The 144179-nt window shown below is 36.0% G+C and overlaps 8 protein-coding genes, 2 long non-coding RNA genes, 1 other non-coding gene and 1 pseudogene across 19 annotated transcripts; 6 read left to right on the top strand and 6 right to left on the bottom strand.

Annotated features, from left to right (window-relative positions):
- Positions 1-4679: 4679 nt before the first annotated feature.
- Positions 4680-5624, bottom strand: LOC115988596 (mitochondrial import inner membrane translocase subunit TIM23-1-like). Its single transcript, XM_031112160.1, has one exon. It carries the CDS (start codon positions 5482-5484, stop codon positions 4924-4926), a length of 561 nt encoding a protein of 186 aa, XP_030968020.1. The 5' UTR covers positions 5485-5624; the 3' UTR covers positions 4680-4923.
- A 12216-nt stretch (positions 5625-17840) lies between these two features.
- LOC115992322 (U-box domain-containing protein 52-like) lies at positions 17841-25228 on the bottom strand. 2 transcript variants are annotated; one of them, XM_031116477.1, is made up of 10 exons: positions 25013-25228; positions 24397-24494; positions 23725-23846; positions 23122-23352; positions 22199-22481; positions 21198-21299; positions 20662-21090; positions 19224-19587; positions 18817-19121; positions 17841-18265 (listed from the first exon to the last, which is right to left on the bottom strand). In XM_031116477.1, the coding sequence occupies exons 1-10, from the start codon at positions 25191-25193 to the stop codon at positions 18212-18214; spliced, it is 2169 nt and encodes a 722-aa protein (XP_030972337.1). In that variant the 5' UTR covers positions 25194-25228; the 3' UTR covers positions 17841-18211. The 2 variants fall into 2 exon arrangements, with proteins under 2 accessions (XP_030972337.1, XP_030972336.1); XM_031116476.1 differs by having other exon boundaries at positions 18817-19587.
- A 23757-nt stretch (positions 25229-48985) lies between these two features.
- On the top strand, positions 48986-53366 carry LOC115989416 (protein phosphatase 2C 16-like). The gene is made up of 4 exons (XM_031113093.1): positions 48986-50829; positions 51236-51583; positions 51690-51795; positions 52684-53366. The coding sequence occupies exons 1-4, from the start codon at positions 49981-49983 to the stop codon at positions 53016-53018; spliced, it is 1638 nt and encodes a 545-aa protein (XP_030968953.1). The 5' UTR covers positions 48986-49980; the 3' UTR covers positions 53019-53366.
- A 1791-nt stretch (positions 53367-55157) lies between these two features.
- LOC115991561 (DNA-directed RNA polymerase I subunit rpa49) lies at positions 55158-61182 on the bottom strand. The gene is made up of 4 exons (XM_031115351.1): positions 60564-61182; positions 59996-60145; positions 59008-59331; positions 55158-55839 (listed from the first exon to the last, which is right to left on the bottom strand). The coding sequence occupies exons 1-4, from the start codon at positions 61029-61031 to the stop codon at positions 55432-55434; spliced, it is 1350 nt and encodes a 449-aa protein (XP_030971211.1). The 5' UTR covers positions 61032-61182; the 3' UTR covers positions 55158-55431.
- A 1984-nt stretch (positions 61183-63166) lies between these two features.
- TRNAK-CUU lies at positions 63167-63239 on the top strand. The gene has a single exon. It is a non-coding gene; the product is annotated as a tRNA-Lys (tRNA).
- Positions 63240-67219: 3980 nt separating this feature from the next.
- On the top strand, positions 67220-72032 carry LOC115992208 (60S ribosomal protein L18a-like protein). 5 transcript variants are annotated; one of them, XM_031116303.1, is made up of 6 exons: positions 67220-67495; positions 68770-68866; positions 69338-69402; positions 70866-70992; positions 71095-71212; positions 71613-72032. In XM_031116303.1, exons 3-6 carry the CDS (start codon positions 69393-69395, stop codon positions 71688-71690), a joined length of 333 nt encoding a protein of 110 aa, XP_030972163.1. In that variant the 5' UTR covers positions 67220-67495; positions 68770-68866; positions 69338-69392; the 3' UTR covers positions 71691-72032. The 5 variants fall into 5 exon arrangements, with proteins under 5 accessions (XP_030972163.1, XP_030972159.1, XP_030972160.1 ...); XM_031116299.1 differs by lacking the exon at positions 68770-68866; XM_031116300.1 differs by lacking the exon at positions 68770-68866 and having other exon boundaries at positions 67220-67521.
- A 4719-nt stretch (positions 72033-76751) lies between these two features.
- On the top strand, positions 76752-102139 carry LOC115989573 (pollen-specific leucine-rich repeat extensin-like protein 1). The gene is made up of 2 exons (XM_031113331.1): positions 76752-77634; positions 101020-102139. Exons 1-2 carry the CDS (start codon positions 77007-77009, stop codon positions 102117-102119), a joined length of 1728 nt encoding a protein of 575 aa, XP_030969191.1. The 5' UTR covers positions 76752-77006; the 3' UTR covers positions 102120-102139.
- LOC115989572 (aminopeptidase M1-like) lies at positions 79549-88931 on the bottom strand. Its single transcript, XM_031113330.1, has 19 exons — positions 88635-88931; positions 88387-88535; positions 87429-87531; positions 86841-87027; positions 86548-86641; positions 85659-85812; positions 85105-85209; positions 84887-85003; positions 84300-84413; positions 83310-83492; positions 82882-83203; positions 82396-82517; positions 82210-82307; positions 81632-81809; positions 81429-81543; positions 81273-81340; positions 81107-81184; positions 80835-80909; positions 79549-79914 (listed from the first exon to the last, which is right to left on the bottom strand). Exons 1-19 carry the CDS (start codon positions 88863-88865, stop codon positions 79732-79734), a joined length of 2676 nt encoding a protein of 891 aa, XP_030969190.1. The 5' UTR covers positions 88866-88931; the 3' UTR covers positions 79549-79731.
- LOC115989574 (4'-phosphopantetheinyl transferase HetI-like) lies at positions 93848-98640 on the bottom strand. Of its 3 annotated transcripts, none has more exons than XM_031113333.1 (9): positions 98554-98640; positions 97502-97837; positions 96875-97050; positions 96352-96419; positions 96104-96205; positions 95795-95950; positions 94687-94800; positions 94183-94312; positions 93848-94106 (listed from the first exon to the last, which is right to left on the bottom strand). In XM_031113333.1, the coding sequence occupies exons 2-9, from the start codon at positions 97606-97608 to the stop codon at positions 93997-93999; spliced, it is 963 nt and encodes a 320-aa protein (XP_030969193.1). In that variant the 5' UTR covers positions 97609-97837; positions 98554-98640; the 3' UTR covers positions 93848-93996. The 3 variants fall into 3 exon arrangements, with proteins under 3 accessions (XP_030969193.1, XP_030969192.1, XP_030969194.1); XM_031113332.1 differs by having other exon boundaries at positions 98549-98635; XM_031113334.1 differs by having other exon boundaries at positions 93997-94106; positions 94183-94239; positions 98549-98635.
- On the top strand, positions 98834-99084 carry LOC115989578. Its single transcript, XR_004092004.1, has 2 exons — positions 98834-98919; positions 98950-99084. It is a non-coding gene; the product is annotated as an uncharacterized LOC115989578 (long non-coding RNA).
- A 15-nt stretch (positions 102140-102154) lies between the features above and the next one.
- On the bottom strand, positions 102155-108007 carry LOC115989904 (annotated as a pseudogene). Its single transcript, XR_004092130.1, has 12 exons — positions 107736-108007; positions 107487-107635; positions 106593-106821; positions 106165-106487; positions 105680-105801; positions 105494-105591; positions 104914-105091; positions 104711-104825; positions 104555-104622; positions 104389-104466; positions 104117-104191; positions 102155-103337 (listed from the first exon to the last, which is right to left on the bottom strand). The product of XR_004092130.1 is annotated as an aminopeptidase M1-like (transcript).
- A 5620-nt stretch (positions 108008-113627) lies between these two features.
- Positions 113628-114536, top strand: LOC115989576. Its single transcript, XR_004092003.1, has 2 exons — positions 113628-113683; positions 114194-114536. It is a non-coding gene; the product is annotated as an uncharacterized LOC115989576 (long non-coding RNA).
- The last annotated feature ends 29643 nt before the right edge of the window (positions 114537-144179 follow it).

Raw genomic sequence — 144179 nt, 5'->3', positions numbered from 1 at the left:
ATAGTTACAATATCAAGATTTTTTATTTTTTATTTTTTTAAATAACTATAAAACCCAAACTATATTATTAGTTAGACAAAGTTTGAAAATATTTTGGTTTCTAACAATTCGAGTCCAGAGGACTCGATTTTGGGGTTATAAAATCGAGTATATTGTACTCGGTTTTGCTATTGCGCTAGCAGCTGAGCTGGATAGTGCGTCCACGTAGGCCCAGAAATCGAGTTCATTAGACTCGTTTTGGTTTAAAGGAAATCGAGTCCATTGGACTCGACTAAGTTAAATGGAAAATGAGTCTTTTGAACTCGATTTCCTTTTCGGCACGTGTAGATTGCACTCAAAAACTGAAGTTCAAAAACACCACTCACAATATCAGAAGTTCAAAAACACTCACAGTATCACTCTCAGTCGCATTCCTTCTCACTCTCATTCCCTCTCGCTTCGTTGCCGTCGTTGCAAAAACTGAAGTTCAAAAACACCATTCACTGTATCACTCTCAATTGCATTCCCTCTCACAATATACACTTACCAAAAAAAAAAAAAAAAAAAAAGCATTAATCACAATATTTAGTACTAAATATTCCCAATAATTACTCATAATATTAAATTTTTTTTTAAAAAAAAACTAGCAAATAATCACAATATACTAACAAATAAACTAATCACAATATACTAACAAATAAATTAATCACAATATTTACACTAAAAAAAAAAAAAACCTAGCAAATAACCACAATATTAACTAACAAAAAATATTCCCAATATTGTAAAAACGTTACCTGTGAGAGAGTGTTGTTAAGATTATTGTGTGAGAGTTGAGGAAAGTTGTGAGTGAGAGTGAAGAGAAAGTTGTGAGTGAGAGTGAAGAGAGGGTGTGAGCTGAAGAGAGGGTGTGAGAGCTGAGTTGAAGAGATTGAGTGAGACAGAAAAGGGGCAAAAAAGGTCCTAGTTGGGACCCACATGCGACACGTGGAGAGGTGGTGGCCATTAATAGAAAATCAAGTCCAGTAGAGTTGATTTCCTTTAGTAGAAATCAAGTCTAATTTACTTAATTTACATCCACGTGTTGCAATGTTGTGGTGGAACCACAAGAAATCAAGTCCATTGGACTCGATTTCCACAAGCAAAACTCGACTCCAGTGGACTCAATTTCCATACCGGTACACGTGGGCAGTCCACGTCAACCACTGGCGCAACAGGAAAAGTGATTGTCAGATAGCAAAATCGACCCTAACGTGCTCGAATTGTTAGATAGCAAAATTGTTTCAAAAGTTTGCTAACTAACAAAATAGTTTGATTTTTATGGTTATTTCTGAAAAAATGCCCAATATGAAAAGGGAGATTGGAGAATGTCTTTATTAGAAACACTAAGCTAATTGAGTTGCAAAGTTCTTAACAATATTTAAGTATATTTAATACTTTTATTTTTTTTTTTAATTTTAAAAATAAAGAGTCAAATTGTACACAAATATCATCAAAAAAGAAAATTGAACAGATACTCTTGGATACATCCCACTCAAAAGAGCTTTGCCAACGAAAGAGCAAATACGTATGTTGTTAAGGAATTCATATACAGCATCCATACCCCCAAAAAAAAAAAATTAGTGCTTTCTCAAAAATTAAAAGAGGGGGTTAAATTTTTTGCCTAAGCTACGCAACAAACAAAAGAGAGATTTCCATACTTAACCCATTAAATAAGTAAATAAAAAGGCAAAGAGTACATTCATGGGTCACAAGAAGTCACAACCAAGAAGCTTAATATGTGGACTGATACTATAAACAAATGAAGTTTGTCATTACAATTCTTCTACCGAACAAATGGTATTGGATACTCTATACTAAGATATCAGATTATGGAGGTTGGGAGTTTGGCAATGGATGAAGACTGATATGATGATCCAGGGGGATTTAGTCTCTTACACAATTCAAATTGCAGACTATCACACCTGACCTCTTTTAAGAATTTCTTGGATCTTAGAAAAGAAAATATACAATCCATTCATCCCACATCCTGACATGAAAGAAAATGTCATGTTTTGGTGGATTGCGGTCGACCTGTATATGAATATATTGACTAGCAATTGAAGATATGCATTTTACAATGAAAGATAAGGGTCTCACCAATATCAGACTTTTTTACATAGGTCACTGGATGATTATTAACATATTACCAACACAAATAAGTAAATCACTTGAATTGGATCATTAACAAGAAATAAAAATCCTAATAAGTAAGATCTTAACCCAGATACTGCTGCCAATCCTCTAAAATTCAAGATGCAATTTTTCAATACCATGTAATGTCCTAGTCCATATCAATCCCAATCAGTCAAGATCACACATCGAGAATCTACATAAGAAAGTGAAGCCATCGCCAAAGGGTATTTCTCCTCAAAAGGCAGACAAGAAAGACTCACAAAACGTCTTATACATCACGGACACACTTCAGCAATAACCACCCAGCTTTCTTAAAGATTAACTTTACCAAAGCTCAAGCAGTAACCGGTAATCTTTTTCTAAAATCAGATTACCCTCAATGAAGTTCAAATAATGGTTGATACACATTGAAGAACAATATAGACCTGCAAATATACTGCAAATGACATCTCGTGTCAAGAATTTAAACAAAAACAGAACACTCAACTCACACAACCTGATATTCATTTGAAAGTAAGAGCAAAATCTATCTTTACACAATCTTCCATCGAAGAAAAAAGGAGTTACACAAAAAAAAAGGTGATATCTTTATTGTTGAAAATAAGTCCCATATCCACTCTTATTACTCTTCATCTGACTACTGCACAAATTAAAAAGAAATGAGGTACACATATCCTCCTTTTGAACTATTCTCCTATTTATTTTGAGCCTTAGCGCATGAATTACACCTTCTTTCTTGGGTCAGAATGTCTGTAATGCTCCCATGTTTAAAGGAATCAAAGAAACATTCTCTTCCCCCCTCCTTTTCTCTCTTCTAAGAGAATGAGAATTTAAGTAAACTTGAGGAACAACTTAACATCAATTAAATGCCTCACCATTACAGCAACACAACATCAATTTGACTGATCAAATAACAAATGACCAACACACACATAACAAACCCTTCTAATTATGTAAATCGGATGCTAAGTAAATTAGTCTCAACATCTTGTCACAAATAACTGGGCCATCATATTTAAGCAAAAGCACATTAAAATAACACAAGCTACTACTAAACTACTAGCCCTTGCAAATTCACACACCATTAACCATATTACCAATTCCAAACCATTCAATATCTCACTACACACACAAAATTATTCACTTCCACGTTGTACCAAAGTCCACCATTCATCCCAATTCTTATTCATTACCCAACAATTCAAAACATTACATTCAATAAATAAAAAAAATGATAACGCAACACAAATAGCACCAGAGCATGTCTATCTCCCATGTCTCAAACATTCATTAACCAATGGAATTCCAAAATATTGTCACAAAACATAAACTATCAAACATTTTAATCTTTAAAGTACAAAGAATTACAACACAAGCTATGAATAACACACTACTCATGAAAAATTTACAATCATTAGCTAAATTACCAACCCACAACCATCCCATTCACACAAACAATCCAAATTATTTACTCTCCACATTATACCCAAGTCTTATCCATTACCCTACAATTCAACAAATTACATTATCGAAAACTAAGATAAAAACATCAACAAAGTATACCACTAAATCATGGCCCTCTCCCATGCCTCAACTATTATTTTCAATTATTGGTAAGTTTACACGCACAGCCAATGAGTTCTAAACCCACAACCTTAAACTCCACCCATTTACTTTTAGAGGGTAGATATTGTGAGCTAGAACTCATTGGCCTCATGTTTCAACTATTTATTAATCGAATCAGATTTTAAATACTTGTCACATACCATAAACCATAAAATTTCCCAATCAATGAAGTACAAAAAAATATAAAACAAGTTACCCACAAAAGGATCACACATCATTAGCCAAATTACCAACCCATTCCATTCACATAAATGATAAAACACGCAAAACCAGTCACTTTCCACATTATATTTAAGTCCATAATTCTTCCTAATTCTTATTAATTACCCAACAATATAGAAACTAAGTAAATATATAACAAAACAAAATTTTAACAAAGCATGTCTCTCTCTCACTTCTCAAACTAATAAATGAATCATATCCAGTTCTACAGTATTTTCCACATACCAGAAACTATCAAATTTCCAATCTTAGAGCTACAAAAACATAAAACAAAAGCTGCCCACAAAATATTCACACATCATTAACCAAATGACCAACAGATAACAAATCCATTCGCATAAAACACAAAAATTATTCACTTTCAGTCCATTCATAAACTATCAAAATTTCAAATCATTGACACAAAACATAATAGAAAAGCTGCCCATTCTGACATCATTATCTAAATTACCAACACACAACAATTCCATCCATGTAAAACAAACTACACAGGCTCTTTCCCACAAACCTCAACTATTCATTACTCCAATCAAACTCCACAATACTGTGGCCAATCACAAACTACAACATCTAATCAGTAGCCAAATTACTATTCGAATCACATAAAACATACAAAAAAAACTATTCATTAGTCTAATCATTACCCACTTTATACCCAAGTCCATGATTCATCCCAATTTATTCATAACCCAACAATTTTCACAAAATTGTATTAAAAATCATACTAACAACAAAGCACTACCCACCATGGCATGGTCACTCTCCCATGCCTCAAACTATTCATTAATCCAATCAAATTCCACAATGTGTTGCTTGTCAACTATCAAAATTTCAAGTCTTTGATACCCCAAAGACATTATATTAAATTTGATCAAAAGACTCACATAGCAATCAAATTCCCATCTTTTTTTTTTTTTCTTTTCATATGGGCACATATCGCTTCAACGCCTGCTTCGCTGTCACGGCAGCTCCAACCAAAGCTCCCCCGACGGCACCCGCCACCGCAGCCGACCGCACTCCACGCGCCGCCCTGTACACGGCGCCGGTACCGAGCCCCGCCGCCACGCTGTTCCACACATCGTCCACGTCCCTCAGGGCCATGGCCCCGCCCTCCATGCCGGCGTAGATGAGCCCGATGATCCCCAGCCGGTTCCCCCACGCCCGGCCCGCGTGACCGGAAGAGTTGAGCACCCGATTGGCCCGGAGCTTCGGGGTGTCGCCGGGCTCGAACGACTTGACTCCGGAGACGAGGCCGGAAGCTCCGCCGCCTAGAGCTCCGAGGAGGTAGCCGCAGCCGGTTAAGAAGGTGAGGTTGTCGCTGATATTACGGCGGCTCCGGCGAGCTTCTTCGTCGAAGAGGAATTGAGGGGCGGTGGGGAGTTGGTAGACGTTGCGAACTGGGATCGGGACTTGGATCCCTTGGTACGGGTCGTAGTATCGGGTCTGGGTGTTATTCGGGTCGGGTTTTCGTTCGCTATCCATTTCGTGGATTTGTGGGTTTTGTTCTGGTTTTTAGAGGTAGGGTTTGGAAATCTCTCAAACACGGAGAGAGAAAGAGAGAGAGAGAGAGAGAGAGAGAGAAGGAGTGAGAGATTTCACTTTGCAGTAGGCTTTTTTTTTTAACTTTTAAATCTCTTTCAATTTATATTTTATTTTCTTTTAAAAAAACCTCTGTTTATTGTTTTAGACTTTTATACCGTGTTTAATTATATTTTTATATTATTGAGATGAGAAAAAGAAAATATAGGATGTAAAAAAATTCACATAAAAATTATTTTAAAATTCCGACTAAAAAAACATGCAAAAAAAAAAAAAAAAAAAAGTAGAGAAGGAAAGAGTTTTTGTAAGACTTGGCTTGGGGAAGGGGATTCCTCATTTTATGCGTAGCTGGAAAGTGTAGAAATGTATGCTTGGACTACATACGTGGCCCCTTTTATATTTTTTTTTCTTTTACTTTTTTTTTTTTTTTTTTTTTCCACTCTTTCTCAATAGACTTTGTGAAAATTCACAAATCACTGACAGCACAAAGCTTATGCCAGAATGTTCCTTTAATTTTTTTTTTTTTTTTTGGAAGATAATTTTGTTAGAAGTATACTTCAATTTTTTTGAGAAACAAGTATACTTCAATTAAATCATATATTTCAATATTCAATATTTTTTTTAAAAAAAAACTGTTATTCTCATCTATTTTATTTATATCTATATATAATTTGACTTTTTTTTTATGATCACTTTTCATTATTTTATTCACCAAAACTCTCATTTTCTATACTACTAATAACATGATTTCTTATTTAGATTTTATCATTTTGCGTACTAAAATATCCTCATATAAATTCTTAAACTCTCTAAAATAGCCCTATCTTTTAGTTAAATAATTTTAAATTTAAAAACACAAACGGGTTAAAAGAGTAATTTACTATTTTTTAAAAAGCTTCTAAGTTTTAGACTTTTTTGCTAAAGTCTATTTGAGTTTAGTTGTTTGGCTAGAGGATGTTCTTGAGGATATTGCTCAATTACTTTTGTTCGATGTTCATTAAGTAATTTTATTCTTCCCCAGGCCAATTTTGGTCTAGTTTCTCAAAAAAATAAAAAAAAGAGAGAAGGAATTACTACTTTTTATTTTAAATTCAAATTTTCACACATATATCAACTCTCACGTAGAGAAAGATTCTAAAAATTAGAACTCTATTACTATCTCACTTTTAAATATTATTCCACATCCTTTTAAAATTAAAAAAAAAAAAAAATCACGGTTATTTTATATATTTTGTTAGACAGATGTCTTCTCCTATTGAATTCAAATGCCTCTACATGAGAGTTAAAAAAATCACAAGAGTTTTAGTTACAAATATTTTATTTCATTCATATTAGCCACTAACTCACGTACAAATAACTAATTAGAAGAAAGAAAAAAAAAATCACATAAAGAAAGATTCTATAAATTATGACACTTTCTCTATCTCACTTTTAAATATTATGACACTAAACTCAAAATAAAAAATAAAAAGTGCCTCATCGCACTCGCAAAATGCATATGATGAGGCTATTATGGTTATAACTTAATTCATTGACACTTTCAAGTGTTTTTAAAAAGTTCAAATTCCCAATAAAGTTGTAATTATTGAATTATAAATATATAAATTATTCATATTATTTAGTTCAAATTATTTTTTCAAAAAAATTATTTTACTAAACGATTGAAAGATATATATATATATATATATATATTTAGAGAAGGTAAAAAGATAAATTGAGATTAAATAAAAAGATAATGGGTATAATAGTTAAACTAAAAAAATATCTTAAAGATATCTAGCTTCATTCCTTATGTTTTAAGTTATAACTTATAATATAACTACATACACTTTTAAAACTTTAATATTTTGAATAGTTAGTATTTATTTTGAGCAAAAAAAATATCATAGTGCTTGCATGAAACTAGTATAAATAAATGACTAGTTATAATTAGAACTCATTGCAATTATTTATGCAATACTAATCAACATAATATATGTCTAAAATGGGATTCAACATGTGTTCAAGCAGTATACCAACCTAAGTAACACCCCAATCCATACAATCTTAAAATTCTAAGGGTTCTAATATATATATATATATATATATATATTGTGGGGATCGTTCGATTAATGGGCCCATAGGGTTCAGAATTGTTGGGCCAGCGGCCTATTCGAGGCCGTATACCCGTCCGAGGACACCATGCTCCTCGGCAATACGCGTCCGATGACGATCGCGTCCGAGGACGATCAGGACGTGGTCTTACTGCGATCAGACCTCAGAATTAGGTCATTACAAAAGATAGAGTAGCCGACTAAAGATGAAAGAGATAAGGCAAACAAATATTTGAAACTACAGCTGCCTCCACATTAATGACCTCTCAACCAACTCTCTGGTCGTATTAATGTGGAGGTGATACCTGAACAGTAGGGAAGCAGCCTTACAGCTGCCCATAGGAAGTTCCAGGAGGTGCCAGATGGGACAGAAAGAAATCCTCCGGACACAACCTACACGTGTGCGGCGAGGATGGAGCGCAAAAGGGAGTATATAAACTAAAAGAAGAACATGAAAAAGGGGGATCGGGACAGAAAAAGAAAAGGGAAGAACAGACATAAACTAGAGAGAAGAAAGAGAGAGTTGCACTAGTCACTAAAGAAAAACATTGAAGATACCAACTTGAAACTTTGAACGTACTTAAGAGTAAATTTTTGGAGGAGATACGATAGTTAACCTAGTTCTTTACACCCACGCTCTACAAATCATATTGTCTGGGCCTTTTACGTGGGAACCCAATACTGTTTAGGTTCGTCACAAAATCGTGTCCTTACATATATATATATATTCAATAGTTGGAATTAGAGGATTTTGAACCTAAATGTCTCAAATCTCAATTGGAAAAGTTACAAGGTACCAACCAACTAAATTATAAGTTCTTAGATTTCCATCTATTAATTGATTTTTTTTTTTTTTTTTTTTTTTTTGAGAAACATCTATCAATTGATAATATAAAGCAAACAACACTGATTAATTTATGTGATAAGGTCATAATCATTTAAATAGAAAGAATAAAATATAATAAAAAGGTTTTTGTAACTATTATCCTTTTGGACTTTGATACAAGTGTCATTATAGTCATTTGACTTTGGATTTGAACAATTAAGTCCCTTCCATTTTAGGTTCGTAAAAATCAAACATTTTGCTAATATTTTCAATTCACATTAAAGCAGTAAGGCATAATCTAAAATCATCAATAAATGAAAATACCACTATTACTCTTTATTATAAAAGATTTTGGGGGGGGGGGGGGACCTTTTTTCAAACTTAATACAAGCAGATGGTTAATTAATGAATATTGACGTTTCATGATCATCCAAAGACATCTCTTCCAAGAAGGAGAGTAATTTTTAAGCCATTGAAACCTAAGTTCTTGTGTTAGTACCATAAAAGAGATGCCTTAATTATCATTATAAAAAATGTCTTAGGATCGAGTTAGGATGATGTGAAAGGTAGGGAAGCCCTACAAAACATGACAGCGCAAAGCATATGCCAGAATGTTCCTTTAATGTTTTTTTTTTTTTTTTTTTTTGGAAGATAATTTTGTTAGAAGTGTACTTCAATTTTTTTTTAAGAAACAAGTATACTTCAATTAAATCATATATTTCAATATTCAATATTAAAAAAAAAACGGTTATTCTCACCTATTTTATTTATATCTATATATAATTTGACTTTTTTTTTTTATGTTCACTTTTCATTATTTCATCCACCAAAAGTCTCATCTTCTATATTATTAATAACATGATTTCTTGTTTAGATTTTATCATTTTGCGTACTAAAATATCCTTACACAAATTTTTAAACTCTCTAAAATACCCCTATTTTTTAGTGAAATAATTTTAAATCTAAAAACACAAACAGGTTAAAAGAGTAATTTACTATTTTTTTAAAATTTCCTAAGTTTTAGACTTTTTTGCTAAAGTCAGTTTGAGTTTAGCTGTTTGGCTAGAGGATGTTCTTGAGGATATTGCGAAATTACTTTTGTTTGATGTTCATTAAGTAATTTTATTCTTCCCCAAGCCAATTTCGGTCTAGTTTCTCAAAAAAAGAAAAAAGAAAAGGAATTACTACTGTGGGGATTATTCGGTTGATAGGCCCATAGAATTCAGAATTGGTTGAGGATTGTTGGGCCAGTGGCCCATCCGAGGTCGTGCACCCGTCCGAGGACGCCATGCTCCTCGGCAGTATGCGTCCGAGGACGATCGCGTCCGAAGACGATCAGGACGTGGTCTTACCACGATCAGATCTCAGAAGTAGGTCATCTCAAGGGGTAGAGTAGCCGACTAAAGATGAAAGAGATAAGGCAAACAAATATCTGAAACTATAGCTGCCTCCGCATTAATGACCTCTCAACCAACTCTCTGGCCGCATTAATGTGGAGGTGATACCTGAGCAGTAGGGAAGCAGCCTTACAGCTGCCCATAGGAAGTTCCAGGAGGTGCCAGATGGGACAGAAAGAAATCCCCCGGACACCATCTACACGTGTTCGGTGAAGATGGATCGCGAAGGGGAGTATATAAACTAAAAGAGGAACATGAAGAAGGGGATCGAGAAAAAAAAAAAAGAAGAACACACAGAAAAACTGAAGAGAAAGAAGTAAGAAGGGGGAGAGAGAGAGTAACACTAGGGACTGAAGAAAAGACGTTGATTATACCAACAAAAAAAAAAAGAAAACATTGTGTGGGCTTGAGAGAAAATCTTGGAGGTAGATACCACAGTTAGCCTAGCTCTTTACACCCACGCTCTACAAATCATATTGTCTGGGCCTTTTACGTACGAACCCAATACTGTTTAGGTTCGTCCCAAAATCGCGTCCTTACAACTACTTTTTATTTTAAATTCAAATTTTCACACTTATATCAACTCTCAAATAGAGAAAGATCCTAAAAATTAGGACTCTATCACTATCTCACTTTTAAACATTATTCCACATTTTTCTTAAATAAAAAAAATACTCATGATTATTTTATATATTTTGTTAGGCAGATGACTTCTCCTATTGAATTCCAATGCCTCTACATGAGAGTTGAAAAAAAAAAAATCAAGAATTTTAGTTTCAAATAATTTATTTCATTCATATCAGCCACTAACTCATATACAAATAGCTAATTAGAAGAAAGACAAAAAAAAAAAAAAAAAAAAAAAAGATCCTAAAAATTATGACACTTTCTCTATCTCACTTTTAAATATTATGACACTAAACTCAAAATAAAAAATAAAAAGTGCCTCATCACACTCGCAAAGCGCATATGATGAGGCTATTATGGTTATAACTTAATTCATTGACACTTCTAGGTGTTTTTAAAAAGTTCAAATTCCCTATTAAATTGTAATTATTGAATTATAAATAAATAAATTATTCATACTCTTTAGTTTAAATTATTCTTTCAAAAAAAATTATTTTACTAACGGTGGATTTGTCAATATTCGTATCCAATTAAAAAATATTGAGTAGTGTAATATTGCTTAGAATTACACCAGGTGTAACTTGAACCCAACTCTATATGTATTATTCAATAGTTGGGGTAAGAGGATTTTGAACCTAAATGTCTCAATTGGAAACATTATGAGGTACCAACCAACTAAATTATAAGGTTCTTAGATTTCCATCTATTAATTGATTTTTTTTTTTTTTTTTTTGAGAAACATCTTTCGATTGATAATATAAAGCAAACAACACTGATCAATTTATGTGATAGAGTCATAATTATTTAAAAAGGTTTTTGTAACTATTATCCTTTTGGACTTTGATACAAGTGTCATTATAGTCATTTGACTTTGGATTTGAACAATTAAGTCCCTTCCATTTTAGGTTCGTAAAAATCAAACATTTTGCTAATATTTTCAAATTCACATTAAAGCAATTACCCCCGGAGAGGGGGTGGGGGGGGGGGGAACCTTTTTTCAAACTTAATACACGCAGATGGTTAATTAATGAATATTGACATTTGATGATCATCCAAAGACATCTCTTCCAAGAAGGAGAGTAATTTTTAAGCCATTGAAACCTAAGTTCTTATGTTAGTACCATAAAAGAGATGCCTTAATTATCATTATAAAAAATGTCTTCGGATCGAGTTAGGATGATGTGAAAGGTAGGGAAGCCCTACATGGATGATATATTTCTCCATAGGCCATAATACAAAAATTAATATGTAGTTGAATAATCTTAGATCTTTCTTAGGCAATAATATCATTTTAATTTTGTATCATTAATTTATGGCCCTCTTCCTTTTGAAAGATTATGACTTTCATCCTATTGGAGATTTGGAGTGGCATTATATCAATGGTCTCCTTCCCATCATTGCACATAGGACTTTCATCCAATGACAATTATTTCCAATAACATTAAGTCTAGAATTACTGCATGACTTAAATCTCACACATGCTTTTACTTGTTAAAATTGAAGAGAGATATTTGTCAATCCTGTTGAAATTTTATTATTTTTGTTGTGGATCAGTATCCGCGCGCTTAAAACTCAAAATCTTAAGGTTTAATTGGTTTGCTTGGTCGAAGTGAAACTCATTTAATGAAGTGCACCTCAGGCACGTTAATTCAATACTTTTTTTTTTTTTTGAGAAATTTAATTTAATACTTTTTGAATAAACACAAAGCACACCTAGGCATGTTTTATTTTTTCTAAAAAAAAATTTATGAATCATTAAAATAACTACTTTATATATTAAAAGAAATGACATGTATATATATATACACACACATTGATTATATGATTTATAATATATACAAACATTGTTCTTAATGTGCTATGTTGCACAAATAATTATTTGTCAAACATATCAAAATACAGGACCAAGAATAATTTACTACTATTGTGTATTTTAGAGTCTTTGCCTATTGGATATATTTTGATTAAATTATATACTGCAATTAATCATAGCTATAATTAATTATGAATTTTTATAAAGCACAAAAAAATTATATAAAATATTCTATTTAAATTTTGTATCATTAGATTATTATCATATTTTTCCATTAATTTTTTTTTCAAATTTACTAGAAAAATATTAAAACATTAAAATAGTTTATGTAAATTTTGAACTTATAAACTTTGTGCAATTTCACTATCCATTTTAACTAATAGACAAAATATATTACTATTTTGAGTTTATTTAAAAAAAATTATTATGAGGCCGTTTGGATTGTGTGTTTTGCGCGTTTCAGTTTCAGCGTTTTGGGTTTTTATTTTTTTTAGCACATAAATAGTAAAATCACATGAAGTTACTGTGCAGAGATAAAAATTACTGTTCACGCACTATAGCAGTACTATTCACACATTAAAAAATATTTAAAATAGGTCCCACGGTACTATTCATATATTTAAAAATTATTTTACTACAGTGTTTTCAGTTTTTAGTTTTTAGTTTTCAGTTTTCATTCTACTAGAACTTATTATATATTATATCTTAAAAATATGCACTTTACATTAATTAGGTGCATGTTTGTGCTCGGCACTTAGGCTCTAAGATGGTTATGCACTAGTACTAGTTGTTTTGTAAGTGTGTGTATAATATATATTCCATGGTGAAAATTTGTCATATGTAATAGACTGAATGTGTGAGAGAGTTTGAGACTGAAAGGATCAAAAATAGTTCAGCAAAAAAGAAAGAATCAAAATAGTGAAACCATGTTCGTTATAGCCTTATAGGTTTAATTGATTCATTCCTTTCATGTGTTTTGAAAATTAGTTGGAGAGCTACTTAGTACTTACACAAATGGCCAACAACTTTCAACATGTTATTCAACAACAACAACAAAAAATAAGCAGTCTTCAACATGCTTCTTGTGTGTGTCTGTACGTGTGTGCAAAGACTGCATGACTATGACTCATATATAGCATTGATCATTTTAACTCTATAAAATGTGACTCTCACAACAGTCCCATCCCCACAAACCCATAAAACAGCCCCAACCTTTTCATTTTAGATAAAATCGTTATTTGCTCTGTCTAAAAATTTTCACTTTAAACTTCAAAGCTTCCTTCCTTCTAGTGGGAGAACTTTAAAGTTGTCTTCGCTTATTCCTCTATCAAGTGAGGTTTATTGTTGCCCAAAATGGTTTATTAGTCCAAATTAAAGCTATCAAAATCAAAGAAAATTTTGAAAAGTATTATATTATCCTGCTTTTACAATCTTTCCCAAATACTAAATTGAGTGGATCAAAGCCCATGCAGTGGAAAGTGTGCCTTAAACATTTTCTAATGCATGGTTTTGAGCCATTTAATCTTGTATTTGGCATGGATTGGATGGGCAGGACGGTATAGTAACTTTTATTTATTATTCTTTGGTTTGATAACTTTAATTTTGGACTATTAAACTATTTCATTTCTTATAAATATCCCTTTAATTGACCTTCAAATTTTGATTCTAAGATTTGATTGTTATGGTAAGATATCATGAGTGCAATTTAAAGGACACTATTTTGATGTGAGAATTATGAGATGTGTACTGTTTGTTGATTTAGATGGTTAATGAACTTTATTATTTTTTTTCATATATTGTTTTTGTGATAAATTGGCTAACATCATTTGGTATTTTGTCCCCGGAAATTGTTACTTTGGTTTGTGATTGTAGGACCTTATTTGCCTAAGAATGGTCCGTCATTCCTCGTTACATGTATCGGGAGGCTAATTAATTGTGTTGCAATCTTGCAGATGAACTCGTAAAGGAAGGAAGAGAGCAACCTGCAACATAGAAGAATATGATACATGCCCACCTTTTGTGTATAATAACTATGTATGGGATCTTATGCAATAGGTGACCCCTAGGAATACCCCATAACTGCTAATGTTGTATAGTTGCTCTTTAGTCTTTATAATAGAAATAAATAATCCCATCTTTCTACCCAAAATATATATATATATATATATATTTTGTTGTTTTTGTTATTTTGTATTTCCTACTTTTGATATGATAGATCTATTATCTCTACTAGAAGTTGTGTTTCCTACTATTTTATAAAGCATCAAGCCATCAACTACTCACATAAAAAGCTCAGAACGGTGCTATTTTCACTTTCTTTTCCCTCTGGAAAATAGGGAAAGTAAAAGACTTTTCTCCAATTTGAGAGGAAATTTTTCTTTGTGCTTGCTATAAAGTGGAGAATTAATGTTTCTCAGAAAAAAAAGTGGAGAATTAATGTGAGCTTGGCCAGCATAAGTAGTCATTTTTATGATTTTGTTTGCATGAAACTAGTATTAATAAATGACCGGTTATAATTAGAACTCTTTATAATTACTTACGCAATTTCAATCAACATAATATATGTCTAAAATGGAACTTAATATGTGCTCAAGCAATACCACAATGTAAAGCAACATATAAATCCATTCGATCATAGAATTCTAGGAGTTCTAATTTGCTCTAAAAATATTTTTATGGTAAACAATGTCATCCATCAATTGATAATTCAATGAAAATTACACTAATTAATTAATTTATGTGATAGAGTCATTATCATTTCAATAGATAGAATACATTGTCTCAAATAAAAATAAAAAAAATAAAAGGTTTTTGCAAATATTATCCTTTAGACTTTGATGAGAGTGTCATTATAGTCAATCGCCTGCATGACTATGGCTCGCAGCCACGATCATTTTAACTCTATAAAACTGTCCCATCCCTAGACACCCATAAAACAACTCCAACCTTTTCTTTCTAGTCGACAATTTTTCATATGCACTGGCCACTGGGCTTATATAGTATCTCTTTCATAAACTGTGACTCTGTGAGTCTCATAACCACATGTTAATGAGAGAAATATTGTATAATCTTGGTGCAGGAGATCCAGTCCCCTTTTAGTGGGAGAACTTTAAAAACCTGTTGTCTTGACTTCCTCTATCAAGTGAAGTTTAGGCTGCCCAAAATAGTTTATTTGTCCAAATTAAAGGTATTAAAATCAAAGAAAATATTGAAATGTATTGTATTATCCTGCTTTTACAACCTTTCCCAAATACTAAATTGAGTGGCTCAAAGCCCATGCATTGAAAAGTGTGCCTTTTAGCCCCAAGAGGGGTGGCTTGATGGTTGGAATTTGTGAATCAGATTTGTGGTCCCTAGTTCGAGCCCGGGCGAGTACTTGGGGAGGAATTTGGGTATCCCTGCTAAAAACCCCTGATTACCAGCTCTCTCGAGGTGCTAGGGTGAGCCGTTTAATAAAAAAAAGTGTGCTTTTTGCATTTTCTAATGCATGGTTTTGAGCCATTTAATCTTGTATTTGGCATGGATTGAATGGGCAGGACAGTATAGTACCTTTTATTTATTTTTCTTTAGTTTGATAACTTTAGTTTTGGACTATTAAACTATTCCATTTCATTTAAACATCCCTTCTATTGACCTTCAAATTTTGAGACTGAGATTTGATTGTTATTGTAAAATATCATGCGTGCAATTTAAAGGACACTTATCAATTTTTGATGTAAGAATTATGAGATGTATACTGTTTGTTGATTTAGATGGCTATATGAACTTCATTATTTTTTCAAATGCTGTTTTTGTGATAAATTAGCTAACATCATTTGATTCACACAAAAAATAAGTTAAAATTAAGATTCTTTGTAATTACTTATACAACCCTTGAATATAATATATGTTTGATATGGGACTCAATATGTGCTAATGCAATAACATTACAATACACAACCTATAAATGTGGACTATCTTGGATATCATATAGGGGAATTCTAATATTGTTCTTAGTTATAATTTTTTTGGTTGTTGAGCAATGTATTCCTCCAAATCATTTTGGACGAAAGTTGCTCCAACACACAATATCGTAACTCAAAAGAGTATCCACTTTTAGTCATGTGACTGACTTAATAGTCATATGTTATATTTGGTTTGATATCTTTAATTCTGGACCATTAAAAAATTAAGCAAAAGGGTATCAATTTTTGATGTGGAGGCATTTTTTTTAGCATTGGCATTAGTTAGAGAGATTGAGAGCACCAGCTTGCGTGTTAGAAATCAGTACTACTAATCTTGATCCAAAACTCTTAACACACAAGCCAGTGCTTTCGATCTCTCTAACACACTCAGTTTCAAAGCCTTTTCTTGATTTTGTAAGGATCTTTGCATTAATCATACAACAATGGGTTAAGTCTGTGGAAATTTTGGTGTTGATGATCCTGCTGTGGATTGTACAACAATGAAATGAAGAGTGGTGTGTGATGTATAACCCTTTTGATCAAGAAAACTCACCCTAAGAATTACAACCCAACTAGGATTTTTGAATATTTACTGCTTATCAAAACAAAATTGTGTTGAGCATGAGGGTGACAGTGAAAACTGAAAACCCCACGTAAAGAAAAAGTAAAAAAGTTGAAGAATTAATATGATATAATTGTACTTAAACCAATAGATTTAATTTTTTGGAGTACTAGCATCAAGGCATTCTAAAAAAAATACTACTTTTTGATAATTTAAAAAGTTACTTTATTTATTTTAACACTTCATTTTACAAAACACTTTATATCACATCTTCTATACTTTTACCACTTTATTTAAATATTTATTTTTATTCTTTGTTTCTTCTTTTTTTAATTCTTTTTTGTTCTTTCTTTTTCGTTTCCAAGTCCTAATGCCTATAATATGAGAGAGAGAGAGAGAGGGCAATGTGATAATGTCAACTTGACAAAAAAGAGAGAAAGGTGTGAATAAAAAATGCTAAAATATAGCACATTTGGCCATACATTGCTATTGAGGAAATGAAATTTAGCATTTGGCACACTTGATGCCAATGCTCTTATTAGTGGTGTCATGTTTTCAATTATTGGTTATTTCCGGTAACAATGGTCTCATTCTTAGCATAATAGCATTGCAAGCTGAACTCAGTAGGAAAAATAGAAGGTTCATTTGAGATGATAGCATGATCTAAATCTATTTCAAATAATTTAAATATAAATATATTGATATTCCCTCACATGTAATATAATTACTCCCTGATTCAGCATCAATCAGACAATCACTCTGACAAAGAGAGAAACAATTTTGAACTTTCTTTTTGCTAATTTTCTTTTTTGTCATTTGTGAACATTAAACTATATGTAATGAACTAAATGCATGAGACTTAAGAATCAAGATACTTAAAATCTCCCTCTTTTGGTACTGATTCATTCACTTCATATGTGTTTTATGATGTGCATCTACAAACATATATGAACATAGAAAAGAGAAGAAGAACAAGAACAAGAAAAAACCATCACATTTACAAATTAAGTTACAAGAACAAGACAAGAATGCACCAAAGGAGGGAAAAATAATCATTTAGGAATATGTTTACAAAACAATAGCTCTTTCACAAAATGTAGTTTATGAAGGTATCCACATCAAACAAATAGAATCAAACGCCGCAAGAACCTTAAGTTCTTTATGAAAATGACTTGGCTCTCTTTAGTTGAGAATTGGTTGTAGAACAACTTACAAATGACAAACAGCCTTCAACATGCTTCTTGTTTGGTTTTCCAACTTGTTTCCTGCTAAGTGGAAAGAAACTGGCTCTTCCAAAGCTAGGTCTCATGTTCCATGTTTTGCTTAGTGGCGAAAAGGTGGCTTTTCCAAAACTATTCTTTAAGCTCCACGTTCTGGTCAAAGACTTCCAAGCCCTGCCACCTTCTTCTCATATTGATCTATGTTGGATGTTAGTTTCAATGCTAGGATCGCTATATTCATCCTGATTTGCATAATCAAAAGAGAGTTCTAAAGTTATTTCATGAAAATTTTACATAATTCTGGTAGTTGTAACATAGAAATCAAGATTAAAGTGTATCAAAAACACCATCGAAAGAATAATTTTAGATAAATGTTAACATCAACCGTCTGAGAGAGAGAGAGAGAGAGAGAGAGAGAGAACCTTCAAAAGCACAAAAAATATCTGTTATGTCTATGGACATAGATTGATTTCCTTGTTAGAAACCAAAACAACTGTAAGACCATCTCTAGCACAAAATTCTCAGAAATGATTTTATCATGCCTTTCCACAAATCTTAAATTAGAGTGTAAAAAATACAATGGAAGAAAGGAGGTGAAAATGTGGGATCTTGTAGCCATTGCTTGCATGGGGGTGGGATGACAGTTGTAAGGTTTTGTACTTTTAATATTTTACTTCAATTTATTGAATGATCAAATGGTATGATGCGGCAGGCTATTGTGAGAGAAGTTGACTGTAAATTAGAAGAATATGCAAATGCAAATTATAGTAAAATGATTCCAAATGTAACTAACCTCACTCACAGTTGGTACAACTTCTGGGACTGAATAATGAGAGCTTGGTCCATAGAAAATGGTATCTCTGTTACTGGACAGATGAACCAAACCAATATCTCTTAAGCGGTTTAGCTCTGGCAAAATAACTTTACCAAGGTCCGGCCTATCTCTCTTCCTCAGCTCACAGCACTTTAGAGCAAGTTTAGCAAGTGATAGAGCCTCTTGGACAGGCCAATCTTCCACTGTGGGATCAAGTATCTCTGCAAATCTTCCTTTCTCAATGGCGTCCTCAACATGATGGGATAACCCCATTGGAGGTTTAGCTGTAATAATTTGTAACAGCATTACACCAAGTGAATATATATCTGATTTTACACCCAATAGTCCTGTTTGTTGATATTCAGGATCAATGTAACAAAATGTACCAGCTGCTGCAGTCATGTGATATTGAGTTACACTATCAGCAACAGATGGTGGAACTAACCGGGCTAAACCTACATCACTTATCTTGCTCAGGTAATTTTGGGTTAAGAGAATATTTGCTGGCTTGAGGTCACGATGCACCAGGGGCTCCGGCTTTGTTTGGTGAAGAAAAAGAAGGGCAGTGGAAATTTCAGCAGCTATTTTGAAACGAATTTGCCATGGTATTGGGGGAGTGTTGCCTTTCCTGAAGATCCGGTCTTCTAAGCTGCCATTGTCCATGTACTCATACACAAGGCAACCATACTCTGGGCAGGCACCTAGAAGGAGAACCATGTTTGGATGTCTGATGCAACTTAGAACTTCAACCTGCATGGACAAGATAGTTATGACTACAGAAAAAAGGTCACATGAGTTTGGTACTTGAGAAACAATTTCCATGTCACAATCTTCACATACCTCCCTTAGCAACAAATGTTATTATCATGCCATTTTTCATGTCTTATCTCTTCTTTGATCGGTATTTTGGCAGAGAATGTGATATTACAGCATGTGAAGGGGGCTTCTTATTTTAGAGGCAACTTCAAATTTGGTTTAGTATTTAGTAATAATCCTGCTATTTTGACATGGTTTGTATAATCCAACAAAAAGAAAAGCACTGTTGTTCCACATTTTCAAGTATGGGGGAATTTACCAGGTTTTGATTGGAAGCATGAACAAAGCAATTGAAATCCAGGTCAACATGGATACATTCTCAGTAATTATTTCCTTTATATATTTATTTATTTTTTGTGGTAATTCTCACTTATCCCATGTTATAACAGTTCTTTTGCACTAACATTAGGCATCACTCATGGCCTGTTTGGATGGAGGGGAGTGGAGGGGAGTAGAGTAGAGTTGGCTAAAAATAAGCTAATTTTGTGTTAAATCTACTCTACTCTACTCTACTCTACTCCACTCTACTCCCTCAATCCAAACGGACCCTCAGTGATTCTTTTACCATTGTGATAACTATAGATAGAGAAGGATTAAATTGTTATTAGAAAAGATAGCAGTGCTGTGTTACTGTCAACATGGCAACTGCTAAGAACTGTAAAAACAACACCGTTTTATCACTTGCAGTCATGCCATTTGAGTCTAAGCATTCGTGAACAACTCTTCAGATATTTTGAATACAAAACATGTCTATACCAGGCATTCATAATTTTGAAAAGTTTGAGAGGTTCACTTGTGATGTGTTTGTTTAGACAAGTAACATGTTATATCCATGTTGTTCCATAAAGATTTGCACTGAAGATATTCAAGTCCATCCCAAGCTCCAATTTCATGACAGAAAAGTATATTCAACAGAAATATAAACCTGTACAAATTAGAAAACTAAACTCCACAAAGATTACTTCACTAAACTGAATTTCTGCCAAAAAAAAAGAAATATATAACTACCTCTTGTTGGAATTGCTTCTGCCCCTGTGGCATGTCTGGCCTCAAGACCTTAATGGCAACAACAGTGTGATCAAGCACACCTTTAAAAACAGGTCCATATCCACCTTCACCAATCTTCAGTGAATTTCTGAAATCATCAGTTGCAGCTTCAATTTCTTCGATGGTATATATTCTATATTTAAAAATGCCATGTGCCAGTGCATCCATTGCTTTCATCCTCTCTTCTGACTCCTGCCTGGCCCTCAGTTCTGCATTCATTCTCCTCTGTACCTCCATATCTGCTAACCTTTGTGCCATTTCGGCAGCTTCTGTGGCGGCTTTTGACTTTTGCTTCTCCACTTCTGCCAAAGCCAATGCAGCCTCTTCAGCAAGCTTGGCTTGCTCTAATTTACGTTCTTCTGCTGACTTTAATTGCTGAAGTTCTCTTGCCTGGACACAGAAATATGGTTTTTCAGGTTTGCATTACAATGGACTACTAATACGATCATCATATGATCAAAACCAGCTGATCTAGATGAAGTTACATATGATCTTACCCTTTTCTGGGCTACAATGGCTTCTCTGCAAGCTGTGTTATACATTTCCATGGTTTGCATCAGTTCATGCTTTAATCTCTTCATCTCGACTTCCAGACCTTTCTGTAAGGAAACTCAGAAAGGAGAACATGTATTTCAATTATCAATTGTGTAATTACCAAATGAAAGACTTTTAGCATACCTCTATGCCAAAGGCACACATAAACATGATTTAATGTTTGAACTGTAGTCTTTATGCATGCAAATTGCAACCAAGTCATCAGTCTTGGCAATTCATGAAAACCTTGCTTTAACACTAGAATATTAATTTATGTGATAATATCCTGCATTTCCACATCCTGAAGCAACAAACAAGTGGAAGATTGATTTTTGAAGACTTTTAGATTCAGAATATAACAATTTGAAAAACTAGTTCTCATCTAGTTTCAGAACCAGACATGCACAACCCTTTTAATCATAGAAACAAAATGGGTATGGAGATTCCTATTGCCTGGAGTCCCATGATTCACGTTTCTGACAGCATGGCCGTAGACACGGGAAAGTACTGTTAACCACTTGAAGAATTCAAATAAAGTGAATTATTGTGTTATTTAGTAACACCCAGAAGAACCTATTTGGTTTTTTAACATCTGCTTACAGCAAGATATTCTCAATTGATTGTCTAACTTCTGAATTTAATTTCTTTTGGTTGTGATGTGATTTCCATATTATCCCAGTGATTACTGTGTACAGGTGCAATACAAACCAAATTGATGACTGATGAGTATCAATGTATGATGATCAAAATTACTTACCAATTTTATTATTTACTCCTATCCTAAACATTTATACCACTACTGTTCAATTATGAATCCACTCTCTTTGACACGATTATATTTAGAAGATATTCTGATTCAATGGACAAATGAAATGACCATCCAATGACCTTTCTTTTCCTGGTCTATGATCCTACAATTGCACTGTTCAATTAGTCATGATCTTGGTAAATGATGAATACTCACTGGGGTTTGTGAGGATCCTGAGCTCCCAGGACTATCTGAGCTAACAAAGGAATCAAAAGCTTCAACAGATGTGTTGTTTGTTTGGCAGCTTAATGACCACGAAACGTCACTATTTCTCTGAGATGAAGTCGCTGATACAAAACTGTCCATTGATAGTGTTGGATCAGACCTGCTGCTAGACCTGTAGTGGCTGTTTGGTGTCATCATCAAGGAATCGCTGCTTCTATCGAAAGATGCTCTGTCAGAGCCTACACTTCTCCGACTCCCATGACTTAAAGAAGTTCTGCACTAGCAATCAAAAGTCAAAAACCAGGCTACATATAACTTATAACTGCAGGAGATTGCTACGATTATCAGGTGATTAATGGATCACCATGTTCTTTTGTGTTTTTTATTTTTTTATAAATAAATTTATAAGCATGTTCTTTTGTTAAGATCACTAATATGTGGGAACAATGAACTCAGATTTTTTTAACAGACAGGCCCTGGTCTTATAACATTTCTTGCCCCCCAAGAAAAGTGAAAGAAATAAAGAAGACCATATTTTTAACAAGCTTTTCCTCCCTTAAGTGTATTCAAATTTCTTCTTTTACTTTTTTTGGTTAATAATGTCAAGCCACAAACACTATTTCATCTGATTCCACGCCTTTTTTCTCTGCTTCCATCATCAGTTCTAGCCACTATTTCTAATATATATACAAAGATATTTAACCATCATCCCTCTTAAGTCTATATAATTACAATGTAGATGAACCATCATATCTTCCAATCTGGAAACCCAGATCAACATCTCCAATAAATGAGGGTTATAATTTCATGTCGGTATATTGATTATTCTTAGCAATGATCTAATGGAATGCATAAGAAAGGCCTGGGATTTTTTGACAATTAAATGTACACTTCATTACACAAAAATAATGTACCTGTTTTTGTCTTCAAGGTCTTGGGTATTAGGAGGAACATTAGGTACATGAAGTCCCCTTTGTGAATGTTGCCCGGAATTAGCTGCATTAAAATTAGCTGTACCAGTAGGTGTTTGAGGTTGACCTGCTTGACGGGCAGTCTGAACTTTTCCTTTTGATATGACATATACTGCACAGAATCCTGGTGCAGATTTAAGTAAGGTAGATGGCACATCTGCATTTCTAAATTTCCTGCATAGAGATAATTGCCAAGAAATTTTGTTTAGAGGGGAAAAAATCTTTAACTTGATTACTGAGGCGTCCTCCACCTCCTTACTAAGAGCACTACTTACCACAGGGAACCAAAACTCTGGACTTTGCCATTTCTATTTTCTAGTTTTCTTCTAAAATTACAGATGCTGTTGTGTGTGTGTGTGTGTGTGTGTGTTTGTGTGTATGCACTAGTAGTATAATGTTAATAGATGAATATATTAGTCATATGTACTTATTAGGTGAAGCAAGGGACACTGGCTCTCTCAGTTCCGTAAACATCTAAGTAACATTGAAATTTAGTTACCATTCAATGTGTTTGTGTGCGTGAGAGAGAGAGAGAGAGAGAGAGACCTTGTAAGAGCATTCCGGTTGGAAGCACCAACAACAATATTGCTGATGGAGTTGTTAGAAATATAATCAATAAGTGCGCTTGAAACCTCGATATCATGAAGGATCACCTCTTTTGCTTCAATCTGAAAAACTCAATTCCCCATGAAAATATATTACACCCACTTGGCAATGAGAAAAATTTGAAAATATGTTCTATCTATGTCTATCTATGAGGCGAATTGAAGCCAGCAAAGAGGGCTTCAAAATGGTTTGACATTTTACCTTAAGAGAAAAATCAATATTTTCAATTCAGGAGAATTGAAACCCAAGTCGTTCATGATGTCAAATACATATTTGGTGCTGAAATTCTGTGGTAGGTACAACAGTGCAAGTAGTGACAGATTACGAGCAAATTGTATAAGGATCAAAATGAGAGTTTATTACAGATAGAGGTAGCACTATCTCTTCTGTCTGATTTTGGGATGAAATCATCATGTATTTTGTGAGAAAATTCTCTAGAGTTCATGTTGCTGCCTTGCCAAATAAACCAATATGCAAAAAATAAATAGAAAGGCCCTGCCTATGAGAGCTTTGTTCTCCATTTATTCATACTGAGTCATGTATCAAATATAAAGACTTGCCTTTGAGGTCAAAAGATCTTGGTGTATTACAATCAAATGGTTATTTACTCACCCCTTTTCTAGCACAGAATCCACGGTAGGGAAGGAACAACTGTTGCAACTCAGCTTCAGTTGGCGGCCGACCTTCCTTAGGGATCTCTTCAAAATCAACTACAAAAACCAAACCACATATCAAACACATTGAGAATGAAGCTAATGCTGTATGGCCATGATATTTGCTAATGATGATGCTCTTGATTGTGTCAATGCATATAGGATGCAAAATGACGACATGCATTTTGATAGAATAGTCATTACTTATTAGTGCATACATCTTTAAAGGTGTGTCAACAACTCCAATTGGGAATGAAGCCATGATATGACATTTAAGATTTTGGTTTGTCATGGGAATCAAATCCTTATTCCAAAAACTTATGCTGATAAGAAAAGGTGAATATTAATCATTTAGCATTATTCAAACATGTTGTGCGACGTAAATACAAATACAAATACAAATACAATAGAGCCATGCACATATATGCTACGTACAGCGGTGGAACCAGAAATGCTTTTGAGGATCAACCTCCATGTAACATGATTTTAGATATGTTGTTTACTCCTATATATTAATGCCAAAAAACCATTATGTCATACCAATGAAAATGATGAAGAAAGAGAGAGATACCTACGAGGAAGGAAGCTCTGATTCCGAACGTGAATGAGAATGCAATGGGAACTTTTGCTCAAAACGTTATCAACTGCCCATTTCACAGCATATTGGCTATTCTTGTCTCTATCAATGGCAATCACTGTGGTGCTAGTGCTACCATCCAATGATGACGATGTTCGAGATAGAGCCATTGATGGCATAGACACCAAAAGAACCACCAAGCCAACTGGCCGGGGCTGACACAACAAGAATTAAGAAAATAAGGAACGAGAGAAGAAGACCAGGGTCTTTCCAAGCATTTCTTGTGGTTGTGACTCTTTTTACTAAGTTTGGTTGAAAATGGTTGTTTCTTTTATAGGAAAGTAAAACAATCAACCTTAACTAACTCAAAATATATCTCCTCTTTCTTGAACTTTCTGGACTAATTAATATGTTGAGGAATAAAAATTCCAATTTTTACTCTTTTAGTGATCTATTTTATGCTCCATCAATTCCAGTACGGCATGTGTCTTTTTTTTTTTTTTTTTAATTATAAATTTGGATAGCTTATCCAACAAAAAAGAAAAAAAAAAATTGCATGGAAAGTTATTGATAGGACATTCAAAATGAGACACAAGATTTTTATTTAAAAAAGCAAGTTGGTTTTTCAATGCTATTATATACCTTTTTTTTTTTTTTTTTGGCTCTAAGCATGCTTATAGGTATGGAGAATATCAAGTACACTAATAAAATTAAGTAATAATTTTTGGATAGTCAAATTCACAAATGATAATTGAGGAAGAGGGGATTTGAACTCGGCTACTCGAACCCTTTTCCCCCCTAAAGCCCCTCCCCCCAAATATTTTGTGCATTAAAAGGTATCAATTTAGTTACAAGGTCATCTCTTAACACAGACACACACACACACATATATATATCCTCAAAATATAGGAAAGGAAAACAATCAACCTTAACTAACTCAAAATATATCTCATTTCTCTTGAATTTTCTTGACTAATTAATAAGTTGAGGAATAAAAATTCTAAGTTTCACTCTTTTATTGATCTAATTTATGCTCCATCAATTCCAGTATGGCACGTATCTAATTTTTTTTTAATTTTTATATTTTGAATTTCGGATAGCTTATCCAACAAAAAAAGGGGAAAAAAAGTGAAAAGTTATGATTGATGGAACACTCAAAATGAGACACAAGATTTTTATTTAAAAAAGCAAGTTAGTTTTTCATTGCTATTATATACCTTTTTTTTGGCTCTAAGCATGCTTATAGGTCTAAAGAATATCAAGAATACTAATAAAATTAAGTAATAATTTTTGGGTAGTCAAATTCACAAATGATAATTGATAATTGGGGAAAAGGGGATTTGAACCCAGCTACTCAAACCCTTTTCCTCCCTAAACCCCCCCCCCCCCAAACATTTTTTCCATTGAGAGGTGTCAATTCAGTTCCAAGGCCGACCCTTGACATATATATACATATATGTATACTAGCCTCATCACATGCGCTTTCGCGCATGCGATGAGTTTCTTTTTTTAGTATCATAATTTTTCATTCATTCCAATTTGAGGTTTACATGTTTTCTTATTAATATTATGTATTTAGAACTACTAATTCAACTAGAGTGTAGCCAAAGAAAAACCTATATTTTTATTTTGAGAATCTAATTTATAAGCGGATAAAGTAATTTGAAAATCAATAGGAGAGTAATCCTATTTTTCTTGACTAATTAATAAGTTGAGGAATAAAAATTCTAAGTTTCACTCTTTTATTGATCTAATTTATGCTCCATCAGTTCCAGTATGGCACGTATCTAATTTTTTTTTTAATTTTTATATTTTGAATTTCGGATAGCTTATCCAACCAAAAAAGGGGAAAAAAAGTGAAAAGTTATGATTGATGGAACACTCAAAATGAGACACAAGATTTTTATTTAAAAAAGCAAGTTAGTTTTTCAATGCTATTATATAACTTTTTTTTTGGCTCTAAGCATGCTTATAGGTCTAAAGAATATCAAGAATACTAATTGTGGGTCCGGGAAATTTACAATCCGGCCCAAACTCTGTCTGGGCCCAGGGCCTGTGCCGAGAATGTCTTGTGCCGAGGACGAATGATCGATGGCCGGGGTGTCAAGGGGAACGGTTGAGGACTACCCTGTCCTCGGCACTCCAGGATTTCAACGGGAAGATCAACGTCTTGGTGAAGGCTATCCCCAAACAGCTCCTTGAAGGGGATGTGAGCGGAATAAGGCCCACATGGAAGTACGGTGTGTAATAGGTTCAATAAAGATATGTCCCCTCCACATTAAATGCACCGGCCAACATCCTAATCATGTTAATGAGAAAAGACATTTGGACGGTGTAACTTTGATCCTCACGACTAAACAAAAAAGTAAAAAGAGACAGTTGATGGGACAGGTACAGAGGTAAGCACCTGCCTGACCGACAAATGGAGGGACAGGATCAATCAAGAGGGACTATATAACGAAAAAGTTAGTGCGCAAAGAGGGGGGCTGGGAAAAATGGCCGAAAAACCAGAGCCTCCTAGCCCACCTCCAGGAGAAAGACTCTAGGGGTGAAGACAACTTAACCATGCACCAACACCACGAAAAACTCACCGCCTGGTGACCAAGGCCTAACCTTTCAAACCCACGCTCTACAAATGATATTGTTGGGGCCTTTTTACGTGCGAACCCAACACTGTTACGGTTCGTTACGAATCGTGTCCCCACAATTGGCGCCGTCTGTGGGAAAGGCTTGTGTATTGGCATAGGCAGTGGGTTGAAAGAGTTCCTTTGCCATTTCTAACTGTTGATTATAGAGTTCTAGCGTAAAGTTCTGTTAGGGGCTATGATTCTTGATTAGGGGCTACGTTTGCTAGCGTCAATCGCTTAGATAGCTCTAGGGGCTTGACCGAGGAGATAATTCCCCTAAAGCCAAGGTCCCATGCCAAAAACTAGGTTTTGGACAGAACCAAGGCATTGCATGGTCCTCGGACTCAAGCCTATGGGGAAACCAACTGCTTGGATGAGGAAAACTAGGTTTTGGACAGAACCAAGGCATTGCATGGTCCTCGGACTCAAGCCTATGGGGAAACCAACTACTTGGATGAGAAAAACTGAGTTTTGGGCAGAACCAAGGTATTGTATGGTCCTCGGACTCAAGCCTATGGGGAAACCGACCACTTTCATGAAACCTAGGTGCTAAGCAGGACTTGGCAGTTACACGCGATATCTAAAATGATGCCTATATCTTAGTTAAACGAGGGTTAGAAATGAGTCTAAAGGCTCGGCGGGTGCAAGTAAACTAGGGTTTTGAAACACGATGTTAAATGTATTGCATGCACAAATATTCGTACATGTTAAAATGTATCAGCCCAGAATTCATAAGCAATATTACGAATCAACGAGGGCAGCTAACCAGTAACCAGAAGGAAAAAGGAAAAACAAGATTTTATATATACATGTTCAAACGCCTACAAATTATCAACAGATCAGAAAGTTTTCGAAATAAAAAGAAACAAGTTAATCATTAAATTAGAAACAGATACAAAAGCCTAGCCACGATTTCTACTTTTCTACTTTTGTGTCGGTCCCGTCCTGAGAGGAAGGAACGGGATCAGCTTCGACGCCCTGGAGGATGGTCCCTGCTGGGGAAGGTTGAACAAGGTCAGCATTGGTACTCTAGGGGACCACAGCAAGGGGAATTGCCTGTGGTGGCTAGGCAAGTGTGGCTGGCTCCTCCGTACTAGACATCTGAATGCCAACCACGGGTTCAGTAACCTCTTTAAGTGCCTCGTGATCCATATGCTGAGGTATCACTATCACCTCCTGAGGTTCTCCCTCTTTGAGCGCCTTGCCAGAGGGGCCGCTGACCTGTAAGTTTTCCGACTGAGTAACCCCCTCCTCGTGTTGGTCATCTGTAGCCACAGAGCTAGAGGAAGTGGCCTCGTGGATGGCTGTAGGGTAGAACACGTTCTCCGCCTTCCATAGATCAGATGAAGCATCCACCCCAGCTTGCTTCAGTGCCTCCTCCCAAACCTGAGAGCAGTAAAACATGCATACTCCAGGAATCTGGGCCTTAAGGGTGGTTTGGGTTTCAGCCACTCCCATATTATAACCATCATCCTCGGTCGTTTCCTTGGCGGCCTCTGCCTCATTCCTGGCAAACTCGGCCTCCTGCTTGGCCCTTAGGGCTTCCTCACGGGTGTATTCCGCCACCCCTTTGTCATGCACGGCCGCGGCCAGCTGCTTATTTAAACCCTCAATCAGGTCTTTGGCTATTCGCAACTGATCCTCGGTTTTAAGTACGCGCTTTGTTTGGTCCTCGGCCTGTTTTTGGGCGCTGGCTAGGCCCGCCGAGACGTTATCCCTCTCACGGATCGTCATTGTTAAATCAGCCTTGACTTTGGCAAGTTCATCCTCGGAGGCTTCGAGAGTCTTCGAAGCCGTTATGCGCTTCTTGCGTTCGTTCTCGACTGCCTTGCTTCTGTTATTCACCTCTTCCTCCATCCTATAGGTTGCCTGGAGAGCCTGGCAAGACGATGAGAGTGTAGTTAGTGACAAACCAGTGGCAAGGGTTAATACGGTTTTAGGTTTCAAGAAATCTTACCATGCCCAAGCACCTCTTAGTACTAAGAAAGACCTCCTGCATCCTCATTTTCCTCAGTTCATCCATGTCATTAGGGAGTAACATGGTTCTCCCTAACGCGTCTGCCACGTAGCCACCTTCGCCATCTCCAAGGTCCCTCATGGATGCCGTTTCCAATAGCGGACCCCCGTGAAGCATTGGGGCAGGAAGCCAGGCACTCGGCAAGGACTGGGCGTCAGCCCCTTTTCCCTTGCCTTGGGAGGATTGGGCTGCAGTTTCTTTGCCCTTGGTCTGATGCCCGATCTTCAGTTGTTTAGGGCACGAAGCCTCCTTCTTCTCCTTAGAAGGTGGGGATTTTCCCCCATCCATAACTTCTTTGTCCTTTGGACTCCTCTTTCTTTTCGAATCAGTGCCTTCGGGTTGAGGAGGCTGAGCTGGTTGGGAGGAAGCAGGAGGATCGAGTCGAGGGGGCTGCGGCTGTGATTTAGCGGAAGAGGATCTGGTTTGGATAATCTGAGGCCGAGGGGGGTGGGGGAGGAGCCTCGGATTGTGGCGTCCCCTGCGTATCCTTCCTAGGTTGGCCCTCAAGGAGTTGAAGTAGGGGAGTTAGGGGTTTTCTCTTTAGTCCCATCTCGGTTTGGGAAGAGGTGCCTATTAGTGACAATTCCGCCTCGGACAAGGCTAGGTCACCAATATCCCTAGAAGGATCCTCGGATTGGTGGATTAGGTCAAAAACACCAAATCCTTCCTCAGGCCGGTCTAGCTCACCTTCGTCCTCTTCTACTTGATGAGACAATGAGGAGCCCGCCGGTGGGATGTTCACAGGAATAGCTGGTTCCTGGGAAATAAGGAATCCTGTCTCAACCACGGTAATTTTAGGGAGCCAAGGACGGCTGGCGCTGATCACGTGCCTTGCGTCCGTAAATGACTTCTGAACGGGGGGGTACCCTAATATTTTGTGAGCAGCTCGGACTTGACCATCTCCATCATTTACGAAAACTGCTGCTTGCAAGACAGTCTCCAAGTCCGCCCGATTGACTAAGTGAAACTGCCGATGGTAGGCGTGTGGATCTGCAAAAAGACAAACACGTATGCATGGTTAGTTATCGAGTAACATTAGACTAGAATGGCGTAAAGGGTCATCGCCCTTCCATTTCCAGTACCCCACCTGGTTCTCCTTCCACTATGGGGCACGGGTCGCCATCGTGTCATTCACCAGAGATAATAAGGAAATCTTTGTTCAGTCCCTTGTTGGAGTCAGGGAGGCATTGGATTAATCGAACCCTTTCGTCTCTCGACTTCATGTAGTAAATTTTCCCCTTCAATTTTTGGAGGTTATAGCACCAGTTCACATCATGGTGGGTCAGTCTTAACCCCATCTTCTCGTTTAAAGCGTCCACGCAACCCAGAATCCTAAAAACATTGCCAGCGCACTGGGTGGGGGCCAAACGGAAGTGCCTGAGGTAACCCCTCGTCACTGGCCCCATTGGGATTCTCATACCCCCCTCTACAAAGGCGAGGACGGGAATTACTACCGCGCCCGTTTCACTTTTGTAGTGTCATTCCCCCATCTTACAGTGCTTCAAACTTACGTTGGGGGGAATCCTATAATCAACGATGAATTTATTCATCGCCTCTTCAGTATCGACTAATTTCCTCAATCTGAATTTAGTCATCTTTGTGATTTACTAAACAAACCCAACCCGCGACGGGAAAAGAAAGGGAGCCAAGGAAAAATAAATCCAGAAAAGAAAAAGCACGAGTTAATGGAGGTAAGGGACTTACATAAAGGAGGAAAAGCGCTTCGGACAGGCTTTATGTGCTTGAGATAGACTTGAATTTGGGCGGAAGTTCAGATGAACCCAGAATACACGCAGTAGAGCTCTTAAGTGCAGAAATGAAGAGACGGATCCATCCCCAAAAAAATCTTTTATACTTTCTAGGGTAACTGCACACCTTTTCCCGCCCCTAAAAACTAGGAGATCACCACCGTTTGATTTCCATCATACCGTAGAAACGTGGAAAGTACAAAGCCGCCCGTATTTAATGAGGCCACGTTTCGCCTTCTAAGGGCGCTAGGAACGTGTCTCGGGCAGATGAAAAGCCTCGGGAACCGATAGGTGACAAGAATTGACAAGCATTGACGGGTACCTGATGTCATCAAAACCCTCCTATCCGTCCGAGGAGACGGATAGCAAGATTTTGAGGGGCTATTGTGGGTCCGGGAAGTTTACAATCCGGCCCAAACTCTGTCTGGGCCCAGGGCCCGTGCCGAGAATGTCTTGTGCCGATGACGAATGATCGATGGCCGGGGTGTCAAGGGGAACGGTTGAGGACTACCCTGTCCTCGGCACTCCAGGATTTCAACGGGAAGATCAACGTCTTGGTGAAGACTATCCCCAAACAGCTCCTTGAAGGGGATGTGAGCGGAATAAGGCCCACATGGAAGTACGGTGTGTAATAGGTTCAATAAAGATATGTCCCCTCCACATTAAATGCACCGGCCAACATCCTGATCATGTTAATGAGAAAAGACGTTTGGACGGTGTAACTTTGATCCTCACGACTAAACAAAAAAGTAAAAAGAGACAGTTGATGGGATAGGTACAGAGGTAAGCACCTGCCTGACCGACAAATGGAGGGACAGGATCAATCAAGAGGGACTATATAACGAAAAAGCTAGTGCGCAAAGAGGGGGGCTGGGAAAAATGACCGAAAAACCAGAGCCTCCCAGCCCACCTCCAGGAGAAAGACTCTAGGGGTGAAGACAACTTAACCATGCACCAACACCACGAAAAACCCACCGCCTGATGACTAAGGCCTAGCCTTTCAAACCCACGCTCTACAAATGATATTGTTGGGGCTTTTTTACGTGCGAACCCAACACTGTTACGGTTCGTTACGAATCGTGTCCCCACACTAATAAAATTAAGTAATAATTTTTGGGTAGTCAAATTCACAAATGATAATTGATAATTGGGGAAAAGGGGATTTGAACCCAGCTACTCAAACCTTTTTCCTCCCTAAACCACCCCCCCCCCCCCTAAACATTTTTTCCATTGAGAGGTGTCAATTTAGTTCCAAGGCCGACCCTTGACATATATATACATATATGTATACTAGCCTCATCACATGCGCTTTTGCGCATGCGATGAGTTTCTTTTTTTAGTATCATAATTTTTCATTCATTCCAATTTGAGGTTTACAAGTTTCCTCATTAATATTATGTATTTAGAACTACTAATTCAACTAGAGTGTAGCAAAAAAAAAACCTATATTTTTATTTTGAGAATCTAATTTACAAGCGGATAAAGTAATTTGAAAATCAATAGGAGAGAAATCCTATTTTTTCGGCAATATTTTAGTGTAAATGAGAGTTGTATTTTTACTAGATTATCATTTAGTTTTGTCTTTACTTAAACATAGAGGTGTATAAGGGTATTTTTTTAACCAAAAAAATGAGGATCCCAAACAAGGGAAGCCCCTTAAATAGTACTAGCCTCGTTACATGCGCCTCACGTGTGCGATGAGGTTTTATAGTGTCATAATTTTTCATTCAATCCAATTTGAGGTTTACAACTAGGAGTGTCATGAGGCTAGATTCTAAAAATGAACAAATATTGCATGTTTATTTTGTAGCCAAAAAAAAAAAACCTTTGTTTTTTATTTTATATATAATTTTAATTTGAGAATCTAATTTATAAGTAGATAAAGCAATTTGAAAATCAACAGGAGAGTGACCCTATTTTTAAACAATGTTTTAGTGGGAGTTAAAGTTGTATTTTTACTGGATTGTCCTTTAATTTTGTCTCTACTTAAACATAAGGGTGTAGGGGTATTTTTTAACCAAAAAAATGAGGATCTCAAACCGGAGAAACTCCTTAAATAACAATATAAAATATATATATCTCCTCAAAATATAGGAAAGGAAAAAATCAACCTTAACTAACTCAAAATATATCTCCTCTCTCTTGAACTTTCTCGACTAATTAATAAGTTGAAGAATAAAAATTCTAAGTTTCACTCTTTTAGTGATCCATTTTATGCTCCATCAATTCCAGTATGGCACGTGTCTTTTTTTCTTTTTTTTTTTTCTTTTTTTTTTTAAATTTTGGATAGCTTATCCAACAAAAAAAGAAAAAAAAAAGTGTGGAAAGTTATGATTAATGGAACACTCAAAATGAGACACAAGAATTTTATTTAAAAAAGCAAGTTGGTTTTCAATGCTATTTGTAGTTGCACGATTTTCCTGGCCTAAATTCGATTGATCAGGCCCTGGCCCAAAGCGCAACCCACAATAAATATTTGTAGAGGATGGGTCAAAGAACTTGGTCTCAGTGAGTCTATTCGGTCTGATATATGGACAGCATTGTTGCAGAAAATAAAAACACCAAAATGGATCTCTCACGTATAAGTTTATTTCTTTAGTTCCTCATACAGAATTTTTTGTCCCCTTCTCTGAGGGATTCCACTACATTATATAGTTCCCTTCTCTCATCTCAACCCTACACTTGTTGACCATCTAAGCACCTACTTGAGTGGCTGTCCCATCAGACGCCTTCATCTCTCCCCATGTGAGTTGCAGAGGCCAAGGCGGTACTGTTCAGGGGTCATTTCCTCATTAATGCGGCTAAGAGGGTGGTTGGGGCGCAATTAATGTGGTGGTAGCTCTCCATGGGATATTTTGGATTTTATTCATTTTATATGTTGGGAGGATGAACTGAAGTGGCTGGGGAGAGTTCCTCGTCTGGGCTTCGTGATGTCCGAGGAGGAGTTACTCCTCGGACAGGTTTCCTTGGCGTTTATTGGGATTGAGTAATGCTTCATACGTGGTTTCTCTTCGGACAGGACGCTCCTCGGACGGGCCTGAATTTGGAATAGCCCATTATTTCTGGGCCGGGCCCCACATTAGCCCCTCAAAACTCCGGTTTCTATCTCCCTCCGAGGAGGAAAAAACGGGGTTTTGATATTTGGGAGAGGGTGGAAATAAGGAGAGCGTATGGCGCGCGTGCGAACCGTTACTTTTTGACGCGCTACAATTTACGAGGCGCGGCCATTAACTTCTGGAGGCGTTATGTTCCCTCATCCAACGGTGTGGCGTAGATCGAACGGCCATCGTTTTTTCTCGTATTTTTAGGCAGGAGTGATTTTTTCTCTCTCCTCCTGGCTATTTAAGACGTCAGAGGGGTTCAGTTCCTTCTTTTTATCTGCGTTTCATAAACCTTAGAGGCTTCCAGAGAACTCCATCGAACCCCAGAGATACACGAACACTTGCGTCCGTTACGCCATCGTAGCCGTTTTTGTGAAGCGTTTCGTCCACGAGAGATTCCCAGGCGTCTCATTGAACGTTTTGTGAAGGTACCAGTACATTTCGTTCATCTTGCTGTTTCAATTTCCTCCTCGGACTCTACTTTTTTTTTCTGAGTCTTTACTTTTGTTCCCCGGTTCAGTCCAGATGGGTAGATTTGAGAAATTAGTAAACACCCCAGCCGCTATGGAGGCCTTTAGGGCTAAATATCACATTCCCCCAGGGGTTGGGCTGCGGTACTGTCCTCTTGAAGGAGTATTGACAGATAGAGGTGAGGGAGAAGTCGTTATCCCCATGATTGCTTTCATAGAGGGAGGGATGACGCTTCCCATGCGTAGGATCACAAGAGAATACTTGTTCAACCATAGGTTGACGCCGTATCAATGTGCCCCGAATATGTTCAAGATACTAGGCTGTGTAGATGTCTTAGACGAGCGGATGAATCTAGGCCTTACTTGGCATGATGTGGCTTATCTGTACGAATGTCACCGCCTCGGGGATGAGGGGTATTATCTTAAATCCCGGAACGAGGACGTTAGGTTGATCTCTTGTCTCCCAATATCCAATAAGACCGTGAAGAATGACTTCCTGATTGCTTCTGGGGAGTGGTTCGACGGTATTCATTGTCCAACTCGGGCAGGAAACCCAGGTGCGGCGTTTTTAGGATCGATCCTTTTTTGGGAAAGGATTTAGTATTGAGGGTTTATTTTTCTTGCTTTCTTTGTAATTGGAAAATTTTGTGAACTAACCCCGCTTTCCTTGATTGCTTGCAGATAAAGTTCACGTCGCTCCTCGGCTAAACTTTGTGAACGTGCCAGCGTTAAACTACCTTCTTAGATCGGAGATTTACGTCTCCGAGGACGGACAGTTGCGTGCGGCCCATCTGGTTCTGGGCTATCAACCCCTGAGCAGCTCTTTCCAGGCTATCGGTCACGCTATAAGGGCGGGCAGTCCGAGGTTGGCCAGGATTGACGTGTCCCGGGACGGGTTCCTAGCTGAACACGATCTGCCACCAGTTGTGTTGCCCGGTGTTAGGAATCCCTACTTAGCAGAGCAGCTACCTCCGCCAAACGAGCCTGGTGTTGCCGTTCAGGCTGAAGAGGAGGCCGAATCATCTCGTCTTTCCCTTGAAGAAGAGATAGACGAGTTTTATTTTGAGGAGGAAGTCCAGCAGACCCCCTTGGTGGAACTTTCCGATCCCGAAGGAGAGCGGGACCGACATTCCGCAGTGGGTGTTCCTTCCATCGTTATCTGTTCAGACGACACTTCGGACGAAGAGATAGAGCCCATGGCAGGAAAAGGAAAAACTCTAAAGGAGTTGATGGCCTCCCGAGGGAAAGGCCAGTCGTTGAAAGGACAGTCCTCGAAGGCGCCAGCCCCACCACAGGGCAAGACCCTCCCTCCTGTGGCCCCTACGGACACCTCGGACCTTGGCCTTAAGGTTAATCCGGACTTAAAGAAGAAAAGGCCGGCCGACACTCCTGAGGAGGGCGAGGTGGTTGCCCAGCCGACCAAGCAGCAAAAAACCACTCGCGCGCCAAGGAGCAGAAGGGGCAACTCCTCGGAGAGTCGGGACGAGGAGAATCTTGCGGAGGTACGTGCTACCCCGCGTGTATGGAGCCCCAGATTGGAGCTGGATGGGGTGGCCATTCCCTACAATGCTTCGATCCGAGAGTACAATCGAGGCCGGGCGGGGTACGTGGCCGAGGCCTTAGAGCAGCCCCTGCTCCTTCCTCGGGATATGGAGGCTTATAGGCGGTTCTCTCAGCCCGAGATCTTCCTCTCCCTTAAAAGAGATCTTGCGATGGTAAGTAATCCTTTTACTGTTTCATTAATTTATTTGACCTTGTTAGATTAAAGCAATCTTGTTTCGTTTGTAGATTACCCAGCAGGTATTCGTGGCTGAGGAATTTTGCCGCGGTAACAGTAGTCGGGCTGAGGTCGAGAACCAGGCGCGGGCGGAGGTGGAGAAAACCTTGGGGTCCCTCCAGCACGATTACGCTGAACTCATGGACAAGTTCAAGGAGTCGGAGAACCGGCGCAAATCCGCAGACGCTGGTTTGAAGAGTGCTGAGGCCCAGGCGGAGGACCAGCGCAAGGAGCTGTTCTCGACCCAGATTAACCTCGCCACCGAGAAACAGGCAGTGCAGGACCTCAAGACTGCTCTGCAAAGGGTCGAGGATGAGCTGCGACGGGTCAAAGAGGAGGCCCAACTGATCCGAGAGGCCACAGAGGCTGAGAAGAGTGCCGCTCGCCAGCTCGGGGCCGAAGAGACGGAGGCTAGGCTATCCGAGGAGATCCCCGAGGTGTGCAGGGATTACTGCAGTATTTCATGGGCTCATGCTCTCGATGCTGCAGGAGTTCCTGCGGATTCAGCGCTAAGACTGCCCGAGAACATCTTCTATCCTCAGGAGATCCGAGAGAAGCTTGATGACGCCCAAATGGCTTCAGAGCAGGATCTGGCGACGCCTGATGCTGTCCTTGTGCCCGATATGGCGAAGGATCCCGTCGCAGACTCTACCATCGAGGTTCCGCCTCCTCAGCCCGAGCAGAAAGAAGATCCTCCTGCTGAGGCTTAGCCTTCTAGGCTTTTGATCTTTGTACTCTTTCCCCCTTTTTTTTTTTTTTTTTGACCGAGAGTCGTCCTATTTTCCCGTTCTTTTGTAAGGACCTTCTCTTTCTAATGTACTCGGAATATTAATATAAAATGTTCGTTTTGCTTACTATGGATGCACGTCAGTAGCGCTCTTCTTTAAACATTTGCAACTATGTAGATACAGATAAACGGTCAAAATAAAATGGGTTTTTGGGCTGCGCATCTGAGAGTTGCGATGGTGCCAGACTGCGCGCACGTATTAAAATGATTTCCTTTAAGTAATAATCTCCCAATCTATCATAAGCAATAATTTCCCCCAAGTCTGTGGTCCGAGGAGCCATGCAGGACTTAGGTTCTGTTTAAAGCTATGAATAGTTGTCTTAAGTAATAATTTCCCCTAAGTCTGTGGTCCGAGGAGCCATGCAGGAGTTAGGTTCTGTTTAAAACTTATAAGTAATAATTTCCCCCAAGTCTGTGGTCCGAGGAGCCATGCAGGATTTGGGTTCTGTTTAAAACTATGAATAGTTGCCTTAAGTATTAATTTCCCCTTAGTCTGTGGTCCGTGGAGTCATGCAGGACTAGGTTCTGTTTAAAACTTATATGAGTAATAATTTCCCCCAAGTCTGTGGTCCGAGGAGCCATGCAGGACTTGGGTTCTGTTTAAAACTATGAATAATTGCCTTAAGTATTAATTTCCCCTTAGTCTATGGTTCGTGGAGCCATGCAGGACTAGGTTCTGTTTAAAACTTATATGAGTAATAATTTCCCCCAAGTATGTGGTCCGAGGAGCCATGCAGGACTTGAGTTCTGTTTAAAACTATGAATAATTGCCTTAAGTATTAATTTCCCCTTAGTCTGTGGTCCGTGGAGCCATGCAGGACTAGGTTCTGTTTAAAACTTATATGAGTAATAATTTCTCCCAAGTCTGTGGTCCGAGGAGCCATGCAGGACTTGGGTTCTGTTTAAAACTATGAATAGTTGCCTTAAGTATTAATTTCCCCTTAGTCTGTGGTCCGTGGAGCCATGCAGGACTAGGTTCTGTTTAAAACTTATGAATAATAATTTCCCCCAAGTCTGTGGTCCGAGGAGCCATGCAGGACTTGGGTTCTGTTTAAAACTATGAATAATTGCCTTAAGTATTAATTTCCCCTTAGTCTGTGGTCTGTGGAGTCATGCAGGACTAGGTTCTATTTAAAACTTATGAGTAATAATTTCCTCCAAGTCTGTGGTCCGAGGAGCCATGCAGGACTTGGGTTCTGTTTAAAACTATGAATAGTTGCCTTAAGTATTAATTTCCCCTTAGTCTGTGGTCCGTGGAGTCATGCAGGACTAGGTTCTGTTTAAAACTTATATGAGTAATAATTTCCCCCAAGTCTGTCCAAGTCTGTGGTCCGAGGAGCCATGCAGGACTTGGGTTCTGTTTAAAACTATGAATAATTGCCTTAAGTATTAATTTCCCCTTAGTCTGTGGTCCATGGAGCCATGCAGGACTAGGTTCTGTTTAAAACTTATGAGTAATAATTTCCCCCAAGTCTATGGTCCGAGGAGCCATGCAGGACTTGGGTTCTGTTTAAAACTATGAATAATTGCCTTAAGTATTAATTTCCCCTTAGTCTGTGATCCGTGGAGCCATGCAGGACTAGGTTCTGTTTAAAACTTATGAGTAATAATTTCCCCCAAGTTTGTGGGCCAAGGAGCCATGCAGGACTTGAGTTCTGTTTAAAACTATGAATAGTTGCCTTAAGTATTAATTTCCCCTTAGTTTGTGGTCCGTGGAGCCATGCAGGACTAGGTTCTGTTTAAAACTTATATGAGTAATAATTTCCCCCAAGTCTGTGGTCCGAGGAGCCATGCAGGACTTGGGTTCTGTTTAAAACTATGAATAGTTGTCAGTAGCCCAGCAAGCAGCGGATAATCATGAAAGAAAACGTATGCTATGCCATTCTCATTAATAATAATATCTTCTGAGGTTATTTACATTCCATGGTCGAGGTACAGTTTTTTCATCTAAATCTTCTAGGTAGTAGGCGCCTATTCCGGCCACGGATGTGACACGGTATGGTCCCTCCCAATTGGGCCCCAACTTGCCCCAAGAGGGGTTCTTTGCGCTGCCAAGAATCTTCCTCATTACGAGATCACCTGGCCCCAGAGGCCGTGGTTTGACGTTAGCATCATACCCTTGTCTCAGCTTCTGGTGATAATAGGCCACGTGAATCATCGCTTTTTCCCTTCTTTCTTCGGCTAGGTCCAGACTCCGTTCCAATAACTCGTCGTTATCGCTTGGGGTAAACGATCTAGACCTCAGTGTGGGAAAGTTGTTCTCAATCGGGAGCACGGCCTCAGCCCCGTAAGTCATCGAGAAGAGGGTCTCACCGGTCAATCGTCGCGGTGTCGTCCGATAAGTCCATAAGACATGGGGGAGTTCTTCTACCCATCTCCCCTTTGCCTCGTCCAACCTCTTCTTCAGTCCGTTCACTATGACCTTGTTCACGGCTTCGACCTGTCCATTTCCCTGAGGGTAGGCGGAGGTGGAATATCGGTTGATGATTCCAAACTCGCGGCAATACTCCCTAAAGTTTTTACTGTCGAACTGCAGACCATTGTCGGAAATGAGTGTACGCGGAGTCCCGAAGCGGGTGATGATATTCTTCCAGATGAATTTTTGGGCGTCCACGTCCCTAATGTTGGCCAATGGTTCAGCCTCCACCCATTTAGTGAAGTAGTCCGTTCCGACTATTATGTATCGCTTGTTCCCTGCGGCCTTGGGGAAGGGTCCAACTAGATCAAGGCCCCATTGTGCGAACGGCCATGGACTCGAGAGGGGGTTGAGAACTCCTCCGGGTTGGTGGATATTCGGGGCGAATCTTTGGCACTGATCGCACTTCTTAGCATATTCTTGGGCCTCTCTCTGCATGTTCGGCCACCAATACCCTTGGGTAAGTGCCCTGTGCGCCAGCGATCTCCCTCCGGTATGACTTCCACAAATCCCCTCGTGTAACTCCTCAAGTAGAGATTCGGATTCTTCTGGGTGTACGCAGAGTAGGTACGGTCCAGAATAAGAGCGCCGATATAGTTTGTGGTCCTCTGACAGCCAAAACCGAGGAGCATTCCTTCGTATCTTCTCGGCTTCCAATTTTTCTTCCGGCAAGACGTCGTTTTGAAGGAAGTTCTTTATGGGATCCATCCAGCTGTGACTCTTTCTGATCTGATGGACTCTGGCAGGGCCTCTGCTGATGGGACTTGCCTGGGCTAGATCTTCAACCAGGATCACTCGCGACAGATTATGTGCCGAGGACGTGGCGAGAGTGGCCAGCGAGTCCGCATGGGTGTTGACACTCCTGGAAATGTGTGTCAGATTGAAGGACTCAAAATTCGTCTGCAGCCGCTTGACTTGTCCCAGATACTCTTGCATCCTAGTATCTCGGGCTTCCAGCTCACCCATCACCTGTCCGACTACCAGTCTAGAGTCCGAGAACACTTCTATTATTCTTCTGCCCAACCTTTGAACCATCGTCATCCCTTGAAGTAAGGCTTCGTATTCGGCTTCATTGTTCGTAGCCGAGAATCCGAGCCTTAATGATTTTTCAATGGCAGCACCGTCTGGGGATATTAAAACTATCCCAACTCCTGACCCTCTCTGGTTGGCTGCGCCATCTACGTAGACCTTCCAATGCGTGTTCCTCCCTGTTGAAATCGCACCAACCGACTTTCCATCCATGTCCCTCTTCTCGGTTATTGTTTCTATGGAGGGCTCAGCAAACTCCGCTACCAAGTCTGCGAGGACCTGTCCTTTGATGGAGGATCTGGGCATATATTTTATATCAAAGGCTCCCAAGAGCGCACTCCACATGGCGATCCTTCCTGTATAGTCAGCGCTTCGAAGCACTGCTCGGAGGGGAAGCTGAGTCAGAACAATGACCGTGTGCGCCTGAAAGTAATGAGGAAGTTTTCGGGTTGCATGCACTATTGCCAGAATTGCCTTTTCTAAAGGTAGGTATCGCACCTCGGCCTCATGTAGTGATTTGCTCACATAGTACACCGGTCGCTGCACCCCATTATCATCCCGTATCAGTACCAGGCTTACAGCGTGGGGAGCTACGGCGATGTAGGCAAACAGCACCTCATCTGCCTCAGGGCTGGACATTATGGGTGGTCGAGACAGGTAGTCTTTAAGTTGCTGGAAAGCCTGAACGCAATCCTCCGACCATGCGAACTCTTTCCACTTGTTTATCAGGAGGTAGAAAGGCCGACATCGATCCGCCGATCTCGATATGAACCGGTTCAACGCCGCAATCATACCAGTGAGCTTCTGTACTTCCTTCGGATTCCGAGGAGCCTGTAGGCTGTTAATGGCTTTGATTTGATCGGGACTTACTTCTATTCCCCTGTAGGTGACCATATACCCTAGGAATTTCCCAGACCCGACCCCGAATGAACATTTGGAGGCATTCAGCCGCAACCGATGCTCCCTTAATATGGTGAAGATTGTTCCGAGGTCCTTCACGTGCTCGGACGCCCTTCTACTCTTGACGACCATATCGTCTATATAAACCTCAATGATCTTGCCCAGTTGTGGTTCAAACATCCGAGTCATCATTCTTTGGTAGGTTGAGCCTGCGTTCTTTAGCCCAAACGGCATCACCTTGTAATGATAGTTTCCGATGGGCGTCATGAAAGCTGTTTTCTCTTGGTCCTCTAGCGCAAGGGGTATCTGATGATAGCCTTGGAAGGCATCCAGGAAGCTCATTCGAGGGTGCCCCACGGTTGCATCCACCAATCGATCAATTCGGGGTAGGGGGAATGGGTCCTTTGGGCACGCCTTGTTCAGGTCCGTGAAGTCTACGCAGACCCTCCATTTCCCTGTCTTCTTCTTTACCACCACAGTGTTTACCAGCCACTCTGGGTAAAAGACCTCTTTGATAGCCCCCGCTCTTTTTAGCTTTGCCACTTCGTCTTTTACGGCACTAGCATGTTCCTTTGAAGGGCGTCGGGGTGGCTGCTTCTTCGGAGTGGAAGAGGGGTTGACGTTCAGGTGGTGACAAATAAGGCTAGGATCGACGCCCGGGGCGTCGTAGGCGTCCCATGCGAACACGTCGACATTTTCTCTAAGAAATCTGACCAATTCCTCCTTTTCTTGAGAGGGCAATTCAGAGCCGACCAGAAAGAACTTCTCCGGGTCGTCGTTGACAGCGATTTTATCTAAACTTTCACACCCTATCTCCTCGGCCAGTCCGTCGTCTTGCTCTGTCGAGGCGGCTGATTGCTATAAACTTTCAGGGGCCGATGTAAGACGGCGGCCACCATACACTGCCTGGATACGGCCTGATCTCCTCGGATCTCTTCCACTTGTCCTTTGGATGGGTATTTCACCTTCTGATGAAGTGTGGAGGTTACGGCTTCCAGGGCGTGGATCCATGGCCTGGCGACTATCGCGGTGTAGGGTGAGTAAACGTCGATGACGATAAAATTCACCTCCACCACCTCCGCCCCAGTCTGTACGGGTAGTCGGATTTGTCCTTTTGGCGTAACCATTCTTCCCTCGAAGCTAAGAAGGGGGGAGTCATAAACTGCCAAATCTTCTGGCTTCAGGTTCAGCCCCTTGTATAGATTAGGGTACATTATCTCTACTGCACTTCCCGAATCCACCAACACCCTTTTCACGTCAAAGCCTCCAATCCTCAGAGTGACCACCAAGGCATCATCGTGAGGTTGAATAGTTCCTCTCTTATCCTCATCTGAGAACCCCAGTATCAAAGAGCTTCCCTTTTTTGACCTTTTGTGTTCCCTCTGCCTGCTCCCGGAGGGGAGCCGATCAACAGCTAACACCCTGGGGATGGGTGGTCCCGTTCTTCCTGGTGCAACGAGGATGACATGTATCGTCCCGGTGGGTGGTTTTAAGGTCACGTCCTTTCGAGGCTCTTGTGTTGCTTGGCTGGTGTGGCCACTCGACGGGTGCAGCAGGTGACGTAACTTTCCTTCTCGGACCAACTGATCCAGATGATTCCACAGATTCCTGCAGTCCTCAGTAGTGTGCCCATGGTCTTGATGATAGTGGCAGTACAGGTTCTGGTTACGTTTGGAAGGTTCTCCAGCCATCTTTCCCAGCCACCTGAAATAGGGCTCATCTCTTATTTTCTCCAGTACCTGTTGTACGGGCTCTCTGAATATGGCATTCACTGTTTGCGGGTTACTCTGCCCAGCCTGTCGCGAAAAATCTCTCCTCGGCTGACCAGGGTTGTGCCGTTCCGACCTGAAATCATTTGCTTTGGGGTGGATAACCTTCTCCTTCCTCCTCCCTTGCAGCTGATCTTCCTCCACTCTTTTGTACTTGTCTATCCTATCCCTCAACTGATCAACGTTGGCAACCGGTTTACCAGTGAGGGATTTCCTTAGGCCATGGTCGGTGGGGAGGCCGCTTTTGAATGTGCTGATAGCGACAACATCGTGGTTATCATCCAGGTCATTATATACTTCCCAGTATCTATCGGAGTATGCTTTCAGAGTCTCTCCCTCGTGCATGGACAAGGACAATAGCGAACCGAGGGGCCTGGGGACTCTGGTGTTGGTGATAAAGTGAGAGCAGAAATCCCGAGTGAGCTGCTTGTAAGAGCTTACGGAATTTGTCTTCAGGCCGTTAAACCACCTCATCGCCATTGATCCCAAGCTGGACGGGAAGATTTTACACATAAGGGCCTCATTTTGCGAGTAGATCGCCATCTTTTGGTTAAATTGACTCACATGCTCTACCGGGTCTGATCGACCGCTATAGATGGCGAATGCTGGTTGGTTGAACCGTCGAGGCAACTCAGCCCCTTCAATTCTATACGTGAAGGGGGACCTTGAAACCTGATCCAACGCCTTCTTCATGGCGTCGTTTCCCGAACCCTTACCAGATGCGCTCTCATACTTCCGCACAGGGCATGGTTCCTTTTCGTAGGTAAAGGTTTCACTTGGGGGGGTCCTTAACCTCCGTCGGTAACTCACATCCTCCGCATTAGAGGACTTGTCTGAGTCTGAAGGAGATCGCCTTCGCTGTGCTCGTCGTAACTTCCTCTTCAGATCATCTATCTCTCGCTGCATGGCCTGGTGACTATTTCGCTTCTGGGACACGTGACTACCTATCTGAGTGTGACTCTGGCTTGTCCGGATAGTATGCACACTTCCCTCATGATTTCCCCTGTGGCCTGGGTTGACAGGGTTATTTTGCCTCTGGGACTCGGCGGGTTGTGTCTGTTGGGAGTTAGTCTGGTGAGGATTCTCCTGGTGCGGACCTAGTTCTGCCATGCTTAACCGTTGTGCTAGCTGATGCTCTAGTTCTTCCCACAGACGGCGCCAATTGTAGTTGCACGATTTTCCTGGCCCAAATTCGATTGATCAGGCCCTGGCCCAAAACGCAACCCACAATAAATATTTGTAGAGGATGGGTCAAAGAACTTGGTCTCAGTGAGTCTATTCGGTCTGATATATGGACAGCATTGTTACAGAAAATAAAAACACCAAAATGGATCTCTCACGTATAAGTTTATTTCTTTAGTTCCTCATACAGAATTTTTCGTCCCCTTCTCTGAGGGACTCCACTACATTATATAGTTCCCTTCTCTCATCTCAACCCTACACTTGTTGACCATCTAAGCACCTACTTGAGTGGTTGTCCCATCAGACGCCTTCATCTCTCCCCATGTGAGTTGCAGAGGCCAAGGCGGTACTGTTCAGGGGTCATTTCCTCATTAATGCGGCCAAGAGGGTGGTTGGGGCGCAATTAATGTGGTGGTAGCTCTCCATGGGATATTTTGGATTTTATTCATTTTATATGTTGGGAGGATGAACTGAAGTGGCTGGGGAGAGTTCCTCGTCTGGGCTTCGTGATGTCCTAGGAGGAGTTACTCCTCGGACAGGTTTCCTTGGCGTTTATTGGGATTGAGTAATGCTTCATACGTGGTTTCTCTTCGGACAGGACGCTCCTCGGACGGGCCTGAATTTGGAATAGCCCATTATTTCTGGGCCGGGCCCCACACTATTATATACCTTTTATTTTTTCTCTAAGCATGCTTATAGGTCTGAAGAATATCAAGTACACTAATAAAAATAAGTAATAATTTTTGGGTAGTCAAATTCACAAATGATAATTGATAATTGTAGAAGAGGTGATTTGAACCAGACTGCTTAAACCCTTTCCCCTCAAAACCCTTGACATTTTGTGCATTGAGAGGTGCTAATTCAGTTATAAGGCCGACCCTTGACATATATATACATGTGTGTGTGTGTGTGTGTGTGTGTGTGTGTGTCCTCAAAATATAGGAAAGGAAAACAATCAACCTTAACTAACTCAAAATATATCTTCTCTCTCTTGAACTTTCTCAACTAATTAATAAGTTGAGGAATAAAAATTCTAAGTTTCACTCTTTTCGTGATCCATTTTATGCTCCATCAATTCCAGTATGGCATGTGTCTAATTTTTTTTTAAAAATTAATATTTTAAATTTCGAATGGCTTATCCAACAAAAAAAGAAAAAAAAATGTGTGGAAAGTTATGATTGATGGAACACTCAAAATGAGACACAAGATTTTTATTTAAAAAAGCAAGTTAGTTTTTCAATGCTATTATATACCTTTTTTTTTTGCTCTAAGCATGCTTATAGGTATGAAGAATATCAAGTACACTAATAAAATTAAGTAATAATTTTTGGGTAGTCAAATTCACAAATGATAATTGATAATTGGGGAAGAGGGGATTTGAACCTGGCTACTCAAACCCTTTCCCCCCTAAACCCCCCGCTCCCCTAGACATTTTATGCATTGAGAGTTGCCAACTTAGTTATAACGCCGGCCCTTGACATATATATACATATATGTACACACACACACATATCCTCAAAATATAGAAAAGAAAAACAATCAATGTTAACTAACTCAAAATATATCTCCTCTCTCTTGAACTTTCTCAAGTAATTAATAAGTTGAGGAATAAAAATTCTAAGTTTCACTCTTTTAGTAATCCATTTTATTCTCCATCAATTCCAGTATAGCACTTGTCTAATTTTTTTTTTTTTTAATTTTTATATTAAAAATTTCGGATAGCTTACCCAACAAAAAAAGAAAAAAAATGCATGGAAAGTTATAACTGATGGAACACTCAAAATGAGACACAAGATTTTTATTTAAAAAAACAAGTTGGTTTTTCAATGCTATTATACACCTTCTTTTTTTTGCTCTAAGCATGCTTATAGGTCTGAAGAATATCAAGTATACTCAACAAATTAAGTTATAATTTTTGAGTTGTCAAATTCACAAATGATAATTGACATTTTGTGCATTGAGATTTGAGAAATACCAATTCAGTTAAAAGGCCTCCTTTCAAAAAAAAAAAAAAAAAAAAAAAAAAATCAGTTACAAGGCCAGTCCTAAAAATCGTTTTCTAAATTTATATAGCCATAAATATGGCAAATGGGTAGTGATATCACATCAGGGAAGTTCACTGCTCTTGGGCTAATTCCTAGTAGATGGGCCAGTTTCAGCGCCTATTATATGTTATACCTAAGGATTCATGGGTTTAGTTGCCACTTTGGACCTGGCCCAAATTCATCCAAAATCATATCTCACCATCCTCACCTTGATAGAGGAAGAATCTCCTGGGTCTGGGCCTACTCTTATTCCATGATCTATTAATCTCTGTGTTTCTCATTCCTAATTGCTCTCACATTATGGGCCTTCTAAAAGGGGGACTCATTTGTTTTTAGTTTTAATAGTTGATAAGAAAGTTGAACCCACAAACTCATTTTCAACTTACTACAAAATAAAGAGTGTTATCTACGATTTGAAAAATTATTAGGTATTTTTGGAGTACCATAAATGTGTAGTCTCTTTTTTCACATGAATGGCGAGTCTCATTATGAATTTAATTAGTGAAACCCACCATTCATGTGAGAGTAGGGAGTACGCATGTATGGTACTCCGGGAGTACACAATTATTTTCTCTATGATTCTATGTTATTTTCAAAGAGTGTATTAAAAAAAAAAAAAAAAAACTCTTTATGAAATTATGAACAAAAATTAGGCATTTACAGTCTACTAAGACATGGTGGCCCTGATGTGGATTCACATGCTAGATTTGAGCCCAACTGTATTGTCTAATTGGACGGAACATGATTCCTTTGACCATTCCCTTATCCAATTCTATTTATGATCAAACAAGATCACATTTTTGGGTAAGATAAAAAAGAAATCACATTATCTAGATTCCACATTATGATGCGCATTTTATCTCAAAACAGTGTCATCAAAGAGAGGAGTCAAATCATGACTAATATGATTTTTAACTTTAGTAGTCAATATCAGTTGGATTAAACCTACAGATACATACATATCTATGGCAAGTGGCTAACAACAAACAACGACCATTTTTGGTGAAATATTTTGTGTTGTACCTAAAAATGGGATTTGAATTGACTCCTTTTTTATTATCAAATTTTATCAATTACCCCCAATTAAGCATCATGTAAATGTCTCAACTTATTTTTAGCATAGACAATGAAAAGTGATGTTAATGATTATGTCTTATATGACATAATAATGGGTAAAATATAAAACTGACCCTTTAAGTTTTTTCAGATTTCATTTCAGTCCTCTAATTTTGTTTTTATTCATTTCAGTCCTTTAACTTTCAAGTTTATTCAATTAAGGCTTTTCCATCAACTTTTGTTATATGTTGTGGTTAATTTTTCAATTTTATAAATTTTTCTTCAAATTTTTTAAATTAAAAAAATTCAATTAATGATTGAAAAATATTTTCCAGATTAAAAAAAAAAAAAATTTAACAAAAGTTAACGGAAAAGACCTTAATTGAATAAATCTGAAACTTAGAAGATTGAAATGAATGAGAGTAAAATTAAAGGACTGAAATGAAATCTGAAGAAAATTAGAGGATTAGTTTTCATTTTAGCCTATAATAATTAATAATAACTTATCAACAAAGAAAAATTATGAAAAAATGGTACCTATAATTAACCTCAACCTATAATTTATAAAAATGGTCCGGTTAATGTTTGCCCTTTAATCTATTTAATTTTGGAAATATTTTTTTGAGAATTGAAAAAGTTGTCAATGCTTTTTTAATTTTCGAAATTTTTTTTTTCAAAAAATGATTAATTATTATGTGTCCTTAAAACACACATTAGTAAATTACTAGTAAAAATGTAAGTACGAGACTTGGAAGAAAATGCAAAAATGGGAAAAGGAATGGAGGATGAAGAAAGTGAGCTCATGAATGACACCATAAAGATGCCCACAGTACAGCTTTTCACCATTGAAATAGACTGCACCTCTTAGACATTGTACCACATGGGTACGTGACATTATTAGTCTGTTGTCAACCTTTAAGTCCACAGACACGTGTCTTTCCCCAAAGTTTTTTTTGTCTCATGAAAAATCCATGAGTAGTTGTCCTCATGTAAGCACTGTCTTAACCTAAAGCATTCTCTGTCTTAAAAGTTAAAAGCATTGAACGATATTAGATTATCACATGTATACGTGTCCCCTAAAGGAGTGCATGGTGAAAAGCATTTCCACATTGATACAACTCTCTCTCTCTATCTGTCTCTCTCTCTTCATGTTTTCTCTCTCTTTTTCTCTCTCTCTTTGAAGCTAACTCCAAGCCCAGAAACAAAGGGGAAAAAAATCTAGGAAAGAGGCTTCCCTGACCAGGTTTTCTGGTGCCAAGTCTTTTCAGTTCCAACTGGTAAGCAACCCTCAATTTTCTTTTCTTGTATGTGATATTTTCCATTGTTTTGAGGGAACTAGATCATTTATTAGCACACCCAGATAACTGGTTAGTTCTATATGTATGTGACTTTGATGATAATTGATGATTGGGGTTGTGTGAGTTGAAGAAGAGTAAGAAAGGTAAAAAAGACCCAGATTTCAAGATAGGCTGAGATGGGTTGCCTTAGATCCAGGAAACTTTAAGTTTTTATTTGTTAAAGGGTTTACCTTTTTAAGGTTATCCTGTGATTATTTGCAGTTGGTTTTCTTTTTCTGCCTAGGTTGTTTCTTATGACCCTTTTTGGCTTTGTCTTATATTGGGCTTATAGATAAAGATTGGATTTTGGTCATTGTCATGTGTGTGTTTTTAGGGGTTGGTGGTCTGGATAAGATTTATGAATTTGTGGTCAGTTCTATGCCACGAGGAGGAGAATTTGGTATGCTTTAGAGTGTTTGAGAAACTCAAAATACTTGTGAATGAGTGGAGTATTTATAACTGGAAGTTTGATCCATTGTTCCACAGCAGATCTGATAGTCCTGCTTTATTCTTCTCATGTTTAGCTCATATATACCCATAATTTAAATTGATCTTGGTGGTGTGGTTTGTGTTCGGTATAATCATAGCTGTAAAAAGTTCATTGCTTGAAGGAAATGAAATATAACTAGTTATGTGAGAGTATAGAGAGTTTGGAAGGTAACTAGTACAGGAAGAGAGAGAGAGAGAGAGAGAGAGAGAGAGTTGATGGATGAGATGTCCTCAGCAGTCTCAGTGACTCTTAGTTTAGGTAATTCTATGTGTGATGACTCAGGAATTGCGACCCATGTGGAAATCACGCGGCTCAAGTTGGTAACAGATGCATCAAATTTGTTGTTGGATCCTGCTAAGGTTGTGTCTGCAGAGTCTGTTTCTAGTGGAAATGGAAATTGCAATGATGTTAAGAGTGAACTTCACGGATTAACCATGTCAGCACCAGAAGGCAGTGGTGGGGGAGGAGATGATTTGTCAGGAATGTTGCCAGATAATGGAAATGGTTCAATTGCTGATGATGTTGTGATGCAGGAAAGTGAGGAAGATGGAATCTTGTCTGTTGCACATGACACTAATGGGATTATTAGAGGGGAGTTGTTAACTTTGGATGTAGAGTCTGAAATAAGATTGCCAGATATTGAGGAAATTGAAAAGGTTGGTCATGCTCAGATTGTTGCTAAGGCTATTATCTTGGTGGAATCAAGTATAGGGCAGGTGCCTTCTGGTGAACTGATTGTCGCAGCAGTTAGCCCAGATTCAAAGATATCTAGTAAATCTGAGATAAAGGCCTCTACAGTGGTTTTCCAGTCACACATGCAGAAGAATGTCAGTAAAGGAGGCATCCGGAGTGTTTTTGAGCTGGACTGTATTCCCCTATGGGGTTCTGTTTCTATTCCTGGAGACAGACCCGAAATGGAAGACGCCGTTGCTGCTGTACCTCGATTTATGAAAATTCCTATCAAAATGCTTATCGGTGATCGTGTGATTGATGGAATGAAGCAAAGTTTGACCCATGTAACCAGTCATTTCTTTGCTGTTTATGATGGCCACGGGGGCTCTCAGGTACATCTTTATTTCTAAATGTTTATTTGATTCATTTGAGTTATAGTGTGTTTTGTTTGCCCAACTGGATGTATTTCATTGAAATCAGTCTGGCTTAACTGTCTGAAACAGGATTCATTTGTAGATCATGTATAACCTGATTTATTTAGCAAACTTATTATCTAGGGTTTGAAATTGTAAGCAAATTTTGTTGATTTTACATAAGTTTCCTATGTGAACATGTTGTACACTGAGCTACTATAAACAACACTAATGACAAAATATAATCTGCCTTGGTTTTCCTGTTGATAATGATTTTTTTTCTTAAACATTACAACATGCAGTCATTTTTAAGATTGAGATATTCCTCATGTTGAAATATTCTGGAATGGCATATGTTAGCGTGATTGGAGGGTCCCTCTTGCAGGTTGCAGACTATTGTCGAGACCGCATCCATTTGGCTTTGGATGAAGATATTGGAATGATTAAAGACAATTTAAGTGATGGAAGTATGGGGGGAAATCAGCAAGTGCAGTGGGAGAAAGCCTTCACCAGTTGCTTCCAAAAGGTTGATGACGAAATTGCAGGAAATGTTAGTAGAGGCATCAATGGAAACAATGAAAATGCTTCTGAGCCTGTTGCTCCAGAAACTGTTGGATCTACAGCTGTGGTTGCCTTAGTCTGTTCTTCCCATATTATTGTTGCGAACTGTGGTGATTCAAGAGCAGTACTGTGTCGTGGCAAAGAAGCCATGGCATTATCAGTTGATCATAAAGTAGGGCATGTGTTTTTATTCTGCTATCTTTACACCATTGTGGACAAAAGCTCTTTCCTCCCGTGGAAACTAATTTGCTTTCATGCTTTGATTTTATTTTTTCCAGCCAAATAGAGAAGATGAATACGCAAGAATTGAGGCATCTGGAGGAAAGGTCATCCAGTGGAATGGGCATCGTGTTTTCGGAGTTCTTGCAATGTCAAGGTCCATTGGTAGGTGTACCTTTTAACATGACCTTGTAACCATGAGTTTTGGTAAACATGTGCAGAAAAATCTCCTTGAGTATTCAAAGAAAAATTGTTTGATCATTCAATGGATCAAGCAAGGTGTTGATTTCTCTCTTTTCAAATCAAGGTCAAAGAAAGGGGGGATTGTTATGGAAGCAGCGTATTGGGTAATGCTTCAATGTCCATACTGACACAAATGTCAGTCCTCAAATTTAGACATAATTCTGATCAGTTCTACAAAACTACCTTTTAAAAGATAATATTTCAAACTGTTGGTTGTTAATACAAAGGAATAGATGTCTAGCATCCTAGTGACTCGATGAACCCTGCCTGTGAAGTTATTATTTTGTGTAATGGTTGCATACAACACCCCTCACACATGGGTGTGGACCCCACAAGCATGAGATCCACCCCTATGTGAGAGCGGCGTTGTTTGCAACTGTTAAACAAGATACCACCTGTGAACGTAATTTCTGAACTAGTTAAGCTACAAAGAAGTATACTGCCAATGGCATTCCATAAAAAAGGGGAGATGTCAAGATACCTATGTAGATTAGTTTGTCTGTTATTTTGTTGCTGATGTAATATTAAGCTGCAAAATGTGTATTCCAAAGCTCTTATCAATTGGCTTGATAATCTCATTGGACTTTGAAATAGCCCCCTGAGATTTAATTTGGTGTAATGCCTTTGCTTTTGAGTAGATATGGTTGTTTACAATGAATATGTACCTATCTTGGTTTGTTTATCTGAACAATGCATTGCAACCAGTATGTGGTACTAAAGTTTGATAAGTACCATATGCAAAATATGTCCTGAAAGCAAATGAACAAAATCTCAAATTTTGTACTACGTTTTTTTCTCTGCCACCTACAGGTGACAGATATTTGAAACCATGGATTATTCCAGAACCGGAAGTCATGTTTCTTCCCCGCGCCAGAGATGATGAATTGCTCATTTTAGCCAGTGATGGTTTGTGGGATGTGATGACAAATGAGGAAGCTTGTGAAGTGGCTCGAAGGCAGATCCTTCTTTGGCACAAAAAGAGTGGGAGTGCACCTCTTTTGGAGAGGGGCACAGGAATTGATCCTGCAGCGCAAGCAGCAGCAGATCGCCTTTCAATTCTTGCCCTCCAGAGAGGAAGCAAGGATAACATCTCTGTGATTGTGGTGGACTTGAAAGCTCAAAGAAAGTTCAAGACCAAGTCTTAGTGGAAAAGTCCTCATCACGATCCGGTTTAAGTCTCCTATATGTTAGAAAAGTACATCGACTTAAATACATAGCCAAGTCCATTCGTTTTTTCTTATGGGCTTAAAGTGTGTAAGAGTATAGAAATTTGTATGTACTATAGTAACTATGGTGGAATGCTATATTTATCTCTTGGTATGCATCTTGCTAAATTATGTAAATTTGAGGTGCTGCAGGTATGTCAGGGAGAGAAATTAACAATTTTCTCAGTAGTCAGTACTCAAAAAGGTTTTGTGAGGGCTTATATATCATTCCCTTTGGTTCATTTTAAGTACATGGTGCCATATCAATATACTTCGCCACTTCTTGAAGATGAGTCTGGGTTTATTTTTACTGTTGGTCCAAGGAAACTTAAGCTGGGCTTTGTGTAATGTAATTGTTTAAGGTGCTCAGTGCTCAGTCTACCATCCATGACTGTAAACTTAATTGGTCGCTTGAACACAAGGATGGTCCAATCCAATGGCCACCTCTTACTCCCTTTGCCTGTTCATGGCATCTTCAGCTGACAAGGATAGGAGTCCTACATTCGTATCAACCACTTCAACAGTTGTTTTAACTCTTAACGTCCCATTTTGTAAAGAATCTTTCATCAATTTGCAACATGAATCATGGAGTCGAATTTTCCTTTCTAATTTCTATAGTAGACATTACCACCACCACTTACAGTAATGATGGCAATAATAATGATTATAAGTTTTTGTTATTAGTGTTCAGACTAAGATGCATTTAACACTATTAAATGATGTTTTTATACACTTCTTAACAAATAAAGTCGAATTGTGCACAAATATTAGAGAATCAAGCCGATGAACATGTGTATTTTTTTTTTTTTTGAAAAATATACTTACATTTCATAATTGAGTATTTATTAATTTTTGTCATGTGTTATTAAACAGTATATAAGCCTTCATTTTCCCATTTTCAAAATTGCAATGTATCTAGTATGTTTTGAACCTACAATTTTATCCTCTTTATATTATAAAGAGTAGGAATTGTATGAGCATTGACAGTAATTATTAGTCCTACGAAAGCGTAATGATATTTACTCAAAAAAAAAAAAAAAAAAAAGCGTGATGATAGAAATTACCAAATTTTAAAAAGAAAATCAAAGAATGTTGCCTACAATTTTATCCTCATTATTATAGAGATTATAGTAATTATTACAGTCCTAAAAGCATAATGATAGAAATTACCAAATTTTGGTTTAAAAGAAATTACCAAATTTAAACAAGAAAATCAAAGAATGTTGCCTACAATTTTATCCTCAATATTATAGAGATTAGAGAGTAGGTAGTTTATGAGCTAGAGCTTATTGACAATAATGAATTCCTACTAAAAACGTAATGATAGAAGTTACCAAATTTAAGCAAGAAAATCAAAGAATGAGGTAAAGAAACTGAGAGTACCAAACTAATCTTGCCATCTACGCTTCGCAAGCCAACTAAAGGAGTCATAATAAGTCATAACATTCAATGTGGCTGGCTAGCCAAGCTGGTTCCAACCTCCAATAGAGCACACTTTCAACATCCGTAACCAGTTAAATCACTCACCCTTTGCATTTATGAATCATGTCCAATCCTTTGTTAATTTTGGGCTGCACTCCATCCATAGCGTGCACGTTTACTATGTCCTTTTGTAACATGTTTTTTTGTGATATCAATCATCATTTGTCCCACACGTTAGGTTCACGTAATTGTAAAAGTAAGGGTATCATTTTTTCTTGCGTGAAATATTCCACCACCAAATCTCTAACTTGGTTATTAAAAAACCCAAAACCAAAAAAAGACCCATTGCTCAATGGTTATGAAAGGCATTGCAGAAAAAACTCAATGAAGTAGTAATTTTTTCTCTACTTGACAGGTGTAGCTATTTGAAAACTAAATAAAAACAATTGAATTTAAGATTCATGGTGAACTGAAGGGCATCAATAGCCATGCTATGAGCCTATGATCCATGCAAAACAATACTTTGATAATCAATGTATGAAGATTATAAGTAGTGATTAGTCTAGTAGTGCATCACAATGGTTTTACAACTTATACTCACCCCCAACCAAATTCAATCCGATGCAAGCCCAATGAGATTGTGATAAAAGGGAGGGAAGTATTTTATGTAATGCCATTCTCTTTAAATAGATGTAAGCATAACTATGTTTTAACATCCAAAGAACATTACTGCAAAAAAGATCTTGAAACTTTTCTGAAATTCATAATAAACAATTTAACATTTTTCCGGTAACTAGTATGCAGTCTCTCCATACTAGAAGCACCCATATTCTTCCAATTGCTGTAAGATAATCACTACATCAGGACTCACAAATCGCAAAATTTATAATTAACTTGCTAGAGCGGAACAAAGAGTACACAATTCATCCATCTATCGTCGCCGCTTCTGCCTAAGTATTGGAAATTGGAGAGGTAAAGGTAGGGTAAAAATCTGCAATTTGTCCTGCCGCGAGAGCTTGCAACCCAAATGCTCAAAATGTGCTCTCAAATTTATTGGACTCATTCTCAGATCCTTTGCTATATCAGCTGGATCAGTTCGGAATTCATCAGCATATAGCGTGAGCACCAAGATATAACTAATGAGAAGATCATTTTTCTCAGCTGACAGCCTTTTTGACAATTGATCAGCAAACATGGTTGAAAACCTATTGCGTAGAATGCCTGGAATTTTGTGGCCCTTTGCAGAGGAAAAAGCATCCATGGAATGCTGATCTCTGAACTTTATTAGATGAGTAATGTATGAGAATATGCAACAAAGCGTTCTCTTCTCTGCCTCATCCTATAGAAAATAAGATACAATGTAATTATAAATAATCTAGCTTTTAAACCCAAATAACTTAAAAGGGGGGAAAGAAAGAGATAAAAACAAAAAAAGATACAACAGGTTTAGAAATCAACACAATCAGAGGGATTTCATAATAAGGTCTGTCTAAGATCCACTCCCATTTAAATCCTCCAATTTTTAGCCAGATGTGAGACATGTGACATTTGAAAAAAGTTCATGGACCATTAGATCTTCATGTACATGAAATTCAAAAATGAAAAGTTCATGTATATGAAATTTAAAAGGATTGGTCAATGGGTTACCATTATAAACTCTCTTCTTCTTCTTTTTTCCCCTATTTCCTTGGTAGCGGTTATCAATATAAAAACCATATGGATTATCAATCTTATAAATTTTTCCTTGCTAGTGGTTATCATTATTCTCAATAGAGAGGCCATTTGGATTCTTAATCTTTTTCCCTTGTATGTATTAGTTTAATTATCTCTCTTTTTTTAGAAGCAATTATCTCTCATTAAGTGATCACATCTCCAATGAATCTGTTAATCTCAAAAATGAAGGAAAGGTAATAAAGTTACTCATTATGTCCACTATAACTTAAGTGTTTTCAGTTTTGACTACAAGTAAATTTCTCTATAAAGGCCTACGATTCAATAGAAATTTAGTCAACCATTAATAGATATAGTTGTTCTTGAGGTTAGTTCTTCTTGTTACTTTTTTTTTCTAAGGAAAAGGGCAGGAGGGGTGACCAGCTGTGGTAACCTACCTAGACATGACTATAGTAGCTCCTCAATTCATTTAGGAAATTTCTGCTTGTTACTTAACTCCACTAACATTACTTTTTTTTTTTTTTGATAAGTAAACTAAAAACTTCATTAAAACTCTGCCCAGCGCAAAGGGAATGTACGAAAAAGGCAAAAACATCAAGAAACCAAAGAACAATGATCAATCAACACAGGAAGGGAGAAACAAGAAAAAAAAGGTAAAACAAAACACCATTCGAGAAGAGTAAAAAAGAAAAAAGACTTAAACTCAAGAATGGACCGTTTGCAACCCTCAAAGCTTCTAGAGTTCCGTTCCCACTAGATACACCACATCAAGTAGTGCGGTACAAACCTCCAAATAACTATATTACGATGCTGCTTGAAATTGCATGACCAACAATCCAACAAATCCACTACCCTTTGCGGCATCACCCAACAAACACCAAACAAGCAAAAGATCATACTCCACATCTCAAATGCTATAGGACAGTGAAGGAGGAGATGATCTACAGATTCCCCACACCTTTTGCACATAAAACACCACTCAAGAACAACAAGATGCCTCTTCCAAAGATTATCTATAGTTAGAATCTTGTCTAAAGCCACAGTCCAAGAGAAGAATGCTACCTGAGGAGGAACCTTCAATTGCCATACCATTTTCCAAGGGAAAGAAATGACTCTAGAAGGGGATAGAGATTGATAATACCCACTCACCTTGAACCCTCAACTGCTAGCTGGCTTCCAACAAAATTTGTCAGAACCAACACCCCGCACCTTAGTGGAATAAATCAAAACCAAAAACAAATCCAAAGAATGAGACTCTTGATCATTCTCTAAACGACGAAACTGCAAGTCCCAAGAAATTCTCCCATTAGCACAGCGCATAACCTCAAAGACCGAAGCATCACTTGACCTACTAATATTATATATATCTAGGAACGCCTCCTTAAGAGGACAATCCCTACACCACACATCATCCTAAAACTTCACATGAGTACCATCACCCACATCATACCGAATGAACTTGGAAAAATTCAACCAGCCACTTCTAATGAACTTCCACAGACAAACACCATATGCCCCAGACACAAATTTTGTGCACCAACCACCCCACTCATTCCCATACTTCGCCCCAATGACCCTTCTCCAAAGGGCATCATTCTCCAAACCATAACGCCACAACCATTTGGCTAATAAGGAAGAATTAAACCTTCTCAACCACCTAATGCCTAACGCTCCATTCTTCACTGGGCTACAAATCTTAACATTACTTCTTTTTTATAAGCAACTCCAATAACATTACTTATTTTCAACAATAAAGATATCACCCTCTTTTTCTTTTTGTGTAAACATCAACTAACATCATTTATATGTAGGTATTTTTAAGCCAAAAAAAAAAAACACAACTGATAGAAGGTTTTTTAAGCCAGAAAAACCTTCTATCAACTAACATCATTGATAGAAGGTTTTTCTACCATGGTGCAGGGTTTTTTGTAATTACAACACATAGATGTTACCCATTTCAAGAATTTCCTCGACGCATTTCTTGATCATTCTCAGCCTAGCAACAAAGAAATACCCATTGCAGGTTAATGGCAGTTTAGTTGGTCAGCGATAAAACACCAAATCAGAAATATTGCAGAATGTGCGTTTTCAATCCCAAGAGCAGGTATACAAATTTAAGAGGACTCGCAGCCGTATCAATCAACTGTTCACTGAATGAATCTCTAAAACTGCAACAAATACTTGCCAAAAGTTCACTGAATGAAGAGTTGACTGATATGGATGCGAGTCCTCTTAAATTTGCACACCTACTTTTGGGATTAAAGAAGCATATTCTGTAATATTTCTGATTTGCCGTTTTCTCGCATAACTCATCTACTAAACTGCCATTAACTTGCAAAGGGTATGAAGTAATGGGGGGGAACTTTTCTTAACAAGTAGAGGAACAAGGGAGCAAAATAGTAGTTTTCATACTATCTTTGTGTCCTAGTGTCTTTAGTGTGGTTAAGCATATTAACACATTCCAAACATATAAGTTTTTATGTAATAAATGCAATTAGTAATTAATTATATTCAAGTTGCAACTTGCAAGTAGTGGGGCTCAGATTCAATGGTAAGGGATCTTATGTTTGAGACATCCCGCTGTCAAATTCCTCAACTGTTGGCTTAAAAGCCATTTATTATAAATTTTCAAAAATGAAAGCTGCATAGGCTACCAAGTACTAATGGGAAGTAATTACCATTCTCTGGAATCTGATAAAAGAGAAATGCCCTTGATTTTGAAGAGAGAGATATATATATATATATATATTGATATTATAGAATTAGTCAACACTAATGTAATGACCATAAGAAGTGCATCTTCTTCCATAAAGGTATTTGCAAAAATACTCCATACCTGTATCCCCTGCAATTTATCAATTCTGTTGCTGACAAAGGTTGGGTAGGCATTGGAGGCCAATTTTGGTTTCTCTTGCAAAAGCTCAAAAATATCTGCAATGTAATCCCACTCTCCCATGAGAATGATCTTGTCCAGTGGATAAGCCTCCTGGGGCATAGTGGCATTGGCATCATATGGTGGGATATTGCGAGCAACAGTGGCTTCAGCACCATCTGAACCTATAAGGGCCTCCTTATTTATCTTAACTTCTTTGATTTTCCTGTCTAGCACCTTCTGAGAATTGGGATCATCTTCTTGATTCAGAGAGTGCTTCTTTTTAGCCTGCAATACAATTATGGAGTTAAACTCAACAGCTAAGTGCTAATGCTTGCCACAACTCTATTCAACTTGATAAAGTGCTCCATCCAAATTTTCAACTACTTTGGCTTGGCTGCCCAAAAGTTCTACATGATACTGCTATATCCAGGCCTAAGTTTCTGATAATTTACTTCCAGTAAACAATTAAAGAAGTTAACATGAATTATAAATTTGATACTAGAGAGAATTCTTTTTGCCCAAATATACAAATCCAATAAGCAAGATAACATCCAAGAAACCTCACCAATGGAGCATTCCATAGGCCTAAAATTGCAAGACAGACATTGCATTCATAAAATTTCACTCATGCTTATAGATCTAATTATATTTATATCCTGAAGAGGTTACATTTTTCTTTTATACATCGATAATTAGGGGTAGGGGGATTGAACCTTGGATATTTCTATAGGAAACACCAGGAGGTGCCAACTAGTTGACCTACAAGGCTCTTGGCATATTCCAAGGAAGTTTATGTTTAAAAATAAAATAAAATCGTAGAGGGAAATGACAGGTTAAATCATCAAATGCCAATTGAAATCCCAAATACACCTGTCTATAGAATTTAAAAATAAAAAATTACTCTTAATTGTATTATAAAGCCTAAGGGGAGAAGTGGAGGGGGGCTTACCTCATTTCTTGCCTTCTTTGTTCCATAAAGATTAGTAAGCTCTCTAAATCTGTCTGCCTTCTTTACTGCAGAAAGCTCTTCCTTTACCGGGCTTTCAGTTTTCTTATCAGCAGCTTCTAACCCTCTGACTTTTGGTTCTAGTCTAAATACCTTGACAATAGCAAACATACGATAAGAGTCAATAATCACATACTACATAGATGCAAGAAACAACTAAACAGTAATGAAAATATACAAGTAAATTCTCATCCATAACCAATTAGCAAATGTATGAATTTCCTTAACAACAATAAGTAAAATTTTCCACACTTCATCAGCAACCAAAAAAATAAAGTACATTCTCCACGCTTTTTCAGCAACCAAACAACAATACACAAATCAAATTTCCACATTTGAGCAGTTACCCAAAAAAAAAAAAAAATCTAAAATTTCAACACTTTCTCATTAACCAAACAGCTAAACTTTCACACATTTCATCAGCAACCCAACAGTAAACAACTACACATTCCACAACCCATCAGCCACCAAATTTTCAAACTTTCTAAGCAAATCAAATAGAAAATTCCACCTTGTCAAAGGCGACAGGAACAATCTTCAAGCTCTGGGACTCTTTATCAAACACCCCAAGTGCATAACTACAGTGGTGGCCACCAGTGGATTCACCAGAATAGTTAGACCCAACAAAATCCACATTAGACCCAGTTGGGGTTACCACCATCTCAACCCTCTGAGGTCGTTCCTGGCTCCTATAAACCTTAACACTAGGTGCTGACTCATGACCATCAATTTGCTCAGAATTGCTGTGATTTTTCGCTGGGTCATAACCAGAGGGAAAGTAAGCTACAAAAGGTGGAAACTTTTTTGGGTTTTCTTTGAGAGCTTGGACTTTGGCTTGGACTGGTGGTGAAGGTGGTGGAGGTGAAGGTGGTTGTGGTGGCGGTTGAGGGGTTTTGTGCTTGTTTTTCTTCTTTTTCTTTGGTGGGGTTTCATGGTTTTGGGTTTGTGGGGATTTGGCGTCTTCTGGGTCTGAATTCATTGTGAAGGAAGAGGAAAAGCTGTTTCTGGGTTTGAGAGTTTTGGGGGTTTAGGGTTTTGGTTCCACGGTGGTGGCTGTCTTTTGCTGCGTCTGTGCGCGCGAGTGACTGTGTTTGTTGTTTTTTGTTGTTGTGGTTTGTTTTTTTTTTTTTTTTTTTTTTTTTGCAGACTAGGTTCTATTTAGATTATTATTATTATTATTTTTAGAAAAACCCTGGGACAAGGAGGTTCGATCTATTTGAATTTTATATTTTGAAATTTTATATTTTAGATTTTACCTTAAAGGTCTATTCTATTCGGTTCAGTAGCCACTACATCTATATTTCCTAATAAGTGTCACATAAACTTATTATGTGTAATTAGTTTATCCAACAAAATTATGTTAAATATTTTTTTATTGTGCAATATCATTTTTTAAATTATTTAAATTTTTTTAGATTACAAAAATGATGTGACATAACTTTTTTTGACAAATTAAATACAAGTAACAAGCTTACGATGACACTTAATGAAAAAAATAGATGGAATGGTTGTTGATGTAAATAGAATAAAACTTCAAACTATAAAATCTAAATTTTAAAACTTTATAATATAAAATTTAAACACTCCTAAACTTTATACGTGTACTTTTCACTTTAGTTTTTTTTTTTTTTTTTGGGTACCACCAGCAAATTTATAATTTTTGCCATAGCTCTTCTACGTGGTAAATTATGATTGAATGTTTGTCTTTTCTAGATGGATCCACTATTTTTTGTCCACCAATCACAATAAACGACATAGTGCATTGTGACAAAAATCGTGTATTTTTTGTAGTACTAGAATTTTTGCAAACATTTTTTTTATTAGTTGTGGACAAGAAATGCTAGTACACAAAAAATTTACAATATTTTTTGGGTTTTCTTTGAAAGATTGGACTTTGGCTTGGACTGGTGGTGAAGGTGGGGGAGCTGAAGGTGGTTGTGGTGGTGGTTGAGGGGTTTTGTGCTTGTTTTTCTTCTTTTTCTTTGGTGGGGTTTCATGGTTTTGGGTTTGTGGAGATTTGGCATCTTCTGGGTCTGAATTCATCGGTGAAGGAAGAGGAAAAGCTGTTTCTAGGTTTGAGAGTTTTGGGGGTTCAGGGTTTTGGTTCCACGGTGGTGGCTGTCTTCTGCTATGTCTGTGCGCGCGAGTGACTATGTTTGTTGGTTTTTTTTTTTTTTTTTTAAAAGAAAAATCCCTGGAGACAGGTGGTTTATTTGAATTTTATATTCAAATCTCAAAACTTAAATTTTAAAAATCTATTCTGATTATATTTCTCGTTAAGTAACACAAAACCTTACTTCATCCAATAAAATAATGTCAAATAATTTTTTATTGTGCAATATTATTTTTTAATTATTTAAATTTTTTTAAGCTACAAAAATGATGTGATATCATTTTATTTGACAAATTAAATACAAGTAACAAGCTTAAGTGGCTCTTAATGGAAAAAAATAGATGGAAGGGTTATTGATGTAAATAGAATAAAACTCCAAACTACAAAATTTAAAACTTCATGATATAAAATTCAAACACTTCTAAACTTTATATGTGTAATTTTCACTTTATTTTTTTTTTTTTGGGTACCACCAACAAATTTATAATTTTTGCCACAGCTCTTTATACGTGGTAGATTGTGATTAGATGTTTGTCTTTTTTAGATGGATCTACCATTTTTTGTCCACCAATCACAATCAACGACATGGTGCATTGTGACAAAAATTGTGAATTTTTTGTAGTACTATAATTTTTGCAAACATTCTTTTTATTAGTTGTGGACAAGAAATGCTAGTACACAAAAAATTTACAATATTTTTCACATTAATTAAGTTAGTAAATTTTTCTGATTTTTATCTTAACTTATCTAAGTGTGAAATTTTTTTGTCAAGTTTTTTTTTTTTTTTGTGTCCTAGGTCCTGAAGTAAAAGAAGGCTCTAAGCATAAGTCAATAAAATCTAAAAGAAAATCCCAATGTTAGTCAATAAAATCTTTTAAAAAAATTTATAAGTATTAATCAATAAAATATTTTTTTAAATGATAGAAAAATAATTGGGTCCTTAATTATCTTGTGGAAGTATTAAATAAGTTCGAAAGATTAGCAGAATAATCAGTAAGGAAGCCCGTCTAGCTCAGTTGGTAGAGCGCAAGGCTCTTAACCTTGTGGTCGTGGGTTCGAGCCCCACGGTGGGCGTTCTCTATTGATTTAAATTTTTACTTCGGGTCCATAGTTCAGATTTTACCCAAAAAAAAAAAAAAAAAAGCCTAATAAAGGGAAAAAAAATGCACTTACATCCCCTATACTCTATTTTATAAATTTTACTATTATAGGAAATGGATCCTCATAACTTTTTTTTCTTGCTAATTTAGTACATAAACTTTAATACTCTTCTTTTTAATTAAAAAACCAACATAATATATTTTTGCTCCAAATCATATATAAAAAAGAAAATGAGAGATATTATTGCAACAACATAAAAGTTTAGGGGGTCTATTCATTAGACACTACAAAAGTTTATATATAATAAATTGGCTAAAATAGAAGTACAGGGGTGTAAATGCAACTACCTAAAGTTCATGGGATGCAAATGCATTTTACCATAGATAAAAATATCTATCTTAGTAGATTGTGCACGCATCTCTCTCTCTCTCTCTCTCTCTCTCTCTCTCTCTCTCTCTCTCTCTCTCTCTCTCTCTCTCTCTCTCTCTCTCATAAATGTTTCGAATTCTTCCATAGGCACATGGGTTTTTATTCTCTATAAATCAGACAATTTCTTCAATTCAAAGTAGGTTTGAACAATTTTAAATATATGAACATATTTTTTATTTTTTATTTAGTTTCAAAAAATTAATATTACCAGACGATGATAATTTGTAAAAAAAATTGTCTTAGTCTCAAATGTTTTCTTAAGCATGATACTAATGGTTTAAATTTACTTCAGACTTATAAGTTTTAAAAGAAGTTTTACAAATATATGAAAAATACTCCAATTGATGTATTATGTTATATTAAAAACATGCTAAATTATTTTCCATATGCATGTATTGCTTACTAAATTTCATTAAAAAGACCTCTAAAAGAAGTTTTTTCCATATTAAAATTGATAAAACCTTATCTAAGATCGACTATGTCATAAGAAATATTAAATAGATTAGCTATATTATCAATTGAAAAAAAGATGCTACTCAAACTTTGAATACAAACTTTTAATTAGCAATTTTTGCATCTCAAAAAATATGAAAAATATATTTTAAATAATAAAAGTTATAAATAAGTTAATGATATTTAAAAGATATTTAAAAGATATTTAAATAATAATAAATCTCATTTAAATTTGTCACTTTACGCAGCCTTGTTTTTATCTCAATATTTTGTGTGCCAACAAGTTTTTTGTGTAGTCCTCCTCAAGTAATGGATGCATTACTAGAAGTGATGTTCCAATCAGTTACCTAAACTTGTAATATGATTCTATTATACTCTTCAAGGCATCTGAACAACCCATTAAATTCTAAAAGAATCTATTGAGTTTCTATAGTGAGATTTGTGAGCCAAGTTATAATGTTAGGCCAAATAATTTTCTTTTTGGATGAAAAGGTCAAATAATTCATTTATTCACCAGTCATATGACAAAATGGAGAAAAGCCATGTGAAAAAGTAGTAGTGACATGCCTACACAGTGGGATTTGATTAAAGTGAAGATTTTTTGATTAAAGTGAAGATTAAAGACCAATGAAATAATAAGTGACATTAAATCTGTGGTTTTCAAGGCAGTTACTAAAAGTGGGTAGTTATTTTGAGAAAGTTACAAGCATTTATCTCGAACAATTACAAAAAGCAGCTAGACATGGAGATATGTGCAAAGCAATCATAAGTAGCACGGTGACATTTGCCTCGAACAATTATAAGAGATTCTGATTGTCAAGCCTCGTTGGCGATGAGATAGAATTAAATAGGAAGATAATTGGCGTAGTCAAGGCCTGAAGTATAAATAGAAACTCATTCTTCAAAAAAGAAACCATGCACAATCGAGAATACTCCATAGCATTTGTGAGATAATATGTAATTAGATTCTTAGGAAATCAAAGTAGTTCTTAGGCCTTGTAGAAAACTTTATGCTTGTAAGTTTCTTCATTTATAATTGAGATCTTGTTTAATCAAGTATTAGTTAAGTTTGATGCAATAGTTTAGTGTTTGTTCATGTTTGATCTGACTTTCTGTTTGCTTTGAATCAATTTGATGTTAGAATGACGACTTAGGCTTTAATTTGTTTACCTTGTTGCAATTTAATATACTTTCAGATAATTTCCTTCAATCTGGTTTACTTCAAGATGATGCAGTTCGATCTAGTTTAATTCAATTAGATTTTACTTTGAATTAGAGCACTTGAATTTAGTCTGTTTAAATCACTTTGAATCAATTTAATTTAATTCGAATCAATCTCAATAGAGACAACTTAGGCTTAAGCATCCAATTTAGTCATTTAGGAACTTTTGTTATTTTAGGATTTCTCATCTCTAATGTTAATTTGCGTATTTTTCAAAAAGTTTTCTTAAAGTGAGACATTTTTTAACCCCCAGTTAAATTTTTCGAGTTAAAACACAAGTTAGATTTTTTGAGTTGGTCCTAGTGCCCTAAGATTCACTTAATGCATCCTGTTAAAAAATGACCAAAGTTAATTAAAATTTACTTTTTACTCAAATACAAAAACCTCAAAAAAAAAAAAAAAAATCAGAACTATCAGTAAAGTTTTTTCATTATCCAAGTGGATAATTTGAAGCTTATCTGATGTTGGAAAGCAAATCTTTTTTAAGGGTTGCAAAGAAAATTTCCAACAAATTGTTGGTTGAAAAGTTAAGCTGCTTTCCCGAGCAGGTAGGCTACCACTCATCAAATCAATTTTGAGCTCTATCCTTTTATACCCCCATGCTTGCTTCAATGTTTCGAAATCTGTTTGTTCAATATTGAAAACATCCAACCTATGTATCTTTGTGATTTCCTTTCCTTCTATTTATCACATGTATCATATAATCAATGCTAGCTAGCTAGGGACAATCATGTTAAAAATTTAACAAATTAAGGGTGAAATTATTTTGATATTAAAAGTTGTGAGACAAAATTGACAAAAGTTGTATTTGAGATAAAATAGACACATTTAATAAATGAGTCATGTGTCAATTTTGATAATATTCTCGACTTAGCTAAAAGTAGCCTGGATAAGTTTTAGAAGCATTCATTAACACTTGAACCAAAATTAAGAGTTGCAAAGGTCATATGGAAACCACATCCTATAGAAAAGTATTAAATAAATTTTGATGGAGCGGTCTTTGAAAATTCGAATGAAGCTGGAATTGGTGTTGTGGTTCAGAATTCCATAGGGGAGGTCATGGCAGCATTATTCGAGAAAATTCCACTACCTCCATCTATAGTGGATTTGGAGATGCTTGTGGCAAGAAGGGTTGCTTAATTCGTCCATGCGATAGATTTACACAATCCATTTTCAAGGGAGATTCGAAGATTGTCATCAATACAATCAAAAATGAAAACAATTCTCTATCTTCCTTTGGTAATCTTTTAAAAGGTTTTAAAGTCTATTATTAGTTCTTTTTAGAAGTATTCACGCTCTCATGTGTCTTACTAGGACTAGGACTCTAGGAGTGCTAGGTTGTCTTTTCTTTTATTTGTTTGGATAAAATTTGTTACTCAAATCGTTCAAACTATTAAATAAAACCATACTGAATTGATTCTTCAAAAAAAAAAAAAAAAAAAATTCAAACCTTATCTACTACAATTTTGTAAGCTGTTCATTCTTTTGTTCTATTTATCTATGTGCTCTTAAAATCAAATCCCCCCTAACATACAAACCAACTAGTCAACAACAAACAAAAATATCCAACTGTTTTCATTTATTAAAAAAAGAAATGAAAAACCCAATCTTGTAATTTGCTTTTGATTTCATATTCCGGTGAGAGGAACAAACCACACAAATTTTAGTATTCAAGATATTTTCACAACAAATTATGTTTGACAGATTATTATTTTCTATTATAAATAAGTAAAAAATTAAATTAAATTGTGAATTCAAACTATAATTAATAATAATTTATTATTTATAATTTGTTATAAAAATATTATAAAAATATTTTAAGAGTGCCATAAAAGCAAAGTACAAGCCAATCACAGCGTGTTTCTTGAACAGAGAGAGAGAGAGAGAGAAGAGCGTACTTTTCTTTCTTTCATAATTTATTCATTCAGTCATTGCTTCTTCGGTTGAAGAATGGTAGAGAAACGATGCGTTACCATGTACAAGAAAAAGCACATTTCTTGAAATTGCTTTTTTCATACACTATCCTGCTGCTGTTGCTGCTGCTACTCTTGCTCTGATCAAAGAAAAGCATTTTTCAATAGAAAAGCTGCTTCTGCTATTTTCCTCTTCTCCTATAGCTTTGAAGGCAAGTTGACTCTCTCTCTCTATCTGGTAGGTGAGAGAGATGGAAAAGTTTGGATTTTTGAATTCATTTCTACCATTGCATGGTTGAATTCTTCTACTTTGTAAATACTGTTGCTGAAATTATATTCTTAAGAGTGATTGTTTTTGTTGATGGGTTTTGATTGAACTGCTGTGCTGAGATATGGGCACTAATTTTTTGGCTTCTGGGACTTTGATTAATTTTTTTTGCTTTTGGGGTTTTATTTTCTTTGGTGGGGTTGATGAAATTTCTCAGTATTGATGTGGGTCGGTGAAAATTTATATATATGTTCTTTTTGTAGTGTAATGTTTGTTAGAAATGAACGGCTTTGTGGGGGTGTTGATGATAAACTCTCTGCAGACCAAATATCTCTTTTTTCTCTTTGGGCTTGTGTTATTGGAATTTTATAAAGGGGAACCAAAATTAAGTGAAAAAATTGCAACTTGTACCTTTCTCTTTTTACTTCTAACTTCTAAGCATGTGAAATTGGTTTTTATTGGTGTTGGGTTTTACTGAGCGTTTTTTTTCCATATGCTTGGGTTGATTATCAAGTTAATGCCTTTATAATGCTTATTTACATAAGAGATTTTCCCTTCATCATTTCATTGGTTTTTGCATTAATTCATTTTGAGATGGGTTTTCTTGTTTGAGGAGGGTTGGCTACATTATTAGTACCTAAAGGCCTTGGTATTTTATTTAAAATCACAACCAGTGTCGAATTGTGAAATTTTGCCTGAAGTTTTGAGATGGGTTTTCTTGTTTGTGGAGGTTTGGCTACATCTAGAGAAGCAATGATCATCGTACAGTAACTCTTATTATCCCTCTCTGTGTGATGCATCCTGCTGCGGTTGAGGAAAATGTAACTTTGTTTCTATCCAATCTCTCTTACTGTTTGGAACCACCAAGTGGCTCTGTAAGACTTGGGTCAAGTTATCAAATCTGCTGGTCAGTAGTGTTAGTTAAAGGAATTGGAATTTGGACATGTATTGCTCTTCTTGAGAGGGCTTATGGAGCTATGATAGCTTGATCTTGTGCACTGGATTTTGAGTCCACCAATCACATTACAACTCAAATGAGTATAATTGTTCAGTTCTCTGGTGAAAGTGAAAACCCACTTAGGATACAGAATGTAGGTTAGACAATTAGTTGTTATGCTATTTTCTGTAATGGAATGGAATTAGGGGTCATTGTTGTTGGAAATGGTGCAAATTCTTAAGGAAGTTGGAACACTAAAAATATCGTTTTCCTTCTTTCAGTGTATGCTTGAGTGCAGTGCATTTACAACAAAGTTCTGGGGTTGAATATTTGATATCAAAGGTGGGGTTTTGCAAAGGAGTGAGATCATAGAGACAAGTGAGTATAGTGAGAGTTATTTTCCTATATTCCTCTGCAATCATGGAAGATAGCTAGAAGGTTACATGATGTTCATGAGCTTGTTATAAGTGATTACCCAGGATTTTTCGAGCCTGTTTCTTTGTAGTGTCAAGAGGTGTTTGTGGTTTATTTATGTATATAATTTGTCTCTATGAAGATTGTGCTCGATGTTGATGGTAACACTACCTTAATGGTGCAAACAGTGCTTGATAAATGTATCTGCTTTCTGACATATAAAATTTGTGCCAATTATTAAGTAGATTGGGTTTTCAGTGGGTAGGAAATTTCTTATGTTAAAATGTGAGTACATAGGCAGGATTAATCACCTTTTACCCTTTCTAAAAAGCAATGCACTAAATGATCTTTGATTAATGTGTGTGTGTGGACTTCTTTAACTGTCTAAGATATCCTATTTTCATAATTTTAATAGATGCATACTTCATGTAGCAGGTGCTTTTGAAGGAAGAGAGGGGAGCTGAAGTGTGATAGTTTATCTTTGGGACACATGGATCAGAGTACTTACTTATCCTGTGTTTTTCTTTTGTTTATATTTTTGCACTTATTATAATTTGGTTTAGAGATGTGAAACTGACCTGTCATATTGACAATTTAAATGTCTTTTAAATCAGTGAGCTTAGAGATTTCTATACATGAGACCTTCTAACCAAATTTTCTTGTCAGACCAGTGAGAGAGAATCTTTGATTGTCTTCAAACGGCTCTAATTTTCACAGAAACTAAAAAAATTCATAGTTTTTCATTGAGTCATTCGTAGGCAATAAGCTGTCTAACCTGGAGGCTTTTTATATGCATAATGTTAATGATTTACCAGATAGTTAATTGTGCGGCTAGATTGTTGACAAGGTTTGTCTCAGTAATGGAAATTATTCATCCTCTGATCTTTCTTGTGCGTTTAACAGAGTCAGAACAATTTCTTTTTCCTTCTTTCACCGAAATTACTCTGCTTGTGATCTCAGTTAACAAAGCTACCTGGGTTTTTTTTTTTTTTTTTTCTAACACTTAATTCTCTCTTTTCAAACACCATACCATAGACAACATGTTAGTAGTTATCGTGTAAATTGTGACATTGTTTTCGAGTTTCATCACAATAACAAAAACCCATATATAACCCAGGATTTAGTCTGAAATTAAGCATAAGCAGAGAACCTCTGCACCCCAGTTCTCTTTCTGATATGGTTTGGCTAGCCTATTAGTAATTTTGTGTTCAAAGTGAATGGAGAAACAAACATGCTGAGGTTTTTATGAGATATATTGTACATGATGAATGTGGTCCAATATTATTGTTTTTTCTGAGGTGATGGGGCATTGATAGAATGAGGCTTTCAGGGTTTGATTGATATGCATATTTTCACCTAAAACAATCAGACTTTGTATAGAACACTGCAGAAACTAAAAAGAAATAAGAAGAAAAAAGAAAAGGGTTACTCAAAATTCTGTATATATTCGTTTGATTGCAAATTTACAATTTACTGAAATTAACCGACTATGAAACTTGCTTGTAAAGTAAATATATATTTTTTATTATAAATATTGAAAGAAAATCAAACGCAATCATTATTTTTACCTAATGAACACTTACCTTGGGACCCGCGTAAGCACACAATGGACTCCAATACCACTAAAAAATACTAGACCGAACCTAATTCAGTATTCTGTAAAATTACGATTATGCCACTATGCAGAAACAATGATAAAATAAAACCCCATAATTTTCTAAGCCACCGACTTATATCAAAAACCTATTTAATCATAAAACTGGGTTTTGACAACCCTCAAAGACAATAACAAACCCCAAGTTACTAAAACTGGGAGTCTAATGAAGAGACAGCAATTGAGTCCTCTTTTTCTGCGGCTGTATCACTGGGCATTGTTGTTTTACTAACAACTTAACTGAATCTATGTCTTCATCTGAGCATAAACTGTCTGAAAAAGTTGCTGAAGGTGGTATGTTGGACACAGGGCTTTCAACAGATGTAGTGGACCATAAGAATGGCGCCTATGCTGAGATAAAAGATGTGGAGAATCCTGAATTGGGAATGTTTGATAAGCCCCTTCCGTGCTTCGGCTGCGGAATTGGGTGGTTTTCGTGAGTTCTCACAGCTCTTCTCTCTATGTGTGCGTGTGTGTTTGTTGTGGATGAGTTTTTTTGTGCGCATGTTTATGTTGATCAATGCACTTGCTTTTGCAGTCTTCTGCTAGGATTGGTGTGCCCATTGTTGTGGTACTATGCGACGTTTCTTTACTTTCGGAAATACTACCAGAGAGATCCAAGGGAGCGAGACGGACTTGCTGCCAATGCAGTAGCTGTAAGTGTCACACTTACTATGTTCTGTTCCATTGATTATTTGTTTCAAGCAATGTGTGACAACCTTGATAATCTCTTATGGATGTTATTCTCTCTTTTCAGAATATTAAAATAATTTAATGTGATGTCAATGAATGTTAAAACGGGATGCATTGCAAGACTACTAATTTATATCATCAAAAAATAATATTACATTCTATCCTTATGCTTTTCCTCAAACTCCTTTCAACACACACCCACACAATGTACTTCTATATATTTTTCAATTTGATTCTATATAAAATTGTGAATAACCATGTTGTTACTGGTATCCAAGATCTTGACACAGTTGTCATGAATAATGATGAATCATGTGTGCCATTTATCTTTTTCATTAATCCCAGATGTTATGATTGTTGCAGGCTTTGATATGTACAATTGCTGTGATAATTGCCGGAGTTGTTATCCTCATAATCAATCTTGCTACAAATCCGCACTAGTAGTTATCACTTGAGTTCACCTTCCTCAAGGGGAAGCATGAACTGATGTTTTGTAACTCAAGCGTCCTTTGGGAAATTGATATTGGTGCAAGAAGAGCAAACTGATGTCGCTGAAGGTTCAGTCACATGAACACTAAAGTAGTTTTTGGGTTTCTCTTTATTCTTGTGCATAATACAAACCTTGTATATTAAGAGAATGCAACTTCTTAGAGCCTTTAGATCCCACTCAGTGGGAAATGTACCTGGTAGATGAAATTGTAGGAAAGTTATTTGTTTGTAAATGACACTTACGAAAAATCTATATCTGCATCTATTTGGATGAATTTTTTTCCCGTTTTATTGTTAAGTTACAGACTCAGTGAATCTTGAACTCAAGTCTTTAGTCCATCTAATTTTGTGAGAAAAGAAGTGCCATTGGAATTCATTAGAGCTCATTGGTTTTTTAATTGAAAGAAATTTTAGGGAGCTCAAACTAAAGAGGGTAACCAGAACTAACTTAATCTGGAATTCACTAATCCGTCAAAACCGACCCAATTTAACTTAATTTGTCATGAGTCGGTTTTTAGGAGTTGGTGGATTGGGTTGGATTGCCAAATTTTTTCTTTTAAAGTGGGTTGGGTTGGGTATGGTTAAGCAAATTCACAAATTCACCTAATTTAACTTGACCCACTTATATTAAATAAATATTTGAAATATATATTATTAGTTTTATTATTTACTCTTTTGGTTCGATGAACTACCAAGAAATTTATAAAGTTATAAATCTGCTTTTGTGTGTTGGTTTGGTACTATGTTCAGGTTTGAACAGTAAATTTGTTGTTATTTGTGTTGTTAATCTCATATACTATTTATTATTCTAATGTTTTTTTTTTTTTAAGTCCAACTCAACTCAATGGGTTGGGTTAGACCCTTGTGATGGGTTAGGTTGGATTGAGTTTTTTTTCAACCCGACCATGGTGTATTGAATTATAATTAAAAAAAAAAAAAAAAAAAAAAAAACCTTTATGCACACCCTAATCTCATATACCATTTATTAGTCTAATGCTCCATTTTTTTTTTTTTTTTTTTAAGTCTAACCCATGGACCCAACTTGATGGGTTAGGTTAGGCCCTTGTGATGGGTTAGGTTGGATTGAGTTTTTTTCAACCCGACCATGGTGGATTGAATTAAGAAAAAAAAAAAAAAAAAAACTTCAACCTGATATATGCACACCCCTACTTAGTAACAATTTTGAAATTAGAATGAATTTGAGCTAAGGCATACATAAGTGTTTTTGGCATGAGGCTTTCCTAACTACCTAACCAGAGAATTTGTCAAATGAATAAACCAACTTGAGTGATACCAATTTTGAAGGAAATCAGTAAATCACTAGGCAAGACCAAGAATTAAAATTAAGACGATAGTGAAATGGTTTAGTCAATTTGTGTTTGCCCAAAATTAATGACGTTAAATTAATGTAAAACCCATTATAACATTTTAAAAATGGGGGTTAATTTGGGGATTGGAAAAACCAATATATACCTAGAATGCTTCAATGCTTCAACTAGAGTGAAGGAAAGATCTCCCTTATTAAAGTTAAAAAAAAAAAAAAAAAAAAAAAAAAAAAAAAAAAAAAAAAACTATGATCGACGAAAATGATTAAAACAAATGAGAGGATAGCTATTCAAAAAGTAGGTTTGTTTGTTTGCTTTTGTCTTTTTTATTTTTTATTTTTTATTTTTATGGGAGAGATTGGGCGGTATAATTGAACCCCTCAACTCTTAAGTGAGTCTACTTTGTAATGGTTAATGACTATGCCTTACTAAGTACTAACTGACTTTTTATTTTTATAATCAAGCACTAATGGACTTTGATAAGGGAAATTACAATCATCCATAACTCTAATAAAAGCAAAGGCAATGAAGCTGGTAAAAGATTAAATTGCCATAAATTAAGTTCTATGCAGATAGTTGGGAAAAAAAAATTTAATGGGGTCAGTTAGTTTTATAATTACAGCCTAATCATTTAAACATATCTTTACTAGCTCTTGCTTTTAAGATTCATAAAATCTCTAGTATGATGTTGCTGGGGCTCCCACTATCCCAACCCCAATGGTACAAAAATGTTATTAACCTAACCAAACTAACCAAGGCAATGTCACTTTTTTACCTTGATGCCTTGATGGAATGGGGGTGTCCAAAGTGAGCCAAAAATGGTTGCCACTTTTTTCAGTTTTTTAACCCGTCAGCTTGTTTGGCATCATTTCGTAAAATTTTTTGTGTTGTGAAAAAGAAAAAGTTTTTCTCCATATCGGAGAGAATCCTGTTATTATTAGATGGTGATTTATTAGACCACACGTATTAAAACCCACTATGTAGGATATTTGATTTTCTCTAGAAAAAGATTTGATTCAAATCTTGTCCATACTAAAAAGAAATTAATTGGTGTCTTACCATAAAAATAAAAAACAAGTATCTTGAAACAAACGTCATAAATTTCAAATCCTTTCACACAAAAGAAAAAGTTAACTAATACCCTGAGAATATTGGTTTAGAAACTTTTTTTAGAAATTCTTTATGGGAAAAAAAATTGATTTTTTATAGCTTTTTATATTCCCATGAAAGAGAGATTAAAACTTTTCTAAAATAATTTATGAATTTGGCATACCTTAAGTACTTTTTTAACTAGAATTGCTTTTTGTTTTAATAAGAAATTATCACATCATCCATTAACTAAATAAAATGTGAAAATTAAAACCCATTACCATCTGTTATTGTGTATTTAAAATAAAAGGAAGCATTTAATTAAAAAAATACTGAAGGTAAGTCAAATCTATAATTTATTACCAAATGCCTTGAGAATATCCGTTAATAACATGCCCTAAAATAAAAAAGTACTCTTTCAAGTCACAACACAACCTTTTGATTCTACCGGTCCACATAGCAACTAACCATTCACACCAAACTTCTAGAATTACCAGTGCACGTTGTACATGCTGCGTTTTGTATGTGCATCACGTGTGTTTGCCAATTGTAAATGTGAATACTTTTTTGGTTGGAATTCCCTTTCCCTCTTGGAATTATTCATCTAGATTTCGTGTTTATTATTTTAACTAATACAAAAAACAAAGGTGCATACTGTTTTGGTGGGAATGCCCTCTTGGAATTATTCATCTAGATTTCGTGTCTATTATTTTAATTAATTCAAAATTTTTTTTTTTTTTTTGCTGAATCAAAACTTACTTGTTTAATACTATCTTACTTATTACAAATATTATCCTCAAGAATTTGTTTGCATGGGAAATTGAATTCTCATGTGAGCAATGAATCCCTGTCTGCCAAACAAAGCTGTTGTAATCTGACAAGAAAACTTTGAGCAAACTCCATGGTGTTGTGTCCTGAGCCCTGCAGCTTATTTTTAAGCCTTTCAAAAATTTTTTTTTTTTTCAAAATTGTTTTTGGTTCTTTAAAATTCTGGTGCATTATCTTGAGGAACAATTTCTGCAACAATAAAGGCTTATCATGTCAGTTATATTGTGTTGCAAGTAAAATTCAACCTTGTAATTACTCTTTTATGCAAAGGATGTCGGCTAACAAAAGATCCCTTAAAAAACCCAACAAGAAATTGAATGTAGAGCTCATATGACCCTTACATACTAAAAAAAAAAAAAACATTGTAAGTTTCTTAGAATTTCATAGAAATACATCATTTCGATGTTGAATTTCCAGTGATAAAGGAAGAGTGATGGGGTTGAACTGTTGAAGTGATATTTCTTTGTGGTGTTCATGTTTATGGCTCAAAACCTACATTTCCATCCCCTATTATCTACTAATCTCAACCAAGAAAAAAAAAAAAAGTGTTATAAGACCTATAAAAAAAATCACAACTTACTTAAATTGTTATGATTTGTGCAACATTAATACTTTTATATAAACTTATCAGTTGTCACTGACATCATTAGTGCCGCATCATTTTCACATGAAATCACTACTAATATTATTTATATTGTATACTTATCATAATCTTCTACCTTACCGTTATAAAAAGAGCAATGTTTATTTTATACTATTGTTGCACACAACATACACACAGGATTGTGTTTACAATTGCATGCAACGACCTGTGTATACTAGCATTTACTTTATGAAAAATATTCTGAAATTTGTTATCCTAAACTTTCATACAAATAAGATAATAACAATGTTAAACTGGTGAATTCGCAGGGTTAGGGGGAAAAGAAACCATTTGACATTCTTGTGCCAAAGTTTAGAAGCTTGCTGCAGAAGTATTGAATAGTGTTTTCCAACTTTAAAAGTGGTTGCTTTTAGTGAAGAATAAACCAATCTGATAGAGACATAACAATGAGTGGAAAACGCGTTTGTCTAAACATCTATACGTTGTACCTAGCTTTCTCTCTATACTTGTCATTGTCATTGTCTTACTCTATAAAACTTGTACAAAAACATCATATTAAATTATTAATAATACTTTTTTTTTTTTGTTTGATCAATCTATTTTTCTTTTGGGTTTTGTGAGATTTAATTGTCTTAACGCGGAATGTGTGTGTGACCATGACCAAATCGGTGAGCCCATAATTCTTCCTTTGCTTTTAAAGCAACAATTATGAACCTTCTAAAAAAATGAAGTGGTAGTTTTAATACATAAATAAATAGCTTGGATTACTTGAGAGGCTAATCAATTTACATGATACAAGCCGCAAATTCAGGCCTTTTTGTGGTGCAACTACAAAAATGTGTAAGAAAAGTCATATTTCTTTTTCCTACCCAACTGTTTTATAAAAGATACAAATTTACTTTTTGGTGAAAAATTAATGACACACAATTTTACCACATTCAGATTGAACTTGGGATCTCAATTATTGTATCAACTACTTGGTCAAAGTTATAAAGCTCAAAACTTAAAAAAATAAAAGATAAAATCACATGGTTTTCTACAATGATATGCCTGTAGTAGTATGCAAATTTAGCTGTCATACTACAATGACAGATGCTAACGTTTTTCTTGACAATGAATCATACTATCATAAACAAAATATTAAAAAAAATAAAAAAGGACCCCACATTATGTAAGAGTGATGATGCTTGTAACTTTTATAAACCCATCACTCCCATTTTCAACCATAAATACACATTCTATCAATCCAAGCCAAATAATTTATCCGAGGCAAAGCAATCAAAAGCAAAAGCAAAAGCAAAACACAAAAGCATATAACATAAGGTAAAGCAAAAGAAAAGTGTCTCAGAAAGCTCATCCTCCTCAGCTCCTCCACACCTCTCTGCTGTGAAAAGGCATAAACACACAATTCAGCTTCAAATAATGGAAGAAGAGGAAGAAGTGCCCTCACCATTTTGGCTACAAAACACTCACTCTCACCGAGGCCGCCGCCGCCACTCATCATCTCTCTTCCTCAACCCTGGTCTTCTTCTTGTACTTTTGTTAGTCATAGCCATCTTATTTATCTTCATAGTAATTCCTTCATTCCTATCTTTCACATCACAAATATTTAGACCACATCTAGTGAAGAAAAGCTGGGACTCCCTCAATCTAGTCCTTGTTCTCTTTGCCATTGTTTGTGGATTCCTCAGCAGAAACACCAACAACAATGAAAACACAAGCTCTTATGAAGATGCAAGCATTTCAAGCTCATCACAAGAGTCTCACAAGTCAACCCCATCAACCTCAAATCAATGGTACAACCAGTACTCAGATCGTACAGCTGATAGCTATAGCACCATCAACAGGTTAAGGAGCAGCAGTTCATACCCGGATCTTAGGCAAGAATCTGCTTGGGTGAGCCATGATGAACGGTGGAGATTCTATGATGACACCAATGTTAGTGGTAATTATCGGTTTCAGAGCTCAGATCAGCTGCATCATCGCCATCCAACGCGAGATCAGCCTCAAGAGGAGGAAGAAGAAGGTAACTTGGAGCCCAAGAATATACCTAGAGATACTTTTGTGGTTCCTGCAGTAGAAGAAGATGCCTTGGAGCCCAAGAACATACATGTAGACACTTTTGTGACTTCTACAGAAGAAGTTTCATCATACAAATCTCCATCACCACCATTGCCTTCATCGCCACTACCTCAGCCATCTACACCACCATCACCATTGTCACCATTTACACCGCCTAAGGTGGTTAAGCACAGAAAAAAGAGAACATATCAAACTCTTGGACACAAAGAAAAGAATGGAACCCCAGAAAAAATTGATTCACAAGTCAAGAATATCCATACCCCACCTTCTCCGCCGCCTCTGCCACGGCCACCACCGTCGCCACCACCGGTGTTTCAGCAAGTGGAGCAAAGGAGTGGTGACAAGAATGAGAAGAAGAGAGGAGGATCAGCCACTAAAGACTTCTTGAGCTCATTAAGGAGGAAGAAGAAGAAGCAAAGACAAAAGAGTGTTGAAAATTTTGACACCTTTCTAAATTCTCAACCTTCTACTTCTACTTCTCATCCTTTATATCCACCAACATCGCCACCACCTCCACCACCTCCACTGCCGCCTCCACCATCAGTTTTTCACAGTTTATTCTCTTCTAAAAAGGGTAAGGCCAAAAAAGTTCATTCAGTTCCACCACCACCACCAACACCACCACAACCACAACCACAAGCTAAGGTTTGGAAACCTCCATTACCGGTTAAAACAAGGATTTTCAATAGTGGGGACGACAATGTGAGCTCAGGTAACGAGTCACCACTTAATCCAATACCACCACCGCCACCACCACCGCCACCTTTCAAAATGCGGCCTTGGAAATTTGAGGTGCAGGGTGACTATGTTAGGATAAAAAGCAATAATAGTTCACGTAGTGGATCACCAGATCCAATGGATGGTGGAGAATCACCTACAAAGACTATGTTCTGTCCCAGTCCTGATGTTGACACTAAGGCTGATAGCTTCATTGCAAAGTTTAGAGCTGATCTGCTGTTGCAGAAGATGAATTCTTTCAAGGAGAAGCAAGGGAGAGGGAAGTCCAATCTAGGCCCAGAACGAAGCCCAAAGTAAGAGGAAGAGCAGACCCAATATAGAATGCAGTGGGGGTTTTTTTCCTTTTTGGTCATTTTTTGATTTTTTTTCTGAGTCTTGACTTTCTGTTTTGAAGGTTTTGTTAAAAGTGAGCTGTTCTGACATACACATAAAATCTGATTATACATGTTACATATATAGTTACAGAGGAAGTTTAATGTATTTGGGATATTTTTCTTTTTTTGTTAATTCTTTTTGTATGAGGTTTTCCAAATTCCAATTGTATTTGTTAAAGAAATTTACAGAGATGTATGATAAGGTTTGCTTTGGGCATTAAGGTTGTCAGATTTTGTGTTTATTCAAAAGCTGCGGTCTTTGGCCTTTTTTATTAAAAATGGACAGGAACACGTGTTTACATTTGGATTTTACCTTTCTTTCTGTGCGAGATTCTACATATGAGAGGGAGTAGTCAAGGGAATGGGGACTCTAAGCATATGACAGGTAAGTAGTAATGCAGAAGTAATGCTACTTTTGTATTTAGACAACTTCAAGGGGAGAGAGATTGGGCTGTGGAATGGCCCTACGTTGGCATCTGACAGATAATTGATATAGAACACTTCCTGTTCAAGTAAGGTCATGACAATGGTTTATAAAAGTAATGAAAGAAGTACAGATATTTTATAGACGATTTTAATTTTTAGTTTTAGGTGTTCAGCTTATAATAAACTAAGCAAAGGCGTTTGGGGTCATGCACTTTGTATGAGGGCTCTAATAAACCACTTTCCGCCTGACCAAATAAATTAAAACTAGGTATGGCTGTCCTAGTGGCTAGTAGGAATATTGAAAGGAACTTGAGAATATATATAATCCAGTTGATTTGCTGGTCTGACTCAACTGACTTGCCTTAGGATAATGATGCCAGGTTGGAACCTGTTCATGGTATATTAAGTTGACTTGAATAACATCAATACACCATACATATAGAACACAATTTGTGGAGTATGCAGTGTATGTAGCTCATCAGTCTTAACATAATCACAATATAGTTTTGGAATCAAATTGAAGGCTTTCATTTCTTGAGAGCCAATTGTTTGACTAGTTCTGGTAGAGATTGCTCCTGCCTTATGTTCTCAACCCACCTTGCTTTGAGTCGGATTTCCTCGATGCTTTGCTTCAAATTCCTAGTAAAAGAACGATGCACTCGGCTGACAAAAAATTCTTCTATCTCCTCAGCCTTTTCATTGCTGCAAAACTACCATTTGATAATATTCAAGGAGTGAGCAATCTGTCTTTAGGAATACAAATAGATAGATTTACCAAATATCATAATTTGGCATACTGTGATTGCTTTATATTAAGTGAATCAGATATGTGATCTTATATAAATGAGTGCATATATTCACATAGACATTGGTTTAGCAGTAATCGATTTCATCATTTAATTGAGCACTAATGTTAAAACTCAGCAGTTTCACTTGTCATTACTAGGCACAAGCTATCAAAAATTGATAGACACAACAAAACTGATTTCAAGAGATAACTGGCTTTTTGGACATAATATGAGTAATTTGATGGTGATTAATTTTCCTATGATGAATTTCATTATACTAATAGAAACAAACTTTTCAAGGTCATTCATAAGTAAGGAACATGTCCTTGAGTGGTGGAATATTCACAAAAAAATAATCTTATTTTTCTTGATATGTTGAAATCACCCTTTAAAATAATTATAATACAATTAATTCAAAAAACTGACAGTGAATTTGACCCATGCCAAACTGATTAAGATATAGGTGGATGGTACGCAACAAGGCTGCAGTACCTTAAGCTTGATATGTCTAACTACCATAGATAAAACACTATTTTCAAAGGCCAAACTACTGGCCTATTTGGATGGAGGGAGAGTGAAGGGGAGTAGAGTAGAGTTAGCTAAAAATAAGCTAATTTTGTGCTAAATCTACTCTACTCTACTCTACTCTACTCCTCCTCCCTTTCCCTCAATCCAAACAGACCATACATTTATCAATATATAATTATTGTGACGTATCAAGTTGCATAGAGTTTTCTATTGAACTAGTCAACCAATGAATCATAGCCAACAACATGCATGAAAATACAGACTCAAGATGCATCACATGTACCATTGCTATCCAACTAGGTTGAATTGCTTACCAAAGTGAGAATGTAGGTAATGAACTGGTGGAGTAGAATCGCACCATATTTGCTAAAGATCAAGTCCCAATTCTCCTGCATTTATCACAAAAAAATAATAAGCCTCCAGGCCCTCCACAAAGTGTAAAATTCAAGAAGAAACCTTCATCCTAACACCCAATCATAATACTTTCCTGACTATATCCATATCTATACATACTTCAAATTATTTTCTTAATTTCAATATGATAGTAATACATTCATAATGAAGATGTTGACCATGAAATGCATACCTTCAACCATCTCCACGCTACCTCACGCCCTTCAGATCTTAGTCCAGCAAGCACATAAAGAATATCTTGATCTCGAACCTTAAAAGATATTGAGATGAGGCAAAAATTAGACCGGCAAGAAAGATGGGGCTTTTAGAAACCGTAATTCATTATGCACAGCAAATACCTCCTCAGACAACATAAAATTCAGAGCCTCAAGAACTATATTTGGGTCTGGACATGATGCAATACAACCTGTATAAGGATCAAAGGAATGGCATTAAATCTAAGTAGCTTTTATCCACAAAGACAGGATATTATTTCAAATGTTACTACTTATTACGTAAAAGTGGTTCTTTCTCTTGCACTGTATCTGCTTCTCTATAGAGCTTCAGTAGGGACACAAACCCATTCCTATTCGTGGTGCTAGTGTTCAGCAATACAGCAATGTAAGCAGCCTGCAGGGCACATAGCAATTCTGTATATCAACCTTGAACAGACCCCTATGAATGAAGAGTGATTTAGATATACAGGTAAAACTATTACCTTTCTAGTGTCAGCTGACAGAAGAGGAGTATTTCGATCATTCAGTAATGCCTGAAACCTCTGGACTGCTTCTTTGTTAGTTTTATCATGGCCAAAAGTAACCAAGGCCAGAAAGACTTCTCCTCTCAATAGTGCATTTAAATGACTCTCTCCAGGTATTGATTCCCATCCTGATTTTCTGCACAAAGAATAAAAAGAATATGATATTTAAATGTATGAAGAAGCTTACTTCACTCCATAACAAAAATCCAGTACATAAAAAATGTCAGTAATGTGAAACATGATGCCAAGGAGACTAGAAAACATCATAAAGACGATGATATACATTTTGTGAGATAGGATTTCCTATATTTGAAAAACGATTTGATGCACAATTGAAAGATACAAAGGAATTTTCTTTTCCCTTTTTTTTTTTTAATATTGTTTCATTGTTCATACTCCTCGGCCCTAACCAAGAAAGTTGCAAACAGAATAAAAACTCATCTCCACTCAAAGTAAACATTCATGAAGAAGAGGTTCCAATAAATATCCAGCAAAAAGAGGGTTGGCATATTAAAATATATGGTGATAGTTCTTACTCTGAGGAAAACAGAAGGAGATTGATGAAAAATTGTTTCAAGTCATTCACTAAATCTGGGATGGCATCACCAGAGATCTCAACAACTTTATAACATACCTGTTGTATATATCACATAAAAACTTCAAGTTCTGCTAAATATTTGATGAAAATGGTAACATTATCAAGATACAAAAGTTATCCCCACATTAATGAGTTTCGATAACACAATAAAATCGAGCTCTTTTCTGTATACATCCATCAAGGAAATTAATGATGACAGTGGTTGCTCGCAAGCCACACAAAGAGCATATGTGTCATCCAAAACGCCTGAAAATTGAGACTGCAAGGAGTTATATGCTATTTGACAGTGATCACTGAGCTTATAATGGCAGAAATAAAGGGAAACCACAAAAGGAAGGAATTAATTATAGGGATAGGAAATATGTAGCCTGAACAGTCCATTTGGTATTCAAAAGGATTTAATATATAGAGAGACCAAATATGCAGTATTAAGTTAGCCAAACTCTACTCATTGGAATTCCACCCTGCTGTGGAACTCACCCGATGGATCAGGCACAAAAATGAGAAATCTAGTATACTTCACACCATGTGATCATGCCAATAGATACAGCATACCCACTACAACAACATAAGATACAGTTATTAATTCATCTTTGGACATAGTATGTACCAAATTTATCTGTTGCTGACAAGCAATTACTCTCTATGGCTTTCCTCAGTCGAGCTGCAAGCTTATCTTCATATTTTACCCTGTAGAAACCACTCTGCTCAATATTAACTTTGACCCAGAAATGTTCATCACATTTCTCTTCATTCTTTTCGTTAAATGTGCTTTTGTTTTGGTGGGGAGACTGAACCAGTTCAGATATATCCAGTTTTTGAGACTTTTTTTCCAAAAGGAAAGTCTTGCATTTGATGTATGAGCCAATGGATACTGTTATTGGAACAATCCATAGTCCGCCACCACACAAACCAGACGACAAGAATTGTGACTGCAGATCCTAAAAATGTATCAGATCTCCAAAGTAATAAAGATGAAATTTGTGGCTGTGAATCTTTTAATGCATGCATGTTTGCTTATTAATTCAATAACAAGACCTGTTCAAATTCCAAAATATCATCTTTGGATTTTACAGAGATAACTGGATATCCATTTTTCTTCGTCCAATCATCCATCATTGAGTTGATTTGAAGACCAGATTCCTCTGAAAGAACGCACCATAAATCTTCTGTCTTTGCATTTTTCCCAGCATATCTTTTTATGTATAAACTTAAGGATTTCTGTTTCAAATCAGAAGTCACAGAGTTAAATAAGTGATTTAAGCAACTTTAATTTTTATCAACTCATTACATAGTAAAATGATTACGTTCAAGAAATGCATAGTAAATGACTACATGATGGACCATGCTCCAAACCTTTCCCTTAGTCATTTTGTTCATAACTTTATTTACAACATTTTGACAACAAAAGTTTTCATGTTGACATTTTCCTTACCAAGAACCTCATTTTCCATGAAAAAGCAATGTTAAGGTATTCCACTCCAAGAAATGATAAATTGTACACGTTACTGACAACAACCAGTGGAAAGAGTGATCAAAGAATGCTTCCAATATGACGAATGTAACAGACACAATGCAGATATAGATTCCTAAATCACACCACACTGGACAAAGAGTTTCTACCCAGGAAGAAACCTAGAAGGTGTTACATGGAAAAAGTATCCTGAGGGCTGAGTCACATGCCCAGCAACTCGAAATTTTTTAGCCCACCATCCAATCAAAGACAACAACAGCATTGTTAACATAGAATATGGTCAACAAAAAAACAAAAGTTACACAATAGTCTTGATAATTATAGAGTGAAAGATGTATTTTTTAATGGGTAAGAGAGCCATTAAAGCTATAAAAACCAAATCACATTAGACAATAAATGCCAACTTGTAGCCATGTGTACATTTTAGAGTGTGTTTATATATAAAAAATTTAGTAATAACATCCACATAGAATTTTAACCATGAAAATATAAAGTCATTGTTTGGTGCTTCATATAAAAACAACGCTATAAGCTAAGAACTCAAACTATCCCACCTGGAACATGTCATCGCCAAGATAACCCTGCAACATTCGAATAACAGCAGATCCCTTTTTGTAGCTGATATCATCAAATATTTCCTCTATTGAACGAGCATGATGTACCTCCACCTGAAAATATTCCAAACGGCATGTGAAGGACATAGTTGAACTACATGTTGAAGTTATGCTTGCTTTATATAGCAAATTGCCTAACCATTTTCTCTCATTTGAAGTCATAATTGGGACTTTATTAAGATGTAGTAATTATTGTGCTACAATCTTTGGAGTTGGGTTATAAGAAATTTCCCTGCATTGTTAACTCCATTTTACTGGGTAGAACTCCAAACACACAGATGACAGATGCAACTTCATGCGCACAGACACCCAGACACATTTAGTTCACCACATGTCAATGCATTTACTTTGATAATATTCATTGCAGTGCTTGAAAATTCAGTACAACAGGCCATTAGGGGAAGCAGTTTGCTCTAAATAACTATTTCTTACCATTGCTTTATGACTGCATTTGCTAATAAGCTATATAATTTAACGTGTAAGTGATGTGTTCCCACTAACCAGAAAATTCTGGAGCATTCACTTACCTCAATAGGATGTGACTGTTCCATTGCATCCATATGTAAGCCATCAGCTGTTTGTCGAAGAAACTGAGTCCATATTTTCCACTCAGGAAATATGATGTCAGTGGCCATATAACTTATCTGGAGATTTAAGATTGAACAGAGGTACCAAAATCATAAAATTGAATGCAGTGGAATGGCCAGACAAGTGGTTGCAGAGATTTAAGATGACTCAATGTTACCCAGGTTGCAAATCCCTCATTCAGCCATAAATGACTCCACCATTCCATTGTTACCAGATTGCCAAACCAATGATGGGCTACTTCATGTGATACAGCAATCGTGAGCTGGCAAAACATGAATAAGCTTTGAAGATTACATACAAGTATTTAGGAAATGAATGAAGAATCATATTTCAATGTCATTTCTTTTGTAATTGAACGCTATTTGCTTCCAGAGTTTTCTCATTGGTATCAATGATTCAATATATAAACTCTTTAATGGGTTGACTGCATCAATCAATTATAAATAATTGTCAGTTATTCTGTCTTAAGGCTTTTTGGGGAAAGAAAAAATAATACTGCACTTCCCTTTTATATGTTTTCATTTATGAAAAGGGAAATGGAGAAAAAGGAAGGCAAAAATTGTCTTGAATTTCATTTCTTGACAAGCAGATCTGCACCTCGCAGTAGATTGATTACTTTTTGGGAGCATCATAATGCAAAGGAGAAAACTGAAGCTAAAAGTGTGTTAGATATGTAACTTACAAAAAAAAAGTGTTAGATATGTAACTTACAAACTGCTTCATGTTAGCTGATGAAAGCAAATCATCGTAAAGTAGTAAATTTTCACGATATGTGATCAAACCATAATTCTCCATAGCTCCTGCAGAAAATTCAGGGACTGCAACCATATCCAGTTTTGGAAGTGGATAAGGAGTTGAGAAGTACCTAAATGATTCCATAATCAGGGCTGACCAGCGTTATCAGTATCACCACAGAGAACTTAAACAGTCTTCAACCAAAGCAAAAAAACACAATGTTAAGTAACTTTTGATTCTTCTAACCTACACTATAACACTGGTTCTGTTTTCAGGCGATCTCCGTGGATAAAGGAGGTCAAGTTATCTAAAACAGCCTTTGTTTTAATTTGGAAAATTTTGAAGGGGAGACCCAAGGAGGGAAGAAATCCATGTGTATCAGGTACTCGCTTTGGGTGCAGTCATATAGTGCAGAGAGGCTAAATTGGTACACAAGCTTTACCAATCAATTGAAAGAAAAGAAGGAAAGACAACAAAAACAACAACAACAAAGCCTTAGTCCCAAAATTTGGGGTTGGCTATGGATCTTTGACAGATTAGATTGGTCAGCCACATGAATTCCTTTTCTCCATTCTATCCTATCTGAAATCATGCTCTTTGTTACTTTAAATAGGATAGAAGGGAGAAATTCATTCTGTTCTTTGCAAGGTCAAACAAGAAATTATTGAAATGATCACCTTCCCTTGAACATAAGCAAACACTAAACTCTCTATTTTGTGGCATGTGGCTGTTTTTTCTCCCTCATAACTTAGTTCTGTGTAAAACTACGTTATGGTGGACACATTTCAATTTATTGATTTATGAGACTGAAGATTATAAAATTTAAAATCTCCACATGAACAAGGAAAATAAAAGGAGAAATTACCTAGTAAATATGTCAAGCGCCTTCACAGCAAGATTTAAAGCAAACTTCCCCTTATCACTCTTTCCAACAGGACAATATACACGAACCTTGATCCCTGCATGCAAAGTGCATTATTCTATATAACAACAACCAATCCCTAGTCTTAAAATTTTTAGGGTCAACTATGGATTCTCAACAAATTAGTCAAGGTAGGCCACATGCTCTTTCCCACCATTTTAGTGTAATAAGCAATTTAAACCAAAAAAGAAGAAGAAATAGAGTAAATGAATGTGCCTCTGCCATATATGCATTACCATCAGCTGTTGTTTCTTCAATATGATCAAATACCCCAACAACAACACCCACCAAATAAGTTGACATGACCGGAGATTCCTCAAAATAAACAGTCTTAATATTTTCATTAAGCCTTTCATCAGCAATTGGCATATTAGACAATGCTGTCAACTCTGAGGGCACGTCTATCCTGATCTTGAAGGTGGCCTGTAAAGAAAGTATTAGTAATTTCTAAGTAGTAAATAGAAGGGGGAAAAATGAATTTTCAAAGTAATTTAAACCACATGAGAAGAGTATTATGTAACTTCAATCAGAAATTTTCTGCCACTTGTTATTCATTAACATTTACTAAATAAAATGAAAATACATGTATGTCCTGTTACCTATCTGTTTTATGTGCATCAGTATTAATAAACTTTTCTCAAAAATCTGTGGTAATGTGTTTATATTCTTTTTTCATGATTAAAGTTCTATTTCACAGATTCTTTCAAATAAGCATGTACATGACACTAATTAAATGTCACTTACGGAAGATTGATTCAAAGGTTCTAAACAAGTAAAATAATGAGTTCTTCCAAGGGTAAAAGCAAGTTCTCGATTATGCATACCTTAAGGGCAGGTTCATCCCAGCAAGGAAAGCAACGCCTTGCATCCACAGCTTCAAACTGAGTAACTGCCATATTCTTCTTCACTCCCCCATCCACATAAGTACTGTAAACAGTGACAGAAACCAGGATTTCACCTTTTGGAGTCCAAATTATGAATTTTCACCATTCAAGAGTGAGAAATATATTAAGTTTCAAGATAAAATTAATACATGAAAAATAAAACTGGCATCTACTGTTGTTGGATTTCCCAATATCTACAAATCAAATGAGGTCATATATATGATCTCATTATATGTCCAATATTCATCTAACAATAAAAAACCAATTATTGCTGCCAAGTTAAAAAGGGGGAAAAAGAGAGAGTAAAATATCATAATCAAAGAATGTGTGCAAGATCTATACACACACAGAAATGAATCATCAAATACAAAAGTACGAAAGATGAAAAATTGATGCAAGCAAGTGTTAATGTTAAAGATAATTTACTTGAGTACTAAAATTCGTCACAGAATGAAACACCATTTGAATCCTGAAATGGAACTATAAAGCGAAAAGCAGTATCTTCAATTCTCAAAGGGGGTCTTTTTGGCCTTTTTGGCTGGGCCAATTAAATTCTTGAAGGGGGGGGGGGGGGGGGGGATTGTAATTTTAAACATCCCAAACTTTAAACACATATAACCATATATAATTCAAGAAAATTACCTCTGTTCATCTCAATGATTTACATGGTTGTTCAGTTTCATTATTATGTATTTGATCATTCTTAAAAGTAATTAAAAATTAAAAATTTATAGTTTCTTTCTTTCTTTTCACTGATTTTCTTAGCAACCAAACAAGAAAAACTTGAATAAAACTAACCAAATTATTCCAAATCACTTACCAAGTAAACTTTTCCATAAATTTAGATACAAACTCACTCTAAAAGATAGAAAATTTAAATAAATAAAAAAAGATTTACCATTTATAGAGACCCTTCAAGTGTGGGTTAAGGGCTCCAGAAAACTCAATCCCCAAAACCCCATCACCAACACTAAGCACTTCATCAAACCCCAGCACCAGTATCTCATCTTCACCATCCAAAACAACAACATCGCAAGGCTTATATGTCTGCAAAAATCAACAAAAACATCATTTATATATAAAAAAAAAACCCATTAAAAGTTAAAGCACAAAAAAACCAATGGTTTAAGAGAGAGTGTTAATTACTTGGTGATTGGAGTTGGTGAACCAGACTTGATGTACATCAAGTTCGAGAACATTTAGGACAAGGAACTTAGTGTGTTCGATGATGTTAAGGTTGACTTGTACTGTACCAGAAAAAGTGCATGCTGTGAGATCAAGTTTGAGATAAAGATCATAACTTGTTGGGATTGCAAATTTTGGTAGCCTTGTTTGTCCTTTGAATTGCTCTATGCTTTGTTTTGTTTTTGTCTCCATTTCTCTCTACGTTTCTCAGTCACTCTGAATTTCGTGTTAGTTTTGCGAAGTGCATGGATTACTGAGGCTTTACTGTATATTTTTTTGCTAATAGCTTTTCGATACATAGTGCCCGTTTGGGTTGGGCTGAAAGCTACGTATGCGTTTGTTCTCTTACATTTGGTTTTTTTTTTTTTTTTTTTTCCTTCGCAACATTTGACTTTTTCATGGTAAACAGTATATGTGTACTGTTTATTGATCTACAAATTATACTTTTCAGTAACTTTTTTATTAAAAATTGGTCCTATAGTACTATTTACACATTTAAAAATTATTTTACTATAGTGTTTTCAGTTTCAGCAAAAATAAACTGTATCCAAACGGACCCATAGACACATGGACGTGGGGCCAATATTAAAATAAAATAGTAATACATATATATATATATATATATATATATATACCAACTTAGTGCCCCTCAAAAAAAAAAAAAAAAAAAATTGCAATCTCGCACTATAAATTTATACTATGTCTCCTTACAATATTATTGATTCTTTTTCTTCTAAAAAAAATTTTATTAATTCTTTTATAAGCGTAATGTTATAGTTACAAATTTTTCTATAATATTTTTACAAATGGTTGAGATAGCAAATTCTTCACACCTGAACCTATTACCTACATCACATTTTTTTTACTTACCAACAACTACTCACTACATTAATAATTTGTTAAAAAAATTGTAAATATAACATTTCTCTCCTTTTAAAGACCATAAAAAAATTTATAAATTTAAACAAAAAAAAATAGCCCCACAAACAAATTTATCAATAGTAAAGTTAAAAGAAAAAAAAAATTAAGGCAAATCAACTTATTTTACAAAAAACAAACAACCCGATCCTTTAAATTTTTTAAACAAAATAATTTTGTTCATACACGCATGTAACAAAAAAAGAAAAAGAAAAAGAAAAAAAGACCTCAACTATTAAGCAATAAAGCCGAAGGTGAAACCATTGCAATAAACCCACTTTTTTTTTTTGAGAAACCAATAAACCCACTTTTAAATCCAAGTCCTAGCTGATTCATGTTAACTTGTGAAGAAAGAGTGACAATTACACTTTGGCCAACGCATGCTCCCATGCATTGAGTGTAATGAAAATAACAGTTGCTTTACAATTTTTTTTTTTTTTTGGTAAAAAGGGAAATGCATTAAAACAAGAAATTAACAACTGTCTCAGGGCAGCACCTGTTTAAGTACAAACCAGAACAGTCAAAATCTAACAAAGATTGCAAGCCCTCAAGGGGATTATCATACAAAATAAAACTGGAAGATTGCTGAGCTCCCATCCTAGCTAGCATATCAGCGCTCTTATATATTAGCTTCTCTATAACAATGATCAAAACGAATCTAGGGAACTCGGGAAGTCAGCTGCCTGCAGTCATCCATAATTCAGGACTTCAATAATAGCTTTGGCGGAAACTAGAAGCCAGCTGCCTGCTTTACAATTTTGGATTTAGCGGAAATTTCACATGCCAAGTTGAAAATAAGTAAATAACGCCAAGAGGTCCCGTGGAAAATAACGACCTTATCCTTTTCAAATTGACATTTTGGGCTTGAAAAAGGATATATATACAAGAAGAGCATGAGTGAAAGAAAATGAGACATTTTTTTTTTTGGAAAAGAAAGTAAAGGAGACTTAAAAGAAAATGAAGCATCAAAATACTTAAATGCATAAGTGAAAACATATTAACTTAAAAAAAAAATTGATTCAGCAATTAAATCAACAATAATAAAAAGGACTATTAGTGGAAGGAAAAAAAAGTGATAGAAATAATAAATAAATAAATAAAGAAAAAAAGGAAGCTAAATTGAAGAAATAGAAAGAGTATTGACCCTTTATTTATTTATTTATTTTGGTGTTGTGGATTGAACTTGGAGGAATAGGTGATTGAGGTGCAAAGGGAGTTATACAAAATTTATATAAAAAAATAAAATAGAAGAAGAAGGGTTGAAGGAGATGAAAGGTTGAACAAAGTAAAAGAGTAGAGTTTAAAAGATTTAAAGGAGAAAATTTAAGAATGCATAAAGGATTGAAATGAAAATTTTAAGAAGATAACAATGGGAGGAGATAAAAAGTTGAACAAAGTGAAAATTACAACAAAAACAATAAATAATAAATAAGAAAAATAGAAGGAAAAGATGTGATAATGTAGCATAACAAGAATTTTGCAAAATTTATTACAAGGCTTCCATTTTTATATAGAATATAGATTTTATTTAAGACCAAAATTAACAGTAAAAGAAAAGAAAATTTAGTATAAATGGCTTTAACTTTTAAGATTCTGATCCCAAATAAATAAACCAGTTTCAATCCTTGCAGAAATATTAAAGGAATACTTAGACCCTAGTGTCCTTGAATTTCATTTAGCAATTGATATTAGAGAACAACTAATCCCTTACAGCACAAACAAGAAAAAATGCTCGGGATATGTTAATATGAATCCTTGACAAGTATTCTTGGAAGCTTTCAATGTTTGGAAAGTCATAGGATCTACAACATTTCTAAATAGAAATCAATAAATTTAGGCACTCAACATTTTCTCAAAAAAAAAAAAAAAAAAAAAAACATTTTCTCATTTCCACAACAGTTAACACAATTTGTGATTGGTGTAGTGAATAATAAAAATGGTATTAGTGGTAGTAGTAGACCTAAGTGAAAGTGATATTGTTCTAAATTCTAATCACAACAAAACATGTTACTAGTTGTGATAAAAGTCATGAAAAATATTGTGTACTTTGTATTACTCATTAGAAATGGACACAAAGGCGTTGCAAAGCTATGATAGGGCATTCTTTGAGTTTATTTAAACAGAAGAACTATTATGACATTAAAATGAAGGCCTTGGAACTTGAAATTGGAGATAAAGTTTTCCTACGGGTTACACCTATGAAAGGAGTAATGAGATTTGACAAAAGGGGTAAGTTAAGCCCTAGGTTTGTAGGGCCTTTTGAGATCTTGGAAAGGGTGGGCAAAGTTGCATATAGAATTGCCCTACCCCCGGCCCTATCAGGAATTCATAATATTTTTCATGAGTCTATGTTAAGGAAATACATTCTTGGCCTTTCACATGTATTGAGCTATGAGCCTCTTTAGATTAGAGATGACTTGTCATATGAAGAAGTTCTGGTAGAGATTTTGGATCATAAAGAGCAAGTGCTATGCAATAGACCAATATCTTGGGTAAAGGTGCTTTGGAAGAATCATTTGATGAAAGAGGCATCTTGGGAGCGTGAGGATGGTATGCTGTTGTTGATGTATAAATTTTCAGGCCTTAATTTCATTAGCCCACTTACAAAAATACCCACATAAGCCCATAAATTATTTTGAACCCACATAAATATTCCCCATATATATATTACCCAAATATTCTTCATGTTATTGGACTTTCACAAATATTCCACACACAAGCTCATAAATTGCCTTGGGCCCTCTCACAATATTACCCATTATATCCCACATATTATCCAACTTGGGTTTCACAAAAATACTCACCATATTGCTTGAGCCACAAAATTATACCATCTCTATAAAAAGCCCAAAAGTATTTACCTTGTGGGAAAAGTCCAAATGGCCTAACAAAACCCTCTCTAAAGTCCATTACGATACGACACTCTAAAGCCCATTACGATATAGCATCTCTAAAGTCCGTTACGATATGGCACTCTAAAGCCTGTTACGATACGACATCTATAAAGTCCGTTACGATATGGCATCTCTAAAGCCCGTTATGATACGACATCTCTAAAGTCTGTTACGATACAACATCTCTAAAGCCCGTTACGATACAGCATTTCTAAAGTCCGTTACGATATGACATTCTAAAACCCGTTACGATACGACATCTATAAAGTCTGTTACGATACGGCATCTCTAAAACCCGTTATAATACGGCATCTTTAAAACTCGTTACGATACAGTACCTCTCAAAGCCCGTTGCTACATGACAATATTTTTACAAAATCCTACAAAGCCCAAATCTATTTTAGCAACTATTTTACAAAGCCCAAAATACTATTTTGGCAATAACAATTACTTTATGCTCAAAAGCCCAAATACTAATTTGACACTTATTTTTACGAAGACCAAATATTATTTTGGCAATACTTTACAAAGCCAAAATGTTATTTTGGCACATACTTACGAAACTCAAATATTATTTTTGACACTTGTTTTGCATATACTAAATCCCTCACTCTTGGGGAATATGATTACTCATCCTTCAAGAAATATCTCTCTTACAAGATTTATAAAAGCCCATGTATATCACCCATTGCAAAACTATTCATTTTGTAAGGATAACCAAGACCAAAGAAGCTTAAACTACAAAGCCTAGCTGGGCCAGCCTAGCTCACACACAAATTCCAACAGTTGAAGATCACGTGAGTTGACGAGCCAAATTTTAGCACAACTAAACAGCTGGAGCCCATTCCCATCAAGTCCTAACTTATCCAATCAGATCAGAAGAGGACATGTGTCCATCAGGGGTTAAACCCTTCCTTTACAAGCTGAAATTCCATCATTTCTCATGTGACATAGAGCTGAAGGTGATGTACCAGAAAGCTGGGAAGCTTCAGCCAACTATCACTTCTTTCTTCTCCAACCCATTCGGTCAAGAACCAGGAGCAGCCATGACCAGGCCATTAAAGCTCCTGAAATAACTTGAAATTAATTTATTTTCATACTAAAAACGTGTATTCTTTGGTTCATGAATCAAGCACATGAACCCCAAATGGGGAAACTTAAGGAAATGTGATTTGGAGGGCACCAATGAAATCCCAGCAGAGTTCCCAGCAAGGGCTCCAAGATTGACACCTGGCTTGGGGTGATACAATTTGCCCTAGGGAGCTCTGATTCTAGCATAGACAAAAATTTCAGAGTGGATGCAAGGAATTGGTCTTTAAATTTAAAATGAATATACAATAGACAATTTTTTTTTGCAAAATCTGATATCCATTCTACAGGCAAAGCAGAGGTGCATTGCTGATAGTAAATAATAATACTGTTAAGTTATACTCTCCAATTGCTTAATAAACACAATTTGGAAAGGTCGGAGAGCTGAGTTCACAATGAAAACCATTAATCATTTATGATTCTTAAGTTAAGCCAACTATTGCTACCACAGCATCAGTTCCAGAAACACATTCATCTTCAACAAATGGAATGGTTCTCCGCACTGTCAATTTCATTGGGCGGGTCCCATTGCCTGCAAATAGCAAGATATAAAAATGTACCCACACTTGCAAGTTATTTTATATTACTCAGAAAACTCAGATTCTTACCTTCAGTGGTTCTATCCCCTTCAATGCAAACAGCAGCATAATGAGAACCAGCCAATTCTATGAGAGCAAATTGCCAATTGCTTGTCAGGTTCTTGGGATCATCAAAAGAATCAACAACTACATCAAATGCCTGACAGCATAATAAAAACCGCAAGAGATTTCAGAAACTTCTTTGAGGAAAAAATGTTTATGCAATTTCTGTTTCATATAACATTTTATGAGAATTTACTTCCCAATATCTAAAAATGTATGTGTTTGTAGGAGTAGGGGGGGTGGGGGGAGCGGGGGAGAAGAAAATTAATAATTGTATGAAGCACTCAATCGATAAGGATGAAAGGAATGACATATCCTACAATAATATCTCAACATCTACCTAAACAATCTCAAAGCCACCACCACGTCTTATGTAAAAAAAGTTCAGATTGAATTTCCTATTGAGTAGAATACTATCTTTGAATGCTTTGAAAACTTTCAATTAAGCTTGTCTTAAGTTCAGTCAGATACCTCAGAATCTCTATACTCAGAAAGATGTCCACCTGTAGCAGTCCTAAATCGAATGGTAAAGGTTTTAAAAGGTGCAGCTGAGAAGCCCCTCCCCAATGCTTTCACATATGCCTCTTGAAAGTGTGATCCATAACATTAATAAAACAGTTTCATGAAGAGAAACATTACATTCAACTCTCAAAGCTCAATCATTCTTTTTTTCATTTTTGGTGGTATTTTACACACACCCAATCAGTCTTTAACCTATGAGGAGGTGCCCTTTGAGCAAGTGCTCATTGGCTGCAAAGCTCAATCATCCTATCGTTTTGATTTCCTGAGTTCATGTAGAAGTGTATGCATACTCCAGTATATCCAACTGTTCAAATCCATACTGCTTTTCATTATTTCCTAAAAAGTATGTAAATTCTAGGACAATCTTTTAGACTCTTCTTTCTTTTGTCTGATATCTATTGGTTTTATTTTTTAACTAGATACATAGAAAGAATAATTCATATAGTTTAGTCACATACAAAGAAAACCTGGTAATCAAGCTGGACAGGCCAACATATCTGAGCCCAACATAATGAAACACAGGCATATGCTTGCGAAAGAAGAAGAAGAAGATGATGATGATCACAAATGATGACAATGATAAATAGACAAAATTTCCAGAAGAATTTATACACCTGCATCTTTATGAAATCCAAAGAAATTTGAAATATATTTCAAGCGTGTCACGACTCAAGTGTTGTTTCTACTTTTTATTTTTATAAAGAATATAGGTACTCAATCCTAGTTCCTTTAAAGGTGAAACTTCTGCTGCCCTACATTGAACTGTCTATGATAGAGTAAAACTTCCTAACAAGTTAAGAACATATTAATTTTTCAACTAGATCTACTGTTTTTTTTTCCTTAATGAAAAGACATATCACTAGAATTACTGCTTGAAGATGGAATGGTCTTCTAGCAATGTAACAAAATTGACTGCTACCAAACTTTATAACATACCATGCATTTGCTGCAGAAGCTACCATGAAACTAATTATTAGGATTTATTAGATTTTCACCCATCTACAACAATGAACTGAAGGTACTTGATGCATATCAATATTCACACAACCTAACTCACCTTGAGAGTCCATAATTTTATAAACTCCTGACGCTGAAATTCAGGGTCTGAAATGGCAGTTAAAAGTCCCACTTCATAAGGAGAAAAGTACCTTCGAGCAAATGCTAAGATATTATTCTTCAACTTCCGTTGCTTCTCTTCCACATCAATACCAATCTACAATAGGAAAAGCAAATCATGTCAGCTTAAACTTGCCGTTTCTTCAACACAATAGATAATTCAATAAATACATCAAACAAAATCAGAACAGAATATAACGATCACACATGCAGAAGTTATAAGTGGCCCATGAATATACAGAAAACTTACTGCTGAATTCACAGTCACTCCACAAGCTATCATAGAAGAAGTGTGTGAAATGTTGAAATGCAATGGTGGTATGTGTGAGCCATCAACATCTTGCCACTCTACCTATTCACATATGCTATCAGAAACAAATATGAGAAAACAAATGAACTTTAAAGAGATATGCTAATAACGAAAAGCAAGGAAGGTACAAAAAAAAAAAGTAGAGAACAAAGTCTTATTGTACATCAATGGTCAGAAAACAAACTCACCTCAGGCTTCCCATATATATTCTTGTTAAACTTCAAGGATCTTGGTTCAACTTGACTATTTGTATGATCTAGTAACAAACAAAATTTGCTTAAATATACACCAATCTCTCTATGCAACATATTCTACAAAATTGGAAACAAGAATGCTTCTTATGTCAAAAGAGTAGATAGTCAAGTAATGAAACAAAAGGACGTGGATAGCATTTAAATAACTAAAAAAGCTTTGTACATACATGTATATAGCTCAAAATCTTTATAAAGCAAAGCCTAGGTTGCCATCCACTTTGTGCCACATTCAGACTAAAAAATTTGCCTGTCAGTACAACTAATCTAGACCAATGTTGAAATAAACAATTTGTTGTGTACCACAACAAATCCAACAAAACCGTGGGCTCTACAATTTACATGTAAGAAACACTTCACCATATTTGACCTCAATGGCGACAACCTAAATGTAAGAATTATTAAATGAAATTTAACAAGAAGAATGAATGATAAAAGTATTAAGCAAAAAAGGACCTACATCTTGCAATGGTAGTGCGAACCAATGCACGGGCAAGCAGGGCTCTTCTTTGGAGCTGATCTCCACGCATACGGAAAACATTTTCTTTCTCACATGGTGATAGAATTTCCAAATATTGATTAAGAAGGCTTGCATTCTTCACCTCATTAGGTAATATATACCATAAATGGGCTTCCCTAGAAACACAAAAAAAAACAAAAAAATGTTTTCACATTATTGATGTAGATAATAAAGTTTAGAAAGACATATCCAAACAATAGAACATATGCATAACAGAGTCAATCAAGCCCCATAGAATACTGATAAAGCCTATGTTCAAATGTATCCCCAATAATGAAATGGTACAAAACAACCGAGACTTAGTCCCAAAATTCTGGGGTCGGCAATGGACCTTCAACAGACTAGTTGCATTCTTTTCCACATAGGAGGGAAGGCTCAATGTGTATCTGTAGTGGATCCATTCATAATAGAGTAACTAAATTTTTTACATTGGACATCAATCCTACTCATTTTTCCGGGCTTGGGACTGGTTGTGAACAAAATATTCAACAGTAAGTAGAGAGACAAGGCGGAGTTAACGAAATGGTACATAGTGTATAAAAGTAAAGGGCATAAAGTGTGTCATACATTGGAGATGGAAGCTGCACTGGGGCCAGAGAAGCAGCAGAGAAGCTCCTTTGAAAGCAACGTATATTCATCATGAAATTTAGTCTATGCCTCAACAGCAACAACATGCATACTTAGCACAACAGCATCGGCATCAGTACACAAACCCAGAAATTTGTAACCATCCGCAAATCACCAATAAACCCAGAATCAGTGATTCAAACCAAAACCCATAAACCTCCAAAGCCGATGGACAACAAAACCGAAATCCTCTAACACCGATCCTAACTGAAACCCACAAACCACGGCGAACCCATGGCTACAACATCACTGCAAAGGCGAAGAGTGAAGAGAAATCTGCAAAGTGAACCCAGCACGAAGGGAAAGGAGAAATTAGGATACCCACACCGAGCGCCACCGTGAAGAAGAAAGAAAGAAAATAGAAATTAGAGATGAGAGGTGAGATCATGGTTTTAAAAACCGGTACGGTGAAAGAACCGAAAAATGAACTAATTACCGATTTTATGGTCGGACCGGGGTCCGACCGATGGTCGAACCGATGACATCATAAATAATTTAATTAATATTTATTTAAATTATATAAATAATTAATAATTTTTTAATATACTAAAAACATAATTAGGCTCATGACTAGCATATTACAAAGAGTTCACTGCCACACATTTACAGATTTACAACATTTATCAACAAGTCATTGAAAGCCCATCAAAAAATCCTCCTCTAATTAGGCAATTACAGGGAAAAACAGTTAACAATTTGTACAAAATGGTGACTTGGATTATCATTCATATTCTATTCTATTCAATAGATACACATTCATATTCTATTCAACAAACTCAACAATTTATACAAAATGGTAACTTGGCTTATCATTCTCCCTGCTTTGCTTCAAATCCACCCAAGTTACCATCCAACCCCAACCACAAAAAAATGTAGGACTTTAGAGGGCGAGACCGAGAACCCGTAAGGACGAGAAAAGAAAATTATCAAAATCAAGTAATCAAAATCAATTAATCAAGTAATAAAATCAAAAGAAAAGAATGTTACCTTACCTGATGAAGCCGAGAAGCAGAGAGCAGAGCACTTTAGAGGGCGAGACCGAGAACCCGTAAGGACGAGAAGGAAAAAACCCAAAAAGAAAAAAAAAAACCCAATACTTCAAACCCGTGAGCTTGAGTGAGGCGGAGAGGAAGAAAAATGTTTGAGGCGGAGAGGGCGAGGCAGAGAGGAAGAGACTAGAGAGTGTGAGCTTGAGTGAGGCGGGGTGGGCGAGTCAAAGGGCAGAGAGTGTGAGCGGCAGAGAAGGCGAGGTAGAGAGAGTGAGGCGGAGAGGGCGAGGCAGAGAAGGTGAGGCAGAGTGTGAGGCGGAGAGGGCGAGGCAGAGAAGGCGAGGCAGAGTGTGAGGCGGAGAGGGCGAGGTACAGAGGCAGTGAGGCGGAGAGGGCGAGCGGCGACTGGCGAGGCAGTGAGGCGGAGAGAGTGAGGCGGAGAGGGCGAGGTCTGAGCGGCGAGGCAGAGAGGCTGTGAGCGGTGAGGAAGAGAGGCTGTGAGCTTGGGTGAGGCGGAGATGTTGAGATTTGAGAGTCTGAGTCTGAAAAATGAAAATGACAAACGCAAAATGAGAGTGGGGCAGTGAGCTTTAGAGCATACGTCCGGATCTTAAATCCCATCTTATTTTACCATTTCAAAAACCTACTTTATCAATTATATAATACCATTTTACAATATACCCAACATTCCAACTTTTATTTTCTTATTCTACTCATTAAAATAATATTTTTACATAATAAAATAATATAAATTTTACAATAAAATAATATTTAAATTTTATCTATCACTCCTCTCTCTCTGAATATCTGTCCCTCTCTCAACAACCAAACAACCCAATTATCACCGCACCACCACCACCATGCCTACCACGCCACCATGCCCACTGCCCACCAAATCCCACCGGAACCAAAAATCCAAACTAAGGAAAAAAAAAAAAAAACCACCAGATCACTACCACATCCAACCCATCTGAACCCAAAAGATAAAAATCAATCCATGCCTCACTGCAAAACCCACACAAAACCCACACAAAACCCAGATCGGCGAAAGCACAAAACCCAGATCGGCGAAACCATTTGACCCACGGCGCCACCAGATCAACGCCGCCAACATCACACCACATCCAGCCCATCATCAGCGATCTTGAGCGATCCATCATCGGCGACATTGGCAACCCACCAATCTCCACCGATCCAAACCCACGCCACCACCTGACCCATGATTCACCGATCCACCGATCTCCATGTCGTGACCACGAACCAAACCCAGCTATAGTGCAAGCCTTGAACGAGAAAGAGAGATGTGAGATGAGAGAAAGAGTGAGGAAGGAATCCATAACAAACCCATCGGAATTTATAGCAGACTGATCTGAGATTTTTTTTTTTTATTTTATATGGAAACAAACTGATCTGAGATAGAGTAGAGAGCAGAACGAGAGGAGGAAGAGAGAGAAAAGAAAGAGAAATAACGAGAGAGGAGAGAGAAATTCCCGGGTTAAATGAGAGAGGAGAGAGAAATGAGAGTATTAAAATTTTTTTTTTTTTATAACATTCAGCTACAGTACCATCTTACATTTGAGATGGTACTGTAGCTAAATCCCAAATTTGGAATTGGCATATTGCATATAGCCTTCCCATTGTTGAGTAGTTTTGGGGATTAAATGCCAAATGTTCCTAACATTTGGCATATAGAAGCCCCACTGCTGATGCTCTTAGGGTTAGGAATTAGGATTCCAGCCGCTAAAACAACAAAACTACGTCGTTTAAGGCTGGGAAAAGACAAAAAAAAAAAGTAACCAGTCAGGAACCGGTTTAACCGCGCCGGTTCCCGGTTTTCCGGTTGAACCGGTCGGTTTTTACTGTTTCGCGGTTTTTTCATTATTTTCGGTTTTTTAATATAACCGGACCGGATTGGTGGCCGGTTCCCGGTTGAATCTGTCGGACCGGCCGGTCCGGCCGGTCCGGTCCGATTTTTAAAACTATGCTTCATAGTAATTCCTTCATTCCTGTCTTTTACATCACAAATATTTAGACCACATCTAGTGAAGAAAAGCTGGGACTCCCTCAATCTAGTCCTTGTTCTCTTTGTCATTGTTTGTGGATTCCTCAGCAAAAACACCAATAACAATGAAAACACAAGCTCTTATGAAGATGCAAGCATTTCAAGCTCATCACAAGAGGCTCACAAGTCAACCCCATCAACCTCAAATCAATGGTACACCCAATACTCAGATCGTACAGCTGATAGCTATAGCACCATCAACAGGTTAAGGAGCAGCAGTTCATACCCGGATCTTAGGCAAGAATCTGCTTGGGTGAGCCATGATGAACGGTGGAGATTCTATGATGACACCAATGTTAGTGGTAATTATCGGTTTCCGAGCTCAGATCAGCTGCATCATCGCCATCCAACGCGAGATCAACCTCAAGAGGAGGAAGAAGAAGGTAACTTGGAGCCCAAGAATATATCTAGAGATACTTTTGTGGTTCCTGCAGTAGAAGAAGATGATCCTTTTGTGGTTCCTGTAGTAGAAGAAGATGCCTTGGAACCCAAGAATATACACGTAGACACTTTTGTGGCTTCTACAGAAGAAGTTCCATCTTACAAGTCTCCATCACCACCATTGCCTTCATCGCCACTACCTCAGCCATCTACACCACCATCACCATTGTCACCATTTACACCGCCTAAGGTGGTTAAGCACAGAAAAAAGAGAACATATCAAACTCTTGGACAAAAAGAAAAGATTGGAACCCCAGAAAAAATTGATTCACAAGTCAAGAATCTCCAAACCCCACCTTCTCCGCCGCCTCTGCCACGGTCACCACCGTCGCCACCACCAGTGTTTCAGCAAGTGGAGCAAAGGAGTGGTGACAAGAATGAGAAGAAGAGAGGAGGATCAGCCACTAAAGACTTCTTGAGCTCATTAAGGAGGAAGAAGAAGAAGCAAAGACAAAAGAGTGTTGAAAATTTTGACACCTTTCTAAATTCTCAACCTTCTTCTTCTACTTCTCATCCTTTATATCCACCAACATCGCCACCACCTCCACCACCTCCACTGCCGCCTCCACCATCAGTTTTTCACAATTTATTCTCTTCTAAAAAGGGTAAGGCCAAAAAAGTTCATTCAGTTCCACCACCACCACCAACACCACCACAACCACAACCACAAGCTAAGGTTTGGAAACCTCCATTGCCGGTTAAAACAAGGATTTTCAATAGTGGGGACGACAATGTGAGCTCAGGTAACGAGTCACCACTTAATCCAATACCACCACCGCCACCACCACCGCCGCCTTTCAAAATGCGGCCTTGGAAATTTGAGGTGCAGGGTGACTATGTTAGGATAAAAAGCAATAATAGTTCGCGTAGTGGATCACCAGATCCAATGGATGGTGGAGAATCACCTACAAAGACTATGTTCTGTCCCAGTCCTGATGTTGACACTAAGGCTGATAGCTTCATTGCAAAGTTTAGAGCTGATCTGTTGTTGCAGAAGATGAATTCTTTCAAGGAGAAGCAAGGGAGAGGGAGGTCCAATCTAGGCCCAGAACGAAGCCCAAAGTGAGAGGAAGAGCAGACCCAATATAGAGTGAAGTGGGGTTTTTTTTTTCCTTTTTTGGTCATTTTTTGATTTTTTTTCTCAGTCTTGACTTTCTGTTTTGAAGGTTTTGTTAAAAGTGAGCTGTTCTGACATACACATAAAATCTGATTATACATGTTACATATATAGTTACAGAGGAAGTTTAATGTATTTGGGATATTTTTCTTTTTTTTGTTAATTCTTTTTGTATGCGGTTTTCCAAATTCCAATTGTATTTGTTAAAGAAATTTACAGAGATGTATGATAAGGTATGCTTTGGGCATTAAGGTTGTCAGATTTTGTGTTTATTCAAAAGCTGCGGTCTTTGGCCTTTTTTATTAAAAATGGACAGGAACACGTGTTTACATTTGGATTTTACCTTTCTTTCTGTGCGAGATTCTACATATGAGAGGGAGTAGTCAAGGGAATGGGGACTCTAAGCATATGACAGGTAAGTAGTAATGCAGAAGTAATGCTACTTTTGTATTTAGACAACTTCAAGGGGAGAGAGATTGGGCTATGGAATGGCCCTATGTTGGCATCTGACAGATAGTTGATATAGAACACTTCCTGTTCAAGTAAGGTCATGACAATAGTTTATAAAAGTAATGAAAGAAGTAAAGATATTTTATAGACGATTTTAACTTTTTGTTTTAGGTGTTCAGCTTATAATAAACTAAGCAAAGGCGTTTGGGGTCGTGCACTTTGTATGAGGGCTCTAATAAACCACTTTCCGCCTGACCAAATAAATTAAGACTAGGTATGGCTGTCCTAGTGGCTAGTAGGAATATTGAAAAGGAACTTGAGAATATATATAATCCAGTTGATTTGCTGGTCTGACTCAACTGACTTGCCTTAGGATAATGATGCCAGGTTGGAACCTGTTCATGGTATATTAAGTTGACTTGAATAACACCAATACACCATACATATAGAACACAATTTGTGGAGTATGCAGTGTATGTAGCTCATCAGTCTTAACATAATCACAATATAGTTTTGGAATCAAATTGAAGGCTTTCATTTCTTGAGAGCCAATTGTTTGACTAGTTCTAGTAGAGATTGCTCCTGCCTTATGTTCTCAATCCACCTTGCTTTGAGTCGGATTTCCTCGATGCTTTGCTTCAAATTCCTAGTAAAAGAAGGATGCACTCGGCTGACAAAAAATTCTTCTATCTCCTCAGCCTTTTCATTGCTGCAAAACTGCCGTTTGATAATATTCAAGGAGTGAGCAATCTGTCTTTAGGAATACAAATAGATAGATTTACCAAATATCATAATTTGGCATACTGTGATTGCTTTATATTAAGTGAATCAGATATGTGATCTTATATAAATGAGTGCATATATTCAAATAGACACTGGTTTAGCAGTAATCGATTTCATCATTTAATTGAGCACTAATGTTAAAACTCAGCAGTTTCACTAGTCATTACTAGGAACAAGCTATCAAAAATTGATAGACACAACAAAACTGATTTCAAGAGATAACTGGCTTTTTGGACATAATATGAGTAATTTGATGGTGATTACTTTTCCTATGATGAATTTCATCATACTAATAGAAACAAACTTTTCAAGGTCATTCATAAGTAAGGAACATGTCCTTGAGTGGTGGAATATTCACAGAAAAATAATCTTATTTTTCTTGATATGTTGAAATCACCCTTTAAAAAAATTATAATACAATTTATTCAAAAAACTGACAGTGAATTTGACCCATGCCAATTAAGGTATAGGTGGATGGTACGCAACAAGGCAGCAGTACCTTAAGCTTGATATGTCTAACTACTATAGATAAAGCACTATTTTCAAAGGTCAAACTACATTTATCAATATATAATTATTGCGACATATCAAATTGCATAGAGTTTTCTACTGAACTTGTCAACCAATGAATCATAGCTAACAACATGCATGAAAATACAGACTCAAGATGCATCACATATACCATTGCGATCCAACTAGGTTGAATTGCTTACCAAAGTGAGAATGTAGGTAATGAACTGGTGGAGTAGAATTGCACCATATTTGCTAAAGATCAAGTCCCAATTCTCCTGCATTTATCACAAAAAAATAATAAGCCTCCAGGCCCTCCACAAAGTGTAAAATTCAAGAAGAAACCTTCATCCTAACACCCAATCATAATACTTTCCTGACTATATCCATATCTATACATACTTCAAATTATTTTCTTAATTTCAATATGATAGTAATACATTCATAATGAAGATGTTGACCATGAAATGCATACCTTCAACCATCTCCACGCTACCTCACGCCCTTCAGATCTTAGTCCAGCAAGCACATAAAGAATATCTTGATCTCGAACCTGAAAAGATATTGAGATGAAGCAAAAATTAGACTGACAAGAAAGATTGGACTTTTAGAAACCGTAATTCAATATGCACAGCAAGTACCTCCTCAGACAACATAAAATTCAGAGCCTCAAGAACTATATTTGGGTCTGGACACGATGCAATACAACCTGTATAAGGATCAAAGGAATGGCATTAAATCTAAGTAGCTTTTATCCACAAAGACAGGATATTATTTCAAATGTTACTACTTATTACGTAAAAGTGGTTCTTTCTCTTGCACTGTATCTGCTTCTCTATAGAGCTTCAGTAAGGACTCAAACCCATTCCTATTCGTGGTGCTAGTGTTCAGCAATACAGCAATGTAAGCAGCCTGCAGGGCACATAGCAATTCTGTATATCAACCTTGAACAGACCCCTATGAATGAAGAGTGATTCAGATATACAGGTAAAACTATTACCTTTCTAGTGTCAGCTGACAGAAGAGGAGTATTTTGATCATTCAGTAATGCCTGAAACCTCTGGACTGCTTCTTTCTTAGTTTTATCATGGCCAAAAGTAACCAAGGCCAGAAAGACTTCTCCTCTCGATAGTGCATTTAAATGACTCTCTCCAGGTATTGATTCCCATCCTGATTTTCTGCACAAAGAATAAAAAGAATATGATATTTAAATGTATGAAGAAGCTTACTTCACTCCATAACAAAAATCCAGTACATAAAAAATGTCAGTAATGTGAAACATGATGCCAAGGAGACTAGAAAACATCATAAAGACGATGATATACATTTTGTGAGATAGAATTTCATATATTTGAAAAACGATTTGATGCACAATTGAAAGATACAAAGGAATTTTCTTTTCACTTTTTTTTTTCTTTAATATTGTTTCATAGTTCATACTCCTCAGCCCTAACCAAGAAAGTTGCAAACAGAATAAAAACTCATCTCCACTCAAAGTAAACATTCATGAAGAAGAGGTTCCAATAAATATCCAGCAACAAGAGGGTTGGCATATTAAAATATATGGTGATAGTTCTTACTCTGAGGAAAACAGAAGGAGATTGATGAAAAATTGTTTCAAGTCATTCACTAAATCTGGGATAGCATCACCAGAGATCTCAAAAACTTTATAACATACCTGTTGTATATATCACATAAAAACTTCAAGTTCTGGTAAATATTTGATGAAAATGGTAACATTATCAAGATACAAAAGTTATCCCTACATTAATGAGTTTCGATAACACAATAAAATCAAGCTCTTTTCTGTATACATCCATCAAGGAAAGCAATGACGACAGTGGTTGCTCGCAAGCCACACAAAGAGCATATGTGTCATCCAAAACGCCTGAAAATTGAGACTGCAAGGAGTTATATGCTATTTGACAGTGATCACTGAGCTTATAATGGCAGAAATAAAGGAAACCACAAAAGGAAGGAATTAATTATAGGGATAGGAAATATGTAGCCTGAACAGTCCATTTGGTATTCAAAAGGATTTAATATATAGAGAGACCAAATATGCAGTATTAAGTTAGCCAAACTCTACTCATTGGAATTCCACCCTGCTGTGGAACTCACCCGATGGATCAGGCACAAAAATGAGAAATCTAGTATACTTCACACCATGTGATCATGCCAATAGATACAGCATACCCACTACAACAACATAAGATACAGTTATTAATTCATCTTTGGACATAGTATGTACCAAATTTATCTGTTGCTGACAAGCAATTACTCTCTATGGCTTTCCTCAGTCGAGCTGCAAGCTTATCTTCATATTTTACCCTGTAGAAACCACTCTGCTCAATATTAACTTTGACCCAGAAATGTTCATCACATTTCTCTTCATTCTTTTCGTTAAATGTGCTTTTGTTTTGGTGGGGAGAATGAACCAGTTCAGATATATCCAGTTTTTGAGACTTTTTTTTCCAAAAGGAAAGTCTTGCATTTGATGTATGAGCCAATGGATACCGTTATTGGAACAATCCATAGTCCATCACCACACAAACCAGACGACAAGAATTGTGACTTCAGATCCTAAAAATGTATCAGATCTCCAAAGTAATAAAGATGAAATTTGTGGCTGTGAATCTTTTAATGCATGCATGTTTGCTTATTAATCAATAACAAGACCTGTTCAAATTCCAAAATATCATCTTTGGATTTTACAGAGATAACTGGATATCCATTTTTCTTCGTCCAATCATCCATCATTGAGTTGATTTGAAGACCAGATTCCTCTGAAAGAACGCACCATAAATCTTCTGTCTTTGCATTTTTCCCAGCATATCTTTTTATGTATAAACTTAAGGATTTCTGTTTCAAATAAGAAGTCACAGAGTTAAATAAGTGATTTAAGCAACTTTAATTTTTATCAACTCATTACATAGTAAAATGATTACGTTCAAGAAATGCATAGTAAATGACTACATGATGGAACACGCTCCAAACCTTTCCCTTAGTCATTTTGTTCATAACTTTATTTACAACATTTTGACAACAAAAGTTTTCATGTTGACATTTTCCTTACCAAGAACCTCATTTTCCATGAAAAAACCAATTATTGCTGCCAAGTTAAAAAGGGGGAAAAAGAGAGAGCTAAATATCATAATCAAAGAATGTGTGCAAGATCTATACACACACAGAAATGAATCATCAAATACAAAAGTACGAAAGATGAAAAATTGATGCAAGCAAGTGTTAATGTAAAGATAATTTACTTGAGCACTAAAATTCGTCACAGAATGAAATTACCATATATAATTCGAGAAAATTATCTCTGTTCATCTCAATGATTTACATAGTTGTTCAGTTTCATTATTATGTATTTGATCATTCTCAAAAGTAACTAAAAATTCAAAATTTATAGTTTCTTTCTTTCTTTTCCCTGATTTTCTTAGCAACCAAACAAGAAAAAGCTTGAATAAAACTAACCAAATTATTCCAAATCACTTTCCAAGTTCCATAAATTTAGAAACAAACTCACTCTAAAAGATAGAAAATTTAAATAAATAAAAAAAGATTTACCATTTATAGAGACCCTTCAAGTGTGGGTTAAGGGATCCAGAAAACTCAATCCCCAAAACCCCATCACCAACACTAAGCACTTCATCAAACCCCAGCACCAGTATCTCATCTTCACCATCCAAAACAACAACATCACAAGGCTTATATGTCTGCAAAAATCAACAAAAACATCATTTAAAAAAAAAAAAAAAAACCCATTAGAAGTTAAAGCACAATAAAACCAATGGTTTAAGAGAGAGTGTTAATTACTTGGTGATTGGAGTTGGTGAACCAGACTTGATGTACATCAAGTTCGAGAACATTTAGGACAAGGAACTTAGTGTGTTCGATGATGTTAAGGTTGACTTGTACTGTACCAGAAAAAGTGCATGCTGTGAGATCAAGTTTGAGATAAAGATCATAACTTGTTGGGATTGCAAATTTTGGTAGCCTTGTTTGTCCTTTGAATTGCTCTATGCTTTGTTTTGTTTTTGTCTCCATTTCTCTCTACGTTTCTCAGTCACTCTGAATTTCGTGTTAGTTTTGCGAGGTGCATGGATTACTGAGGCTTTACTGTATATTTTTTTGCTAATAGCTTTTCGATATATAGTGTTTGTTTGGATAGAACTTATTTTGCTGAAATTGAAAATTGAAAATATTGTAGTAAAATAATTTTTAAATGTGTGAATAGTACCGTGGGACCCATTTTTAATGAAAAAATTGATAAAAATGAAATTTGTAGGTCCATGAACAGTGCACGGATGCACTAGTCACGAAAAACTGGTCAAATATTGCGGTTACTGTTCATGTACAGTACATGAACAGTAGCTGCTTGTGAGGGGAAAACGCATGGAAAAAAAAAGAAAAAAAAGAAGGAGAAAACGCAGAAACGGAAACGCAATGCAGCAGACGTGAACCCAAACACACACATAGTGACCGTTTGGATTGGGCTGAAAGCTACGTATGCGTTTGTTATTTTACATTTGGTCTTTTTTTTTTTTTTTTGCCACAACATTTGACTTTTTCATGGTAAATAGTGTATTTGTGTACTGTTTACAGATCCTACAAATTACATTTTTGAGTAACTTTTTCATTAAAAATGAATCCTACAGTATTATTTACACATTTAAAAATTATTTCGCTATAGTGTTTTTAGTTTCAGCAAAAATAAACTGTATCTAAACGGATCCATAGACACATGGACGTGGGGCCAATATTAAAATAAAAAATAGTAATATATATATATATATATATACCAACTTAGTGCCCCTAAAAAAAAAAAAAAAAAAAAAATTGCAATCTCGCACTATAAATTTATACTATGTCTCCTTACAATATTATTGATTCTTTTTCTTCTAAAATTTTTTTTATTAATTCTTTTATAAGTGTAATGTTATAGTTACAAATTTTTCTACAATATTTTTACAAATGGTTGAGATCGCAAATTCTTCACACCTGAATCTATTACCTACATCACATTTTTTTTTACTTACCAACAACTACTCACTACATTAATAATTTGTTAAAAAAATTGTAAATATAACATTTCTCTCCTTTTAAAGACCATAAAAAAATTTATAAATTTAAACAAAAAAAAATAGCCCCACAGAAAAATTTATCAATAGTAAAGTTAAAAAAAAAAAAAAAATTAAGGCGAATCAACTTATTTTACAAAAAACAAACAACCCGGTCCTTTAAATTTTTTAAACAAAATAATTTTGCTCATAAAAGCATGTAACAAAAAAGAAAAAGAAAAAGAAAAAAAGCCCTCAACTATTAAGCAATAAAGCCGAAGGTGAAACAATTGCAATAAACCCACTTTTTTTTTTTTTTTTTTGAGAAACCAATAAACCCACTTTTAAATCCAAGTCCTAGCTGATTCATGTTAACTTGTGAAGAAAGAGTGACAATTACACTTTGGCCAACGCATGCTCCCATGCATTGAGTGTAATGAAAATAACAGTTGCGTTACAATTTTTTTTGGTAAAAAGGGAAATGCATTAAAACTAGAAATTAACAACTGTCTCAGGGCAGCACCTGTTTAAGTACAAACCAGAACAGTCAAAATCTAACAAAGATTGCAAGCCCTCAGGGGGACTATCATACAAAATAAAACTGAAGATTACTGAGCTCCCATCCTAGCTAGCATATCAGCACTCCTATTAGCTTCTCTATAACAATGATCAAAACGAATCTGAGGAACTCGGGAAGCCAGCTGCCTGCAGTCATCCATAATGGAGGAAATGATTAGATTAGTATTGTTGGGGTTATCTAGGACTTCAATAATAGCTTTGGTGGAAACTAGAAGCCAGCTGCCTGCTTTACAATTTTGGATTTAGCGGAAATTTCACATGCCAAGTTGAAAATAAGTAAATAACGCCAAGAGGTCCCGTGGAAAATAACGACCTTATCCTTTTCAAATTGACATTTTGGGCTTGAAAAAGGATATATATACAAGAAGAGCATGAGTGAAAGAAAATGAGACTTTTTTTTTTTTTTGAAAAGAAAGAAAAGGAGACTTAAAAGAAAATGAAGCATCAAAATACTTAAATGCATAAGTGAAAACATATTAACTTAAAAAAAAAATTGATTCAGCAATTAAATCAACAATAATAAAAAGGACTATTAGTGGAAGGAAAAAAAAGTGATAGTAATAATAAATAAATAAATAAAGAAAAAAAGGAAGCTAAATTGAAGAAATATAAAGAGTATTGACCCTTTATTTATTTATTTATTTATTTTGGTGTTGTGGATTGAACTTGGAGGAATAGGTGATTGAGGTGCAAAGGGAGTTATACAAAATTTATATAAAAAAATAAAATAGAAGAAGAAGGGTTGAAGGAGATGAAAGGTTGAACAAAGTAAAAGAGTAGAATTTAAAAGATTTAAAGGAGAAAATTTAAGAATGCATAAAGGATTGAAATGAAAATTTTAAGAAGATAACAATTGGAGGAGATAAAGAGTTGAACATAGTGACAATTACAACAAAAACAATAAATAAGAAAAATAGAAGGAAAAGATGTGATAATGTAGCATAACAAGAATTTTGCAAAATTTATTACAAGGCTTCCATTTTTATATAGAATATAGATTTTATTTAAGACCAAAACTAACAGTAAAAGAAAAGAAAATTTAGTATGAATGGCTGTAACTTTTAGGCTCCATTTGGGAGTTCATAAGAGAATAGAATGGAATGAAATGATTATAAGGGAATGGAAAGAAAAGGAATGGAATGTATTTAAGTAAGGGAAAGGAATGGAATGGAATGAAATTAAGTAACCTTGATTGGATGTTTTAAAATAAAGGAATAGAAAGAAATGAAAATAAATGGAATGTAAATAATCTTATTTGGGAGCAACATAGAAGGAATTGAATGAAATCATTTTATGACAATATTACTATTAGACTCCCATTTTAAAATTAAGGGGTTAAATATATAGAGGTATTTTTGGAGTTTTAGTAAAAAAATCATTAAATCTAATTCCATTCCCTCCCATTCCTCCCAATTTTGGGGGAATAAAAATTTGAGGTTTTAAGAGAATAGAGAGGAATGAGTGTTCCCTCCTACCCATTCCATTTTCTCCCACTTAAACTCCCAAATAAGGGAATAAGCTTTTCATTCCCTCCATTAAAACTCCTAAACAAGAGAAGGAAAGAATATTCTAAAATTATTCTTTTCATTCTTTTCCATTCCATTCCCTTCTCCCAAATTAAGGCCTCATTTGAAGGAGAGAATGGAATGGAATGGAAAGAAATGAAAATAATAATTTTAGAATATTCTTCCCTTTCCTTGTTTGAGAGTTTTAATTGAGGGAATGGAATGGGTAGGAGGGAACACTCATTCCTCTCTATTCCCTTAAAACCTCAAATTTTTATTCCCCCCGAAATTAGGAAGAATGGGAGGGAATTGAATTAGATTTAATGAATTTTTTACTAAAACTCCCAAAATACCTCTATATATTCAACCCTTAATTTTAAAATGGGGGTCTAATAGTAATATTGTCATAAAATGATTTCATTCCATTCCCTCTATGTTACTCCCAAACAAGATTATTTACATTCCGTTCATTTTTACTTCTTTCTATTCCTTTATTTTAAAACATCCAATCAAGGTTACTTAATTCCATTATTTTCCATTCCTTTTCCTTACTTATATTCCATTCTATTCCATTCCTTCCCATTCCCTTATGATCATTTCATTCCATTCCATTCTATTCCATTCCCTTATGAACTCCCAAACGGATCCTTAAGATTCTGATCCCAAATAAATAAACCAATTTTAATCCTCTTGCATAAATATTAAAGGAATACTTAGACCCCATTGTCCTTGAATTTCATTTAAGAAGTGATATTAGAGACAACTAATCCCTTATAGCACAAACAAGAAAAAATGCTCGGGATATGTTAATATGAATCCTTGACAAGTATTCTAGGAAGCTTTCAATGTTTGGAAAGTCATAGGATCTACAACATTTCTAAATAGAAATCAATAAATTTAGGCACTCAACATTTTCTCATTTCCATGACAGTTAACACAATTTGTGATTGATGTGGTGAATAATAAAAATGGTATTAGTGGTAGTAGTAGACCTAAGTGAAAGTGATATTGTTCTAAATTCTAATCACAACAAGACATGTTACTAGTTGTGATAAAATTCATGAAAAATATTGTGTACTTCGTATTACTCATTAGAAATGGACACAGAGGCATTGCAAAACTATGATAGAGCATTCTTTGAGTTTATTTAAACAGAAGAACTATTATGACATTAAAAGAAAGGCCTTGGAACTTGATGGAGATAAAGTTTTCCTATGGGTTGCACCTATGAAAGGAGTAATGAGATTTGGCAAAAAGGGTAAGTTAAGCCCTAGGTTTGTAGGGCCTTTTGAGGTCTTGGAAAGAGTGGGCAAAGTTGCTTATAGAATTGCCCTACCCCCGGCCCTGTCAGGAATTCATATAATTTTTCACGAGTCAATGTTAAGGAAATAAATTCCTAACCTTTCACATGTATTGAGCTATGAGCCTCTTCAGATTAGAGATGACTTGTCTTATGAAGAAAATCTAGTAGAGATTTTGGATCATAAAGAGCAAGTGCTATGCAGTAGACCAATATCTTGGGTAAAGGTGCTTTGGAAGAATCATTCGGTGAAAGAGGCATCTTGGGAGTGTGAGGATGGTATATTGTCAAGATACCCAAACCTTTTTCAGGATCAAGGTACGTAAAATTTCCATGAAATTTTTATAAGAAGGGAAGAATATAACGTCCCAGCTTTTTTTTTTTTTTTTTTTAAATAAAATTCATTGTCAGATATTTTGAGACACATGTGCCCCACCTACCACTTAATCCTCCACCACTCATTCTCACTATCTTATTCCCACTTGGCCGGTCACCTCACTTTTCTTTTCTTTTCTTCTTTTTCATTTTTCTCTCAAACACTCTTCTCACTCCTCACACTCTCTCACTGGTGCCACTCCATACCGCCATTTCCACCATCATTTTTCTGGCAAGATCACCGGAAAACCCTTAGGAACCTCTAAGCACCTTCATATGTCTTATCTAAGGTAAAGATTTCTTATCTTTTTGATGGGTTTATGTGCTTTTATTTGAGGTTATTTTTATCTAAATTTTGATAATTATAACCATGTGATTTATGAACTTTGGAAGTGATATTTATGTGTTTATATGTATGGGTTTTGTATTGGTGGAATTGTTTGATGAGTGGGTTTATGGTTTATACTAATGGTGGCTGTTTAAGGTTTATTTATGGTGGAAATTTAGGGGTTTTAAGTTATAATAAGTGATAGTTGGTAAAACTATTTTTTCTATTGCTATTGGGTTTATTTGGAGTTAGTTGAAGTTCTAAGTTTCTTGTCTTGGAGGATATTTTGATTTTGCTTTCATGGGTCTCTTGATGATGTTGTGGAAATCTTATGGAAGCTTGTCATAATGTTGGAGATGATATTGAATGGGTTTACTTTATAAATTGGAGTCTATGCCTTGTGAATTAATTTGTTTAGAAACTTTGGAAGTGAAATACATTATTTGTGATGTTGAATACTAGGATTGCCAAATTAAGTGCTTATTTTGCAATTCCTAATTTGTAGCTAGATACAATTTCAATCTTTATGCCTATTGAGATAGGTTTGCTTGATATTGTTTAGGTTCTAGCTAATCTCCTTTGGAGTTTGGAGAATTAGGCTTTTTGCGGGTTGCAAGGTAAGCAGCTTTTTAATAAGATTTTTGAAAAATAACCATGTTGCATAAACGATGTTTTTTTTTTTTTGGATCAAACACATTTTGGAAAATTATTTATAAAACTATGTTTTCTTAAAAAGAGTTGTGTTGTGACCCTACTATATATGATTATGTAAGAAAGTGCACTATTTTTGGTATTGCATTTGGGAAAATGCATGAATTGTTGACATGGAAAATATGAGCACTTTTGATTTAATCTTTGATTAGGAATTCATTGATTTTATGGTATATTGGAACATTTAAAGATGCTTATCTTGTCTTGTTATTTGGTTAATTGATAGAAAATCTTTTTGACAAGAATGAAGTTGAAAACCTTACAAACTTTGTGGAAGTTCAATTATTTAAGGTTTTTTTGAAATTACCTGGATATAAACTATGCATTTGAAAGTACATGTAACCTGTGAGATTTATGTTGTTTTAACCCTATACCATGTGTGATTTCTCGGTGATCATCCGATTTGGTTTCCATAGTCTTTGTGACACAGAATCATATTAGGTCAGTGCCCTTTCATTTTGGATGACGTGTTTTTCCCTGCTGCCCATGGGGGAAGAGGTTACTTAATTGTGTGTGGGTGAGGCTGCTGCCCATGGGGCCAAGAGACTGCACATCAGGGAGGACAATATTATGCCAGTTGTGAATGGGTGGATCCCTTGACTGGTCTATGTAATAGTGTGGTGTATTTGTGATAAATTACCTTATGTAAGATTTTTATGGCTTTGGAATTATATTCTTAGTACTCACAGATTATAGTATTTATTTTGAGAAACTTTGTGTTTAATTACTTAATCATTCTTATCATATAATTATTGAAAATGATCTTGTGGTATTCAGTTAAAAATTTCTCAAATTAAAACAGGCTTTGTAAGTTGTTCATCATCATAAAACTTGCATTTCCCCCATCCTATTAATTATGCTACTTACTGAGCTCTGTCTCATCCCGTTCTTTTACAAAATTTTTCAAGGTAGGCAATGATCGTTTTGAGGCATGTTTTTATGGCTAGTGATAGTTAGACTAACTACTAGGGGTGTGCAAAAGCTTACTGCCATCGAGGAAACCGATCGGCACCGATCATTTCGAACCGCAGCTGCAACCGACTAACAATACCGATGCTGGCAAGTGGAGGGCGAAGCGATTTCCGATGTCGATGCGGTGCAAACGTCGGAGTAGAATGTTTGAAATCGAGGATGAATCGAATCGATACGATACAGAGATATAAATTTCAATTGAAGTAATACGGCATCGTTTCACTAGGATTTCTTAAATTTTTTTTAAAACAACGTTGTCGTTTCACTTGTTATTATAAAAAAAAAAAATAAATAAAAAGGAAGAAGAAGAAGAAGAAGAAGAAAAAGAAGAAGAAGAAGAGAGAAAAAAAGAGAGGAAAACAACGTCGTTTTATGCTAGGTTTTCTGAATTTTTCCTATTATAAATTCATTTTATTCTTTGACCGCTGTCCTTCACTCTCTCTCTCTCTTGCTCTCACCTCTCGGCTTGGCTGGCCTCTGCCCTCTCAAGTCGCATCATTAGATGCCTCACCAATCAAGTAGTTGTCGCCAGCCACTCAGCCCAATCTGCAACAAGCCATCTGTAATCCCCTATCCTCTCACCTTTCGCCCTTAAGGCTTAAGTTCTTAATAATCTCTTTCTCTATATGTTTGATTCCAAACTAAGCTTATAGTGTTACACTATTACTTCAAGTTCAAGTCCCACTCTCACATCCAGCATGTATTAATGTCTTGTTGTCTGCCAATTAAAATTTAAATAACATTTATGGCTTTTTTTTTTTCGTGTTACACTGTTGGACTTTTTCTTTAAATAACTAAAGTTTTAATAGCATCCATAGTTTTGGATAGTATAAAGTTTATAGTGTTATTTATTTATTTATTTTTTCGTGTTACACTGTTGGACTTTTTCTTTAAATAACTAAAGTTTTAATAGCATCCATAGTTCTGGATAGTATAAAGTTTATAGTGTTATTTTTTTTTCTTCGTATTACACTGTTGGACTTTTTCTTTAAATAACTAAAGTTTTAATAGCATCCATAGTTCTGTCTGGTATAAAGTTTATAGTGTTACACTGCTTGAAAGTCCAATTTTTTTATATTAAAAAAAAACAGTTTTTTTTTTAATGTTTCAAATCGACCAAACCGATTATACCGACCACAAATAATCGCACCATTAAAGGCCAAAAAACCGACACTATGCGGTATGCATCGGTTCCAATTATGAGAAAACCGATTCCTATCGGTTCGGTAATAAATTTAGGAAAAAATCGAGCCGACCAAACCGTGCACACCGCTAACTATTAATAAAGGCTAGACTTTTGTGATGGTGATATTTAGATGATGTATATCCTAGTGTAGGCTTGACTCATTCTTTTGTATATTATAGTGGTTCTGACTTTATTTCTATTGATGGGACAAGTTAATGATTGTTAATTGTATTTATTCAAACCTCCATTCTTTTGTGGTCAATGGTTCTTGTAATTATTACATAGAACTCTGGTTTACTTTGGAAATATCATTAATGAAATTATTATGATAATTCTTGATGTTGTTACTTTGATAATGAATTTTGGATTGAATTGTCAAAAAGGAAAAAATTACATGTACCTTTTAGATGTTTTTCTCATGCTTTGGACCCTTTTGGGCTCAAGGGGTGACAGTAAACACGAGTATTATCACCAAAAACTGCAGAGCATAATAACAAGTCATGATACGAAGCTTGAATGTTGGCTTCATTGTGGTGTTGTTGATATATTGGTGGAATGTAAGGCAGAGACTTAAAATAAGGATCCTCCTCCAATGGCAAGAGGAGATGTCCGTACTTTATCAGCAGATTATTGCACTGGAGGCGCAAGGTAAAGGGTCAATGATGATGACGATAATTCAGTACTGACCTGTTAACAAAGTAGCGAGCGAAAGAAGGAACAGAGACAACAGAGCACCATTCCTTCGACACAGACTTGAACAACATCACGGATTTGATATCCAGCCGATGCAGTATTTCTAACATCAGAGATATTGGGAGATCGTCAAAGGTGGTAGTGATCTTCGTTGTCTTCTTCTTATAAACAATCTGAAAGCACAAGCTGCAGAATCCAAGAACTTGACGAGGAAGAAGAAGATACTGTTACAACGGTAACACCAAAAAACGGTGTCGTCTAAACAGCTAAAAAGCGTTTCTCGTTTAAAAAGAAACGGTGCTGTTTCTCACTAAACAGAACGCTGCCGTTTTGGTTAAATATAAGACAGCTGTGTTTGTAAAGTCTCAAGTGCTGTTGTTTTGATTATTGTGTAAAGGATTGAAATCAGTGCAATAACAAAAAACTATTTCACCATGCAATTAATCATGATGTGAGAAAGAGGTAAAAAATTAAAATGTAAAAATGAAATGGTAAAAAACTGAGAGTTAAAAAAGAAAATTATTTAAGGGTTGAGATTAAAATTATTACCACTCTTACTTTACAAGTTATCATGGATGTCTCTTTAATTTGTTATGATAACTGAGAGTCTATTACATGATGCCTATCTTTCTTCTAGTTTCATCTCCAAATCTAAGGCCCACGTTATGTGTTTGATGTTTGGAGAAATCTGAAATCTCTAATACACATAAGTTTACCAAGCTACTCCTAAAGAAATTCAGTCTAGAATTAAATGATCTAAAAAGTTAAGCTAAGGAAATTTATATGAAAGTCTTATGCGTTATTCAAGGCTTGTTATTGTTGGTTACAAAGAACTGTGTTCTTGTTACTGGTGGAAGCATGCAGTAAAACCAAATAGAAAGAGGAAAAAACAAGTATGTTAACACTGAATCTAATGTGATTATAGAACAATTAATGCTGAAAAAATGTGCTTTACCTTGCTGTAGCAGCAGATGAAAAAAAAATTGGTTTTGATAGTTTGATAGGAGGATCACTTCGTGATACTTCCTCAATTTCCTTCAATGTTATATCAAGTCCTTTTAGGCTTCAAAATTATTGACATGAAATTAACTTATGAGGAGTACGATGGATCCTATTCCTATGATGCTTTTCTTATGGATGTTCAAGAGGTATTCTCTTTATTACTTTCTTTGAATCTTTGATCTTCTCAATATATTATTTCATTTTAAAAAACTTCTGCTATTCCATAATTCTATCTCAATATGCCTATATGTCAGCAAATGCTATTTCCACCTACACATATGTTGAAAGAGCTTGTTTTAGATCCTTGATAAAATAGATTCTGAACACGCCACTTAAATACATTTTGTAGGCTCAAAATAAGAATTAAAAAAAAAAAAAAAAAAAACCAATTGTTTGGTAACTAGACTAATACAAGATTACTTTGTTTGTTCTACAACAACAACAAACCCTCATAGTTTTCTTCTAATTTGTTAACAAAAATAACTTGAGCTACCAATTGAATATTGACATAGGAAATTGTAAGTAACCTTAAAACATGGAGACAATGACCTTAAACATAGAGGAATCAAAATATAATTTACTTTTAGAATTGAAGGAATATAATGATATAACACAAAAGATCAAATTGACAGTAACGAATGCCTCTTTGTTGGCATCAAATAGTAAATTGTTAAAACTTAAAAGCCGCGATGATTTTGTATAGTTAATTTTAACTATTATTTAGGTGTGCAGCTGTACACCATAACATAACCTGGCCAGAGACCTGGCCAAAGTGCCTCTACAGTAACTCCCCTCTAATGGTGTTTAGATTATTGATTCTTACAAATTATTCAAATTTAGAAAGACTCCAGTTCTAATGAATTCCCTTGTATCCTCTTGTTTTCAAAACTGTATACTGGCACAAAGTAGGAGGTATGTTCTCTTGAGCTGCTACATTCTCCATAGTATCTCCAATATTTCTCATAAACTTGGTAACATAACTGAATAAAAAAAGCCATAAGCTTAGATTGATGCAGGTGATGCTCCAATATTTCTCATAAACTTGGTAACATAACTGAATAAAAAAAGCCATAAGCTTAGATTGATGCAGGTGATGTAGGCAATGAGTAAAAAAAAAGAATGCAACGGAACTTTTTAAAGATAGAGTTAGCAGTGCAGAGAATCGATGCCTTCTGTAGCTCGACGTACGATGAGCTCCGGGAGCAATGTGGGCCACGATTTGGGGAAATTGTGCTTGCCGATGAGAGCTAGGGCTTCGCTGAGCTGGGATTGGATTTTGGGAGTGGAGGAGAGCATGAGGTGGACGATTAGGGCTTTGATTTCGGCCTTTTCGGAGTCGGGATGAGAGGGTTGGATTTGTTACAGTTTTCTGCCACCTATTCTAGCACCATTTAGACAATAAATTGCAGAAACGACAGCACTCTCTAACTCAAATAATACAAATCCATTGCATTCACCTAGAGAATATGAACTTCAATAATACAAATCCATTGCATTCACCTAGAGAATATGAACTTCAATGTAGCACCACTAAGAAAGGCCCATAAACCCTTACACACAAAATTCAATCACCTTCGCTCCAGTATAGTGTTAAGATATTCCATTGCTTCCCTGGCTGGCCATACAAATATTAATATTGTGAGAGAAAGTTCATTTACACCTTATAAGAAAAATGATTCTAGATATATACTAGTCCTATAAGTATTTTATGTTTCAAATACCTAACCTATTTGGTTAAGAAATTTTTTTTTTTTTTCAAATACTCTCTTTAGTTACTAGAAGTCCCAGTATTTCTAGGAAAATGTTATTTAGGATCCGTTTGGATACAGCTTATTTTTGCTGAAACTGAAAACACTGTAACGAAATAATTTTTAAATGTGTAAATAATACTGTGAGACCCATTTTTAATGAAAAAATTGCTGAAAAGTGTAATTTGTGGGACCCGTGAACAGTGCACGGGTGCACTGTTCACAGTGGAAAAATCAAATGTTGCAGCTGAAAAAAAAAAAAAGAACGAAACGTGAAAGAACAAACGCAGACGCAGCTCTCAGCCCAATCCAAACGGGCACTTAGAAGACCTAGTCTAGCAAAACGTTATTTCGGAGACCTAGTCTTTGCCTTAAAAAAGACTTCTCTACCGTCAACAAAATTCACATAGAGTTATGTTTCAATTACTTTCCTTTGTCATTAACAAGTCCTAGTTTTACCAGATTCCTTAATCATAATGAAGCCTAAACACATAATCAATCAATTAAAGTAGCAACATAAGTGCTAATGGGGATTCACAAAAAATTACATGCAATCTGAATTCTATTGCCCTGACTAATATAAATTATCAACGAATGTTTACTAAAAATAACAAAATATTCAACATAATCAGTTTTAATGGATTTTACTTTTCTCATCTAAGCATTGCAAAAAGAAAAATCATATTTCCATGCATTCTGATTTGAAAAAGATTTCTCTACAGTCAATAAAATTCACAGACTTTGTTTCAATTACTCTCCTTTGTCATTAATAAGTCCTAGTTTTACAAGACTCTTTACACATAATTAATCAACTAAGTAACAACATAAGTGCAATTGGGCATGCAAATTATGCAATCTAATTTATGTTGCCCTACTTGACTAAGTAAACTATTAACAAATGTTCACTAAAATTAACAATAAATTCAATATTATCAGTTTTAACGGATTTACTTTTCTCATCTAAGCATTGCAAAAGGAAAAAAAAATATTTTCATTCTTGTAATTACCCAATTTGAAAAAGAAATGCATTCCAATTTTCCAAGCCAAATAGAGTTCAGTGAAGAACAAAAATACACACACACACACACACATATATATATATATATATATATATATATATATCTTCCGAATGCAACATAAACTCAAACATATCTTCCGAATGCAACATAAACTCAAACATTACCATGCCTTAGAGTCAAAGTTTTTTAGTTATATATATAAAAAAAAAAAAGTCAATATCTTTGAGTTCTTATATAAATAAAGTCAAGATCTTTCATTTCCAACACCCATATCCGTGACACAACAAAAAGGTACATATATTTCTTACCAAGTACACCAATCAAGAAGAAATATTATTACCAAGAAGATATGTTAAGAACATAAAAACCTTTAACAATGGTAAAATCTGAGAAATTTCACCAAAACACATGTGGGATTTTGAAATTTGATTCATATTGCTTTACCTTTTCCCAAGTCCCCCTATTCCAACATGTGCATCTTAAGAGTAACAATATATAGAACAAACCATACAACTTAACTACCAAAAATAAAAGAAAAATTCTCATGCTAAAAACCAAAAAAAAAAAAAAAAATTCATTTGAAGGTGATTGGTGATTATTCTTTATGTTTCTTCTCACTCAAAAGGAAAGGGCGAGAGATTTTTGGCTTGTGTCACATTATTTTTGCATACATTGTGTCACAAGTTCTATCACAATACTAATGTAGTAGATGGTAAGTGGTTGCCTATCATTTTCATATTAACCCCACCTTTTTTCCACACTTATAGTTAGCCACATTAAAGTTATGATAAAATTTATAGCACAAAAGTTGTGTTTCTTATTCATTAAATGGGATTTGGATTGCACAATGCAATTACCAATTGGTTGTGAAATGTAAAAATTAATAAGGTAAAAAAAATCCTTTTACTTTTTTATTGTTGTTTTAACCTTTCACTTTTTTACCATCTTAACTTTTGCATTTCACAACAAATGGTAATTGCACAACAATTATATATCATTTTCTTGTGTGTGTTTGTTTCTTCTCAAAAAGGGGAGGCAATGTAGTTAATATATTAGACGCTTGCAAATTATACCCAAGTTATTGACTTGGAAAACTTATTGATAAGTGTCTCATAACAGTTGGTCAATCTAGCAAATTGTGGATGCATGACTTGCTTCAACAAATGGGGAGAGAAATTGTTCAACAAGAATCAGAAGAGCTCAGAAAACGTAGCATGATATGGTCTTTTGAGGATGCTCATGAAATACTAACTACAAATATGGTATAAGCTCTTTTGCATCTCTTTTTTTCCAAATGAGTTTTTTCCATTGATTTTTTAAAAAATATTGAAGAAAATTTAACTTTATTTGTATCATTTGTTTAATTTTTTAAAAAAATTATACTTCTATTATTTAGTGTAACTAATGCTTTGTCCAACTAGGGATCAAGTAAAATTCGGGGCATCATGTGCTACTCACCTCAACTAATAATGATGCCTATAGAAGCTGAAGCTTTTGAAAATATGAAAAATCTCAAATTTCTTATAGTTCATAATGTACATATTTATGAAGAACTCAAATATCTTCCCAATAGGTTAAGATTGCTTCAATGGCCTAAATTTCCATTTTCCTTGCCATCCAAATATTATCCTCAACAAAATAGTTGCACTTGAGATGCCACATAGTCTTTTTAGATTGGAGACAACGTTCAAATTGGTATGAGTATTAGTATTTATAAATTTTATTTTCTTTAAATTCTATTTGAATGTTGGTTGAAAATAAAATTTTTTTTTTTCTTCAATAGGGAATCCAACTAAAATATTTAAAATATATCAATTTCAACAGGTGTGAGTCCATCACAGAATTACCTAAATTATGTATCCCAAGCCTAGAAGAATTGGATCTTTCCTTTTGTCAAAATTTAGATAAGGTTCATGAATTGGTTGGATTTCTTGATAAGCTTTAGATATGGGATCTCCAAGGTTGTGAAAAACTTCAAATTCTTCCAAACACCCTCAGGTTGAAATCTCTTGTGGATTTTGTTCTTATAGACTACTTAAGGCTTGAGAAGTTTCCTAATATTCATCTAGAAATGAAATGTTTAAGGAATTTATATTTGGAGAAAATCACATTTTCGTCCCTACATTTTCACACAATTCCCACTTTGGTCCCTATATTTTATTTTTACCGCTTTTAGTCCCTATTTAGAAAAACGCCTTCTGTTTTAGTCCTTTCCGTCAGTGCAGTTAGGGCACTGACCTACGTGGCAAACAAAATTATTAAAATAATAATAAAAAATTTTATTTTGTCATTAAAATATGCCAAGTCAGCATTTAAATTTTAAAAAATAATTTATTAATTTTAATTAAATAAAAAAATAAAAAATTAGAAATAAAAATAAAAAACCACATTAATTGAGATTGAAGTGTGTCTTGAGCAAGAACAACAAGAACACAAACTCAGATCTAAGAACACAAAATTAAAATCCAAAAATCACAAACCCAATAAATAAGAACATCAAATTAAACCTGAACAAGGAATTAAACATGAAAACAAACACAAAACACAAACCCAAAAAATTAAAATAAAACCAGCATAGTTTTCATCTAAGTGTTAAACAGAACCCAAGTCTTGCGTGGCTCCTCGGACCACAAGTTTGGGGGAAATTAACCACTACGCAGTTTTGATCTAAGTGTTAAACAGAACCCAAGTCCTGCGTGGCTCCTCGGACAACAGGCTTGGGGGAAATTAACCATTACGCAGTTTTGATCTAAGTGTTAAACAGAACCCAAGTTCTGCGTGGCTCCTCGACCACATGCTTGGGGGAAATTAACCACTATGCAGTTTTGATCTAAGTGTTAAACAGAACCCAAGTCCTGCGTGACTTCTCGGACCACAGGCTTGAGGGAAATTAACCACTACGTAGTTTTTATCTAAGTGTTAAACAGAACCCAAGTCCTACGTGGCTCCTCGGACCACAGGCTTGGGGGAAATTAACCACTACGCAGTTTTTATTTAAGTGTTAAACAGAACCCAAGTTCTGCGTGGCTCCTCGGACCACAGGCTTTGGGGGAAATTAACTACCATTCTTTCATTCATACTTAGCCGTATTGCTTAAACTACGAGTAATGGTTTGTCCTCGGAAATCTAGTAACATAGTCAAGATTCATTCATAATGAAGGCAAAAATGGAAGCAGTAAAACAAAATCCAAAAAAGAAATTATATCATTTATTAAGTTCCAAGATGTGTCATCTTACAAGCGTTAACAAAAGCTAAGGAAATGAAAGACAAAATAAAACAACTACAAGAAAAGCCCTACTCTAATGTCCTAAGCTTTATCTTGGGCTGAGCTTTTAGTAGGGACCTCTGTCTCGGGGTGATCACCTCCTGCCGTGGGCTTGGGTCCGGCCTCCTTGGCTTGCGCGACAACGTCTCTTATAGTGAGGGCGTCCTCAGGCGACTTGTCCTTAGCTGGTGGCTGTACCTCCTTGTTCCCCCCTTTTTCTTCAGGTATAAGGGAATCTGGAGTAGTGGTCGAAGCAAAAAGGGGCTCCTCAGGAGGAATCGAACCTGGAATCTCGCGAATATCCTCAAGGAAGAAGATATTCTCAATTTTCCTAAGGTCAGAGTCCACAGGAACTGCCGCCCGGTCCAAGGCTACCCCCCAGGACATGGTGATGTAGTCCCTACAAACCGCAGCCACCTCCTCGGTCAGCCTGGCCTTAGTATCTGCCACTCCGCGCTCATAGGAGGTTGCCACCGCAGCCTCAGCCGCCTCCCTGGCCAAGCGAGCCGCCTCTTTTGCCTGTAGCAGCTGTGCCTTGAGGTCCGAGACCATTTGCTTCTCGATCGCAAGGTTTATTTCTGATAGATGGAGCTGCTGGCGCATGTCCTCGGCCAGCTTCGCTGTAGTCTTAAGGCCCGCCTCGACACTGTCTCGGGCCTTAAATGCCTCTTTTATCTCCTTACTCAAGCGCTCTTTTTCCAGCCTAAGAGCACCCGCAGCCTTCTCCGCGGCAAGGCGGGACTGAACCTCAGTGTTCAGCTCTTCCCGAGATTTCTTCGCCCATTCCTCAGCCACGAAGATTTGTTGGGTACCTGCACAGGAGTAACGGAAGAATCATTAAAAGGAACGATGAATAGAAAAGCATGGAAAAAAGGAACTGAACAAAGAAGAGTCTTCGTTTTACCATGGCCAGATCTCTCTTCAACGACATGAAGAGATCCGGTTGCCAGGTAGCTCAGAGCCCCTCCATGTCACGAGGCAAAAGGAGGGGCTGTTGTAGGGCCTTGGCGAGATAAGACGCTTGCCCCTGTTGGGACTCTCAAAGAGTCACATCCCATAAAATAGGGGCGCCTTCCAGCTCTAGACGAGGGGACCAGGTGCGCTGCTCCCTCCTAATAGCCGCCTCCTCTCGGCTATCAATGGACCTTGTCCTCTTGTCCTTGGGCTCTTTGTCCTTCTTCTGTTGTTTGGCCTTTTCAAGGCTGACCTCACCTTCTTCCAATTCTTCCACTGGCCTCTTCCGCCTCAAATTGGGAAGGGGTTGTAGTGCGGGGTCAGTGGAAGGGGGAAGAGAGGGGGAAGCTTAGCTGGAACCTGCTCTTTGGGGGCATCTTTGGAAGACTGCCCCTTGTTCCTATTGGATTAGAGTCCCTTCAAATCGGACCTCAACTTCAAGTCCATATCCTCATCTTTTACTTCTTGGCTCGTGTCAATCTGAGCGATTACCAAGCCAGGAGAGTGAGTTGCCGAGAAACGATTAAGATCTGAGCCGGAATCCGAGAGCTCTACGGGCCTTGTTGGCGCCTCACCCTCCTCGGTGAAGCGAAATTGGTCGATTTCAGCCTTGAGAGATGAATGCGAAGAGTCAACTCCTTCTCCTAGGGCGGCTACCTCTTGGAGAACGCGCTGACGGGGCAGTTGGACTGGTGGTAGGTCTCTCTAAGCAAGGAAGCCTAGTTTGGAGATGTCAATATGGGCTAATCGGGGACTTCCAGCCCTTATTACTTGACCCACGTCCACAAAAGCACGAGAAAGGGGCTCGTAGTCCAAGATAAGGGGAGCGGCACGCAATTGACTGTCCTCGCTCACAAAGATCTCAGACCTTAGAAGATAGTTAAGGGTTTGGACGTTGACCAAACTTATCCTCGGAGTTGTTTGTTCTTTGTCTGCAAAATACCCAAAGGGAGGGTTATGTCAGTCCGAAAAGGCAAATAATCAAAACCAAAACCGAAATAAGTAAAAGGAAAGCTCAAAACTAAGATCCCCGCCGGGGGATCTGACCCTATAGTGCCCCACCTGGTGTTCTTACCCTAACTGGGTAGTGAAGACCGTCGTGTCATACTCCGGAGACAATCAAATGGTCGTCCTTCAAGCCTTTGTTGGACTTGGGAAGGTAGGATATCAGCCTCACCTCGTCGGATCTGGATTTCAAGTAATATGACTCATTGAGGTAATGGCACTCGTACAAGTGAACTACATCGTGCCATGAGAGGCCGAGGTTCATCTGTTCGTTTAGAGTGTCTACGCACCCTAGGATCCAGAACATTTTAGCAGCGCACTGGTGGGGGTCCAGCCTATGACCGCGCAAATAATCCCTAGTTATCGTCCCCATGGTAATCGTCATTCCTCCTTCTATGAAAGCTATCATTGGAATGGCGACCTGTCCCATCTCTCTCTTGGTTAAGATTTGGTCCAAGGAGCAGTATTCTAGACCTACCCCCGACGGGATACGGTATTTGGCCCTGAAACCTTCCATACCGGCCGGAGAATCTACCAGTTTCTGAAATTTACCCATCCTACTAACCCTAGGTGGTGCGAAAAGGTTTACTAATGGAAGGAAGCCGAGAAGAGCAATAGAGAGGAAAAAGTTAAGGAATACGGGGAAATGAACACTTACGGGAGCGCAGATCCTAAACCCCTTGAGCTTTCAAAGAACTCACCGGAAATCCTCAAGGAAGTGGCTATGGACTTTTGGGTGTTTTGCAAGAGGAAATACTGAAGTGCTCTGGAATGTTTGAGTGCTTTTTCTAAAAAGAGGAAGTAATTCCCCTCAAAAGCCTTATATAGTAAGGAGAAACTGAACGGGATTACTCTCGCCCAAAGAATTGGGGAAATATCAACCATTGATTAAGCGCCCCACCATTGGATGCGGGGGACATAAAGCTGCCTGGCGCAATTAATGGCGCCTCATGGGCTACGAAACGCCAGTGGCAATAATGAGGCACGTGAGGCTGTACTTCCACACGCGTGAGTCAAGAAATTATAATAAGTTATTCCATGAGTATCAAAATCCCACATTTTCTCCTCGGATAAGAGGGAAAAACCGGAATTTTGAGGGGCTATTGTAGGGGCAAGGGCCCAAGATTATACAATGGGCCTTGGGCCCCGTATGGGAAATTCGACCACGTCCGAGGAGAAGACGTGGGTACCAAAAGGGCTCCCGACCTAGTTCTTGTGGGCCTGAAGATGTTTAGAAGGTTGTCCGAGGAGAAAAGTCTCCTCGGACGTAACAAATATGGTTTAGGCATGCACTTTGCCTACTAGAAGGACCTCCCCAACGGGCATTAGTAACAAGGATGAGTCCCACGGGCTCGTATGAAGGAAGGAAACATTAGGTGTCCAAGGAGAGGCTGCAGCTGCCACATTAAATGCATTGTGGCTACTTTTCTGGCCACATTAATGTGGAGAGGACCTATGAACAGTGCTGCCTTGGCTACCACAATTCACAGAAAGATAGGGGGGATGACCGATGGGACAGACACTCAAGTAAGTGTCCAAATGATCAATAAGTGTAAGACCCTGATGACTTCAAGAAGATTATATAAGAAAGGAGAGTCCCCATGAAGAAGGGGACAGAGAAAAAAGAAAGTTAGAACAGAAAAACGGTGCAAGAACCATAGTCTGTGAACAATAACCCGTGTTCATTCCATGCGTCTTCTCGGACTAGAAATCTATTGACGTGAAGGGAGTCTTTCATCTTTAGCTAGAATATACTTTGTTAAGGCCTAGTTCTATAGCTCACTCTCTATAAATACATTGTTTCTGGGCTCCTTGGACCAGAACCCCATACCTATTGGGCTTGGGCTCCAAATTGTGGCCCTACAGATGTTATAATAATTTTTTGTTATAAAGTAAGAAAAATTGAAGAAAAAAATTGTAAAGTTAGTGATTATTCAATCATTTGATTGGTTAAGTAACACATGTAGTGAATTATTTTATGTATGAATGAGTGTGATTATGTGCGTCAATAATTAATATAGAGCCAATGAGTTGAGTTTAGTCATTAAATTTAAAACATTTTTATAAAAACAATGACAAATATATAATATTAACTGCATAAAAATAAAAATTTAGACAAACTTAACAGAATAAAATAGTCATAGCTACCCATATTGGCAATAATTTTTTCAAAATGAACTATTGTGTAACAATTTAAAATTTGAAAACTTGTAAAAGGAAATTGTAAAAATTCATGTATTTTTTTTAATAACTTGATATATTTAAGTTCTCTTTTTATTAAAATATTTTTAATTTAAATTTCTTAATGACCCCCCTAAACAAAATTCCTAGAGCCGCCATTGTAGATCGCTTGTTTTCTAATTAATTGCGACTAAGGAGAGATAGGAAAATAGTTTCAATGGTGAATATTCAAAGTGTGAATTGATATATACTTGCATCGATGATCAGTTGTAAAATTCTGATGGTAGATGTTAACTTAGACCAAGGTTTGTTCTTTTGATTGATTTCAATACTTTAATTTGAATTGTTCCTTAGTTGTTTTTCTTAAAATTGTTTTCGTAATACTCAAACCCTTCCCCCCATCCTTGTTCACGTAGCATAAAACTCCGTGGGAATGATCCTTACTCACACCAACTAGAGTATAGATTTTATTTTTAGTTGCCTATGATAGCACATCACCGCAATGGAACACCATCTCCTTTTTTATTGTGCCACCACTTCCAGTTTCTGCCCCCTTTCAAGAACTCATTTTTACCTTTAACATTAGTTGTTCTTATTTATTGATTCCATCAAAACCAGGATATCCTGTGCACTATAAAATATGCTCAAATGTCATCATCAACTCTCTACATTCATCAACAGGAGTAAAAATCAAGTCTTTAGTTAAAATCTGCCCTTTAGATGAATTCAATAACTACCTTAGCATCAAATTCAAATTGTAAACAGTAAAATCCACCCTTTTGTGGGTTGTATTATAAATACCTCAGCTTCCATTTCAACTTATAAACAGTATATGCCTAACTGTGAGAGACCGTCATTAAACTTTTGTATTACGCTGAAATTTATAAACAACAATTGAATTTACACATATAGAGAACATATTGTTTATAAAAAGAGAAACACTCAATTTATTAATTTTATTACGAAATATATACAAATTAATGTAACTGATGTCATTTTAACAACGTAATAAATAAAGTTTTGAATCACCTTTTATTAATCATCGAAGTGTAAAATTTACATGCATGAGAAAAATTGTATAGTATCCCAACTTCGCTTTTTATTTTACCAAAAAAAAAAAAAAAAATGATTGTGAATATCCAAGAATTTGGATAAGAAGAAGTGGCTGTGAGAGTACTCTTTTTTTTTTTTTTTTTTTTTTTTTTTTTTTTTTTTTTTATCACAAGTTGCAGTACTCTCTTTGGCGGCAGAAAGTATCCAAAACACTGACCCAGACATACGTATTATATTGGACACCACTAATCAAACAGTTGATCAAACCGGTAAGAATAAGATTCACTGGGGTTTCATCCAAAAAAAAAATAAGATTCACTGGGGTCGTGTCAAATTCAGGATCAAATCTATCATGGAATGCTATTCGATAATCTTAAGAGCCTAGCTATATGCATAACTTTCTCCACATGGGGCGACGCAATAAGACAGTGCATTTCACACATTAAATGTGATGCGTAACTTTCTCCACATGGGGCGACGCAATAGGACAGTGCATTTCACCCATTAAATGTGAGATATATAATTGTCAATATTTATTTATTTATTTTTTTTTGGTTTCCCACAGTGTATCCTCAAATCTTTCAATCAGAGATTAATCACTGTTCATGCCGGGTCTGCCCACGAAGGGGTAAAGCACTAGCCCAGGGATTCTTTTCAAAGTGCAGTAGCAAGACTCGAACTAGGGAGCACACCTAATCGAGCCAAGTACAAGCACTCTGAGACCAAGCGCATAAAACCGCTTGGCCAACCCCACTGGGTTTATACACCCATATAATATTAACAAATTATAAATATATAAAATTGTTATTTCTTAATATATTAAGATGCAATTATTTATTAATAAAAATAAAAATAAATAAACAAACAATTTTTTTTTTTTTTTAAATGTTAGGTTAGCTAGGATTTTTAATGGTGGGCATTCCTCCACCACCCATGACACAAAGAAATCAATACCCTTTGCATGAAAGTTGGCTTGCCTCTTGAGTCTTGACGCGTGAAACTTCAAAGGAACAAACCTCCTTTAGCTTTGAGTGGGTCCCAGCGACAAGACTAGCAATAGTAATCTTAGCATTTGCTGGGTCCATAAGAGCACGAGAAACACTGATTGAGTCGGTTTCAAAAATTACGTCACTGACTCTACGTCCCATGCAAGAGTAGTTGTTAGTTGGAGGAAAGTTAAACGGTACACGTATAATTTATTTAAAAACCGGAAACATGCGTTTAAAATAATTTATTAAAATTTTGAAAGAAAATCAACTATAATAAGTTCAAAAAAATTGAGTCAGCCCGGCCCCCACCTGGTCCGTTAGGGGAGGTTTTTAGTTCTTGGAGCGATAAAAGAATGGTATTGATGAGATTGAATTCCTGGTCCTTACAAATTCCAAAGTGTCATACATCGCCTAACGCATCAAGAACAATCATTACCTTTTCAAAGATTTGGTGGTGGTGTTGTCCAACAAGCATGACTGAAAATAACGCCAAACAAAATGCAACTCAGTGGGGGACACGAAATTTGAGTCTTTAACTATATAACTCAAAACAACCCAGTCCAACCATCCTCTCAATCTCTTTAATCCTCACTCTCCCTCACGTGTAATAATAATTAAAATTGATTTCTAGTGTCTGGGGGATCTTGTACAAAAAATGGCAGAAGGCAAGATCCCACAAGCCACCAATGGCAGTCGCAGCCACTCGTCGCCTCCCAACCTGAAGGCTGGTCTTTTTATATTTCTGTTCGTCATCTTCATGATAAAACCTTCATTAATCTCTCTTACCTCACAGATATTCACACTTCTTGTTGAAGTCATGAAAACCAATCACGGCCTCAGGTTAGTACTGCTTCTTGTTTTCGTCACTGTCTGTGTTTTCCTCACCAGCAACATCAACAGAAATGAAAACGCAAGCTCCTATGATAATAATGATGAACATGACCCAGATGATGATGATCTGCCTTATCACTACTACCAACAAAGAGAAGATCAGGTTCATGAAGAGAGAAGAGAGAGTAACTTCCAGCCCAAGACTCCTTCTTTGCCACCGTTAAGGCCACCAGTGTTTGATGGTGCGAAAGAGAATAAGAAGCATATACAGAAGAGTGTCCATACTATTCTAAACCCTCAAAAGCCATCATCTACTGCAGCCCAGAAACCTCCGTTGCCGGATGAGGAAGTGATGAGATCCAATAGAGTTGATCAGCATGTGAGCTCAGGTACTACTTCACCATCACCACAAACTGGTGCCCGCCGGAAACCTCTGTCGCCACTTAAAAGAAGCGGTTGGAGTAGTAGTGAGGATGAGAAAGAGAGCTCAAGTAGTAACTCACCATCATTTACTCCATTTCTACAACCACCACCACCACCCCCTTTCGAAATTCGACCACAGAAGCATACACTCTATGATAGGATACAGAGCGATAATAGTTCAAGCTGTGATTCACCAGACCCAATGAGTAGTAGCCCTGATATTAATGTCAAGTCTAAACACTTCATTAGAAAAGTTAAAGCTGATCTTAAGGAACAAGGGAGAGGGAGGTCTAAGCTAGCTGGGCCGAGAAGTTCGAAAACCAGGCGCAAGAAAGAGGAGCATGTCTAGAATAAGGAGAAGTGGGGATATTTTTTAAACTCTTTTGTTTTCTATTTGAACTTTAGCTGTCTTTCTGTGTTCTTCTGTATGTGAGAGAGAGCAGTCTTGGTTGGCATGTTACAGAAAATAATGCATTGTCTACCATTGTATTTATGAGTCTTATATCACACTATGGTTTTGGAATAAACGGCAAAGGCTATCATTTCTTGTGTGCTAATTGTTTCACTACAACTTGTGGAGATTGCTCCCACCTTATATCCTCAACCCACCCCGCTTTGAGTCGGATTTGCTCAATGCTTTACTTCAAATTCATAGTAAAGGAAGGATGCATACGGCTGGCAAAAAAATACTTCAATCTAATCAGGCCTTTTCATTGCTGCAAAAATGCCAGATGACAAAATTCAATGGGTGCAATATCACTAATATATAGTGTAGAAGCAAGAAATTAGCCTTTACTAAACGACTTGCCTATAATCACAATTAATTTTTATTATAGGTTTAATACAAACCGCTATGAGAGATTTGTACAAGGAATAGATAGTTCTCAGTTTTATAAAATTGTGTCAAAGACTTTATTCATATGATTATTTCTCTTACATTCCTCACCCAGTGTTTCGTTCCTCTCTATTTTTGCTTTTTATCTTTCTCTTTCACTGTCCAGAAGAATTCCCCCTTCATTTATCTGTCTTCTTTCTTTTTATACCCTTCCTCTTTCTTCTTTTTTATCCTTATCCTTTGCTTATTTCTCTTCATTTTCTTCTCTAGCATGTGCCATCGTAGGTGCTGTCTTGGTATAGTTGAGCAGCCTTCTGTCCCATTAAACTCTTATTTTATTGAGGTTATGATAAACAAAAACTTTTGGGGCCTTTTGTGTTACTCTGATAAGTTATTTGTTACACTAAATGCAATTGTGTCAAGTGGGTTGCTGTAGATTCATCAGGAAGATCCTGAAGGACATACTCTAACATTTTGTGCATACCCCAGTAAGATGTCTTTGACAGCTCAGAACACGGATTGGTGCGGGCAGTGTGATCAATAGGCCTTTACCTTGAGTGACTCTAGTGGTTTACTCATGCTCAGATTCGGGGTGATGGGTCCTATTAGGTCGAATTCAGAGGTTTGAGTTCTTGAGGGTGTTTATGATGACTTCTTGTTTTACCTTTGATCCGTATTTTGTAGTATGAGTCTTTGTTGTGGGGTTCTATATCACGAAGCGATATGTTTTGAGCCTATTCTAACCTAAGGCCCAATGCTTACTTGGATTTTATGTGCCACTTCCCTACAAATAGTATTGCCACATATCATAATCTGCCATGCTATGACTGTTTAATATTTAGTGAACAGATTTATGATCTTACATAAGTGTGTTCAAATATTCAGAGACATTAGTTTGGCAGTAAGTAATCAATTTCATCATTCTATTGAGCACTAATGTCAAAACTCAACAGCTTCACTTGTCATGATTAAATGAAAGCTATCAAAAATCGAAGGACTGAACAAAACCAATTTCAAGAGATACTAGTTTCTTGAATATAAAATTGCCTACGTTGAATATCATCATACTAATGCAACCAAACTTGTTAAGGTCATTTCATAAGTAATTAAGGAACATGCCCTTGAGTGGTGCAATTTTCACAAAAAATTATATGAATTTTTCTTGCTATGTTGAAATTTCCCACAGAATTGAAGTTATTACTTATTACAATACAATTTATTCAAAAGACTAACAGCAAATTTGGTCCATCGATACTAATTAATTAAAGAGTTCACAATAACTCGGAAATAATCAACTCAATTCGCTTTGAAAACAATACTGAAAAATGATATTTTCTCATTATTTTGACCATAACTTTTTATTCATAAAGAATTTTTTTACGATGTTTATTTAATTAGATATTAGACATCTTGGCTTCAATACATATATCGTGCATGATTTGAACTTAAATTGAGTGAGTTGTGACCATTTGAAATTGGAACAAAAGGGCAGTTGAAATTAAGGGTTTTGGGAAGCATGCATACACATTCTTGAAAACTGCGTATGCAAACCTATTTCTAGGCCTTCAGAACTTGGGTTTTGGGCCCCAAAACATCATTCATTGATGGGGCCGGCCCCTAGACCCTTCGAAATGTCCAAAGACCTCTAAAAAGTCCCTAAAACCCTAGTTTTAACGTATAAATACTCCACTTATGTCTCTAATCCAAACCCTAGCTAGAGAGAGTTATTTTTGTGCCACCATCTTTTCTAAAACCCTAATCATCTTTTCTAAAACACTCACACACAACATCTAAGCACATTTTTTATAGATTCAAAACCAATTATTCTAAGCTAGAAACTAGTTTTCCATTCGTTTTCTAAAACTTTTTCAATTATAATCTTGTTCTTGAGTTGTAATTTACTAAGTTCTATTGTGTTCTTTATTTTCTCTTGTAATCTCAATCTAATCTTAGAATTGTAGGCATTGAGGGGTTGGTTAAACAATCTTAAATTTGTGGCTCTGAAGCAAGGTGAGTCTCCTTTCCATGATTTCTCACTTTGCTACATAGGATTCACATGATTCTTTGTTTGATGTTATCTTAAGTGTTCTTATCATATTTGATTGATATTATGATCTTTTTATCTATGTTAATCTGACCTTGGGTTTATTTTAATAAGGTCTTACGGTTTTTATGTTGTTATTTTAGTTTCTATGTAAGTTTAATATGTTTATTATTTTAAGTTTAATATCTTTGGTTTGTTTATGGTTATTTATTTATGTTGATGATTTGCTTTATTTTCCTTATGTTAGTTTAGTGTTTAAGGTTTCTAACATGCTTCTTGACTTCAATGTTAATATCTTGGTTTGATTAAACTTGCAAAGTGTGATTTTTACAAATTCTGTGTTGAGGATGCATACGCATACTCGAGTATGCGCACACATGTTTTTGAATACGCGTATGCATGGTTAAGTATGCGTATACATCCTAAACCCAGATTTGGGCAATATTTAATTGTTTTTATTTAATTAATCATTTTTCTATGTGTTCTTTGATTCAATTTGACTCTGTTTAGGTTAATTATTTATGCTTAATTGTTTTCCATATTTTTCTTAGTCTTTTTTCCACGTTAGGTTTATTTTGTAGTCTTTCCTTATGTGTGCGATTTAATTGTCAACTTTCTATGTTTAATATAATCTATTTGATTTGTTTAATTTGTTTCCTTATGAGTTGTGATGTGGTCTTTAACAAGTTGCGTGTCTTTTTTAATTAAGTGCGTGATGTATGTTTAGGTTAAGAATTAGGGTTTTCTAAATAAATTCTTTAATTAAATATGGTTTAACAACACATAATAAAGGCTGACCCACAAGCTAGACGGTCTTGGGTGCCTAACACCTTCCCAAGCCGTACCATACCTAAGTTTGGGTATGGCTTGGAAAGGTGCTAGGCACCCAAACTTCGAACCCATAATCTAGTATGCAGACCTATGCATATAAGTAACTGGCCCAAAAGACCCAATTTAGCTCCCAGACTTAAACCAGGTGGGGACACCCAAATCCTCTGTCTCTGATCCATTTGGCTAAGGCGTACTTTCTAAAGGGGGACAAACCACGCAATATGAGTTAGGCTCGAAACAATGGGCTAGCTCATAGTACCTGTTAGGATTTGAGTGAATGGATTTGATCTATCTAGCTGGATTTATGGTCGGCTGGTCCTCCAAATGGAAGAGAGAAAGAAAACAGAAAGAGAAAAGTATAGAGAAGGAAAACAGAGAAAGAGAATGCAAATTTGGAAACATTCTTCTTATTATTCTCTTCTGTACGGCCTTTCCTTTAATACCCCTTGACAAATGCAACCCATGTCTAGTACCCTTCCAATTAACCCTTACTCCAACTAAACCCAACTCCTAACTAACTCCTAACTAATTGAGTTGCCACCCTGTTACAGCTTGCACATTACAATACCAGCAATTATAAACCACACTATACAATGCTAATCAACTAATACACATGCACAATTGCTTATAGTCATGCTACAAAATATCCCACAATTATCCCATTCAATCATACCACAAAATATCCATAACAGTACCATTGCTATCCAACAAGGCTGAATTGCTTACCAGAGTGAGAATGGCGGTAATGAAATGGTGGAATAGAATCGCACTATAAAGATAAAGATCAAGAACCAATTTTCCGCATTTATCACCCCCAAAAAAAAAAAAAAAAAAAAAGCTTCCAAAATTTGTAAAATTCGAGAAGAAATATTCGTCATTGACAGATGACATTCATAGTTATACTTCCTAACTCCAAATCATAATACTTTCCAAATATGTCCATATATGAGCATACTCCAAATTATTTTCTTATTGCCAATAAGATGGTAATAGTCAAAATTAAAACTCATAATGAAGATGTTGAGCATGAAATGCATACTTTCAACCATCTCCATGCTACCTCACGGCTTTCAGAGCTTATTCCGGAAAGCATGAAAATAATATCTTGATTTTGAACCTTAAAAGGATATTGAGAAGAAGCAACGGTTAGATTGGCAAGGAAGATGAGGCGGATTGAAACCATAATTTGATATGCACAAGCAAATACCTCATCGGACAACATAAAATTTAGGAACTCACGTACTATATTTGGGGCTGGACAATATACAATCCAACCTTGATAAAGATCAAAGGAATGGCATTAAATCTAAGTAGCTTTCACCCACAAAAGAGTCGCATGATATTAGTTCAAATATTGCTAATTCTTACATAATAAAGGCGGTTCCTTCTCTTGCACTATATCTGCTTCTATATAGAGCTTCAGTAGGGACTCAAACCCATTCCTATTTACACTGCTAGTGTTAACTGCATTACAGCAATATAAGCAGCCTGCAGAGCATATAGCACAAGTGATTCAGAATTTCTATCATTCAGTAATATCTGAAAGAGTTAGATTACTTCTCCTCTCAATAGTGCACTTAAATGACACTCTCCAGAAATTGATTTCCAGCCAGATTTTCTGCACAAAAAAAAAAAAAAAAAAATGATATTTAGGAGTATGAAGAAGCTTACATTACATCATTCTATAACCAAAAGAAACCACCAACGAACAGGAAATATGTAACCTTAATAAGCTAATAGGCAGTCTTAAGTCAGCCAGTTCCTTTGCTGAACTCTAGTCACTGGAATTCTACCCTGCTGCAATACCCAACCAATGAACCAGGCATGAGATCAGAAATCTAGTATACTTCACACAAGGTGATCATGCGAAATTGCCAATATTTGCAGCATACCCACTACAACAACATATGATACAGTTATTTATTCAATTTTGGACATGGTGCATACCAAATTTATCTGTCGCTGTAATTAATCACTATGGGTTTCCCAAGTTGAGCTGCAAGATAACTAACCCTGCAGAAATCACTCTGTTCAATATTAACTTTGACCCATAATTGTTTATCGCAGTTCTCCTCATTTTTTGTGTTAAATGTGCTTGAAATTTGGTCGGGAGAATGTACCAGTTCAGATACACAGTTTTCGAGGATTTGATTTAAAAAAGGAATGTCTTGCATTTGTAGTATGAACCAATGGATGAGGTATTTGGAATAATACATAGTCCGTAAGCATATAAATGAGTTAACAGGAATTGCAACTGCAGATCCTAGATGAAATTTGTGGCTCATGTTTGCTTATTTATCAATAACAAGACAAAATGCAGATATAGATTCTCAAATCATACCACACACTGGAGAAAGAGTTTTTACAGAGGACAAGAACCAAGAAGGTGTTACATGGCATAAGTATCGTGAGGGCTAAGTCGCACCCCAAGCAACATGAAATTTTTTAGCCCTCCAACCAATCAAAGACAATAACAGCATTTATTAACAATGAATGTGATCATAAAGAACAGAAGTTACAAACCAATGACATTAAACAAGAAATTTCAAAAAGTAATCACATGTAAAGTTCTCAGGAAATCTATATGAATTATAGTTATAACATTTACATAGAAGTTTTACCAAGAAAATATGGAGTCATCGTTTGGTGCTACATATAAAAACAACCAACTCTAGAAGTTAAGAACATGAACTATCTCACCTGGAACATGTCACAGCTCCAAGATAACCCTGCAACATTCGAATAACAGTAGATCCCTTTTTGTAGCTGATGGCATCAAATATTTCCTCAATTGAATGAGCATGGTGTTCCTCCACCTGAAAATATGCCAAACAGCTTGTGAAGGACATAGTTGAATTACATGTTGAAGTTACGCCATATATAGCAAATTGCCTAACAATTTTCTCTCATTTAAGCTCATAATTGGGACTTCATTAAGCTGTACTAATAAATAATGGTGTTGCAATCTTTGAAGTCAGCTTATAAAAAATTTCCCTCACCTCCCTCCTACTGGGTATAACTCCCCACAAACAGATGACAGATTCACACGTTATGAGCACAAACACTCAGACACATTAACTGTGTCAATGCATTTACCTAGATGATCTTCGTTGCAGTGCTTGAAAATTCAGTACAACAGGCCATTTGAGCAGGGTGGCTTGATGCATTTGGAGGCCTAAAGCAAAAATTGATTATCTTGTTTTAAATGCAAAATTATTACTAATTAACATGAACTATGTAGAATTTTTTCTTTTTTAAGAAATTTTATAAACAGAAAAAATTTGACAAAATTTTTCATACTTGTTGATGTGGCAGATTGATAGTGATAAGTAAAGGAATGGTGTTAGTGGTAGACTTAGATGAGAACGAGTAAAATTTGCTAACTAAACTCTTATTATTATTATTATTATTATTATTATTATTTATTATTTTTTTTTAGAAGTGTAACATTCACAATATTTTTTACAACAAATCCTAGGTTTTAAGTTACTTTTTGTTTTCTATTTGAAAATATCACTATAATTATTTACCATCAATAAGAGGCTGTAACAACCTGTTACTTAGCATTAGTTGTATAAGTGTTGTGAAAAATATTGTGGACGTTGCATTTTTCTCTATTTTTTATTTGTTTTTCATTTGGTAAAAAAATATTATTTTATTTATTGATTATAAATAATCCTATGGTTAAAATTTGGGGCTTTTTTTTTTACTTGGGGCCTCAAGCGATTGCATCTCTTGCTCTACCATTCAGCTGGCCCTGATTTGAGGAAGCAGTTTGCTTTTCGTAGCTATTTCTCATCATTGATTTTATCAGTGCATGCGCTAACAAGCTACATAATTTAACATGCATAAGTGATGTATTGCCACTCAACAGAAAATTCTAGCACAAGCTTTCGCTTACTTCACTAGAATGTGATTCCAGTGTATCCATACTTAGGCCACCAGCTGTTGTCAAAGAAATTAAGTCCATATTTTCCACTAAGGAAACACGCTGTCAGTGACCATATAGCTTACCTGGAAATTTAAGATCAATAGAGATACCTAAATCAGAAAATTGAATGCAGGAGCTGTTAGGCCTCAGAGTATACTCCTAAAGTTTTGGGAGCAAAAAAAGAAGCAGCAGCTAACAGAGTACATAGATATGTAACTTACAATCTGCTTCTTGGCAACTGGAGAAAGCAAACCATCATAAAGTAGCTCATTTTCACGACTGTGATCATACCATAACTCTCCATAGCCTCACCAGAAAGTTCAGGGACAGCAACTATATCCAGTTTTGGAAGAGGGTAAAGAGTTAAGTACCTAAATGATTTCATAAGCAGGGATGACTAGCATTATCATTACGGAGAACTTGAAACCGTCTTCAACCAAAGAAGAAAAAACAGTTTACTAACTTTTGATTACTTGTCACCTACACCATACACTGGTTCAGTTTTGGGGTAGGTGGACCTCCATGGATAAAGGACGGCAGGTTATCCAAAGCAGTCTTTGTATTATTAGCAAGCTTATTGAACAAGAGACCCAATGAGGGAAAAAAAGCCAAGTGTTTCAGGTATTTGCTGTGGGTGCAATCATATAGTTCAGTTACCAATCGATTGAAAGAAAAGATGGGAAGAGAAAAAAGAAATTCATTCTGTTCTTTGGAAGGTCAAAAAAGAAAGTATTGAAAAGTTCACCTTCCTTTAAACATTAGATTTTGATTCAAGTAATGACAAGATTGAAGAGCATAAAATTCAAAATCTCAACATGAACAAGAAAAAAACAAAGGGGAAATTACCGAGTATATATGTCAAGTTCCTTAACAGAAATATTCAAAGCAAACTTGCCATTATCACTCTTTCCAACAGGAAAATATACACAAACCTTGATCCCTGCATGCATGATGCAATAATCATTATACACCCAAAAAAAAAGGTAATTGAATGAGCCTGTGCCATATATGCATACTATCAGCTGTTGATTCTTCAATATGATCAAATAAGTAAACAGTCTTAATATTTTTTATTAATCTTTTCATCAGTAATTGAAATCTTAGACAATGCCGTCAACGCTGATGGCACGTCTATTCTGATCTTAATGGTGGCTTTAAAGAATGTATTAGTAATTCCTGAGCAGTAAATAAAGGGGAAAAAATCAAGTTTCAAAGAAATTTATACCACATATGAACAGTATATTATGTAACTCTAATCAGATATTTGTGGTCACTTACACTTGTTATTCATTAACACTGAGTAGAGAAACGAAACTATGAGTATATATCCTGTTGCCCATTTGTTTCATTTATATCAATTTTAATAAATTTCCCACAAAAAATTGTGATAATGTCTTTTATAATCTGTTTACATGATTATAACTTCTATCTTACCTGTTGTTTCATATAAGCATGTAAAAGTCACTACTTTTAGAAAAAAAGGGAGGGTTCAAGTAATTGTTGTAAATTGATTCAAGGCTCTAATAAGTGAAAAAGTGAGTTATTTCAAGGGTAAAGGGAAACTCTCAATTATGCATACCTTAAGAGCAGGCTCATCCCAACAAGGAAAGCACAGCTTCAAACTGAGTAACTGCCATATTCTTCTTCTCTCATCAATTTACACAAGTACTGTAAACAGGGACAGAAACTAGGATTTCATCTTTAGTTGGGCTTTCCCATAATCTACAAATCAAATAGAAGTCATATTTATTATCTCATTATTTGTGCAATATCCTTTTAACTAAAAAACCAATAGTGTTGCCAAGTCAAATACAAAAACAAAAGGGAAAAAAAAAAAAAAAAGTTCATAATCATAGACTAAACTATTGTAGCTAAGAATGAGTGTTTTTTTTTTTTTTTTTTTTTTTTTTTTTTTTTTAAAGTTGAAATGAATCACCAATAATAATAGGACCATAGATGAAACACTGATTCTAGCAAGTGTTAAAGTTTAAATTAATTTACTAGAGCGCTAAAATTCATCCCAGAATGTAAATCAGATGAATAGCAAATAATTGCAAATACTCAATGTAAGTTAACACCATGTGAATCCCAAGATGGAATATTAAAGGGAAATGCAGTACCTTCATCCAAGTCAGTATCTTTGATTCTCAAAAGGGAAGTGTTTATTATTCTTAATTTGATCTCTAACAATCCCACAAATCTTGGCAACAATAATGACAGACCAAATATTGAATCATGGTTGACCATGTATCATATATATATATATATATAAAGACACACACACGAACACGTTCCCTCACTTTCTCTTAAAAAAATGTGAAGAGAAGATTGTAACATCCCAATTTTAGGAAAAAAAAAGAAATTATTAGATCTGTAATAGTTTGATCTCTCTAACTTGTGAAGCAACCAAGATTTAATGATTTGCTGTGTCAAAAATTATTAGATCTTAGAAAGAACGCTCAACTAAATTAAATACAACCGCTTGTGCTTGTGTTGTTTACTTTCATCGATCTCCGTAATTCTTAAGGCTGCTACTAGATTAAACATTTAGTGCTTGTCTTAGGTTGTTTAGTAGTTAGGGTTTATTAGATCGCTTGTTTTCTAATTAATTGCGACTAAGGAGAGATAGGAAAATAGTTCCAATGGTGAATATTCAAAGTATAAATTGATATATACTTGCATTGATAATCAGTTGTAAAATTCCGATGGTAGATGTTAACTTAGACCAAGGTTTGTTCTTTTGATTGATTTCAATACTTTAATTTGAATTGTTCCTTAGTTGTTTTTCTTAAAATTGTTTTCGTCATACTCAAATCCTTCCCCCATCCTTGTTCACGTAGCATAAAATTAGGCTAGATATTCTCCGTGGGTACGATCCTTACTCACACTAAGAAGTATAGATTTTATTTTTGGTTGCCTACGATAGCACACCACCGCAATGGAACACCATCTCCTTTTTTATTGTGCCACCACTTCCAGTTTCTGCCCCCTTTCAAGAACTCATTTTTACCTTTAACATTAGTTGTTCTTATTTATTGATTCCATCAAAACCAGGATATCCTGTGCACTATAAAATATGCTCAAATGTCATCATCAACTCTCTACATTCATCAACAGGAGTAAAAATCAAGTCGTTAGTTAAAATCTGCCCTTTAGATGAATTCAATAACTACCTTAGCATCAAATTCAAATTGCAAACAGTAAAATCCACCCTTTTGTGGGTTGTATTATAAATACCTCAGCTTCCATTTCAACTTATAAACAGTATATGCCTAACTACGAGAGACCGTCATGAAACTTTTGTATTACGCTGAAATTTATAAACAACAATTGAATTTACACATATAGAGAACATATTGTTTATAAAAAGAGAAACACTCAATTTATTAATTTTATTACGAAATATATACAAATTAATGTAACCGATGTCATTTTAAAAACGGAATAAATAAAGTTTTGAATCACCTTTTATTAATCGAAGTGTAAAATTTACATGCATGAGAAAAATTGTATAGTATCCCAACTTCACTTTTATTTTACAAAAATTAAAAAAAAAATGATTGTGAATATCCAAGAATTTGGATAAGAAGAAGTGGCTGTGGGAGTACTCATCACAAGTTGCAGTACTCTCTTTGGCGGCAGAAAGTACTCTCTAACCCATCACCCCACCACTCATTCACACAATTATCTCTTCTCTCTCAGCCGGTCATCCCTCTTATCCTTTTTTTTTTTTTTTTTTTTTTTTCTTCCTTGGGTTTCGGATATTTTGTTAAAATTGAAAATTTTTTGCTGAAAATACGGTAGACTTTGTAAAAGTTAACTCAGTGAGACCCATAACAATACAAAAAAGTGCAGTGAGACCCATGAATAGTACTAAAAAGTACAGTGTGACTCATAAATAGTAGCAAAAATAAGCTAAATAGTAGCAAAAATATTTTGAATAGTAAATAAATTGCAAAAAATAATCCATACCAAAAAATAAGTTAGTATTCGTTTGGCATGATTAATTTTGCCAACTTATTTTACTATTCAGTTTATTTTTACTACTATTTATGGCTCCCATTACGCTTTTTGATTCTGTTCATGGGTCCCACCATACTATTTTAGTTAACTTTTACTTTTATTTACAGTATTTTCAGCAAAAAATTTTCAATTTTAACAAAATAAGCAGATTCCAAACAGACCCTTTGGTTAGCTTATTTTTTGTCAATTGATTTTACTATTTAGCTTCTTTTATTATTATTTATGAGTCCCACTGTGCTTTTTTGTACTATTCATAGGTCTCACTGAACTATTTCAACTAACATTTACATTTATCTACAGTACTGTCAACAAAAGTTTTCAATTTCAGAAAAATAAGCAAATCACATAAACACACACACTTCTCTCAAACTCCCTCACACTCTTCCACTGTTGCCACTCCATACCACCATCTTCACCATATTTTTCCGGAAAAATCACCGAAAAATCCTTAGGAATCTTCAAGCATCTTCATCCCTTTTATTTGAGATAAAGATTTCTAATTTTTTGACGGGTTTTATGCTTTTACTTGAGGTTATTTTTATCTAAATTCTGATAATGATACCCATGTGATTTATGAGTTTTGGAAGTGATATTCATGTGTTTATATGTATGGGCTTTGTATTGGTGAAATTATTTGATGAGTGGGTTTATAGTTTTTATAAATGTGGCTATCTAAGTGGTGAAGATCTGGGGAGTTTTGGCTTTTTAATGTGAAATAAATGGTTAATATAATTTTAATTGATTATTTTGAGCTAGTTAAAGATTCAAATTGTTTGTCTGGGAGAATATTATGATTTTGGTGTCATGGGTTTCTTGTTGATATTACATAAATCTTGTGGAAATTACTTATAAATTGTTGAGGTTTTGATATTAGAGATAATACATTGGATGATTCATGAGTATTATGGGAATCTATGCCTTGTATATTAATTGGTTGAGAAACTTTGAAAGTGGAAAATATTATTTATGAGGTTAAATACTAGGCTTACCTAATTAAGTGCTTATTTGACAATTCCTAATTTGTAACTAGATACTATTTCAAACTTTATGCTTATTGTGATAGATTTGCTTGATATTGTGTAGGTTTTAGCTAATCTCCTTTGGAGCTTGAAGAATTAGGCTTTTTGCGAGTTGCTAGATAAGTAACTTTTTAATGGGATTTTTGAAAAATAACCATATTGCATAAACATTGTTCTTGGGTCAAACACATTTTGGAAAATTATATATGGATATATGTTTTCTTAAAAGTGTTGTGTTGTGTTGTGACCCTACTATATATGATTATGTATGAAAATGCATCATATTTGGTATTGCATTTAGGGAAATGCATGAATTGTTGACATGGAAAAATAAGCATCTTTTATTTAACCTTTGATAAGGAAATCATGGATTTTATGGTATATTGGAAAATTTAAA

The sequence above is a fragment of the Quercus lobata genome, chromosome 5 (assembly GCF_001633185.2).
Source record: "Quercus lobata isolate SW786 chromosome 5, ValleyOak3.0 Primary Assembly, whole genome shotgun sequence".
Lineage (NCBI taxonomy): Eukaryota > Viridiplantae > Streptophyta > Magnoliopsida > Fagales > Fagaceae > Quercus > Quercus lobata.
The sequence above is the reverse complement of the archived record's forward strand: the minus strand, read 5'-3'. Positions and strand labels throughout refer to the sequence as shown.

Coding starts and splice junctions, on each gene's coding strand:
- LOC115992208 (XM_031116299.1), top strand. Junction 70,993..71,094: donor TGCGGAATTGGGTGGTTTTC/GTGAGTTCTCAC, acceptor TTGCTTTTGCAG/TCTTCTGCTAGGATTGGTGT. Junction 71,213..71,612: donor TTGCTGCCAATGCAGTAGCT/GTAAGTGTCACA, acceptor TGATTGTTGCAG/GCTTTGATATGTACAATTGC.
- LOC115989572 (XM_031113330.1), bottom strand. CDS start 88,865: ATGGAGACAAAAACAAAACAAAGCATAGAGCAATTCAAAGGACAAACA. Junction 86,642..86,840: donor TGAAGAAACAACAGCTGATG/GTAATGCATATA, acceptor CTTTGCATGCAG/GGATCAAGGTTCGTGTATAT. Junction 85,813..86,547: donor GCGCTTGACATATTTACTAG/GTAATTTCTCCT, acceptor GGAATCATTTAG/GTACTTCTCAACTCCTTATC.
- LOC115992322 (XM_031116476.1), bottom strand. CDS start 25,193: ATGCCATCAATGGCTCTATCTCGAACATCGTCATCATTGGATGGTAGC. Junction 21,300..22,198: donor CAGGATCCTCACAAACCCCA/GTGAGTATTCAT, acceptor GTTTCCTTACAG/AAAGGTCTGGAAGTCGAGAT. Junction 18,266..18,816: donor TTGTACCAACTGTGAGTGAG/GTTAGTTACATT, acceptor TATGCAAATCAG/GATGAATATAGCGATCCTAG.
- LOC115989416 (XM_031113093.1), top strand. CDS start 49,981: ATGGATGAGATGTCCTCAGCAGTCTCAGTGACTCTTAGTTTAGGTAAT. Junction 50,830..51,235: donor ATGGCCACGGGGGCTCTCAG/GTACATCTTTAT, acceptor TCCCTCTTGCAG/GTTGCAGACTATTGTCGAGA. Junction 51,796..52,683: donor TGCAATGTCAAGGTCCATTG/GTAGGTGTACCT, acceptor TGCCACCTACAG/GTGACAGATATTTGAAACCA.
- LOC115988596 (XM_031112160.1), bottom strand. CDS start 5,484: ATGGATAGCGAACGAAAACCCGACCCGAATAACACCCAGACCCGATAC.
- LOC115991561 (XM_031115351.1), bottom strand. CDS start 61,031: ATGAATTCAGACCCAGAAGACGCCAAATCCCCACAAACCCAAAACCAT. Junction 59,332..59,995: donor CAAAGAAGGCAAGAAATGAG/GTAAGCCCCCCT, acceptor ATTGTATTGCAG/GCTAAAAAGAAGCACTCTCT. Junction 55,840..59,007: donor ATAAATTGCAGGGGATACAG/GTATGGAGTATT, acceptor TATTTTCTATAG/GATGAGGCAGAGAAGAGAAC.
- LOC115989573 (XM_031113331.1), top strand. CDS start 77,007: ATGGAAGAAGAGGAAGAAGTGCCCTCACCATTTTGGCTACAAAACACT. Junction 77,635..101,019: donor CTTGGAGCCCAAGAATATAC/CTAGAGATACTT, acceptor CCAAGAATATAT/CTAGAGATACTTTTGTGGTT.
- LOC115989574 (XM_031113333.1), bottom strand. CDS start 97,608: ATGTTGTTGCTGTTGAGGCATAGACTAAATTTCATGATGAATATACGT. Junction 97,051..97,501: donor GTGCAGCTTCCATCTCCAAT/GTATGACACACT, acceptor TTGTGTTTCTAG/GGAAGCCCATTTATGGTATA. Junction 94,313..94,686: donor CTGAGTATAGAGATTCTGAG/GTATCTGACTGA, acceptor TTATGCTGTCAG/GCATTTGATGTAGTTGTTGA.